Source organism: Microcaecilia unicolor, chromosome 7, assembly GCF_901765095.1.
Source record: "Microcaecilia unicolor chromosome 7, aMicUni1.1, whole genome shotgun sequence".
Lineage (NCBI taxonomy): Eukaryota > Metazoa > Chordata > Amphibia > Gymnophiona > Siphonopidae > Microcaecilia > Microcaecilia unicolor.
Genome location: NC_044037.1, coordinates 304,281,081 through 304,425,259, shown reverse-complemented (window position 1 = coordinate 304,425,259; position 144,179 = coordinate 304,281,081). Strand labels below are relative to the sequence as shown.

Genomic DNA, 144,179 nt, shown 5'->3' with positions numbered 1-144,179 from the left:
TGCAGAGCACTTTTCCCCTTTTAGACAGGAAGAGAAGATGCTTAGATTCAAAATTCTTAAGTTTTACAGGATGTCAGGAACGTTCAAGTCCATATCAGCCCTCTTTGTCAGTGTTACCTGTAAGGAAAACATTAGCATATGGAGAAACTTTGCCGCTAATTCACTATCACTCGTGAAAAGTGAAACCTGTATCGCTGAAAGGATGGTGAGGCTGAGGGGAAAGGGAAGAAAGTGTGGGGGAAGGGGGGGAACCAATGAGCAAAGAAATGAAGGGGAAGAAAGAGAGAGGGGGGCATGGGGGGAGGAGGCACTCACTGAGGGATATGGGCATAGGAGCCAACCTTTTAGAATTATTGGGGGTGCTAAGCCTAAAACAATCCTTCCCTGGACACATTCAAGCAATTTTCTCAATATTGGCACCCACAGAGTCGGCTCCTATGGATATGGGGGCAGTGACAGAGGGATATGGGAAGAGAGCACAGGGCTGAGGGATATAAGGAGAGTGCAGGTTGAGGGATTGTAGAGCCAGAGCGCAGGGCCTTTTTATCTCCATGAGAGCCATCTCCTGTCTTTCTCCCTGTCACGGGCAGAATGTCAAGGCCCCTTGTCGGGTCAGGTCTGGCAACGCCTCCCCTCTGCAGGGTTTCTGTGTGTTTGTCTTTCTGAAGTTAATTTCTAGTTGAGGTGCTTTTGTATACAAACAGCTGAGGAGCACCTTTTTGGGATAATTGGCGGCTGAGTTGAAGAGGGAGAGCCTGTGATCCACAGGGCCTGATGAAAGCCACTGATAAGGCAAGCTGAGATCATCTGCCTCTGTCCTGCCCTCCTTGTCCACCAGTGACCTAAACTGCTTGTTTTTTTTTTTTCCTCTCCACTCTCTGCATAGAAGCATCTCTCCCGCTGTATTAATGGTGCGGATCAGGAATTCGACCCTCCTGCCCTGTGCTGTCACCAACTGTCATTTTATTTTACTGGATTTCAGTGCATAGAAATAAAAACACCAGTGACAAATGTGGGGCTGGGGGGGGGGGGGGCAGGGGTTATCCCAGGATGCAGCTTTACAGAGATTAGCTCTGGGTAGTACATGGCTAGATGGGAACCTGGGGCTGTCAGCAAGAAATCAAGGGTCTGTGGAGAAGAGGTGAGCATGCCGGCACCTGGGTCAGTACTAGGTCGGAGAGGAGAGTGTCCCCCTAACATCGTGCTGGGGCACCGGGTCAGTACTGGGTCAGATGGGTTAGCTTCCTTTAACATCATGCTGGCATTAAAGGCTTGGTGAGATCATAAGTCAGGAGAAGAGACGGCTGAGGGGAGACATGATAGAGGCATATAAAATAATGAGTGGAGTGGAACAGGTGGATGTGAAGCGTCTGTTCACGCTTTCCAAAAATACTAGGACTAGGGGGCATGCGATGAAACTACAGTGTAGTAAATTTAAAACAAATCAGAGAAAATTTTTCTTCACCCAACGTGTAATTAAACTCTGGAATTCGTTGCCGGAGAAAGTGGTGAAGGCAGTTAGCTTAGCAGAGTTTAAAAAGGGGTTGGACGGTTTCCTAAAGGACAAGTCCATAAACCGCTACTAAACAGACTTGGAAAACTCCAAAATTCCAGGAATAACATGTATAGAATGTTTGTACGTTTGGGAAGCTTGCCAGGTGCCCTTGGCCTGGATTGGCCGCTGTCGTGGACAGGATGCTGGGCTCGATGGACCCTTGGTCTTTTCCCAGTGTGGCATTACTTATGTACTTATGTCCTCTACTTGGCTCACCTTTATTACATAGAGCAGTGATTTAACCTATTGTGATGTCATAGTGGCTCATTCCACCAATAAGAGCCAACCTCATTAGTGATGTCACAATGGCTTGATTGTATAGAATGTTTGTACGTTTGGGAAGCTTGCCAGGTGCCCTTGGCCTGGATTGGCCGCTGTCGTGGACAGGATGCTGGGCTCGATGGACCTTTGGTCTTTTCCCAGTGTGGCATTACTTTTGTACTTATGAATCCTAAGGAATAGAAAAATCAAGGTGGGACCTACAGAGAGTCAGTGGCAAAGCCTTGGATTAAAGTCTCTGGCATAACTACAGGTCCACCCTTGCTCCCTATTACCAGAGCGGCACCTTCTCCCCTGGGTGATTTTCACCCCACAACAACCCAGAATCTCTCCTTGTTAGTTTGGTTGATGAGGTCAGATGTGCTGTCGATACCAGTAGGTCAGTCTTTGTACAACATTTGACCAGGTGAACCATTGGCTGCTCTTCTCTCTGACCTTGTACAGGTGGCCGCAATTCGATCTTGACTCACGCTCCTTCTCGGTCTCTTTGGGTTTTGCAGAATCTCAAACTGCTTTCATTCCCTTTGGTGTGAGTATCGTCTCTCACTGTTTTTAATCTTTATCTGGCACCTCTGATCACCTTGGTTCAATATTCACAATATTCTAGGTGCGGTCGCACCATGGAGCGATACAACGGAATTATAACACAAGGACGTTATAATGCAGTTGTATCGCTCCATGGTGCGACCACACCTAGAATATTGTGTCCAATTCTGGTCGCCGCATCTCAAAAAAGATATAAAGGAATTGGAGAAGGTGCAGAGAAGGGCGATGAAAATGATAAAAGGGATGGAACGACTTCCCTATCAGGAAAGGCTAAGACGGTTAGGGCTCTTCAGCTTGGAGAAAAGGCGGCTGAGGGGTGATATGATAGAAGTCTACAAGATAATGAGCGGAGTAGAGCGGACAGATGTGAAGCATTTGTTTACATTTTCAAACAACAACAAAACCAGGGGACACACGATGAAGCTAGAATATGGTAGATTTAAAACAAATAGGAGAAAGTTTTTCTTTACTCAGCGTGTAGTTGGACTCTGGAACTCGTTGCCGGAGAACGTAGTGACAGCAGCTGGCCTTATGGAGTATAAGGGGGGTTTGGACAGATTCCTGAGGAAAAAGTCCCCTGAACATTATTAAGAATTAAGTTGGGTTTTTTTTTTTTTTTGGGGGGGGGGGGGGGGGTTGCTGGGTTCTTGAAGCCTGGCTTGGCCACTGTCAGAGACAGGATGCTGGGCTTGATGGACCCTTGGTCTTTTCCTGGTATGGCGGTGCTTATGTACTTAATGATGGCAGATGAAGACCAATATGGCTTATGTAGTCTGCCCAGTCACGTGGCTAGAGTTGTACGAGTCACTCTATGCAAGTTACGCCCCTCTTATGTTTAAGATTGTACCTGATTTAATTGTGCTTTGATTCCATCCTCTTGCTTCATAGGGATCCTCTGTGTTTATCTCATGCCTTTTTGAATTCTGTCACTGATTTTTCTCCCCACCATCTCCACTGAGAGTTTTCCTGGCTCACTTACGGCAGTTTCTCTGACAGCCTCCAAGTAGTAGCTTTCACAGTCTCTACTATCCCGGATCTTGAGCCTCTTAACAGTTGCTTAGCCGCTGTTACTTCCTGGTTGGCTCACAACCACTTGGAGCTGAACCCAGTAAAATGTGTTGCAATTTGGTTTGTGAGGAAGCTTTCCTACCTCCAAGTTCACCTCTTGATTCATGGCTTTTCTGTTTCCCTCTGTAACTCCATGACGATCTTGGGTGTTCAACTTGACTTCCTTCTGCCATTTGACCACTCTTGCCTCTTCTCTCTCAGATTTGTTCTCGGACTCTGAGATCTAGTCTTGACTATGGGGACCTTCAGATTTTGGTACCTGCTTTTCTCTTAAATTGTCTCAACCAGGGACTTAGCTGCCATTGGGTGAGTCCAGGGGAAATGCTCAGAGCTGCCTGCAGTTGAATCCTATCCTTCATTTCTTTCTCCCCTCTCCCTCCCCCTCTCCATGGTCCTGGAGGCATGTGGCAGGTGTCTGGCAGAAGTAGTGATGTAAACAGGCTGCTTCAGCTGGTCATTGCTCACAGGAAGTCGCATCAGGGAGGTAGGATGTGCATGTGAAAGGCCCTGGCGGGGCCAGTGACTTGCGAGGCACCTCTAGGGCCACAGGGAGAAGGAAGTAGAGATGGGGGCAGAAAGAAATGAAAGATCCATGCCTGGGGGTGGGGGAACAGAAAGGGGTAGAGGAAGAAAGGAATGATGGAGCGGGGAGGATGGGAGAGGAAGCAGAGAGAAATGATGGACCTGGGTGGGGAGAGAAATGCCAGACTATGAGGGGGGGATTAGGGGGGTCCGGGGTGTGCAGGATGTACATAAGTATTGCCATACTGGGAAAGACCAAAGGTCCATCGAGCCCAGAATCCTGTTTCCAACAGTGGCCAATCCAGGTCACAAATACCTGGCAAGATTCCCAAAAATGTACAAAACATTTTATACTGCTTATCCCAGAAATAGTGGATTTTCCCCATCCATTTAATAATGGTCTGTGGACTTTTCCTTTAGGAAGCCGTCCAAACCTTTTTTAAACTCCACTAAGCTTCATTTTGGACCATGCAGGTCTTTTTCTGCCATTATCTACTATGTTACTATGTTACTATTTGAAATACTACCACTTCCATGGACATATCAATATTTAGCCCATTATAACTGACATCTACTTGGAAAGATGTGCAGGATGCTCATACTCAACCCAAAGCTGATTTGTTTGGCAAGAAGTTAAAGTCAAAATTAACCGCCTCAGTAGTTGCTGATGTTTTGCAGTTTCTGTACTCACTGATCCATTGATTGCTTCTGTGACTGAGAAGTTAGCAGTTCTAAAGATCTTTCAAATGCAGCAATGTAAGTATATAAGTGCATAAGTGGTGTCATACTGGGACAGTCCAAAGGTCCATCAAGCCCAGTACCCTGTTTCCGAGAAGTGGCCAATCCAGGTCACAACTACCTGGCAGAAACCCAAATAGCAGCAACATTCTGGAATCCCAAAGAGTAACAAGATTCTAGAATGCTAAATAGTAGCAACATTCCATTCAGAATCTCAAAGACAGCAAGATTCTAGAATCCCAAAGAGTAACAAGATTCTAGAATGCCAAATAGTAGCAACATTCTATGCTACTGATCCCAGGGACAGCAGTGGCTTCCTCCATGTCCATCTCAATAACAGACTGTGGACTTAAGAACATAAGCATTTTCATACTGGTACAAACCGAAGGTCCATCAAGCCCAGTATCCTGTTTCCAACAGTGGCCAATCCAGGCCACAAATACCTGTCAAGATCCCAAAACAGTACAATACATTTTATGCTGGTATAGTCCTAGGTATTCTGAAGCATTATGGGCCAGTTGCGTACAGTTGAAAGAAAATGATGCAAAAGTAAATCACTTTGCTTGAAATCAGAATATTTGAAATTGTTGAGCCTTTACCAGGCAAGGGTATCTCAAAATTTTTAAAAGAATATATAATTAATAAGATCCAGCATGCTTTGAATTGACCAAGTGAACTGTTTGCTATATAGTTCGATCATTAACTGAACAACCTAAATCTTCACTTTGTCAAGTGACACCGAAACTTCTGCTTTAGTCTGATTCTCATGAGGAAAAGATTGAGGCAATCCATGCTGAATGAGACGTTCGCCACCCTTTCCCCTGTTATATGGGAAACTTTTATTTGTCAATACCTCAAATTAGAGGAGATATAAAATGTTTGTGTGACACCTTTCCTGAGTTTGACCAGTGGATTTGAACATCTGAATTCTGGTGGATTCAGACGCCACACATATCAGACCGAAAGAGCTGGCCCAAGGGAGTCTTGCCAGGTCAGGCCCCAAGCCCAGAGACGTTGCTGAGGGTGTGTTACACTAGACACCCACACATGTTTATAAAATTAGCACTTGCACATGTATGTTCGAACATACCTGCATAACCTCTAGAAGGACACTTAAGTGTGTATCTGCAGAATAGCACTTATTTTATTTATTTATTTATTTATTTATTAGGATTCCTTTTTGAAGGAATTCACTCAAGGCGGTGTAAAGTAAGAATAGATCAAACATGAGCAATAGACAATTACAGCAGTAAAAATATTCAAATAACAATACAAAGTATGGCATGGTATTCTGCTTACAAAGTCAACACAATACGTAATAGAACATTATAATTGATAGTGAAGGGTAAAGCAAAGATGGAACATATAGACAGGTAAGAGAGTAGGAGGAGTTAGAAAGTAAGGTGATTAATTTAAAGAAAGTTCACAGGAGGTCTGAGAGATGGTAACGTATTATCTCAACTAGGGCAGGAGTGGATAAACATGTCCTGCTGCAATATGTGCAGCCTGCGTCACTCGTGTGTGTGACTAACGAGTTAGTTACTTCCTCCATTAAAGGCTTGGTTGAAGAGCCAAACTTTCACCTGCTTCCTGAAGTAGAGATAGTCTTGTGTTAAGCAGAGCCTTTCAGGCAATTCATTCCAGCGTGTGAGGCTACTCCGGAGAAGGCTCGTTTGCGGGTATCACATCGTGTAATGACTTTTGGAGAGGGTGTGGTTAGTGAAAGTCCTTGGGAGGACCTTAGTGTCCTTGGCGGTGTGTGGAGGATCATCCTATTCTTCAGGTACTCGGGGCCATTTCCTTTCAGGGCCTTGAAGATCAGACAGAGTTTTAAATTTAGCCCTGTATTGTACTGGTGGCCAATGAAGTTTTTGCCAAAATGGTGTGATGTGGTCACGTCGCTTGCAACCTTCTATGAGTCTTGCTGCTGTATTCTGAATCAGCTGGAGGTGGTGCATGTACTGTATTTACAAGACAGATGTACACTGGGGGGGAGCATGAATGGAACATAGGTAGGACTCCCACTTGCGTGCATAACTTACCGAATATTAGAAATTATGGAAGTCCTGCAACATTTAGGCTCTCCACTTACAGCAGGTCTATGGCTGATGTAAATGCAGGCACGCTGATTCTGGGTTACGTTAATATTCGATAATGGAGTCTAGGTGACTAGGCTTCGTTGTAGAATAGGCTCCTACCACGTGGCCTCAGGGTGCCAAAATGGAGGCGCCCCGACCCGGTCATAATATCGCCCCCTACTACTTTTCTACATGCTCCTTACTGGACCATCTCCAGGGAGGAATGGACAAGGCTCCACCCTTATCTCAGAATTTTATACTTAGCTCCAAGAGCTCAAGCTTCAATTCTGTTGGGCCACTTTTTCAGAATGGACCATCCTCTATTCAGATCTAATTCGTACTCTCTGGAGAAGGAGCTACGAATGTCCTTCCTGCAACTGGATAGGAAAACACATGGCAGCCTGCTACACAATGAGTTCACTGATATCGTGAGTGACTCCTGATTGACCTAAAATGTACCAGTGTTTCCCCAAATATTAAAAAAAAAAAAGCAACAGGAAATGTAGATGTTTATAATTTGCTGACCAAAGACGAATCAACACTGGAGATATGAATCCAACGTCTTTATTGATATAAATAAAAGAAGGACCCAACACAAGCCGTTGGATTCATATCTCCAGCGTTGATTCGTCTTTGGTCAGGCTCTACTTTTGCCTACTGTGATTAGTCATCGTAGAGGATTTCCCTGTTCTGTACTTTGGATGTTTATAATTTCACACATTTCCTGTTTGCCATTCCTATGTACGGTATTAGAAAAAGTTGTAATAATTCAATTACTGGAATGTCTTGACTGAAATAAAATACTAGATACATGTCCTTGTTGGTTTTTGTAAAAATTACGGCATGGAAATTGTATTCGTTTCTGTGCTGGATGTATTACATTATACCTTAGGGTAGTACTCATGACATTCGCTGATTTTTTTTTTATATATATATATATATATACTGCATTTGACGCTATAGATCATTCCGTTTTCTTCTCTAGATTGCAACAGATTGGAATTGAACCACTAATTTTGTTTTGTTTTGTTTCTGATCGATGCTGTCAGGTGAGGGTTGCTAAATGTGTCCTGCCTGGAAATTTTTAGCCTTGGATTTACTCATTATCTGCTTTGGGGCCCTGGTTCCCTTTTACTAAGTGGCAGTAAGCCCACTGCAGGCTTACAGCGCCCCAATCCGGAACTTCCACTGGGCTACTGCAGGAGCGCAGCGGTAGTTCCCACCCCTAGCGTTCGCCATTTCCGGTGCTACAAAAATATATCCTATTTTCGTAGCACCAGAGCTTAACCAGCAGTAATTGGGCCATGCCGCATGCTGCCTGGTTACTGCTGGGTTAGTGTGAGAGCCTTTACTGCCATCTCAATGGGTGGTGGTATGGGCTTCAAGCGTGTTTCAAGCGGTGGCGTAGCTAGGTGGGGCCACGGGGGCCTGGGCTCCCATAGATTTGGCCCTGGACCCCCCTGCCAACGACCCTCTCGACCCGCCCCGCCGCTGTGGGCTACCTTTGCTGGCGGGGGACCCCAACCCCTGCCAGCCGAAGTCCTCTTCTTCTGGCGCAAGGCTTTGTTCTGTTTCACAGAAACAGAACGAAACCTTGCGCCAGAAGAAGAGCACCTCGGCTGGCGGGGATTGGGGTCCCCCACCAACAAGGGTAGGCGATAGCAGCGATGGGTTGGTGGTGGAGGGGGGTCGAGAGGGTCGTCGGCAGTGGGGGGGGGTCAAAGTTGGTGGCAGCGGCGGCAGCGGGGGGGGGGGCTAAAATGTGCCCCCTCACCTCGGACTCTGGACCCCCCTCCCACCAAAGTCTGGCTACGCCCCTGGTTTCACGTAACACGTGGCCATTTTTTTTCTAAAAAAAAAAGACATTTCTTTTACCCGCTGCGGTAAAAGGGGGTCTCAGCAAGTGTGAAAAACACACGCTGAAGCTAGCGCAAGCCCCCTGTTACCGCAGCTTAGTAAAAAGACCCCTTTATATTTAAGACGTTGCTTCTGTGCTCTCTGGTTGGTTAACGTTTTTACGCAGATAACATTAGGCTATTACAAAACAGGTTGCTTGTGAAGGGCAAATACAAATTATAGAGGATTGCTTGGTTGATGTATCTAAGTGGCTGACAGTAAATCAACTGATCTTGAACATAAATAAAACCTGAGGCTTTGATAATTACACGGTATGTGTACTTGATGCAACACTGTTTACTATGAAAAGTTGCTGACTGTGTTATGCCTTTGAAATCTGAAGTTTGCTATCATGGTGTGACGTTAGATTCACGCGTGATTAGACTATGAAATCGCAGATTATAAAGCTAGTTCACATTTTGTTTAAACTTTACTTTTATTTATTTGTTTTCATTAATTTCCACCTTTCAAAATAATACCCTAAACAAATCAAATCTCTCAATAGTAGCAAAATAAACCCAGAGCTGCAGCATCATTTCCTTCACTCATCTTCCAATATGATAACAAGTCTTGTCATGTGAAGTACCTGCCTACCCGGGAACTTCAACTGATATTGCTGCTCCCTTATCACTTCTTTTTTTTTTTTTTTAATTGCAAAGATTAAAGCCTTATTTATCAGCTGTGGCCTGTGTTTACTTCCTACAGAGTTGCAATTCTATCTTTGTCTGCCTGCAACACCTGTGAAAGCTGATCAGAACACTGCCAGCTGATTTTCTTGTGAATTGTTCATAAATACGTAAGTACATAAGTGTTGCCATACTGGGAAAGACCAAAAGTCCATCGAGCCCAGCATCCTGTTTCCAACAGTGGCCAATCCAGGTCACAAATACCCAGCAAGATCCCAAAAATGTACAAAACATTTTATATTGCTTATCCCAGAAATAGTGGATTTTCCCCAAATCCATTTAATAACGGTCTATGGACTTTTCCTTTAGGAAGCCGTCCATACCTTTTTAAAAGTCCGCTAAGCTAACCGCCTTTACCACATTCTCTGGCAACAAATTCCAGAGTTTAATTACACGTTGAGTGAAGAAAGATTTTCTCCGATTCGTTTTAAATTTACTACATTGTATCTTCATCGCATGCCCCCCTAGTCCTAGTATTTTTGGAAAACGTAAACAGACGCTTCACGTCTACCCGTTCAACTCCACTCATTATTTTATAGACCTCTATCGTATCTCCTCTCAGCCACCTTTTCTCCAAGCTGAAGAGCCCTAGCCGCTTTAGCCTTTCCTCATAGGGAAGTCGTCCCATCCCCTTTATCATTTTTGTCGCCCTTCTCTGCACCTTTGCACCCATTTCTCCCAGGTTGCAATCATTGCATTGGTTGTCCATCAATTCCCAAAGAACATTTTCAATTTGTTGCTTTATTGCCCAACCCCAAGAAATCCTGTCCCACCTAGACGCAAGACATAGAAGGTAAAGCACAAAACTACCTGCTGAATCCCTGGCAGAACACTCACAAAATGGAAGTCTAACCCATTCCGGTACAAAACGGTTAAGGTTCCAAAGATTGTCATGTTTATATATCAAGTTGTGATTCTAACCATGTTAACCTAAATAAATGGTTAATCCTTATAACGTTAGCCTTATATTCTCGGTTAATCCTAGTTAACTAGTTCTACTGTAAGATCTAATGTAATTATGTTTGTTGTATACTGAACGGTTCCATTGCAAGATATTTATTTTATTGACAACACACTGTTGACTGTACACCAGTGTTGAAGTGGGTTATAAATACCAAATTAAATTAAATTGTTAATTGGGAAACAAAACGGGAGCTGGCATAGGCGGTCGGTGGCCCAACTGTTTGGGGAGGCTAAAGGGGGCGGGGTTAGGGGTGGGGCCGGGGGCGGGGCTTACATTCATAATTGTCTGACAACATAGAAAAAAAATAAGTAAAAAATAAGTCACAATTAATACCTTTTATTAAATTTAGATATTAAATATGTATCATATGTCAAAGAATAAAGTGGTTGCTCAAAGCATGTACTAACCACAATTGCTCAACTGCAAAACACTATGCACAAATTGTGCAAAAACACACTCATAACCTTACCAAACCATAACAGTATTAATTCCAAGGACAGGGTAAGCTACAACCTTATGCATGGAAAGGCAGCACTGTAATTACACCGGGCTCTAAAACCTCAGTGCACAACCTAGTAAAACAAAAAAAAACCAAAAAGGGCTGAAAGTACTACACGCTAGCAGAATACTGCACCTTGATCACATGAAAAACACATGACACAACAGATATGAAGGCAAAATACTGAACTGGAAAGTTACCTCAAGAAGTCACCTTAGCATGCAGCAATACTAGAAAAATTGAAACTTACATGCAAAACATCACAGATGCACATTTCCAAAAGCTGACATATTCCAGTTAATAAATTCTGACTTTTTTCTACCTTTGTTGTCTGATCATTTAGTTTTTCTATTCACTTTGGTCCCAGTGTCTTCTGTTTTATGCAGTGTCTTCTTTCCATTTGATATTTTTTCTCTGCAGTGTCCACCATCCTCTTGCGTCGTTATGCGTCCTGTCTACCATATGTTGCCCTGTCCCTATCCTTCAGTATCCTGATCCAGCTCTTAAATTCAACAGTTTTCCCTCCATCCATATCCAGCATTTCTCCTCACTCCCCTCCATCCATGTGCATATACTTCCCTCCCCTCCATCCATGTCCAGCACCTTCCTTCTTTCTCTCCTATCCTTCCATCCTGTGTCATCCCTCTTTCTCTCTCCATCCTTCCACCCATTACCCTCTCCCAATCCTTCCGTCCATTGTCTCCCTCTATCTCCCCTTCCTTCTAGACAGTTCTCTCTCTTGACCCTTTTCCATTCAGCATGTCCTCTCTCACACCATCGTTCCAGTGTCTTTCCTCTTTCCCTCCCTACCAGCGTCTTCCCTCATTCTGCCCCCTCCTTCCAGCATTTTTCCTCTTTCTCCCTCCTTTCATCCAGCCAGCATTTCTCAGTCTGATAGCTAGGGTCTCCCCCAGTTTCTCCCCAGCAGCTTCTCTCTCTCTCCTGCCCATGTCCCCTCTTTCTCTCCCCATCTCTCTCTGGCTCTCCCCTGTTCTTTTCCATGGCCCCTCTTTCTCTCCCCATCTCTAGCAGTTAGATCTTTGGGACTGACCAATATGATCTGTAAGGCACACATGAAGGAAAACCACAGGAGTGGAAAGAACACCAAGGTCCCACGCAGGGGCGTAGCCAGACAACAGATTTTGAGTGGGCCTGGGGAAGAAGTGGGTGGGCACCAAGTGTTCTCCCTCCCCCCCCCCCCCCCCCCCCCCCCCCCCCCCCCCCCCCCCCCACACGAAAAAAATATCTCAGCTGGCGGGAAAACACTTCTTTCCACCTTGGCAGTCTGCAGCAGGCTTACGCTGAAAATTGAGCATGTGCAGGTGCTGGTATCATAGAGAGTAGCGTTTTCGTTACCATCAGGGGGAAGTCTTGGGATCCCCACCAGCTACTGCTAAACATGTGCTACTGATGGGTGGGCCTGAGCCCACCCAGGCCCACCTGTGGCTACGCCACTGGTCCTACGGAGAATCACACGATAAGACGAATAGTGGGAACAGGATCAGGTTCTTCAAATCAGACCAAAGACGCTCAACGTAAATTGTTAACTTTTATTGAGGATGATCCTCAATAAAAGTTTAAAATTTACGTTGAGCGTCTTTGGTCTGATTTTGAAGCCGTGTAAGGCACACAGACATATTTAATCTACAAGAGGTGTGATGATTGTAAAATGAAAGCTTGTCCGCTTCACGGTTCTGAGCATCAACATTGCAAATTTAAGTATATTTTCAACATAAAATTAAAATTATTTTATTTTAAGATTAGTTTAAGTCATAAGTACATAAGTATTGCCATCCTGTTTCCAACAGTGGCCAATCCAAGTCTCTTTGGATACTTTGAGTTTAGACGAGATGGGGCGCAGTCAGGTTTAGATTAAATTGTTGTAATATTGTTTATTTAGGGCTTCCAAAGTTTATTCTCAGGAAGTTACAGATGCTGCAAATGTTGGTCATGTGTTTATTGTGTAATTTACATTAATCAGCTGATATAACTCAATCTTTAAATCAACATCATTGGCTACCAGTGGGCTTTCGCATCATCTTTAAACTCCTTCTTTTAACTTTTAAAGCTTATTTATCATTGCTTACCATCCCTTATTCTCCTGGGCGGTTTCTCAAATGACCACTGTTTAGTTTTGCCTGGCCCTCGTGATGCGCAGTTAGAAAGTACACGCCACAGTGCGTTCTTTTCGATGGCACCTGTCACATGGAATTCTCTCCCCCTGTCAATCAGAGGCAAAATTGTCCTTTCAACTGTTAAGAGTAAATGGGAAACCTGGCTTTTTCAGAAGGCTTTTGAGGTTACATAAATTTGTTGAGGTTGGAATTCGGGCAGCATTAACCTGAATTCATTCTTATTATCTGTGTTCTTTTTGTATGACTGATTTTACTTTCCTATTTTGATATTGCAGTTCCTTTCTTTCATATGAATATTAGATTGTAAACTGATTTAATAATAATAATAAGAGTCTGTTCAGGATCCACTGTCCTCTGGGCAATTTGTTGGCTAGCCATTTTATTTTTCTAATTGTGTTGGTCCCAGTCTCTGATTTCTGCTTTCCTCTGTCTTCTTTTAACTATCTTGTCCTGGACATCTTGTCCATTTGGCATTTCTTCTATTTCCATGTCTAATATCCCTCTGTATTCCTATCTTCCCTGTCCAGTATGTCTCCTGTCTGCCTGCTCCTATCCTCCCAGCATGTTCAGCATCTCCCCTCTTTGTGTCCCTATTCTTGCCCTGTCCAGCATTGCCCTTCTGTATCCCTATCCCTCCTCACATGTCCAGCATTTCTCCTCTGCGTCCCTATGCCCCCTATGTGTCCAGCATCACCCCTCTCTCCGTCCCTATCCCTCCCCATGTCCAGTTTCTCCCCTCATTTTTCCATTTCTCCTGCACTATAACCCCCATTTTAGGGGCCAGCATCTCTCCCTCTCTCTTCTCTCCCTCCTGCTCCCCTCCCCAGAGTTCAGTATCTCTCCCCCTCTCTTCCCTTCCTCCCCAGGAATCCAAATAAGTGTCCAGCTCTCTTATCTCTCCTGTTCCCCTCCCCCAACCTCCATGGGTCCAATATCTCTCCCTCTTCCTCTTTCCCCTGCTAGCATCATTTCCTCTCCCCCCATCAGGTCCTTACATCACTTTCTCTCCCCTTTCTCCAGATGGTCCTTTTAATTTGCCTTCATTTGCCAGTAGTAACTGCTCAAGACAGGCTGCCTCTGGCTGGCCCACGGTACCTTCCTTCTGCTGCCCGCTGGAAACAGGATGCTACGTCAGAGGGGTGGGACATGGTGGAAGAAAGGCCCCCATCGGACAGCCAGAGGCAGTATGTTGTGAGTGCTGCTACTGCAAGTGTGGAGGGGGGTGGAAAGAGTGAGAGATGCTGGACTGCAGGAGAGGGAGAGAAAGAGAAATGCCAGTGAGGGCAGAGAATCAGTGTGTAAGAGGAGGGAACTTTGGCTTGTGAGCTGGAGAAGGGGGGCAATGCACGCTACTTGGCATGCGGGTTCAAGGGGAAGGGGTAGAGAACATTGGAAGAAGAGGAGTGTAGAGAAAATGGCCTAAATAAGTTAACTGCAGTACAAGGTATGTTCACTAGGTGGAGCAAGAGTAATTCCACTTGTGTCTGTATATAGGAGCCATAAGAGAGGTGGAACTAAAGGTTCAAGCATGAGGGAAGCCGGTAAGGCAAAGAGAACTAAAGCCAGCCACCCCTCTGAGCACAATGTTCTGTTAAACATCATAAAAGATCATGGTTTGTTATCCACCAAGTCTCATCCAGTTAAAAGGCAGGAAGAGAAAACACCATCATTCCCCTCCTCCTCCACCACACATTCCTCTCGCACCTTCATACGAAAGAATGAAATTAAAATAATAATATCTTATTCACTCCCTAACCCATAACCCCTCTACTGAGGTTTAGTGGGTTCCCGCTAGATTTTTAGCACTGTGATAGTGTTTTTTTATTTATTTATTTTATTTATTTATGGCATTTGTATCCCACATTATCCCACCTCTTTGCAGGCTCGATGTGGCTTACAATACATCATGGATACTGGAAATAGAAGTGAATATACAATTAGTTTACAGAGGGTTTTGTGTTACATGGTGGCGAAATACATGTTGATCTTTGTGATATATCTTGTCGAAGAGATACGTTTTCAATAGTTTGCAGAAGTTGGTAAATTCATAGACCGTTTTCAGGTTACGTGGCAGCGCGTTCCAGAGCTGCGTGCTCGTATAGGAAAAGGTAGATGCATGCATTGATTTGTATTTCAGACCCTTACACTTCGGAGGATGAAGATTAAGGGGTGTGCGAGAAGATTTTTTTGCATTCCTGGGTGGTAGTACTATTAGGTCTGACATGTAGGCTGGGGCGTTACCATGGATGATTTTATGGACTAGGGTGCAAAGTTTGAACGTGATGCGTGTATGTAAAGCTGTCTTGATGGCAACCAAACCATCGGAGTTTCAGGATAAGCACAATGAATATGCATGAGCAAAATCTGCATGTGACACCTCCGTTTATGCAAATCTGTCTCGTGCATATTCATTGCGGATATCCTGAAAACCAGACTGGCCAGGTATTTCCTCAGGACTGGATTGAGAACCCCTGCCCTAGGTTAAAGCTGTATCAGAAGCATCATTCATTATTAGAGATCCTACGAATAATTCCAGGAGTTTGTACTGTTTATATTTGCGAGGAGCTTCAAGCGCTGACTCTCCGTGTCCCTTGTTTTCTCCACTTCACTCACTGGTCACACAGAGCTTCAGTTCTCTTTGCTGGTTTTGGCTGGCTCCCATGTTTAAGGGCTTGCCCTGAGGTTATGAAAGGCTGGGAGGACAGGAGCCTGGAGTTAAGACGGGCTGGGACCTGTCTGGAATCTGCAGCCCCCTGGGCCCTGCAGCACCTGGGGGATGATTGGACATAAGCAATGCAGGCAGTGACTCAGTGCTTACTCACTGCTGGCAAATTATATCTATATTATACAGACAGATTCACATCAAAAACAAGAATTCAGCGTCTTATTCATCCTCTGCACATCAAAGACCTCTGTCTGTGTTCTCATTCTCTCTCTCTCTCTCTCTCTCTCTCTCTCTCTCTCTCTCTCTCTCTCTCTCAAGGGTCTTAGTCTGTCTCTATTTCCAGATTTTTTATAGAACTCTCTCTTTCTTACCAAGCTCTGTCTGTCTTTCTTGCATGGACCGCTCTCTCTTTTACAGGTAACTTGTCTTTGCTGTCCCTCATGGAGCTAGGTTTCCTGGCTTAGTTGTGCAGCTTTTCCATAGACAGACAGACAGACAGACGCAGACTCACTGCTATTCTGTATCTCATGGAATGTTACTTTCTGAAACCAGCTACCAATTCAATTTTTGCTTTTCTCCATAGCACAGAATTGGTAGGCAGCAAACAGCACATTTTAAATCAGTAGCCTAGTGGTTAGTGCAGTGGACTTTGATCCTGGGGAACTGGGTCCGATTCCCACTGCAGCTCCTTGTGACTCTGGGCAAGTCACTTAACCCTCCATTGTCCCAAATAAAACAAGGCGCAGTGCCCCCGGGTGCACGGAGCCGCCTCTAACATGGCGCCATGCCCCGACGGGCATGCGCATGAGTGCCAGCGGGGTACGGAGGGAATTTTCAAAGCACTTAGATTTACAAAGTTCCATAGGTTACTGTGTAACTTTGTAAGTCTAAGTGCTTTGAAAATGAGCTACTTATGACTGCACATGTGTATAAGTTATCAACATATTATGTGTGTGAATGTTATTTGAAAGATGCTGTCGAAGCTTATCTCCTGAACCAGACACCCGGAGAAATTGAAACCTTGCTGTGGAATTTCTTCTGAAATTAACAAAGGCCTGAGCAGGGAAAGAATGGCTTTGTGGGCATGCCCTGGTTTCAATGAAAAACGTTTCCCAAGTGCTTTCTTCCAATTAAGGGTGGTTTGCTTTGAAGTGTGGTTTTATTGTCGGGGAGAGGGCAGGTGGTGCCTTTGAGGGTAAGAGCCACCTGCCGCACTGTTTGAAGGTGGAGGTGTGCAGGACAATCTGCAAGCGGCACATCAGAGGATCCAGAGGAAGCTGAGCGCCTCTACCCCCAGTCTCAACCTTGTTATTAGCAGAGAGAAGCCCTAGCAAGCGCTGGTTATTTCTTGTCTGGGTTCCATTGGGAAACCAGGATTATGAGTCCCAGGATGCAGTGTGCTGCTGTGACCACAGGTACCAAGGTGCAGGGGAGAATGGGATCAGAGTGTACCTCAGTGCAACATTTTTCACCCAGGTGCAGTCTGGCTTTGTGTGCAATGAGACACCTCGGTGAAGGTAGGTAGCAGACAGCTCTTCTATCGTCAGCACTGCCAAAACCAGCAAAATGTGGGTCACAAAGAGGGGCATAATCGAACGTCGATCTATTTTGGCGGCGGCGCAACAGCTGGCCGGAACCGTATTATCGAAAAAGATGGCCGGCCATCTTTTTTTCCGATAATACGGTTTAGCCCGGCGAAATGCCAGAGTTCGCCGGGTTTGAGATTGCCGGTTTTGTTTTTCAGCGATAATGGAAAAAAATGCCGGCCATCTCAAACCCGGCTTAATCCAGGGCATGTGGTCATGGGAGGAGCCAGCATTTGTAGTGCACTGGTCTCCCTGACATGCCAGGACACCAACCGGGCACCCTAGGGGTCACTTCTAAAAATGTTTAAAAAATACAAAACATCTCCCAGGTGCATACCTCCCTTACCTTGGGTGCTGAGCCCCCCAAATCCCCCCCCAAACCCACTCCCCACAACTCTACACCATTACCATAGCCCTTATGGGTGAAGGGGGGCACCTACATGTGGGTAGAGTGAGTTTTTTTTTTGGGGGGGGGGGGGGTTGGAGGGCTCAACACTTAGCACCACAAGTGTAACAGGTGGGGGGGGGGGGGGGGATGGACCTGGGTCTGCCTGCCTGAAGTGCACTGCACCCATTAAAAACTGCTCCAGGGACTTGCATACTGCTGTCAGGGAGCTGGGTATGACATTTGAGACAGGCATACAGGCTGGTAAAAAAAGGTTTTTATTTTTTTAGTGTGGGAGGGGGTTGGTGACCACTGGGGGATTACGGGGAGGTCATCCCCATTCCCTTCTGTGGTCATCTGGTCAGTTGGGGCACCTTTTTGAGGCTTGGTCGTGAAAATAAAAGGACCAAGTAAACCTGGTGAAATACTGCTTAACGCAGCTTTTTTTTTTCCATTATCCGCGAAAGCCGGCCATCCGGTAGCCACGCCCAAGCCCGCCCATGTCCCACCTTCGCTACGCCGCCAACATGCCCCCTTGAACTTTCGCCAGCGAGGCGACGGGAAAGCGGCGATGCTGTCAAAAAAGCCGCTTTCGATTATACCGATTTTGCCGCTTTTGAGAGATCGCCGGCCATCTCCCGACTAATGTCGGGAAATGTCCGGCGATCACTTTCGAAAATAAGCTTGAAAGTCTGCAGCAATAACAGCTGGAATCAAAGTTATCTGTGGACAATCAGCAGCACTAGACAAATAGTGTCATTGGGGAACCTTCCGGACCGCCTCAGCGTTTTCCGGATGGTGTGGGGTGGACAATGGGCAAAGCAAGAAGTTATCCGGAGAGTGGCAATATTCAACCCATTATGGGGGTAATTCTCAAAAGGTTGCTAATGTTAGGAGCTGAGGTGATGCATGCTAAGTGCAAATTTGATATTGGCAGTTACATGCATAATTTATTTTATTTTTTTATTACATTTGTACCCCGCGCTTTCCCACTCATGGCAGGCTCAATGCGGCTTACATGGGACAATGGAGGGTTAAGTGACTTGCCCAGAGTCACAAGGAGCTGCCTGTGCCTGAAGTGGGAATTGAACTCAGTTCCTCAGGACCAAAGTCCACCACCCTAACCACTAGGCCACTCCTCCACTCAATTACAGCTACTGTCCTAAGTTATGTACCTAACTTTAGACAAACTTTTGAAAATTAACCAGGGAGCACCTAAAGCCAGGCTAGCACCAAACCAGCCAATGAAACATGGGCGCACTTGGCCCCAAGCTAGCACCAAAACCGTTTTTCAGGATTGAAGATCTTGAAGAATAAGAAAGGTAAAAGGTTGTAGATTTGATATACCACCTTTTTCTGGTACAATCAAACCTGCTCACATTTATTACGTACAGGTACTTTCTTTGTCCCTAGTGGGCTGACAATATGTGCTGATCAGGGCCGTTGAGGGGGGAGGGGCAGGGGGGACAAAATTCCCCAGGCTGGGGCCTCCAAGGGGGGCCCGGCGCCGGGGTCAGGCCGCCGGCTCTGCAGTTCTCGGTCTCACCTGCCTGCCTTCTTGGCTCTGGGCCCCCTGCATTTGAAGCGACAGTCACAGATCGCCTCCCTTCAGGCCTTCCCTCCCTGTGTCCCACCCTTGCGGAAACCGGAAGATACATCAGATGAGGGCGGGACACAGGAAGAGAAGGGCAGAGGAGAGGCGATCTGTGACTGCCGCCTTGAATGCAGGGGGCCCGGAGCCGTGGAGGCAGGTGAGACCGCGGACTGCAGCGGCGGGGGGGGGGGGGGGGGGGCGAGGTGGGACGGCCTTGGCCTGGGCCCAGCCTAGTCTGTCAGCGGCCCTGGTGCTGATTCCCATTTAACAACAATAATAGCTTGATAATTTAGGCCCCTAAGTTAGGCTCTTACATTTGTGACCTATTTTCAGCCAATTTTAGAAGCCTAAGAGCCCTGTTTACTAAATGTTAGCGTGCCTACTGCGCAGCTTACTAAACAGGGCCATAAAATTTCGGAGAGAATTCATCTTAATTTAAGAGCTTAAATGTTATGCTCATAAATTTGGGCCTGCCTAGATGGAAGCCTAATTTATAAGCTTAGAGCTGAAAATCAGTGCTAAGCATTTTTTCCTCCCTGTTTCCACCTACTTTTAAATGTAGGAATTTAATGACATTTTGAGTATACATTTTTAAAGAGGCCACGTTAGAACATAACTTGCAAAGTTAGAAGCAGACATCCTTTCAATATCAATAAATAACCGTTATTGGCAATAACGATGTAGAAATGGAGAATTTCATGAAAACAAAGGTGTCTCCCTGGAAATGAGTCCTTCCTATTGCAGAGTCCAGAAATCAGTGTGACCCAGAATAGCTATACTGGGTCACTCTGATGGTCCATCTAGCCCAGTATCTTGCTTCCAACAATGGCCAGTCCAGGTTACAAGTACCTGGCAGAATCCCAAAGATTAGCAAGATTCCAGAATCCCAAAGAGTAACAAGATTCCAGCATCCTAAAGAGTGGCAAGATTCCAAAATTCCAAAGAGTAACAAGACTCTGAAACCCCAAAGAGTAGCAAGATTCCGGAATCCCAAAGAGTAGCAACATTCCATGCTACCAATTCCAGGACAAGCAGTGGCTTCACCATGTCTATCTCAATAACAGACTATGGATTTTTCCTCCAGAACCTTGTTCAAACATTTTTTAAACCCAGATACGCTAACCGCTTTTACCACATCCTCTGGCAATGCGTTCCAGAGCTTAACTATTCATTGCATGAAAAATATTTCCTCCTATTTGTTTTAAAAATATTTCTATGTAACTTCACTGAGTGTCCCCTGGTCTTTGTATTTTTTGAAAGAGTAAAAAATCCAGGTGCAAAACATAGTGGTTAGGTAGGACAGCCAGGTGGTCCTGTCATTTCACTTACTAAACCATTGAAATTGTGTTTACTAACCTCATCAACCAGCTTTGAATGGGGGCTTAGCTAACATGAAGGGGAGAGCAGTTTTCTGGCCACTTCAGGGAACTGCTGCGTTTGAGGTAATGTCCATTCAATGACCAAGGTGATGGTGGACACATTACCAAGCGCCATGAAAACAACATATGACTACCTAAACTTCCGGAAGCTCCTAAAAACGAACCTGTTCAAAAAGGCATACCCTAACGATCCAACTTAAATGCCTTAACCTTGCAACACAACGAAATGAAAGCTCGTACTGGACATAACTTAACTCTTCCTTCTTATGATTCCCAATGTGTCTGTCACACATGAACTTTACCATAACCTCACCCTGTATTTGTTCATACCGGTATTGGCGATCGCCTATACGGTACTATGTAAGCCACATTGAGCCTGCAAATAGGTGGGAAAATGTGGGATACAAATGCAACAAATAAATAAATAAAATGTGAGGGAGGGATCAGGGTCATTAGTTCAGTGGACTGGGCGGATGGGAGGGGTGAGTGAGGTTTGCTAGTTCACTTTTGGGAGCAAAAAATCACGTCTCAATGTCTATCTGCACAATCAGAATTAAACACCGGTCATGACTGTTAAACTAACCACAGCTATTCCGCACCAATTCCCAGATACTGAGCAGCGCTGAATATCTCAGTAGACTGGTGAATGCTACCGCTATGTTATTCAGACTACTGTCTACGTAAAGTTAGCGCAGCAATTTTTCTGACTTCACTTTGTTGGATAGTTCCGCAGATACCCTTGAATTTTACAAAACTCTGTGCACAGTTGTATGCTGAGCTCATGAACTTCTGTGCCTCATTATAGAATAGTCTCAGTTACAAGTTTAACTTAGTCATTAGCTGATAATTGGCATTAACAGCCAATTATTGGCTCTAATTGGCATTAATTAGCACCTAATTAGTTAACGCAACTGTCATTAGTTAGAATTCCACAAACTGTGCATGCAAAATCCATAGCATGGAATTGTAAGGGGTGGTATGGACCTGGGAGGGACATGCCTACTACTTTCATGCTTGGGTTATGGAATACGAATTGAAAACAGATAGGTGCGGCAATTTACACCAGTCATTGAGCTAGCATCAGTGCTCACACCTAAAGTCAGGGGCATTGGGTGGTTTCATGCTAGGTTGGCTCCAGGTGCTCCCACACTTCATTGGGTGGTTTGGTGCTGGTCTGGCTCCAGGTGCTCCAACACTTCTGGTTTGGTGCTGGTCTTGCTCCAGATACTCCTAGGCTTCATTCGGTGGTTTGGTGCTAGTCTGGTTGCAGGTGCTCCCACGCTGCATTGGGTGGTTTGGTGCTGGTCTTGCTCCAGGTGCTCCAACACTTCATTGGGTGGTTTGGTGCTGGTCTTGCTCCAGATACTCCTAGGCTTCATTGGGTGGTTTGGTGCTAGTCTGGTTGCAGGTGCTCCCATGCTTCATTGGGTGGTTTGTGCTGGTCTATCTCCAGGTGCTCCCAAGCTTCATTGGGTAGTTTGGTGTGGTCTATCTTCAGATGCTCCCACACTTCATTGGGTGGTTTGGTGCTGGTTTAGCTCCAGGTGCTCCCACGCTTCATTGGGTGGTTTGGTGCTGGTTTAGCTCCAGGTGCTCCCACGCTTCATTGGGTGGTTTGGTGATGGTCTGGCTCCAGGTGCTCCAACACTTCATTAGGTGGTTTGGTGATGGTCTGGCTCCATGTGCTCCCATGCTTCATTGGGTGGTTTGGTGCTGGTCTTGCTCCAGGTGCTCCAACACTTCATTGGGTGGTTTGGTGATGGCCTGGCTCCATGTGCTCCAACGCTTCATTGGGTGGTTTGGTGCTGGTCTTGCTCCAGATACTCCTAGGCTTCATTGGGTGGTTTGGTGCTAGTATGGTTGCAGGTGCTCCCACGCTTCATTGGGTGGTTTTGTGCTGGTTTAGCTCCAGGTGCTCCCACGCTTCATTGGGTGGTTTTGTGCTGGCCTATCTCCATGTGCTCCCACGCTTCATTGGGTGGTTTTGTGCTGGTCTATCTCCATGTGCTCCCACGCTTCATTGGGTGGTTTGGTGATGGTCTGGCTCCAGGTGCTCCCACACTTCATTGGGTGGTTTGGTGCTGGTTTAGCTCCAGGTGCTCCCACACTTCATTGGGTGGTTTGGTGATGGCCTGGCTCCATGTGCTCCAACGCTTCATTGGGTGGTTTGGTGCTGGTTTAGCTCCAGGTGCTCCAACACTTCATTGGGTGGTTTGGTGATGGTCTGGCTCCATGTGCTCCCACGCTTCATTGGGTGGTTTGTGCTGGTCTATCTCCATGTGCTCCAATGCTTCATTGGGTGGTTTGGTGCTGGTTTAGCTCCAGGTGCTCCCATGCTTCATTGGGTGGTTTGGTGATGGTCTTGCTCCAGGTGCTCCCATGCTTCATTGGGTGGTTTGGTGCTGGTCTTGCTCCAGATGCTCCAACATTTCATTGGGTGGTTTGGTGATGGCCTGGCTCCATGTGCTTCAATGTTTCATTGGGTGGTTTGGTGCTGGTCTGGCTCCATGTGCTCCAATGCTTCATTGGGTGGTTTGGTGCTGGTTTAGCTCCAGGTTCTCCCTTGCTTCATTGGGTGGTTTGGTGATGGTCTGGCTCCAGGTGCTCCCATGCTTCATTGGGTGGTTTGGTGATGGCGTGGCTCGAGCTGCTCCCACACTTCATTGGAAGGTTGATAATAGTTTAGCTCCTGGTGTATCCACACTTTATGGAATAAATTAGTGGCTGCTTTTTCTTGGTGCTTCCACATTGTATGAGATGCTTGGTGGTTGCCTAGTTCCTGGGCCTCCATATGATTGTTTGGCGTATTATAAAATGAAGGTAGAGGTAAGATCCGGTCCCTCAACAACAACATCTAGATGAGCCTATGCCCATCAGATTGAGGAAGCTTAGCAGGGTCAGCCTCAGCTAGTGCTTGCATAGGAGACCACCAGGGAAGATGTGGTGGTGGGGGGGGGGGGGGCATCAAAGAGGGCAGTGACAAACCACTTTACTATCCTGCCAAGTATATCACAATTCCTTGGAGGGTCATGATTGTCTACGGCTGTGGAAAATGGGCAAGGTATTCACCACCACAAGACTCATCACAGGTGGACAGAGAAGTACACAGGAGACAGGACTGGACACCACAGAGAAGAAACACACAGAAGGGATCTCAGGCTGAAGATGTAAAGCATAGATCAGAACTGACAGCAGAGGCAGGAGACAGAGAAGCAGCTAAGGGCAAAGACATTTTCTATTTTAAAAATATGTATTCACTCTAAACAAAATCTTTCCTTTTACCATGTTCATGGCATGCCTTGTTATTTTCTCTAATAGCAGATCCTTAGCATGAGGTGGCATTTTTAGTAGTGAATAAAAAAATTATCTAATCATATATGTGTATGTAAATATGTAATTAAGAAGTCTTTAATTACCTCACATGAGAGCTAGTGCTAACCGAATGACCCAGCAGAGTGATGGAAGATGCTGACTCCGCCTGATGTGGCTGGCTGCCGTCTCTATGAAGATGGGGGTGGGGTGGGGGCCTGGAACAGAGAAATAGTGAACTGTAAGTAGAAAGAGAGGGTTTAGGGAAGAATAAATTCTAAAGGGAAGCAAGGCCTCGTTTCAGTGTGCGAGGAGAGAGATGGGAGGAGTGAGTGTGTGAGGTCAGTGAGGGGAGGAACACGTGTGTGTAGTCAGCGAGGGCAAGAGTGAGTGAGACTCCATTGTAGTATGCAAGGTCAGTGAGGGGAGGAGTGAGTGAGTCTTGTGAACCTCTGGCATGGTGATGGATGGAAGTAAGACTCTGTTGCAATGCAAGAGTATCCTAATTGTCAGAGTAGCAGTCTTGTGACCTTCGGCAAGACATTTAACAGGCTTGCGGCTGTAGGAGGGGTCAGGGCTGTGGTTTTGGTTTTTGCCAAAAATGCACAGGCATTTTCTGCCGAAACCCGAACCCTGAAATTCAGTTGACCTCTATCTGTGGTTTAATAAAAATTTATCTGTTCCATTTATATAATTTATGACTACAGTCTTACTACCCCTGATAAAGGGGATGGGATGACTTCCCTATGAGGAAAGGCTGAAGCATCTAGGGCTCTTCAGCTTGGAGAAAAGACAATTGAGGGGAGATATGATAGAGGTCTATAAAATAATGAGTGGAGTGGAACGGGTGGACGAGAATTGCTTGTTTACTATTTCCGAATATACTAGGATTAGGGGGCATTCAATGAAGCTACAAAGTAGTAAATTTAAAACATTAAAATATTTCTTCACTCAACGTGTACTTAAACTCTGGAATTCATTGCCAGAGAATGTAGTAAAAGCAGTTAGCTTAGCGGGGTTTAAAAAAAGTTTGGCTGGCTTCCTAAAGGAAAAGTCCATAGACCATTATTAAAATGGACTTGGGGAAAATCCATGGCTTATTTCTAGGTTAAGCAGCATAAAATGTATTGTACTGTTTTGGGATCTTGCCAGGTACTTATGGCCTGGATTGGCCACTGTTGGAAACAGGATACTGGGCTTGATGGACCTTCAGTCTGTCCTAGTATGGCAATATTTATGTTCTTACATTCATTTTCTCAGGTACAGACTTAGACTGTCAGCCCTCCGAGGACAGAAAAATACCTACCGTACCTGAATGTAACTTATCATGAGCTACAACTGAAAAAGGTGCGAGCCAAATCCAAGTCTCTTTTGCTTCCCCAGCGTATGAGGTCAGTGATAAGAGGAATAAATGGGATTCCACCACAGTGTGTGAGGGAAAGAAGGACCGAGATCTGGTTGTGGTATGCGTTCTATGATGCCTACTGATATACTTCTGTTATTGAGAGTGATCCCCGGCCATGTGGAGCATAAGACCGCTAGTCTCTGGTTACCATGAGTCTGCCTGTGTGCCTTTCAGCCATGTGCACTCCTGTGATCAGGATACCTAGTCTAAAGTTTCTATACTGTAGTTAAGTCATTTTTTCCCCCTGCTGGAAAGTCCCTCTCCTCAGGAGCTGGGATCTGTGGCAGGCCACATGCAGCTGCAGGCAACCACATGAGAGGCGGGTGGGGAGGGGGGAGAGATAATGAGAACCTGGGCTAAGACAGCCCCTCCAGATTAAAGGCTGCACTTTGAACTTCTGCAGATCACCCTCCTCTGCCCTAGGACTGATTACTCCGCCTTCTCTCTCCTTTCCTTTCGCTCCTCTCTGTCTTTCATTTTTTGTTTTCCTCCTGTCCTTCTCCTGCCCTGATTCCTGCGGCACACATTTCTGTGGCTTTACTTTGGTTTGTTATCCCTGCTTTCCAGGTCACCACTCAGAGCAAGAAATAGAGAAAGACGGATGAAATACGGTGCTTGGAAAGAAGTTATTCCTGGGTAAATTAGCTGCTTTCCACACTACTAACATTTATTTATTTATTTTATTAGGATTTATTTGCCGCCTTTTTGAAGGAATTCACTCAAGGCGGTGTACAGTAAGAATAGATGAAACATGAGCAATAGGCAATTACAGCAGTAAAAATATTCAACTAACAATACAAAGTATGGCATGGTATGCTACTTGCAATTTACAGTATCAGCTAGAGTTTCAGAGAAGGCCAGGGCACCTTTGATAGGAGCAGCATAAAAATTATCCAAAAATGTAAGCCCAAAGAACCAAGTTTACCTTGTGGTTAGGGTGGTGGACTTTGGTCCTGGGGAACTGAGGAACTGAGTTGGATTCCCACTTCAGGCACAGGCAGCTCCTTGTGACTCTGGGCAAGTCACTTAACCCTCCATTGCCCCATGTAAGCCACATTGAGCCTGCCATGAGTGGGAAAGCGCAGGGTACAAATGTAACAAAAATAAAATAGATACTATTGGAGATTCTACATGGAATGTTGCTACTATTGGAGATTCTACATGGAATGTTGTTACTATTGGAGATTCTACATGGAATGTTACTACTATTGGAGATTCTACATGGAATGTTGCTACTATTGGAGATTCTATATGGAATGTTGCTATTCCACTAGCAACATTCCATGTAGAAGGCTGCGCAGGCTTCTGTTTCTGTGAGTCTGACGTCCTGCACGTATGTGCAGGATGTCAGACTCGCAGAAGCCTGCGCGGCCACATTGGTGATCTGCAAGGGCTGACTTCTACATGGAATGGTGCTAGTGGAATAGCAACATTCCATGTAGAATCTCAAATAGTAGCAACAGTGGAGGAGTGGCCTGGTAGTTAGGGTGGTGGACTTTGGTCCTGGGGAACTGAGAAACTGAGTTTGATTCCCACTTCAGGCACAGGCAGCTCCTTGTGACTCTGGGCAAGTCACTTAACCCTCCATTGCTCCATGTAAGCCGCATTGAGCCTGCCATGAATGGGAAAGCACAGGGTACAAATGTAACAAAAATAAAATAGATACTATTGGAGATTCTACATGGAATGTTGCTACTATTGGAGATTCTACATGGAATGTTGCTATTCCACTAGCAACATTCCATGTAGAAGGCTGCGCAGGCTTCTGTTTCTGTGAGTCTGACGTCCTGCATGTACGTGCAGGACGTCAGACTCACAGAAGCAGAAGCCTGCGCGGCCACATTGGTGATCTGCAAGGGCCGACCTCTACATGGAATGTTGCTAGTGGAATAGCAACATTCCATGTAGAATCTCAAATAGTAGCAACAGTGGAGGAGTGGCCTAGTGGTTAGGGTGGTGGACTTTGGTCCTGAGGAACTGAGTTCGATTCCCGGCACAGGCAGCTCCTTGTGACTCTGGGCAAGTCACTTAACCCTCCATTGCCCCATGTAAGCCGCATTGAGCCTGCCATCAGTGGGAAAGCGTGGGGTACAAATGTAACAAAAATAAAAAAAAATAAAAAAAGTCTTATGAGGGACCTTTGGGAGATCTGACAACATGGCCAGGAATCCAGTTTTCTACAGCTCTGAGAAATCTTCAGTAAATAAAAGCAGATCTGGGGGATGGTCAACAGCTATAAGCTCTGTGGGATCCAGGCCAGCCCCATTTGCAAATCTAGTAGCATGCAGGCTGGCTCTGGGCTGTTTAGTACCCTAGTCCCCTGCAGGAGTGTCTGCAGCACTGTACCCCCTATTTCTTAATCTTCCTGCCCTGTATCCAGGGCCGCCGAGAGACTGGGCCGGGCTCAGGGCAAGGCCTCCCCCGGGGCCCCGCCCCCGAGGTCACCGCAGCTCCCCCCCCCCACGAGGTCACCACCGCCGCTCCCCCCCCCACCGGGCCCGGCACTCTGCATTGAACTCACAGCACCTCACCTCCGAAGGAGCAGCAAGCAGCGGCAGATCGCCTGCCTTCGGCCCTCCTTCCCTCCCTCATGTGTCCCGCCCTCATGGAAGTTACGTCAGACGAGGGCGGGACACAGGGAGGGAAGGAGGGCCGAAGGCAGGCGATCTGCCGCTGCTTGCTGCGCCTTTGGAGGTGAGGTGCTGTGAGTTCAATGCAGGGGGCCCAGTGGCAGACGGTCAGACGATGGAGCCGCGGGCGGGTGGGTGGGACTGCGGCGACGGGCCCCCCCTGGAGGTCCGGGCCCGGGGAATTTTGTCCCCCTTGCCCCCCCTCTCGGCGGCCCTGCCTGTATCCCTCTCTCCCTGTTCACCCTTCTGTACTCAGAAGAGTTATCCCCCACCCCAAGGCCTTCTCTCAATCAAAATGATCACACCTTGAAATTTTCATTGCAAGTCGGAGCATTTGATGGGCGCTAATAATTAGCAGATGAAATTTAATGCGAAGTGATGCACATTGGAAAGAATAATCTGACTCATACTTACCTGATGCTAGTGTCCACCTTGAGGTCAGTACCTAAGATAAAGATCTAGGTGTCGTCGTAGATAATACGCTGAAATCTTCTGCCCAGTGTGCAGCGGCAGCTAAAAAAGCAAACAGGATGCTAAGAGTTATTAGGAAAGGGATGCAAAATAAGACTATTATATTGCCTCTGTATTGCTCCAAGGTGCAACCTCACCATGAGTATTGCACCCAGTTCTGGTTGCCATATCTGAAAAATGATATAACGGGATTAGAAAAGGTTCAAAGAAGAGCAACCAAAATGAGGAGAGGCTAAAGGGCTTAGGGCTGGTCAGCTGAGGAGGGATATGATTGAGGTCTATAAAATCCTGAGTGGTGTAGAACAGGTAAAAGTGAATTGATTTTTCAATCTTACAAAAATTAAAAGGACTAGGGGACAATCAATGAAATTACATGGAAATACTTTTGAAATAAATAGGAGGAAATATTTTTTTTCACTCAATGAATAGTTAAGCTCTGGAACTCGCTGCCAAAGGATGTGGTAACAGTGGTTAGAAAATCTGGGTTTAAAAAAGGTTTGGACAAGTTCCTGGAGGTACAGTCCAAAGTCTGTTATTGAGATGGACATGGGGAACCCATTGCTTGCCCTGGGATTGGTAGCATGGAATGTTACTATAAATTGGGTTTCTGCCAGGTGCTTGGACCTGGATTGGTCACTGTTGGAACTAGGATACTGGGCTAGATGGACCATTGGTCTGACCCAGTATGGCTATTCTTATGTTCTTATATTGTGTTATGGGTGGAGTATTACTCAAATGATCAGAAAATGGACGCCGGAAGCCCTGAGTACTTGTTGACTAGTTAATGATTTGTGTATTCAGATGTATCATTAGAGTGTTATATATGTAAGGTTTCTTTTGAGCATCTTCTCATGATTTTACTACCAGTGCTTTCTGGAATTTTCCTGGAACTCTGTGATAGCAGAATATACATTTTAATAAATATGTTGATGCCGGGAGGAGCAGGGCCATACCAACACAGTAAGCGAGGTAAGCATGGCAGGAGGGCGCCATCCTCTGGGGGGCGCCCCGCCGCACCATGCTTACCTCGCCCTCTTCTCCCCAGATCCTTTTCCTTTTTTTTTTTTGTTTAAATTTACCTCTGTCCGGCGGCAGTGTAGCGTTAGTGAGGAGGCGGCGCTCCCCCGCCCTGATGTGTCAGTCTTCCCTTCGCTCAATTCCGCCTTCTTCTGACATCAGAAATGACATCAGAAGAAGGCGGGACACTGAGCGAAGGGAAGACTGACACGTCGGGGCGGGAGAGCGCCGCCTCCTTCTCACTAACGCTACGCTGCCGCCGGACAGAGGTAAATTTAAACAAAAAAAAGGAAAAGGATCTGAGGAGAAGAGGGCGGGTAGTGTAGCGATCGTTTTCGGGGGCGGGGCCAACTGCAGGGGGCGCCGGAGACCCTAGGCACGGCCCTGGGGAGGAGCCCTGCTGTTGCTCCGGGTGGAGGAGACCCCAGAGACTTGCGGCTAGATGTTACTCTTTCTCCCCTGGCTCTCAACCCACCGCCTCTCCCCAAAGGACATTTGTCTCAGTGGAGGCCTCCTGAACTTGAAGAAGTTGAGTGAAGACTTCCGGATTGAGGTACTGAGAAAACGGGACCCTAGGGAGTTCTGAGGCCTGTTTGTGCTTCGACTGAGTGCGTACCGCCATTAAAACAGCCAGCGTCAGTAACATTGGAGAGCATTTGGGAAGCTCTCCAACAGTTGGATAATACAGTGACCAGATCTACAACTGAAGTTTCGACTTTAGTGAGTACTGTTGATACTTTATCTAATTCATTATTCACTCAAGTGAATAAAATTGAAGACGATGTAAAGAACTTACAAGACTGCTCTGCAATGGTGATAAAAGATAAAATTATAATACACCAAAATATTGAACACATAGAAAATTACAATCGTAGATTAAATCTTCGTTTCCTGAACTTTCCAAAATCTCCAGCATTACCCCTTTGGAAGCGTTTAAGAAATATTTGCTTGAAGTTTTGAAATTTACTCCGGAAACTATTCCACCGATAAATCGTATGTACTATATACCTAACAAGAGAATCTCGGAGAACTCTTTGGAAATGATTGGACAAGAAAAGAAAGATTCACTAAACATATCTGAACTTTTAGAAACAGCACTATCAGCAGATTCAGAAAGGATGACCTTTTGGTTTCATTTGCGTTCGAGCAAGACTTGGAAGCGGTGAAAAGGCTATCCCTCCGAAATGTGCAAACTTTTTTCTATGGTAAAAAAGTCTGGATATTCCCAGACGTCACAAAGCAAACGCAAGATAGGAGGAACGCGTTTCTGGCTTTAAGAATGGACACTTTGGCATTGGGGGCTTCTTTTTATCTTAATTATCCATGTAAATGTGTTGTTAAGTATATTGGGATAAAATATGTCTTTTTCTTCCAGAACAGCTACGTGCCTTCATAAATGTAAAAAAGGTCCACACAGTATTACCCACGGTTGAGAATACATAATAAGGGGAGGGTAATAGCGTGTTATAGCGTTATTTGTGAAATAATATTTTGAAGCTTATCTCCTGAGTTATATGTTACACAGCCCCCCTTAAATTGTGGTCTAAAAGAAGATTAACCATTTGCCTTTTCTTTGTATTATTGGATGTAATGTTTTTACCTCTCTGAATTGCTTGTTCAAGAGTTATGACTTGTAAATAGACTATATACTAATAAATAGAATTAAAAAAAAATACATTGAATACAGTCTGCTATTATTTATTCAAGAACTGCCCTTAAAGAAGCGTTTCTGATCAGATCCAGCAAGAAAAAGCATGAAGGATTTAAGCCTGGACTCCAAAACTTTCACCACAATCTTCGTGGCCAAACTATGCTTCCCTTTCTTATGAATCAATCGGGTTCTCCAAGGTAGAAACAGAGAACAATGAATTCAGATAAAGACCATCCCCCCGATATTTAAAACATTTAACTGGCCAGGATCAGCACCTGGCCGGTTAAATGCACCATAACTAGCTATCTGTGAATTTTCAGCGGGACATGGCTGTTAGTGGCTAGCCAGTTATATTGCGTGATATAATTGGCTATCCGCCGATTGGCAGCCATATTTGACTGTGTGAATTCTAGGTCTATCTTTGGCCGGTTCAAACTTAACCAGCCAGTGTTCAATATTGATTTGGCTGGTGTAAAATAGTGTCACTACTTATCTCTGGGAAAGATAGGCCAAGCAGGCTTGGTTTGTGCTTTTGATAAGCAAGGCCTGAATTAAAGAAATCAAATTGGCTGTCTGACCCTAAAAAAAGAGAAGTTTCAGTGACACCTGTTCTTGACAGTTGGCAGCTGCCGGATGTCGAAATTTAGCTCTGACGAGAATAACTTAGGTAATGAACAGTTGGAAGTTAAAATGAGAACTTTATGGTTAAGTGACCTGAAGTCCAGGTGTGGAAAAGAAAAAGGGGAACTTTGGAATGGATTGGTGCAAATTTGCAGTTTAGGGACGCAACAAAGATCAGTAAAGGTCAAATTAGATGGAAATATCATTGGCCAAAAAAGAATATTTAAGAACTGACAGCTCCAATGCAAAGGGGAGACCATCATAGGCGTGTCCGGTCTCCCGGTCGCTCCGTCTGATGAATCCCCATAAGAATATATGGCTATATTCTTGCTTGCTTTGGGTAAGATAATAAACTTTTGTATTTATCCTATCTCCTGTGCTGTCCTCTCATTCTTTATATTGATAGTCGTCTGCATTCTATACCGGGGGGGGGGGGGGGGAGAAAAGTGCACTTCTCCCCTGGGTGGAGTCAGTAAGGTAATATTAGAAGCAGCCTTTGGGGACTTTCCTGCGTTCGGGACACTTTCAGCTGGCCTGAGGTGTCTTGAGGGCTGGAAATAACCCAGAATTTTGAACACTGGTTAAGTCTGAACCAGCCTAAAATAAACCAGATATTCAATGCTGGTCACTGGAAACAGCCCAGCATTGACTATCTGGACTCAGCAGCAAATGCGGGAGTTAGCCAGGCTAACTCCCACGGAAAGAATATTGGGTCCCAAGTGCAGTATCCATCTGTCAATTCATGCCTTCTACTCTCCCTATCAATTCCTTATAGATCCTATGTATATGTCCCAAGCTGTCTTGAATTCAGATACTGCTTTCTTCTCTACCACTTCCACCCGGAGGATGTTCCACGAATTCACCGCCCTTTCCGTGAAGAAATATTTCCTCAGGTTACTTCTAAATCTATCCCCTTTCACCTTCATCCTCTGCCCCCTCGTTCCAGAGCTTCCTTTCAATAGAAAGAGACCAACGTCCTGTGCATTTATGCCTCGTAGGTATTTCAATGCCTCTATCATATCTCTCCTGTCCCGCCTTTCTTCCAAAGTATACCTATTGAGATCTTTAAGTCTGTCCCCATAAGCTTTATGACGAAGATCACTGACCATTTTAGTAGCAGGATAGCCCTGAAGGTCCACAAAGAAAGAGTCTTTGGGAGTTCCATGCTGGAGATGATAAGACCACTGTAGCTAAAAGCTCAGAAAGCCCTAAAGAAGCTGATCAGAGATTGTAACTTGGCGCCCTTACACACCACTTATGCACTCTGAAACGCCTTTACCCAGGTGCCAAAATTGGCAGGTACACGCCTGAGTGCACTAAACACTGAGGCCCAGATGCATGAAAGACATTGGTAATTCCCGTTCCCTACCGATTCCATAGCGAATCGGTAGGGAACGGGAATGCATCAACGATAGGGAATGCAAATGAGCTACTCGTTGTAGCTCACTTGCATTCTCTAGTCCTTCGGTACCTGAGTCGGAGAATCGGGACGTCCCTTTAGATTAGGCTCCTCTTCCTGGTCTCTTCAGCCAATCAAAGCGGGCTTAGCTGGCTGTTGTCAGCGAAACGCGCTCTGATTGGCTGAAGAGACCAGGAAGAGGAACCTAATCTAAAGGGACGTCCCGATTCTCCGGCAACCAGGAAAATAGAAAAATTTCGCTGTGGAGGGGTAAGTGGCGCGGCGAAGACTCTCAAGAAGGGGGGGAAAAACACGAGCGCCGGCAGAACAAAAAACTGCAAAAAAAAAAAAAGACGTCTCTCAGAAGCGCAGGGAGAGTATGTCCTTAAAGGACGCCCCTCACATGCGCTCCCTGCTTTTTTTTTTTTTTCTTTTTAACCTTTTTTGGGGGCCCTTTTCCTTTCCGATTCCCTCACAGGAGCCCTAACAAGAGGTCAGACATCTCGTTAGGGTTCCTACGGTAAGGGAATTGGAAAAACGGTAGTGCATCTGATTATAATGGGCTGCAACGGTACTGCAGCTCATTATAATAGCTTTTCAAACATTTGCATTCCGTTTTCGTTGCCTGCTACCGTGGCAAGGAAAATACCCTTAGTGCATGCCCAGGGTGAACTACTTGCGTTTTAAACTGGCTGGAACCAGTTTAAAACGCAAGTTGTGGGCTCGTTAGGTTTTGTGCATCTGGGCCTATATTGTGTAACTACAAGGGAGCATATATGTGGATGGGGCCTGTCTCCCACCTTACATGCTTCATTCATTTATTTATTTATTTATTTGCTGCATTTGTATCCCACATTTTCCCACCTATTTGCAGGCTCAATGTGGCTTACAATATAATACAACAACAATCGCATTGATGGAATAAGAAAATCAGAATATAGATAGCAGATAAGGTGCAAAAAATATATCATGGCAGCCATATTAACGGAGTGAGAATTTCAGCATTGTTGCAGATAAGGTGCAAGGAAATTTATGTATAATAAGAAGTGGAAAATAGATAAAACATGACATAATGATATCAGGACAAGATATAATAATCAGTAATTAGGGTGTAAGTTATGGTAAACAAATTAGAAAAGGTCCATTATAAATGTATCTGGTGAGGTTTAGGTGTCAGTTTCTTATGGGGGATCTTTTTCGTACGTCTTTTTGAACAAGTAGGTCTTTAGTAACTTCTGGAAGGTCATCAGGTCATGTGTTGTTCTCAAGGTGGTCGGCAATTCATTCCATAGTTGTGCACAAATGTATGAGAAGCTAGATGCATGTATTGATTTGTATTTAAGTCCTCTGCAGTTGGGATAATGGAGGTTTAAGAAAGTGCGTGATATTATGTCATGCGCTGTTCATGGCGCACTTAGCTTTACCCGTGCGCCCCTGCTGTAGAGCTGAAAAACAAATATCCTATAGCCTCTGGTATATTAATAGTATAAAATCCTCTACTGGAACCAGGATGCTACCTGCTCAAAAATAATTAAAAAAATACGCTCCTTTGCTATTGCCATTCACTGTGTTAATATTTTGTATGTATACAAGTAGCCTCAGATTTACCCACTCTCTTTGGCACTCTTTGGTGGTCTAGTACTTCTTTCATTGGGTTAATCTTCTTTTTTTTATATAATTATAGAGCCACGTGTGTGCTATTAGTCTGGTATCTTTCACGATACTTTCTTAGTGATGTGTCTCCACTGTTGGATGCGCATCAGTCTAGAGACAATTTTGGACACATTCCCCTTCCTTCCTCTCTCCTGGTTCCCCTACTCTTCCCGTCCCTTCCTCTTCCTCCCCATTATCTCTTGTGTAGGTTTTTCTGCTGTATTAGCTTCATTTTACTGCATTGGCGTTTGCCTTTGTGGTGCGCTGTAAGCCACATTGAGCCTGACGCTGTTGGGAAACTGTGGGGTACAAATGAGATAATAAATAAATAAATACACTGTTTAAACCAGCACCAATTGAAATCATTCACTACTACTTAAAGATGGCATAGTAATTTAAGCAAACTGCACTCATCCTTCATTCGTGTTGCCTCGCTGAATCAAAGGGCAGGAATATATGAAAACATCCAACCGCCTTCCCCTGGACACGCCCGACTCCGCGGGTTTCGAATTTCTTTCTTCAGGGACTAGGGTTAAGACCGTCCCCTGCGAGACCACCAGGCAGCAGTATATCTGAGTGCCAAAGAGAGTGGGTAAATCTGAGGCTACTCGTATATATACAAAATAATAACACAGTGAATGGCAATAGCAATGGAGCGTATTTTTTATTATTTTTTGAGTAGGTAGCAGTGATCCTGGTTCCAGTAGAGGATAACCTGCTATACAGCTGGCATAAATGGTCACACCTAAATTTTGGCATGCCATTTTGGGTCTATGTAGGCATTCTGTAACGGCATCTTGGAATACAGATGCAGTTACAGAGTTTGCACTCTGGGGGCAGCATTGGCATGCCTCACTGGAGACATCAAGTTAGATACTTTTTTTGTTGTTGTTGTTCCATTTGTACCCCGCACTTTCCCACTCATGGAAGGCTCAATGCAGCTTACATGGGGCAAGGGAGGGTTAAGTGACTTGCCCAGAGTCACAAGGGGCTGCCTGTGCCTGAAGTGGGAATCAAACTCAGTTCCTCAGGACCAAAGTCCACCACCCTAACCAGTAGGCCACTCCTCCACTGTTGCTACTATTTGAGATTCTACATGGAATGTTGCTATTCCACTAGCAACATTCCATGTAGAAGTTGGCCCTTGCAGATCACCAATGTGGCCGCGCAGGCTTCTGCCTGTGCAGCCTTCTACATGGAATGTTGCTAGTGGAATAGCAACATTCCGTGTAGAATCTCCAACAGTAGCAACATTCCATGTAGAATCTCCAATAGTAGCATCAGAACCTCAAATAGTAGCAACATTCCCTGTAGAATCTCCAATAATCTCCAATAGTAGCAACAGAACTTCAAATAGTAGCAACATTCCAAGTAGAATCTCCAACAGTAGCAACATTCCATGTAGAATCTCCAATAGTATCTATTTTATTTTTGTTACATTTGTTACATTTGTACCCTGCGCTTTCCCACTCATGGCAGGCTCAATGCGGCTTACATGGGGCAATGGAGGGTTAAGTGACTTGCCCAGAGTCCCACTAGCAACATTCCATGTAGAAGTCGGCCCTTGCAGATCACCAATGTGGCCGCGCAGGCTTCTGCCTGTGCAGCCTTCTACATGGAATGTTGCTAGTGGAATAGCAACATTCCGTGTAGAATCTCCAACAGTAGCAACATTCCATGTAGAATCTCCAATAGTAGCATCAGAACCTCAAATAGTAGCAACATTCCCTGTAGAATCTCCAATAATCTCCAATAGTAGCAACAGAACTTCAAATAGTAGCAACATTCCAAGTAGAATCTCCAACAGTAGCAACATTCCATGTAGAATCTCCAATAGTATCTATTTTATTTTTGTTACATTTGTACCCTGCGCTTTCCCACTCATGGCAGGCTCAATGCGGCTTACATGGGGCAATGGAGGGTTAAGTGACTTGCCCAGAGTCCCACTAGCAACATTCCATGTAGAAGTCGGCCCTTGCTGATCACCAATGTGGCCGCGCAGGCTTCTGCTTCTGTGAGTCTGACGTCCTGCACATACGTGCAGGACGTCAGACTCACAGAAACAGAAGCCTGCACAGCCTTCTTGCTAGTGGAATAGCAACATTCCATGTAGAATCTCCAATAGTAGCAACATTCCATGTAGAATCTCCAATAGTATCTATTTTATTTTTGTTACATTTGTACCCTGCGCTTTCCCACTCATGGCAGGCTCAATGCGGCTTACATGGGGCAATGGAGGGTTAAGTGACTTGCCCAGAGTCACAAGGAGCTGCCTGTGCCTGAAGTGGGAATCAAACTCAGTTCCTCAGTTCCCCAGGACCAAAGTCCACCACCCTAACCACCAGGCCACTCCTCCTAGGTGTTGGAATTATTGTCCTTTGCATCTGCTTGTAAATAGTTATCCCTGTTACTAGATTGTTCCAAGTTTAGTTATATCCTTATGGTTCAGACCAGACTGTCTAGCTTGGACTGAGTTATTCCATTTATTTATTTATTTTTATTTATTGCATTTGTATCCCACCTTATCCCACCTCTGCAGGATCAAAGTGGCTTACAATACATCATGAGTAGTGGAAGAATGTTAGTAAATAAACATTTAGTATTACAAAGTCTTGGTCATCATGGAACGTTGTATGCCAGAGGCCTCCCAGTGAAAGCTGGTCCCAACCCTGACCTCCCTACAAACCTTCACATTTCACTAAAAAGTAACCTGCCTGAGCTCTCCAGGTGAAAAAGGTTTATAGATACTTACTTGGAACAGTTGGTCTTGTGTACTGATTCTAACCTCTGTAATAAAAAGATCCTTCTTCTTTTATACAACTGGTATAAGAAAAAATATGTCCCATCAGAACTGCCTGTAGAGCTTCCTATCTTACCTGACAGCTACAAAATGAAGAGGAGATTTACGAGCTGACGCTTCCGTCTGAAATATACTATTGAGACTTTGCCGAAAAGCTCATCTTTCAATATGGAAGATTTGATCTCCAGTTATTACCTGGACTAGCTGGAACATAAGGAAATTGTTGTCAGACGATGCGCCCACAAATGGCGTGAGGAAATTGTAAACTGAGTTGTCTGGAATTGTGTCCAGTTTTGGAGGCTGAGTCTTTGAAAGGATGAAGACGGATTAAATGCAGCTTTATGATATGTGACTTAAAGACCTAGAGGAGTACAGGAAGGACATGGTAGGTATAAGGAAAAGAAATTCTGGAACAAAGATTGATAAGAGGCTTAAAGGAGTGAATTCAAGGGCATCCTTGAAAAAAATATTTCTCCACAAAAAGGGACAGGTGGCCTAGTGGTTAGGGTGGTGGACTTTGGTCCTGAGGAACTGAGTTTGATTCCCAGCACAGGCAGCTCCTTGTGACTCTGGGCAAGTCACTTAACCCTCCATTGCCCCAGGTACAAATAAGTACCTGTATATAATATGTAAGCTGCATTGAGCCTGCCATGAGTGGAAAAGCGCAGGGTACAAATGTAACAAAAATAAAATAGATACTATTGGAGATTCTACATGGAATGTTGCTACTATTGGAGATTCTACACGATTCCACTAGCAACATTCCACGTAGAAGGCTGCACAGGCTTCTGTGAGTCTGACGTCCTGCACGTACATGCAGGACGTCAGACTCACAAAAGCAGAAGCCTGCGCGGCCACATTGGTGATCTGCAAGGGCCGACTTCTACATGGAATGTTGCTAGTGGGACTCTGGGCAAGTCACTTAACCCTCCATTGCCCCATGTAAGCTGCATTGAGCCTGCCATGAGTGGGAAAGCGTGGGGTACAAATGTAACAAAAATAAAAAAATAAAATAAAACATAGTAACATAGCAACATAGTAGGTGACGGAAGAACCTGCACCGTCCATCCAGTCTGCCCAACAAGATAAACTCATATGCGCTACTCTATATGTATACCCGACCCGTATCTACCATCTTCAGGGCACAGACCGTAGCACTAGCCTCGCCTCCCAACCACCGGTGCTGCCACCCAATCTCCGCCAAGCTTCTGAGGATCCATTCCTTCTGAACAGGATTCCCCTATTCCCATCCCACGCAATCTTGAACTCCGCCACCGCTTCCATCTCCACCCCCCCCCCCCCCACGGTAAGGCACCCCAAGTATCCAGGGCTCTGTCCTTTCCTGGTTCTCTTCCTACCTCTCCCTCCACACCTTTAGTGTTCACTCTGGTGGATCCTCTTCTACTTCTATCCCTCTGCCTGTCGGCGTACCTCAGGGTTCTGTTCTTGGTCCCCTCCTCTTTTCTATCTACACTTCTTCCCTTGGTTCATTAATCTCATCCCATGGCTTTTCCTACCATCTCTATGCTGATGACTCCCAAATCTACCTTTCTACCCCTGATATCTCACCTTGCATCCAAACCAAAGTTTCAGCGTGCTTGTCTGACATTGCTGTCTGGATATCTCAACGCCACCTGAAATTAAATATGACCAAAACAGAGCTTCTCATTTTCCCCCCCAAACCCACCTCCCCGCTCCCCCCGTTTTCTATTTCTGTTGATGGCTCTCTCATTCTCCCTGTCTCCTCAGCTTGAAACCTTGGGGTCATCTTTGACTCTTCTCTTTCCTTCTCTGCTTATATCCAGCAGATTGCCAAGACCTGTCGTTTCTTTCTTTACAACATCCGTAAAATCCGCCCCTTTCTTTCCGAGCACTCTACCAAAACCCTCATCCACACCCTTGTCACCTCTCGTTTAGACTACTGCAATCTGCTTCTTGCTGGCCTCCCACTTAGTCACCTCTCCCCTCTCCAGTCGGTTCAAAACTCTGCTGCCCGTCTCATCTTCCGCCAGGGTCGCTTTACTCATACTACCCCTCTCCTCAAGACCCTTCACTGGCTCCCTATCCGTTTTCGCATCCTGTTCAAACTTCTTCTACTAACCTATAAATGTACTCACTCTGCTGCTCCCCAGTATCTCTCCACACTCATCCTTCCCTACACCCCTTCCCGTGCACTCTGCTCCATGGATAAATCCTTCTTATCTGTTCCTTTCTCCACTACTGCCAATTCCAGACTTCGCGCCTTCTGTCTCGTTGCACCCTACGCCTGGAATAAACTTCCTGAGCCCCTACATCTTGCCCCATCCTTGGCCACCTTTAAATCTAGACTGAAAGCCCACCTCTTTGACATTGCTTTTGACTCGTAACCACTTGTAACCACTCGCCTCCACCTACCCTCCTCTCCTCCTTCCTGTACACATTAATTGATTTGATTTGCTTACTTTATTTTTTTTTTGTCTATTAGATTGTAAGCTCTTTGAGCAGGGACTGTCTTTCTTCTATGTTTGTGCAGCGCTGCGTACGCCTTGTAGCGCTATAGAAATGCTAAATAGTAGTAGTAGTAGTTGTAAGTATCCACCACTCTCTCCATGAAAAAATACTTCCCAACATTTTTCCTGAGTCCTCCCCCGTTCAACCACACTTCATGTCCTCCAGTTCCACCAACTTCCCATCTCCGGAACAGGCCGGTCCGCAGATTAACACCCCTCAAACATTTGAACGTCTGTATCATATTACCCCTGCCTCTCTCCTGCCCCAGGGCACACATGTCCAGGTCAGCAAGTCTCTCCTCACACGTCCTGCAACGCAAATCCATACCATTCCTGTAGCCTTTCTTTGCACTTCCCCAACTCCTTTCACATCCTTAGCAAGATACGGCCTCCAAAACTGAACACAACACCCCAGGTGGGGCCCCACCAATGACCCGTACAGGGGCATCAAAACCTCCACCGGTCACACCTTTCCCTATACAGCCTAGCAACCTTCTGGCTATGGCTGTTCTGTCCTCTGACAGCCTTGGACTAGTTTATAACGTGATCCTAAAATGTGTTTAATGCCTTTACTGTTATTCTCATTTCGAAGTAGATAAATGGAAGAGCGTGCTCAGGAAGGTACATAAGTACATAAGTACATAAGTAGTGCCATACTGGGAAAGACCAAAGGTCCATCTAGCCCAGCATCCTGTCACCGACAGTGGCCAATCCAGGTCAAGGGCACCTGGCACGCTCCCCAAACGTAAAAACATTCCAGACAAGTTATACCTAAAAATGCGGAATTTTTCCAAGGTGGTGGAGGCAAAAGCAGTAATGGGGTTTAATAAAGCCTGGGAGGAGCCTGTAATAGGAAAACCTAAAGTTACAGCTGCCAGATTCGAGTTCTAATCAAATGCTTATATTCTGCTATTACCTTGTAAGTCTGTCACAGAGCCGGTGGTTGGGAGGCGGGACTGGTGGTTGGGAGGCGGGGATAGTGCTGGGCAGACTTATACGGTCTTTGCCAGAGCCGGTGGTGGGAGGCGGGACTGGTGGTTGGGAGGCGGGGATAGTGCTGGGCAGACTTCTACGGTCTGTGCCCTGAAAAGGACAGGTACAAATCAAGGTCAGGTATACACAAAAAGTAGCACATATGAGTTTATCTTGTTGGGCAGACTGGATGGACCATGCAGATCTTTTTCTGCCATCATCTTCTATGTTATGTTATATGTTACTATGTTACCTTGTAAGTCTGGAGTGGATACAGTAACGTAACTAGACATAACTAGAATACCACAAAAAATCTAAAACATAATTAAAATTATCCTTATTAAAATCCATAATGCAATGGCGTAGCCACAGGTGGGCCTGGGTGGGATTAAGGCTCAGGCCCACCCAACAGTAGCACACATTTAGTGGTAGCTGGTGGGGATCCCAAGCTCCGCCAGCTGAAGACTTCCCCCCGATGGTAATGAAAACGCTACTCTCCACGAGACTGGCACCTGTGCATGCTCAGTTTTCAGCGCATGCCTGCTGCAGACTACTAAGGGGGAAAGAAGCGTTTTCCCACCAGCTGAGATTTGTTTTGGTGGTGGGTGATGCCCACCCACTTCTTGCCTAGGCCCACCCAAAATCTGTTGTCTGGCTACGCCCCTGCGGCATAATGTATACATTGAGGAACTTCTGGAATAGAACAGTCTTCAACTTAGAACAAAAAAGCAGATAGTTTGATTTTGTTATTCCATATCAAAGCAGACTATAAACTTTCAGCATTAGAAAGTGTAGAATGGGCTGCAGTTCTTCTGATCTGTCATGTTGTGACCCTCTTTGCGGGGGGGGGGGGGGGGGGGGGGGAGGAGAGGAGCTGCCATGAATTGTTCCCGAGATCTGAGGATCTGATTGGACTGCCTGTGTGCAGCCACAGCACTGACGAGCCTCACAGTTACTGCAGGACAGTGACCCTGCAGAAGTCTCAGGTGTGACCTGCTCAGGGGAGCTGTTCGGGCAGGTGCTGGGCTGATTGTTGGTTTATAGCAGGGTTAGCTCAGCCTTTTTGGCATGGTGTCCTCTGCGACAGTGGTGCCAGAGCGTGGGCAGAATGGGCATCGAGCACAGGAGAAAGGTTCAGGTAGACTGTTTCGATCATCTGGAGCCCACACACCGCCTCATCCCTAGCAGTTCCTAAGCTCTCAACATCTCTCTTTTTGTAATTCTGCTCTGTCTCTCTTGTTCTCCTCAAACCCAGTTTCCAGCTTTTCTAGGCTTGTTCGGATGCTGTAACTCTTATCAAAGTCTCATCAAACTCTCATTATTAATTAAGATTTTGCTCACACCTTTTTCAGTAATAGCTCGAGGTGAGTTACATTCAGGTACTCTGGATATTTCTCTGTCCCAGGAGGGCTCACAATCTAAGTTTGTACCTGAGGCAACGGAGGGTTAAGTGACTTGCCCAAGATCACAAGGAGCAGCAGTGAGATTTGAACCGGCCACGTCTGGATTGCAAGACCAGTGCTCTAGCCACTAGGCCACTCCTTGCCTTGCTTTTCCCTTAGATGTTCAGAGAAGTTTATGGCTCCCAGGATGTCCAGTATAGCCCCACAGTGAGGCTCACAAACTGTAGCTGATTTTAGTGGTGGGGCTCCAGTCTACACACAAAAGGTAAAAATAAGCTGTTGGCTGTCTTGCATCAGTAAATGTATATTAAGATATCACTGCGTCCTGCAGCTGTGATTCACTATTTTATATGCCAATACATGGACTGCATCAGGGGTAATGTAGATCAAATTATGCATATAAAAATCTTTGAGCAATTCAAATAAGCCAGCAGTGCTGGAGTATCATACAGATCGTAGCATCCACTTTGAAAAAGAAAGGCGTGTGCTGAGTTCAATTCCCACTGCTGCTCCTTGGGGCTCTGGGCAAGTCACTTAACCCTCCATTGCCCCTGGTACAAAATAAGCACCTGAATATATGTAAACCGCTTTGAATGTAGTTGCAAAAACCTCAGAAAGGCAGTATATCAAGTGCCATTAACAAGATTCCATTCACAATCTCAAAGAGTAGCAACATTCCATGTAGAACCCCAAAGAATAGCAGGATTCCGGAATCCCAAGGAGTGGAAGAGTAGCCTAGTGGTTGCTACTATTTGAGATTCTACAGGGAATGTTGCGAGTGGAGGAGTAACCTAGTGATTAGTGCAGTGGACTGTGATCCTGGGGAACTGAGTTCAATTCCCACTGCAGTTCCCTGTGACTCTGGGCAAGTCACTTAACCCTCTGTTGCCCCTGGTCCAAAATAAGTACCTGAATATATGTAAACCGCTTTGAATGTAGTTGCAAAAACCTCAGAAAGGCAGTATATCAAGTGCCATTAACAAGATTCCATTCACATTCTCAAAGAGTAGCAACATTCCATGTAGAACCCCAAAGAATAGCAAGATTCCGGAATCCCAAGGAGTGGAAGAGTAGCCTAGTGGTTGCTACTATTTGAGATTCTACATGGAATGTTGCTAGTGGAAGAGTAGCCTAGTGGTTAGTGCAGTGGACTTTGATCCTGGGGAACTGAGTTCGATTCCCACTTCAGCTCCTTGTGACTCTGGGCAAGTCACTTAACCCTCCATGGCCCCTGGTACAAAATAAGTACCTGAATATATGTAAACCACTTTGAATGTAGTTGCAAAAACCTCAGAAAGGCAGTATATCAAGTCCCAGTTCCCTTCCCCCTTTCCCTTATGACATCACAATATCAGAAGTGAGCCAAGTATCGGGCAGTCAAGCCACTGTGACATCACTGATGAGGTTGGCTCTTATTGGTGGAATGAGTGGAGGAGTAGCCTAGTGGTCAATGCAGCGGACTCTGATTCTGGGAAACTGGGTTCAATTCCCACTGCAGCTCCTTGTGACTCTGGGCAAGTCACTTAAGCAGGGCCGTGCCTAGGGTCTCTGGCGCCCCCCTGCAGACTATCAGTTGGCACCCCCCCTCCCGTGAAAATGATCACCCCCCCCCCCCCCCATGAAAATGATCGCTCACCACTTGCCACACTGAAAGGAATTGTCAGCAATATTCTTAGAAACAAATTGCTATACATTGCAAAATAAGATAGCAGATGTAAATTCTCAAAGTGGACATATTCCAAACGCTAAAATGAAAATAAATAATTTTTTTCTACCTTTGTTGTCTGGTGACTTTCTTTTTTCAATCATGCTGGTCCAGTATCTGATTCTGCTGCTATCTGTCCTCTTAACTCCATTTCCAGGGCTTCCTTTCCATTTATTTCTTTACTTTTCTCCTTTCTTCTTCATTTCTTGCTCTATATCCATTTCCAGCAATTTCTCCTCTCTCCCTGGGTCCTGCCCTCCCATCCATGTCCATTCTTGTCCCTCTCTGCCCTTCCCTCCTCCATCCATAGCCAGCAATCCTCTCTCCCCTCCCCTTCCAGCAATTTGTCCTCTCCCTGGGCCCTGCCCTCCCATCCATGCCTCTCTGCCCTCCCATCCATTCAGGGTCTGCCCTCCCTCTCACTCCCCATTCCATCCAGGATCTATCCCCCCTCTCTCACTGCCCCCTCTTTTCGGCTCCCAGTTCCCATCTGCGGCTGCCCCTAGTTCCAGATCCACTGATTCTCCCATCCACCCCTGCACCAGGCATGACCCCATTCTCCCTCCTGCTCACTTTCAGACCCCAGTTCCAGCTCCATGCCCCTTCTCCCATCTGTCTCCCACCCAGTCCCTTCTGCCCATCCGAGTCCCCCTCACCCCATCTGTCTCCCACCCAGTACCTTCTGCCCATCCGAGTCCCCCTCACCCCATCTGGCTCCCACCCAGTCCCTTCTGCCCATCCGAGTCCCCCTCACCCCATCTGGCTCCCACCCAGTACCTTCTGCCCATTCGAGTCCCCCTCACCCCATCTGTCTCCCACCCAGTCCCTTCTGCTATCCGAGTCCTCCCCCACCTTCACGGTCACCCCATCTGTCCCCCACCCTCACCCTGCCTCGTCTTCTCCCTGCCACCCGTCTTTAAAAAGAAATTGCCGACGAGATAGCGAGCGCAGCACCTCGTGTGCAAGTAAAAGAAGCGAATCCGATCATCTCATTGGGCCTTCCTTCACTGTCCCGCCCTAGAGGAAATAGGAAGTTGCGTCAGAGGAGGGCGGGACAGTGAGGGAAGGCCCAATGAGATGATCGGATCCGCTTCTTTTACTTGCACACGAGGTGCTGCGCTCGCTCGGCAAATAAATTTAAAGGGCTGGTGCGGGAGGGGGGGGGGTGCCAGGATGAAGAGCAGCGGGAGCGGCGGCACCCCCCTCTCTGGTGCCAAAAGATTTAAAGTCCTCGGCGGGGCGAGGTTAAGCACCTCGGCGGCGCCCTCCAGAGGTGGGCGCCCCCCTGCGGCGCTTACCTCGCTTACCGCATCGGCACGGCCCTGCACTTAAGCCTCCATTGCCCCTGGTACAAAATAAGTACCTGAATATATGTAAACCGCTTTGAATGTAGTTGCAAAAACCTCAGAAAGGCGATATATCAAGTCCCATTTCCCTTTCCCTATGTGAGATTCTAGATGGAATGTTGCTACTATTGAGATTCTGTTGCTACTATTTGAGATTCTACATGGAATGTTGCTGTTCCACTAGCAACATTCCATGTAGAAGCCTGCCCTTGCAGATCAGTAATGCGGCCGCACAGGCTTCTGTTTCTGTGAGTCTGACGTCCTGCACGTACGTCAGACTCACAGAAACAGAAGCCTGCGCAGCCGCATTAGTGATCTGCAAGGGCAGGCTTCTACATGGAATGTTGCTAGTGGAGGAGTAGCCTAGTGGTTAGTGCAGTGGACTTTGATCCTGGGGAACTGAGTTCAATTCCCACTGCAGTTCCTTGTGACTCTGGGCAAGTCACTTAACCCTCCATTGCTCCTGGTACAAAATACGTATCTGAATATATGTAAACCGCTTTGAATGTATTTGCAAAAACCTCAGAAAGACGGTATATCAAGTCCCATTTCCCTTTCTCTTCCCTTTACAGAATCAAGCATAGTGCCAATTTCAGCACCAGCTTTTGGCGCCAGACTCATGTCTGCTGAAACCTGGTGTAAATGCCAGCGCCCAAATTAGGTGAACTGAGGCCGTATTCTGTAACAACGCGCGTAAATTTTCGGAATGCCCCCAGACACGCCCACACCCCTCCCATGGCCACGCCCTCTTTTGAGTTACACGCTAATAGAGTTAGGCACCATGCCTTATAGAATAATGCGCAGTCAGATGCACGTGAAAATTTTAATGAGTGCCAATTATCTTCCATAATTGGTTGTTAGCACCCAATTACAGTATCTTGGAAACGTGCCCACTTTTGGTGCAAATCTAGGTGCCATATATATAGAACCCAAATGATAAAGGGGATGAAACTCTTCTCATATGAGGAAAGGCTAAAGAGATTAGGGCTCTTCAGCTTGGAAAAGAGACGGCTGAGGGGAGATATGACTGAGGTCTACAAAATCCTGAGTGGTGTAGAATGAGTAGAAGTGAATCGATTTTTTACTGGTTCCAAAAGTACAAAGACTAGGGGACACTCGAGGAAGTTACATGGAAATACTTTTAAAACAAATAGGAGGAAAGGTTTTTCACTCAACAAATAGTTAAGCTTTGGAACTCTTTGCCGGAGGAGGCGGTAACAGCGGTTAGCGTTATCTGGGTTTAAAAAAGGTCTGGACAAATTCCTGGAGGAAAAGTCCATAGTCTGCCACTGTTGCCCCGAGAGTGGTAGCATGTAATGTTGCCACTAATTGGGTTTCTGCCAGGTACTTGTGACCTGGATTGGTCACTGTTGGAAACAGGATACTGGGCTAGATGGACCTTTGGTCTGACCCAGTATGGCTATTCTTATGTTCTTAATTCAGGGGTTAGTGTGCAACCCACATTGAATGCAACTCCAAAGGGGCGTCATGTGGACGGAGCATGGGCAGGTCTCCTATTTGTATTACAGATTTCAGATGGGAGAGGACCTGCCTTCCAATGGAGGAGGCCTTATGCAGTATTAATGTAGCGTTGTTCTCCTTGAGACTTGTATCTCCAAACCGTCAATGGACGTTTGGCTGAGTCAAGGATATGCAACAAAACTGGTTCAACTTTCGGCAATGTCAGTATATCTTTTTTCACAGAAGACGTCAGCAGGCCTTCTGGCAGTGGCGGCTCTACCATTAGATTGTAAGCTCTTTGAGCAGGGACTGTCTTTCTTCTATGTTTGTGCAGCGCTGCGTACGCCTTGTAGCGCTATAGAAATGCTAAATAGTAGTAGTCGTAGTCTCTTGTAACCAGAGCTAATATTGTGATGTCATAATGCCTCAGGCCACCAATAAGAGCCAACCTCATCAGTGATGTCACAATGGCTTGATTGTCCTATACTTGGCTCACTTTTATTACATAGCTCTTTGAGCAGGGACTGTCTTTCTTCTATGTTTGTGCAGCGCTGCGTACGCCTTGTAGGGCTATAGAAATGCTAAATAGTAGTAGTAGTAGTAGGCCAACTGAGGCGGAGACCTCAGGCAGCACTCTTTATGGAGCAGCATCACTCCTTTCCCCCCGCACACTGGCCGCGGTTTGGCTTCTCCCCCCTTCTTTGCTTAACCCCCTTTCCCGAGTCTACCTTCTTTTTTTTGTTTTCCAAAACTCATCAGCGGCAGTGATACCCATACGCTGCCCTGCCTCTGGCACCGGCTTCATCTCTGTACTGCTGCCCACCTCTCTGACATAACTTCCTGTTTCCTCAGAGGCGGGACGCAGTACAGAGATGAAGCCGGGGTCGGCGGCAGGGCAGCGTATGGGAGTTGCCAATGATGACTTTTATACTTGGGGAAGGGGGTTGAGGAAGGAAGGGGGGAGATACCAGACTGTGGCGAGAGGGAGGCAGTTAGGGGAGAGAGAGAGAGTGTGAAGGGAGAGATGTTGGACTCTGAGGGAATGGGGGGGGGGGCATGGGTGTCATCGCAAGCGGCAGATTGCCCCTGCCCCAAGTTGCTGTGTTTCAGATGATGTTTGTGCGAGAGGATGACCGCTTCCAGAGACAGCGAAAAGCAATGAGGGCACATCTCACTTTAACTAGCTCATCACGGAGACCAAGGGGGCACAGTGATGAGAGAGGTAGTGAAGCACTAGAGCAGACGTGAGTCAGGGCCGGAAGGATTCCAGTCCTGGCACTGTATTATTTTAGGCCAGCCAGTTCAGCTCTCTGCGTTTCACTGTACCTGCCAGTAATTAGGTGGTAGCAACCTTGCTCATTCCCCACTTCAGAGGGTTTCAAGTTATTCAGGTATCAAAGCTTGGAGGCTGACTATGACCGCCGTGAGTGTGTTTCCGAAGAGATGAAAGGCCTGTGTAAAACAAGATTTGGGCTGAAACCAAGCCTTTCTTCCTTTGCTTTTGTCGGATCTTCTATTGATTTTTCCCTGATGTAGAAATGTAAGAGCAGAAAGGCACAGTTGTGGATTCTGGGTGTGCAGGGAAGCAATCCAGGGCATTGTTCTCGCTCTGACTGGTGGGTGTTAGTTCCCACAGGAAATTAATAAGCAAACATTTATTAATTTGGAATGACAATGGAATTCTTCAGGTGTTACGTCTGATATCCCTGAACATGGAAACCAAATGATGAGTTCACTAAGATTCATGTTCTGACAACTGTCCGTGCAAGAGAAATAAAGCAGCGATTGTGAGGTGCTGTAACCAGTGAGGATTCCCAGGGTTTTCCTGGAGGGCACAGAGATCCACTTCCCATTCCAAGAGGGTACAGAGACCCAGTGTCTGTTCGCAAAGAACAGACAGAGCCGGTGGCCATTCCCAGGGGGGCACCAGAACCTACTATGTGTCCTGACAGAGACCTGGGGTGCATTCCCAGAGGGCGCAAACAGAGAATTCATTCTCAGCAGGCACAGAGAGCCTTTCGTTCTCCTCTCTCTCTTTCTCACCCAACACTCACCCTTTCCCACCCTCCTTGTGCTCCTACCGCATATTCTTTACCTCTTTCCTTTAACTTTCTTCTTTTTCACCCCTCCTTCTTCCTTTATCTCTTCTTATTCTCCCTCCTCTTCCTTACCTTCTTCCCTCCTTCGTGCTCTCACATCTTTTTCCCCATCGTCAATCTCCCTCTTCTCTCTCTCTCGCCTTACATTCTCTCCTGGTATGGGATTTGCGTTCCAAGACGTATGAAGAGAGACTTGCTGACCTGAACATGTATACCCTGGAGGAAAGGAGGAACAGGGGTGATATGATACAGACGTTCAAATATTTGAAAGGTATTAATCCGCAAACAAATCTTTTCCGGAGATGGGAAGGTGGTAGAACGAGAGGACATGAAATGAGGTTGAAGGGGGGCAGACTCAGGAAAGATGCCAGGAAGTATTTTTTCACGGAGAGGGTGGTGGACGCTTGGAATGCCCTCCCGCGGGAGGTGGTGGAGATGAAAACGGTAACGGAATTCAAACATGCGTGGGATATGCATAAAGGAATCCTGTGCAGAAGGAATGGATCCTCAGAAGCTTAGCTAAAATTGGGTGGCGGAGCAGGTGGGGGGAAGAGGGGTTGGTGGTTCGGAGGCGAGAATAGGGGAGGGCCGACTTATACGGTCTGTGCCAGAGCCGGTGATGGAAGGCGGGACAGGTGGTTGGGAGGCAAGAAAAACTGCTGGGCAGACTTATACGGTCTGTGCCCTGAGAAAGACAGGTACAAATCAAGGTATGAGTTTATCTTGGGCAGACTGGATGGACCATGCAGGTCTTTTTCTGCCGTCATCTACTATGTTACTATGTTACTCCTCCTTCCTCATTTTCTTACCTCTCCTTCCTCCTGCCCCCTTCCCCATGCTCTCCTTTTCCAGTTTTCCTCATCCCTCTCATCTCCTCCACTTACCTCCAATCCCTCATCTCCCATTTCATACCATGCCCACTCATTCTAGGTCCCATCTCTCCTTGTGCCTGTACTCTTCCATAATCCCCTGAATCCTCTTTCTCCCACATGCTTCCATTGTCCCCTCCAAATCTTCTCTCACTCACCCTCTGTTCTTATGACCAGCCATCATACTCCATGCTCCGGGCTACACGCCCCATGTCTCCTTCCCCCCCCCCCCCCCCCCCAGAGGTGAAAGCAGCAGCCAACACCTCGTACAGCATCAGCTTCCTGAATCACGCAAGGCTATATCAAAACGCGATACCTTGAGGACAAGCCTAGCTGTTGTATTTTGGGCCATTTGTAGACATTTTAGGACACCCTCCTTGCATCCAGCATAGATGGAATTACAGTAATCGAAATGACTTAAAACCAAGGATTGAACTAGCAGTTCAAGGATAAGCAGCATAAAATCTGTTTTACTCTTTTGGGATCTTGCCAGTGTGGAAGTGTGAGTGATGGAAAAGCATGGAATCCTCATGAAATAGAGACAGAGAGTAATGCATTGACAAAAGGAAAGCTTTATTACTGTACAAAAGGGAAATGAACAGGTCTGTTTCCTAACAGATTTTGCACTCTCAATAAAGTCTCTCAAAACACAATTCTTGAACCTTGTCCCTGACAAGTTCCACACTCAATATATACTACTTTTCCTTCTTGATTCAGGGTCCCTGCAGTTTGTCCCAGACACAGCTTCCAAGGGTTAAATATCCAGTTACTTCCTCTCAACTCATTCTTTTAACTTTGGTTCCAAGGAAACTTCTCCTACTTACAATGCTATTAAAACTATGTAAGCCACATTGAGCCTGCAAATAGTTGGGAAAAAGTGGGATACAAATGCAATAAAATAAAATAATTAAATAAATAAGTACATAAATACCTCTTGAAGCCTCTACTTCTGGCAATTAGAGGGTAACAGTCTCTGCTGTGGGCCACTCCTCTTCCACAGGCTCTCCCCAGGTACTGCAGAGCAATGGGAACACCCTGGAAGTTCTCTGCACTCAGCCTCAGCAGACTAGCGCCACCTGCTGTAAGGTGGCTAATCTGCACCAGTGAGGAAGTTGTCTTCACTATACCACCCAGTCCCTCACAGCCAGGTAATTGTGACCTGGAATGGCTACTGTTGGAAACAGGATACTGGGCTTGATGGATTTTCGGTCTGTCCCAGTATGGCAACGTTTACATTCTTATATTCAGTCCCAGAGGGCACATAGATCTGATATCTCATTCCAGAGAACTCAATTCTTAAAGCTTCTTCAAAGGATCCTACCGATCCAGCTAGTAATCCGAAGATTTCAAATCTACCATTTTTGGCAAAATTGGCCAGAATGGGCTGTCATTTGAAACGAATGTTGTTAATCGCTAAGAGTGCAGACTATTAACGACCTGTGCTCTATTCTGTAACATGTGCTCATAAATTTTATAACATGCAACTCAAAAGGAGCGTAGCCATGGGCAGATCAAGGGCAGTTTGCAGACGTTAGATGCGATATTACATCAGGTTTTGGCAGCATAAATACTGGTGACCAAAGTTAGGTGCGAGATCCAAGATCTAATGCTGTTAGTATTCCGAGGGTGCATGCCTTGTGCACACGGATCTTCCCGGCGCCTTAGTAGGGACTCCATTTATTGAATTATCCCTTATTACGTATAGCTGGTCTTGCTAAACATGCAAGAAATTAATCGCCAGATATTTAGAACAGTGTGACCGCAGAAACAACACTTAACAGGCTATCCGATGCTGAATATCGATGGATAGCGGCTTAAAGATAGCTGGTTATATCGCACAATATATCCGGCTATCCAGCAATTTTCACTGTAGAGCCAGCTAAGTTTGCTGGCCATAGTTGACCACAACAATAGGTAGAATAACGTTGGCCGACTTCAACTTGACTGGCTGGCGCTGAAAATTGGCTTGGCCGTTTAAGTTGGAACAGTCCAAATTTATTTATTTATTTGGGTTTAGCTCACACCTTTTTCAGTGGTAGCTCAAGGTGAGATACATTCAGATACCGAATATTCAATGCCGGTCACCGGAAGCGGCCCAGCATTGAATATCCAGGTTCAGTGCTGACCACGAGAGACAGCCCAGTTATCTCCCGCAGTCTGAATACTGGTGCCTAAATGTACAAGTATACATACAGTTTATTTATCCAAATATCAGAGCATCTATGTATAAGACCCAAAATATCAGGTGCTATGAGCTGGACTCAGTAAATAGCGCTCAAAATTCAGTTCCCCCCAAAATAGGCGCTCAACGGTTTTCTTTACTGGACATTCTGGGATTGGTGCCGTTTATAGAATAGCACCAAGATCCATACCCAACTTTGAGCATGAGGAGTTACGCCAACTGAAACCAGGTGTAAATCCCAGGGTATAGATTGAGCACAGATCCGCACTATTTTATAACATTGCACGCATTTTAAGGGAACACCCATGACTCGCCCATTCCCCTGTCATGGCCATGCCCCCTTTGTAGATCTACACAGAAACACTTAGCTGTTATTCTGTAAATGGCTGCATGTGGTTTCCCGCAGATCTGCCATTTTTGCCCTGTTTCACCATCTTGTATCCATTAGAAAGCGTTGATGTGGAATTAACACCTAATGTTCTGCACCATATATAAAATTCCCTCCTTATTCAGTGGCATGATGTTCTGTATATTTAGGTTTCTTGGGGAAATGGCAGGACTATGAGAGTTGGCCAACAACAATAGTTTACTCTTTTAATGTTTTGGGGCATCCAATTCTTATTTGTAATGTTTTTATAGGGGGCAGGGGATGGGGGAGATAGAGTCGCAAGATTTATATCTCCTCATGTGCTTAGGCTTGGGGAGGTACTTTAGGTAGGGGATACAGGAGAAGGTAGGAACAGGTGTTAATTCACCTTGGGCAGGGAGAGTTGGTAACAGGTGAGGAGGTGTGAGGGTGACGGGGGAGTTCATGGATTTTGCTGGGATGGTTCAGTTGATGGGGTTTTGAGTGGGAGGGTATAGGAAGGTGGGACAGATACGGGGTCACCAACTGCTTGTATATTTTAGGATATTTAATAATCTTGGGGATTTGGAGGTTTTCTTGTTCGTGGAGTGGGGGGAGGAGATGTGTGTCTGGGGCATCCTCAACACTATGATCAGTTTCTAACCCTGTAGCAGTTGAGTAGCATTAGAGTCCTTTCGTGGAATGTAGATGGCATTACGACGCCAGTAAAACGTTGTAAAATAATACAAGCACTCAACTGGAAGAATGTTTCCATAGCAATGTTACAGGAGACTCACCTTGACACCTTAGAACATGCTAAATGAAAACGATGGTGGGTGGGGGAATATATTTTCACATCAGCGGTACACAGGAAAGCAGGATGTATAATTCTTTTTCATAAAACATTTACTGTGGAGAAACATGCAGTTTATGTAGGGGACGAAGGGAGATATATTTTAGCTCACCGTGTCAATTGATCGGCGTCTATACTTATTTTGTAACATATACAAGCCCAATGTTTATGATAAAAGGTTTGTTGCAAAACTTATTCTTACTCATCTATATGTTACAACTTTGCCTTACCCTTCACTACCAGTTATAATGTTCTACTACATATTGTGTTGTCATTGCAAGTAGTATACCATGCCATACTTTGTATTGTTGTTCGAATATTTTTACTGCTCTAATTGCCTATTGCTCATGTTTGATCTGTTCTTACTGTACACCGCCTTGAGTGAATGCCTTCAAAAAGGTGGTAAATAAATCCTAATAAATAAATACATAAATTATTAGAATGATCTCTGGGATGGGCACTGTACCACTTATACTGGGAGGTGATTTTAATTCTGTCCATGATCCTCTAATGGATAAATCTCACCCAACACTAAGAGCTAAATAAAACCCCTTAAGAGGAATACCATTAATGCTAAAGGCTCTCAATCTTTTGGATGTCGGGTGGGTCCTACAAGATTATACTCATTTATCTAGGGTACATGACACACAGGCATAGATAGATTATTTGCTAATCTGTAGAAGTCTATTTTCATCCACCTCTTCCTCAGAGATTGGGCCCTCCACCATTCCAGATCACGCTATGGTCTGGATTTGATATAGAATTTCACCATACTTCACCAGGCTCCTATGGTTGGCGATTCCCTTTGGACCTCTACCATGATACTGTTTTTCAGGATTTTCTCAGGCAGATGTGGAAATCATATGAGTTTAATTCCCATTACAAAGACAGGCCTGTCATATTTTGGGAAGCAGCTAAAACCTTCCTTAGAGGGGAAATAATTGCTTAGGCAGCACACAAAAAGAAGGCTAGGGACAGAGAAATATTGAGATTGGAGAGACCAGTTCAACAGCAGCGTAGACTCTATGGTCAGCTTCCTTCTCGAACCCATAAAGAACACCTGGTGGACACTCAGACAACTTTACTACTACTACTCAACATTTCTAAAGTGCTACCAGACTTACGCAGCGCTGTACAGTCAAACATGAAGAGAGACAGTCCCTGCTCAAAAGAGCTTACAATCTAAAGGACATAACAACAGAGACAATCAAATTAGGACAGCATAGTACATCTGATTTCACAATAGTTCATAGGGACAGACTAATAGATCTAAACAGCTAAAGACAATTAAGGTATGCAAATGCGTAATACAGACAGATTGGTAGTGGTATTGAATAGAGGAGTAATGGTTAGGTTAAGTGCCAAAAGCAGAGTCGAAAAGATGGGCTTTGAGCAAGGATTTGAAGATGGGCAGGAATGGGGCCTGACGTATCAGTTCAGGAAGTCTATTCCAGGCAAAGGGTCTTCATCAACGTGCAGCAAAATTGCAGATGCATTATAAACATCAGCTATACTTATATAGCAACAAGGGTGAAGCATTGCTCGCAAGGTTGACAAAGCAATAGGGAGGGAATTGACGTATTTTGTCGCTGAAAAGAGAGGCAGAAGGGGAAATAATAGATTATAAGGGGACTTTCTTTTTAAAGAATATTACGCTATCTTATGTAGGGGCCCTTTTACTAAGCCGCGTAAGCGTCAACGCATGCCCAATGCATACCAAAATGGAGTTACCACACGGCTACCGCATGTCTCTTGTGGTAATTTCATTTGTGGCGCGTGGCTGAAAAATAATTTTTATTTTCTGCCGTGCTTATTGGATGCGCGCCAAGTGGAATTTGGTGCACGTAATGTCATTACCGCCCGGTTACCACGTGAGACTTTACCGCTAGGTCGATGGCTGGCGGTAAGGTCTCAGACCCCAAATGGAAGCGTGGCAATTTTGATTTTGCCACACGTCCGTTTTCGGCAAAAATTTTTAAAAAGGCCTTTTTTACGGGTGCGCTGAAAAATGATTCTTCGCATGCCCAAAACCCCACACCTACATTACCGCAGGCCAATTTTTCAGCGCACCTTAGTAAAAGGACCCCATAATGACTTTACTGGGGAAGAGATGGATGGGGATGTTTATTGTCTAGCATATAGTTTCCTGTTTTGGACCCATCCTCAACAACCATGTTGGAACGTCCAGTTTTGGAGGATGAAATCATTTTGTCACAAGACGCCTGGGCCAGATGGTTTTCGTGCAGAATTCTACAAAATTTTACTTCTTTGCAGATAATATTTATCACAGTCATAACTGATAAAAAAAAACTACTTGAAACTTTGAACTTGGCACAAATAACAGTTATTTCTAAACCTGGTAAGGATCATCAAAAACCTGAATCATATTGCCCGAAATCATTATTAAATTATGAAACGAAATTGTTGGCAAAGGTTTTGGCAAACCGTTTGGCACAGGTGCTTCTTTTCGTAATAGCTGACCCACAAGTGGGCTTCATTGGATGTGGCTTCTTAATAAGCTTCAATGCGGAGAAAGTCTTTGATAGGGTTTCTCGGAATTTTATGTTTGTGGATCTGAATAAATATGGATTAGGGGATTATTTTTTATCAGAGCAGTATGGGCTCTTTATACTTCCCCTAGAGCCAATGGTGGCTCTACTATTAGACCACCTGAGGCGGGTGTTTATTTTAATAGAGAAGCATGTGTTGTGCCTTTGTTTTATGTATTTATATAATCTCAATTCACTGTTTTGCCACGCTATTACGGTGTTTTTGTTCTCTGCTATTTTACAATTTTATGATTCACATGTTAGTATTATTATTTTTCTACGTGTCTCTTAAATATAAGCAGGTATGCATTTGTTCATATTAATTTTTTTTTTCATCCATGTGCATCTACTTTCTCTGTCTTCTCTCCCCTCCATCCATGTCCAGCATTTCTCCTCTCTCCTTTCCCCTCCATTCGTGTGCATCTCCTTCCTCTGTCTTTCCTTCCCGCCAACATTTCTCCTCTCTTCCCTGCCCTCCACTCCATCCATGTCCAGCATTTCTCCTCTCCTCTCTCCCCAGGGCCGGTCCTAGGGTCTCTGGCGCCCCCCTGCAGACTATGAGTTGGTGCCCGCGCGTCCCCCCCCCTCCGGCACCCGTGCGCCCCTGCCCCCCAGCATCTCCTTTCTCTCTTCTCCCACCTTGCCCCTGTCCAGCGATTCTCCTTCGCCCCATCCCCCGCCGCCCTTGGTGCTTTAAATCTTTAATTTACCTCCGTTCCAGCAGCCACGTCATTTGAAAGCCTTGCCCCGTCTCTAGCCTTCCCTCCCTTCGTGAGATCGTTCTGCGGTCCTGCCCTCGAGGAAATGACGTCAGAAGGCGGGCGCCCTCCTGCGGCGCTTACCCCGCTTACTGGGTTTGACCGGCCCTGTCTCTCCCCTCCCCTCCATCCGTGTTCATCTCCTTCCTGTCTTCCCTCACCTCCATCCATGTCCAGCAACTCTACTCTCTCCCCTGCCCTCCCCTCCCATCCACATCCAGTGATTCTCCTCTGTCCCCTGCCCTCCCCTCCCATCCAAGTCCAGCGATTCTCCTCTGCCCTCCCCTCCATGTCCAGTGAGTCGCCCCAGCCCCACCAAGGAAACAGGAAATTGCATCAGAGAAAGGCGGGATACTGAGAGAGAAGGGAAAGTAGAGGCGAGCCTGGTGCTTTCGCTGTAGCCGCTGCAACGCAGGGCAGCTGGAAGGAAAGGAGGGCTGTCGGAAAGCTAAGAGCGGGCAGGTGAGGATCGAATGACAGGGAGCAGGAGGAAGCGCCGCGGGGGGGGCTTCTGTCGCCCCTGCCTAAGACCGGCCCTGACTAGCATATTTGGGGGAATTACCCCTGAGTGAGTTCCAATGATACCAGAACTGTGAGCCTTTCTGAAACCTTTTGTCATCATTTGACATTTCTTCTGTGAATTCTGCCTTGTGATTTTTATTGCACTAGTCTCATTGTCTGGGGAGAGGCCAATAAAGAGGTTTTTTAATGTTATCTATTTCGCTAGCCGCCTCCCGCTCTTGCCTCTTTCCCAGACCATGACCTCTGCTCCCAGGAGCCCTCTGCCATTAGTCTGTGGGCAGTGGGAGAGACAGGGAAAAGAAAGGTTATGTTTTAGTCATAGAAACCCAAACCGGAGTCACCTGCGACCTCACGAAATGAGAGAACCAGCTAGAGTCCAGTAGGGGGAAAAGTGATGTACACTTAGATATAATCATCCACCACTTTCCTTCACTGTATACATCAAAGAAGTGTATCTTATGGAAGACTAATTTGACTCATATAATGAAAGTGATTTCTACCGAGAGAGAATAAACATCACTTATGTCTGATTCAGCAGTTCCATCTGGCACAAACTAAACAGAAGGTGCCTGTGTCCGACACCAGTGTTTTGTGGGTTCACTTAAAATACACTGAATCAGTCTTAGAGCATAATATTTCCACCAGTTCTTCTATATTCAAAACTTGGATTTTTGTCCAGACCCCAGTAAATGGATTACAACACATCATCTAATATAACATGGCCGCCAATACGGTCGATCTTGCTGCCATCAGCAGCAGAGGGAATTGTGCAAAATACTACTACTACTTAACATTTCTAAAACGCTACTAGGGTTACGCAGCGCTGTACAATTTCACAAAGAGTGACAGTCCCTGCTGAAAGAGCTTACAGTCTAATAGATAAAAGTGAGCCAAGTATAGGACAATCAAGCCATTGTGACATCACTGATGAGGTTGGCTCTTAGGCATTGGTGGAATGAGGCATTATGACATCACAATCTCAGCTCTGGTTAAATCACTGCTATATGTAATACTACTACTACTACTTAACATTTCTAGAGCGCTACTAGGGTTACGCAGCGCTGTACAGTTTAACATAGAAGGACAGTCCCTGTTCGAAGTGCTTACAATCTAATAGATAAGAGTGAGACAAATATAGGACAATCAAGCCATTGTGACATCACTGATGAGGTTGGCTCTTAGGCATTGGTGGAATGAGGCATTATGACATCACAATCTCAGCTCTGGATACCAGAGACTGAAACTCTTCACACTAAGGGGGGAAGTGAGCCAAGTATAGGACAGTCGAGCCATTGTGACATCACTGATGAGGTTGGCTCTTAGGCATTGGTGGAATGAGGCATTATGACATCACAATCTCAGCTCTGGTTAAATCACTGCTATATGTAATACTACTACTACTACTTAACATTTCTAGAGCGCTACTAGGGTTACGCAGCGCTGTACAATTTAACAAAGAGAGACAGTCCCTGCTCAAAGAGCTTACAATCTAATAAATAAGTGAACGGTCGGTCCGATAGGGGCAGTCAAATTGGGGCAGTCTGGATTCACTGAACGGTAAGGGTTAGGTGCCGAACGCAGCATTGAAGAGGTGGGCTTTAAGCAAAGACTTGAAGACGGGCAGGGAGGGGGCTTGGCATAAGGGCTCAGGAAGATTGTTCCAAGCATAGGGTGAGGCGAGGCAGAATGAGCGGAGCCTGGAGTTGGCGGTGGTGGAGAAGGGTACTGAGAGGAGGGATTTGTCCTGTGAACGGAGGTTTCGGGCGGGAGCGTAAGGGGAGATGAGGGTAGAGAGGTAGTGAGGGGCGGCAGACTGAGTGCATTTGTAGGTAAGAAGGAGAAGCTTGAATTGAATGCGGTATCTGATAGGAAGCCAGTGAAGTGACCTGCATGCTACACATGTGTAAGTGTTCAGAGTACTAGCATGTACATGCGTGTGTGTCCTCATACGTACTTTCATGCCAAAGTCCCGCCTTTCTGCTAGTCTGTAAATCTGCAGGAACCATGCAAAGCAGCTTGCAGAGGGTAGACATCAGGAAATACATTTTCACGGAGAGGGTGGTGGATGCCTGGAAACCCTCTTTCTGGAGGTGATGGGGACACAAACAGTGACAGAATTTAAAAACAAATGCATGCAATAAACACAGGGAATCCCTTTACAGAAAGAAGATGGTATCAAAGCAGAACCTAAATGACCTTCACACTTTAAAAAGGGCACTGAGGGTACAACCCCAAACAAGCCACAGAGGGATGTAACCTGGAAGGAGCATCTGATACAACCCCAAACAAGCCACAGAGAGGTGTAACCTGCACAGATCAGCAGGTACAAACAACCCCAATCAAGGCACTCTAATGTTTTATTGTGGATTCAATAAAGTTAGCTTGTTCAGTAACAATGTTGGGTCTCATGACATGACGTGAACTCCAGTGAAAATATGAAGGCGTCTCAGTGCCATGTTGTTTGGGGGTCTAGTGACATTTTCAGAAGTGGAACGTTGTTTTAAGATGGCAAGTACCTTATTTTTAATCAGATTATGACATCTGTTTTTTAGTTAGAAAATTTATATCACGGTTTCATATCAGTTTGGATACTGAATTGTATTTTTAAGCATGAGTTTATTTTAATTTATTTCAGAGACACATTTAGCACCTTTTCACAGCTCTGTTGGCGAACCTTTGCCCACAGTCGGTGTAGGTTTGAAGCAGCTTAAGTTAAATTCACATTTATGTCACAATATTTAATGAGACCCCAAAAAGCTGGTTCGATTGGACCTTTATCAGAACTGTTCCTCAGGGGGGGGTTTATGCCTGTGAAATAATTTTACCCTATATATTCCTACCGTGGTTTCTTCTGTAACACAGAAGAGGAGGAAAGGGTTCTGAGACTTTTCCACCTAAAAAGTACTATTTGCTTTCATTTGTGAAAGAGTTTTGGAAAGTTTGTAAAACAGCGACAGGTCGGATGACTGACCATCAGTAAGAAACATTTTCAGAAGTTGGCATCCCTATGGCACAGCCCACAGAGGCAGTTCGTCTCTTTCTGGTTTCACTGTGTCCTGAGGGAGCTGCCCACATCCCTCAGCGTGGGGCGAGGTAGAATTTCCTGGTGCTTTCTCTGCTTTGGTCTCCTCTTCAGTGATTTGAGTAGCTGAGCCCTTGATGGCCTAAGCAAGGAAACCGTGTCTTACATCCCCACCTTACCCTGTACTTTCAGATCTTTTCAATACAGTTTCAAAAGCATAATACAATAGATAAGTACGAAAGAGACATACAGAGAGTGTGGGGGGGGGGGGGGGGGGGGGAGGGGGCATGAAAATACCAAAAGAGATTCCAGCAAAATGCAGAGAGCTCAGGAGCTGAAACAACAGAGGAGACGCCAGCAAAATGCAAAGTGTAGGGGGTGAAAATAGCCAGAGGAGAATCTGGCAGAATGCAGAAAACTCATGAGCTGAAAATACCATGTTTATAAGCGCATAAGTATTGCCATACTGGGACAGACCAAAGGTCCATCAAGCCCAGCATCCTGTTTCCAACAGTGGCCAATCCAGGTCACAAATACCTGGCAAGATCCCCAAAAAGTACAAAACATTTTATGCTGCTTATCCCAGAAATAAGCAGTGGATTTTCCCCAAGTCTATTTATTAATGGTCTATGTAGTTTTCCTTTACTTTTTTTTAAACCCCGCTAAGCTAACCACCTTTACCACATTCACTGGTAACAAATTCCAGAGTTTAATTACAAGTTGAGTGAAGAAAAATGTTCTGTGATTCGTTTTAAATGTACTACTTTGTAGCTTCATTACCATTGCAGACTCCGGCAGAATGCAGAGAGTGAAGGGCTGAAGATGCCAGAGGAGATTCCAGCGAGGTGCAGAGAGCTCAGGAGCTGAAATACCAGAGGACACTTGTCTCCAGCAGAATTTCATAGCATGCAGGAACTGAAAATATCGGAGGGGATTGGAAAAAAAGCAGAAACTGCAAACCCGAAGGAGAATTCAGCAAAATGCTGAAAATATCAGACACCTGAGGCACACAGGACCCATTCCTGACCCTGAGCACTAGAAGGGGAAATGACCCAATTGTAATGGTGCACTGGAGCTCTGGGGAAAGGTTTCCCTTCAGAGGGTGGGAGGCTCTTCCTGCTGGTGTTGGAATAGTTTGAACTCTTAGCTGAGAGGAGCTGGGAGCTACCACAGTCACGTTTCTCAGGCACAGAGGATGGGCGGCTTCCCAAACTGAGAAGGCAATGGAAGGGCTGCTGACAGGAGGAAGAATATGAGCTCCCTAAAGCCTTGAATAATTACCCAGATAACAAAGCCATTGAAGTCAGAGAGCACAGGAAGAGATGACTGCAGGGCCCGGCTGAGAGAAAAGGGTAGAGAGAAAAATCTCATCTACCAGGGATGTAAAGATGCCCAGAATGCAAGACAGTCCATGAATATCTAATACCATTCCCCAGTCGTCATATTCTCCTGCCTGTTAATGCTAAGCAAGTGAACTAGAGAGAATTTGGACCGGATGCAATGGGAAGGAGCAGGGCCGCTGAGAGACTGAGCCGGGTCTGGAGCAGGGCTTCTGCCCTCCTCCCCCCAGCACTGTTGCGTAGCCAGCCAGACCACAAAAATCGGGGGGACGAAGCCCAAAGTGGGGGGGGGGGGACACACATTTTGCCCCACCTCTCTGCCCCCCGCCACAGTTCCACATATCTTGGCTGGCCAGCAGAAGCCTTCCTCCAACGCTGTTCTCCGCCGCATTGCCTGCCCTGTGGCGGAGAACAGTGCTGGAGGAAGCCTTCTGCTGGCAGAGCTTGGGGACCCCCGCCAGCCAAACCAGAGGCCCCAAAGCCCTGTATCTACTCCTCCCCAGCTTCTAAGGGGGGGCCCGGCGCTGGAGTTTTCTCTCTCCTGCTCTTGTCGGGACCCGATCACCTAGGTCCCGTCAGGAGCAGGAGAGAGACAGACCTTGGCACCGGGCCCCCCTTGGAGGCTCGGCCTGGAGGAATCTTGTCCCCCTCCCCCCCCCCCCCCCCCCCCCCCGGCAGCCCTGGGAAGGAGCATAGAGATATAAAGGATAACAGAATTGACTGAGTCTGGTACCCGAGCTCCACAACACTCCTGCATCATCTTGAGATAGGAAGCAGATCCTGGAACTGGGAGTCAGTGTGAGACTGAATGCTAAAGCAATCGGAGTTACCTGTAATATAAGTTCTCTATAGACAGCAGGATAGGTCAGCCACATGTATTATTATTATTATTATTATTATTATTATTACATTTGTATCCCACATTATCCCACCTTTTTGCAGGGTCAATGTGGCTTACAATTCATCGTGGATACTGGAAATAGAAAAGAATGTACATTTGGTTTTACAGCAAGTTTTGGTTACATGATGGTGAAATACATAATATTGGAAATAGAGTTTGCGGAAAGTGGTCATTTCGTAGATGTGGATGTTGCCATCCAACAGCCCTCTTAACATTTTTGTCTACTAGCCTTCAGGGAAGCCCAGGCATCCCCACTTCCTGCCTCTGTCAGACCCAAGCTTAGCCCGATTCATTGGAAAGAGGATGCAGAGGGGTTGTGTGGCTGACTTATACTACTGTCTACAGAGAGATCACGTTACAGGTAAGTAACCCCTTTCTCCTAGGACAAGCAGGAAGTCTCGGCCACATTTAGGTGACTCCCCAGCAAAAGGCTGTAGAGGAAAAGAGGAGTAACGGTGCCTTTGCACCCAAGACATGCTGTGGTGGGATGAACCAAGCCCAAGGGTTGTTAGAGAAAAGAAATAGCCATAATCTGAAGCAGGTGTAACCTTGAACCCACTTTAATGAACTTGAGCAAATCAGGGTTTGTATTGTCAAACTCTTCTGGCAAAAAAGTCCTTTGAGATTGCAACACGATCAGGATGAAATGAAAATATAATACAGCAAGGAAAACAATGTATAGCAAGAGAGACGGAGTTGTCTGTAGGTAAGGAGAGCCAACATATGCAAACAGAGAATACTTAACAGTAGACCCAAATCTGTAAACAGAAACTTCTTAACGTGCCCAGGCTGGCACGCAATGGAACAGACTCAGAGGCTAGAGAGAATCCTGCTGTCCGGGGACCTTTCAGTATTGGAGGAGGGGGTGCATTGCCCTTTAGGAAGCCCTGTCTAGGGGACTGTATGGCACACCACCCGAACTCTCATCCACTCTCTCATTACCTCTCGCCTTGACTACTGCAACCTACTCCTCACTGGTCTCCCACTTAGCTATCTATTCCCCCTTCAGTCCATTCAGAACTCTGCTGCATGTCTTATATTCTGCCTGGACAGATATACTCACATCACCCCTCTCCTCAAGTCACTTCACTGGCTTCCGATCAGGTACCGCATACAGTTCAAGCTTCTCCTACTAACCTACAAATGAACTCAATCTGCAGCCCCTCCTTACCTCTCTACCCCCATCTCCCCTTACGTTCCTACCCGTAACCTCCGCTCTCAAGACAAATCCTTCCTTTCAGTACCCTTCTCCACCACCGCCAACTCCAGGCTCCGCCCTTTCTGCCTCGCCTCACCCCATGCGTGGAACAAACTCCCTGAGCTCATAAGCCAAGCCCCCTCCCTGCCCATCTTCAAATCATTGCTCAAAGCCCACCTCTTCAATGTCGCCTTCGGCACCTAACCACCACACCTCTACTCAAGAAATCTAGACTGCATCAACTTGACATTTCGTCCTTTAGATTGTAAGCTCCTCTGAGCAGGGACTGTCCTTCTTTGTTGATTTGTACAGCGCTGCGTAACCCTAGTAGCGCTCTAGAAATGTTAAGTAGTAGTAGTAGTAGCAAGTGACTCCGGGGTCTGGAATAAGTGGTCAGGGCAGCAGTGTGGATGGCAGTGTTGCAGGTGTCTTCCAAGGGGAGGAGTGTAGACAGGCCCAGGTGGTAGCCATTGCCCAAAGTTATTTTGCCAGGGTTGTGTCCGGTGACTCCAAGGCCGCCTGTCAGTAGGAGAAGGTGATACGTTGGCTATCACGAGGAAAGGGTGAACTTCATGAGCAAGGCCCCCAGCCTATTGGGGGTCGTTGAATGCAAAGAGCTAGGAGGCAGACCGACGTGGATTCATCATGTCAATCTAGTTGGCGAGCGTTCGCGTGCAATCCAGTGTATATAGGTGGTGTGATGTGCAGCTCCATTGGAGCCATCGGATGATGTCACCCACGTGTGGCTGACGCGTTCTGCTCTTCCTATGAGACAAGCAGAATTTCGGGATACACAACAAGGTTTTGTTTCAGACACCATGGTAAATGCATAACATAAGCTCCCTCAAGGCTGGGAGCACTGCTTGTCTGTGGTCCTTGGCAATTAGTCCAACTACTTCAAACAGGTCAGAATAAAGATATCAGTTCAAAATACACAGGTTCAGACAGGCTATTTTGTAGCTTTCCAGGAGCACCTGTTTGAACTGGCAAGAAATAAGAAACACAATGTACTCATTAGGAGTCACCACCCAAGACAAAGATCCAGGCATCACCCTGGACAATACAGTGCCATCCTCCACTCTTTGTGTGCCAGTGCTCAAAAAGGCAATTCAAATTTTAGGACTTATTCGGAAAAGGGTGGAGAATAAAGTGGATACTATTATAATGCCTCTCCATCAATCCACAGTGCAATCAAACCTTGAGTGTTCGGCGCAGCTCTGATTGCATCATCTGAAAATAAAGAGGTGGGGAATTAGAAAAGATCCAGATAAAGGGGATGGAGCACCTGCCTTCTGAAGAAAGACTAAAGAAGCTGGAGCTTTCCAGCTTGGAGAAAAGATGACTGAGGGGGGGACATGATAGAAGTTGATACAATCGTGAGTGGGATGGAATGGTTAAATCAGTGGTGTAGCTATGGGTGGGCCTCCAAAACAGGCTGCTGCCATGCTCCTCTCACTCCTTCTCCTCCATCCCCTGATCCAGCATTTGCCCCCTGCCTGAGGCCCAGCAACACCCCCCTTCCTGCTCTACCTCAGCACCTTCACTGGCAGAAGCAGCGATCCAGTCCACTGCCTGCATCGGCCCCCGAAGGTTTCTATCTGCCATGTTTCACCCTCGTTGACATCTCTTACTGTTTCCTGTCTTGTGGAACGTGGTAGAGGGAAGCCTGCAGGGCTGGTGCAGGCGGTGGACTGCATTGTTGCTGCTGCTGATAGAGAAGGTGCTGAGGTAGAGTGGGGAAAGGGTTCAGAGAGGAGGGGAGCTGGCAGGCCATGAACGGGGGGGGGGGGGGAGGAATGACAGATCCAGGGGCAGAGAAGAGGGAGAGAGATGCAGGACAAAGGGGAGGATGTTTTAGAAGATTCAACCATCTTAATCCTGGGCTCACCCATGTCGCAGCCATGGGTGGGCCTAGGTCCACCTACTTTGTGCTCAGGTCCACCCAAAATTCTTGCACAGTTGTTATTGGCTGGTGGGTATCCCCAAGCCCCACTGGCTGCAGGGGTCCTCCTGCAGCAAGAACAGCTCCCTTTCCTTCTTGCTCCAGTTGACGTCAATGTCTAGATGCTGCTGTTGCACTGGCCTTCCCCTGCCACACACACTCAGTTTTCAGGTATTTGTGGAGACTACAGTACATGTGCCCACCCGATTTGCCCAGTGGCCCATCCAAAATTGAAGTCTGCCTACACCTCTGGGGCCCACCCAAAATGACAGGTCCGGCTATGTCCCTGGGTTAAATAGGGAACAGTTGTTTAACCTTTCAAACAGCACTAAACCGAGAAGACACTCCATGAAATTAATGACCAGCAGACCAAAAACACATTATTGAAAGTATTTTTTCATGCAACCCACAGGTGTGGAATCTGTTTCCAAAGGAGAGGTCAAACCAATAAATAGGGCAAGGCTATTAAATATGTAGGGACATAGAAACTACAGTAAGAATTGTCCTCGTCAACTGTTAACTTAAACACAACGCAGTAGAAATATCAATATCATTTCAAGATGTTTTCATAAGTTTTCCACGATATGTTCATACATTTCCATACTACTAAAGATCATCAGAGTTCACAGCACCGACGTTGCTATTCAGCCGTTCAAGAGCAACGTTGTGCAAATCTTCATTAATCCAGCATTTTACCCTTTTCGTTAGCTTTTTGTCTAAGAATATAAAAATTCTTTAAAAAATGTGACTAGCACCACTTAACTTGCAGCAGTTTCCAACACCGTGAGAACCTCCACCGACATGGCCAAGTTTTACAACTTCTTCAGGGAAGAGGTCCACTGAAATCAGACAAAATTAGCTCAAAAACTACTCAAGTAAACTATGAACTCTTGAAGTGTGAACATATTTTAAACTGCTCTGCATTACGGCAACTTACATTCTAGACAACTTGCAGAGAAAATGGCCAGAAGCCGACATTTAAATGTCAATCAGCTGACTCAGCTACTACTAACCCAATTGGTTATGCAGCCATTCACAACAACCAATCAGATCAGAGACCACCATTCCAGTTCTAAATTCAACCATAATGGTTGGCGCGTTCTAAGGAAAAACATCCAACGTTGTTCTTAAATTGGTGTGATCCAGTACATCAGCTCTCTTGTTGTTGATGTGGCCTTTGTGCCGGGCAGAGTATGATGGGCAGTTCGGGTTCTCCTTCATCTTCTCAGAGAATCACCAGTGGCTTCTCTTCAGGACTTCAATCTCTCCTGAAGGGCAAGGCACAGCAAAGACTCCATCCCTCTGTGATGTCTCTATTTACAATTATGTGAGTTTCCCTGGACGTACGGACGAGTTACCGGCACTAAAAGGAAAGGGTTAGTTACAAAAAAACAGGATTTCACAGAAGAAAGAATGGATAAAGCAAGCAGGTCCTGCCCTGGTGTTCTTCTACTATTGCTTCAGGAGGGGGGAAAGGTCCTGAGTTTCTTCTCCTGCAACATAGTGGGGATGGGGCTTCAGATTGGGCTGCCACAGCCTGCTTCTTCAGCTCTTCTCCACATGGCTGCTAGGATCATGGCCCTGTCAGGCACCCTATGGTTCTGTGATGCTTCTCCACTCCTGGGACTCCCTCCATAAAGCAGTCAGTCCTCACCTTTGGGTTCAGGAACCCAGAGCACCATCAGAGGATACTGCTCTTGGCCCCTCTCTGCATGGGGCTTTTCAGGGAGATTTGACCTGCCTCCCCCAGAAAAAGAACTTTTCAACATTATATTCTTCTATATCAGCAGCAAGCATTGTGATCGGAAAGCTGTCACCCAACATATGTCAGACCACAATAATGCTAAGATTAGTCTGGATCTCAGCAACTTCTGGGAGCTCAAAAAATATGAAAAAGTTCACAACATAGAAAAGCATAAGGAACACATTTGTCAACAGCTGTAATTATACCGAATTGTTTGTGCAAACAGAAACTCATAATAGTAACGTCTGAATGTTCTTGGAAGTTTTGTGCCCCGGGGCTTGCCTTATGGGAAGAGACACCTATTTTTGGTTAAGGGCATGAAGAGAAGGGAGGAGGGCAGCCTGACCCCAGAGATGTTAGCTAATCTCTAGAACTGGAGACCAGTATTGCACGACAAGTTCTGGCTTTCTGGACGTTCTTGTCCCCTCCCTTATTCCCAACTCCCCATCACCTCTTCTGCAATCCTAGGTACCCCAGTCATTCCTCATATGGTAAGCACTCCCATCCCTGAATTAATGTAGTTTTCTATCCTGACACAGAAACAAGAATGAGCAGGTCACAGTCACATGGTCCACTATCCTGGTTTTCGTCTTCCTCACTAAAGAAAATTAGATCGTAAACTCTATAGAGCCTTTGAGCTGGTACATCCTCTGCCATTAAGGGATCGTCTTTATTTACCCCATGCCTTTTTCAATTCTATCACAGTTTTGATCTCCACCACCTCTTCTGAGAGGGCATTTCAGACATCCACCACCCTTTCCATGAAGCAATATATCCTGACATTGTTCTTGGGTCTACCTGCTTGCAACTTCATATCGTATCATATCCCTCTAATTCTACAGCTTTCTTTCCTTTTGAAGGAGTTCATTAATTGGTGTGTAGCAGGATCACAAAATGCACCCTCTGTATATAAAGAGGAACATTCTGGAGTCCCTGTTCCTAAATGGACCTGTCCTAGCAGTATGAGGTAATGGAGAATGGACTGATCTGTCACTCACTGGGCAGGAGGAATTCCCTCATAAATTGGGAATGGAGTATAAAGAACCTTGTAAGCAGGAGACCAGTGTTATCTTTCCAACAGGAGTGTCTGGTAGGGGATGGGAGGAAGGGGAGCAAGAAAATTTGTGATAAGCCAAACAGATCTACTGTCTAGTCTGGGATGCTGTATCATAGATAACCTGTTGGTTGCCTATGTCAAGAGTTGCAGTCAACCTACAGGCCAGCCAGGCTTGAACCCACTAGTAACTGAAACTATGGGTGAAGGAGTGCAGGATCCAAATGGATCAGGACTGTAAACATAAATGTAGCCTGTAGCAGGATGGAAAACAACTGAGGTTCCATCTGCCTGGAAGGAAGGAGGAGAAATAATCTGAGAACCCGTGAGTGGGACCTTTGTTCCAGGTGCCTCTTAATTTACCTATAAGGAAACCCAGTGCTGAGTGGAAGGGACCTATCTCCCACGTGACTCCTTACTTCACCTTTAAGGAGACCCAATGCTGAGTGGAAGGGGCCTATTTGCCTGGTGCATCCCTCATCTCCCAATCCCAGGGAACATTTTGATACTGTATTTAAACCCTTTTACTGTTTGCCTTTAGGTGAAATTAGCTGATAATCCCCATTCTTGTATCTCCATCATGTCATCCAGCTAGAATCTGGAAATCCCCATTCTTGTGTCTCCATCAGGTAATACACCTTTCCAGAATCTGGAATTATTTTGTGGCCTATCTGATGGGTAGACTCTGTAGTGTCTTCCATTAAGGACTGTCTCCTAAGGCTGTGTGAGAGGAATGAGGTATCCACCCAGGGACCTACAGGAGAAGAGGAAGAGGTCCAGACGAGTGTGGTAGGTCCAAGGATGCTGAACCATTACCATTTTACTGAACTGTGTAAACTCACCAGCTGATAGCCAGTGGCAGCCAGTGTTTTTAAAGTGCTGATCACCACCAGATAAATTAGAGCTGGATGTGCAGTACTGGACCATATCCGATCTCCGGCATTCGGTGTCAGGTTATAACTGGCCAGGAGCTTGCTGCGGATACATATCTGAGTCCTGGCTGATAGTCCACCCATGTCCCATCAACTCTGGGTTCAAAAGTGGACCCCTAGCAGTAGTCTCACGTTACTACCGCTAGAGGGGGTGTCAGCCTTCCATATAAGGGCAATTTGACTATATCCATCTTCTGAAAAGACTGGGGTAAATTTATCATTTTATACTTACATATATTTATACATGTTTTTTTTTCTGGATCTAGAGTTATATTTATCAGTATTTTAGATCCAGAACAAAGATATATACAGGGTAAGGCAAAACAAAAATGAACCCCCTAGAGTTTTATGCTGTTTTCTCAGCAACCGCTTAGAATTTCAATATGAAATTTTACAGCTTTATTTGTTGTTACTATCTACGTTCAAGTGCCCAGTGGAATGAGATTATCTTTAAACACAGTGAAGTTACAGACTTTTTAGCGTGACCACCCAGCAATTTTCGTGCATTCAAAAATATTTGCACTATAAAAAAGAACCCCACCAAGGTGCATGATATGATCTTGAGGACAAAAAGTGTCAGGTCATTAATGAAATGGCCTGCTATATTCCAGTGTTCTACAAGTGGTGATGATACAATATTCCCAACGTATAGAAGATGGCAAGGGCATCGTATGACATATATAACCTGTGATGTGTTACAGTCAGTATTTCCTTAGTTTGTGGATACTCAAAAGTAGAGATCTCAAGACCCTCGAGGCAAGCGGCTTCCCGTCGAAACATGGTCCTATGTCGAGTCCATTTTATATGTGTTTGGTGTGAGCGTGTGAGGGAGTGTGAATGCTTTCGGAGGACTACAGGGTTCTGTTCATTTATTCGAATAATGGTATTATCACAATTAGATTACTGTAATGCCATCTACCTTGGAAATAAGGAATTACTAAAGAGGAAATTACAAACAACACTAAACACTGCTGCTTGACCGGTTTGCAGAGTAACCAAATTTGAAAGGGCATCACCACTCCTCATCAGATTGCATTGGTTACCTATTAAAGCCCAAATCATTTTCAAAACATGTACTCTTATTCACAAAATCATTTTTTTGGGATGGCTCCAGACTATATGTGTGACATGATACATCTTCCAACCCAAAACGCAACTTTAACTGCTAGGGACTATCTCATTCTACACTCTAACTCGAGATTTCCATCACTTAGGCAGTACGTGGTGGAATTCCATCCCAAGGGAAATAAGACAACTCAATACTTACCTGATCTTCTGCAAATTCCTGAAGGCTTTTCTCTTCAACAAGTTCATTCACTAGATGCTGAGATCAGTTATAGCCAAGATCTTTCTCCTCACCATTACTTTTTCAAGGATGTTCCTTTAATTCTTACAGTTTTCATAGCATGTATTATACATTAACTTTATACTGTTTATTACTTACGTAAGTCACATAGAGCTGAATAATTGTATTCAGGTAATATAGGATACAAATATCAAATAAATAAATAAAAACTGGCGGCATGCTGGCTGACTAGACGCCTTGCCTGGATAAGACTCAACCGGGGGAGGAGGGAGCCATGATTCTCTTTGTTGGTGTTATTCTGCTTCTTTGTATTAATGATTTTTTGATTCTTTTGACCTTTTTTGCTGTGCTCTTTATTGTTGGTCTTCATGTTGTCCATATAAATAAAGATTTTTTTTTTTAAAAAGCAGTCACGCAAAAATGCAACTTCCAATTCCCTTCCCCCTTCTGCATAGCTTATCCCTCACCAGCAGAGGGCGTTATTTGTATCCTTAGTATTGAGTATGATGAAGGTAGATATCAAGCAACCCAACTTCTCGCATCTCCTTTCATAAGGCAATTTCTGTACATCTATATTTTCAAAAAATAAGTGTCTCTTTGTACTCATCAAGCAGTCGGCAGTTAGGACCCAGTTGATGAAAATAAAACTTTTATTTTCAAGTGCCCAGAGAAGAAATTGTAAGAATGTTGTGTTACATTGCAGGAAGCCTGTCCACAATGTCACTTGTTCCTCAATATTTAGCCATCTCTCCGACCTCATGTGCACCTTTCTTTAAATTAGTCCCTTATTTTCTAACTCCTCTTACTCTCTTATCTATATATTCACCTTTGCTTATACCCTACGCTGTCAATTAAAATGTTCTATTATACTCCTAAGGTTTTCCTCAGAAATATTTCCTCAAATTATTACTTTAAAAGGAGTGAAGCCTGTGAAAACTGGGATTACTTTAATCAGTGGGATTTGAATTAGAGACTTAAGTATATGTATTGTTAAATAACTTCTGGTTTTTAAAAGAGAAAGAATGTAATCAGATGTATTATTTCTAACTAATATTGGACAATAAGTATGTTTTCAATGAAATGATTTGACTATACACCGTAATGGCCTTGAAGAAGTCAACCAGATGATCAATGTGGAATAATGAATTAGACGAGTAATATCTGGGGATAATCAGGTTAATACCACGTTTTTTTTCTCTGTTTACTGTTTAATTGATCTCCTTATCTTGTTTCACGCTCCCTATTTAGTGGTCTAAGGAAGAGAATAGAATTACCTGACTGAAAGAATTCCTATATATTACTTTCTCTGAATTTCCGGTAAGTTGTTTTATCGCTTGTAAAAATTTAAATGGTTATAAATAAAAAATTTTTAAATGTTTTATTGCATATTGTGTTGACATTGTAAGTAGCATACCATGCCATACTTTGTATTGCTATTTGAATATTTTTACTGCTGGAATTGTCTATTGCTTATGTTTGACTTAATCTTACGGTGCACTGCCTTGAGTGAATTCCTTCAAAAAGTCGGTAAATTTTAATTAATAAATAAAAATGTCCTCACCTACTCGGTTCTTGACTCCTTTATATTGACATACATTGGTGCTCCTTATTTCTTATCTATCCCCTTGTCAAGCCCCAGCTCACTAGATTTCAGTAAAATGAAATGTTACTGCTTTCAAGAAATACCCTGAGCCTTCTGTCCTCACTGCATTTCCACCTCCATCACAGTCTGCAGGACTGTCCGACTTGTCTTCATGGTCCTCTCACAATTTGCTCCTGCCGTCTCCTCCTGTACCTGCTTTGGACCTGGGAAAAGCTTTCTCCTGCTATTCCTACTAAAATCTGAAATAGCATCCCCCCACCCGCACCCCCCCCACATCCACCCCCATTTTTCTAGACCTCAGGAAATCTCCTGCTTTGCTCTCTCTGGATCTGTTGCTCACTAATACGGTTCGAACCATTCATCCCATTTCATTCAAATTTCTACCCTTTGATCCTCAGCTCACATTTTCCATGTGTTCCAGTTACCCCTTATGATTAGGATATCTTTTTCTTTTTGTTGTAATTAGGGAAATGAGCCATTTAAATAGTACCATAGTAACAGTTTAGTTCAAAGCTCAGGGACGTGAAAGTACATTGTGATGTCAATACAAAGAACCTCTCAATCGTGTCTCCTACGTGGTCCATGTGGCATCAGACTCCCTGTCTGATTTTGAGTGATGAGTGAAAGAGAGCAAGAGGTGCTTAGGAATCTCAGGAAGTGACATGTGAATATATTTTATGTGCCATTGTGCTCTGAACTCCTTCCTGCCTATGTGTTGCCTTCAGAAAGTGTCAGGGGCCGAAGTTTGGGGTTCCCAGACCTTCAGGTCCTCAGAGAACTTCTGAAGTCCCAGCGAAGACTGCTGAGAGGTAAAAAGACCAAAGCATGAGGGGATTGGTGACAGAAGTTAACCTCATACACCCGGGTGACACTGAAGAGTTTTTCCTTCATGCTGTTTTCAGAAGAGTTTTAGTTGGGAGTCATGGGGAGAGCTGCCTACAAAGACTTAAATTGAGTTGTGTTTGAATGGTTCTCTGAAGATCCAGTGCTGGTTCTATTGGAAGAAATCATCTCTTACCACTTGTCTGCACCCAAGATTTGCAAAGAGAGGGTTCCGTTCCTCAAAATAGTACCTGAAGCTGGATGAAGACGACACTAGTTCATGTTGTGAGCAGAATCTGCCTGTTGCATTGAGTTTTGACTGTCAGTTCTGAACTGCATTTGTTTTTTGGATGTCTGGACTGTGTAATCCTGTTTCAACCAGGGCCACTTGCAATGAGCCTTTTCCCTTTCCACCAGTAAACCTTTTTATTCTGAACAACCCCAAACCATGTGCCTTTCTTTACACTGGGACTCGTGGTAACAACAGAAGCTTAGGTCCCTAAAGCCTGTCCTCCTCCCCACTTTATGAGAAATCACTTTGTCCCGCTTATCCAGAATGTGCCTCTAAATTCTACCATCCAGGCGAAAGGGAGCCACGTCATCAAATATTGTTAAAGCTGCATTACTCTTGTTCGGAACCGAGCATTGTTGAAGTTTCCCTGAGATTAGTTTATTAAAGTATTTTTGTTTGTTAATAATTAATTATCACTGGTCCTAAATCTCCAGTGATATATACAATGCCAGTAAAATATTATTCACACAGAGACAGAAAATATTAAAATGCTCACGGTCACCACTGGGCTATAAATTCTTGCTTTGTTCCTAGAAGGAGAAACCATATCTAATATTTAACAATGTCTGTACCACACAGAAATTCGTATGATGGACATTGTGCAAGGTTAATTACCGTAGCAGCAAATGCCGTACCCTGAACCGTTCCCCTATCGTCCTTTGGTTCGTTCTCCTGTGCTGGCACTCGGGTCATGATAAAATGTAATGTAAGAAAAGCGTGAATGCAAAGCATGACCAATTGACCCATCATCTCCAGGTCTGGCCCAGCCCCTGGCCTGCCGCACCTGGATGAAGAAGCTCCCCTCTGAAGGTAGGGCTCTGCTCAGGCCCTGACTGGTTACTAAGCTAAGGTCTCATTTTAGTTAGGTTGGGCTGGAATTACAGCTGTCTTAACTTATTCCTCATGAGTACCATAAATATATGTTATTTTTTTATTCACAATTAATGAAATAACTTACCGTGCAACAATAGACAGACACACAACTTTTCTAGACATGTCCTTCAGGGGTAGCTCTTGCTCCCCCCTTTGCCCATGCATTAAACAATTTAGAAAAGAAAATCTCCTTTATATTTAATTTATATACTTTTAGTGTTTTGTTTTTTTTCAAATTCAGTCAATAAATGTCTTGTATTTTGGTCTCCTGGGAAGCTCCATTAAGCCTGGGATGAGTGACGAGAGGAGTTCATGTCCTCCTCCATTCTTGGAGGGGCTTCCGAGATGGTAGCCCTGGACTTCTGATTGGGCAGTGGAGGTTGCTTCGCAGCCCTGTAGCTTGCCCTCTGTGTGCTTCCCTCTCTCTCACTCCCACGCACTCAAACACGCAAACCTGGTGAATTTAACACTGTTACAGGAAAAGCGGAAACCACAGGGGTATGACGGGTGCCTCTCAATACAGCCCATTTCCTGTCCACTGGAACACCCTCACCCTGCCTATGTAACACCCTCACCCTGAACAGACCTTCAGACCTTCTCTATCAGAAAGAGGGTGGAAAAAGAGAAAGGGAAAATGAATACTTTCCAGCAGAGTGCTGATGGAGTGGATACCCCAGGCTTCTTTCCTTTCTTTCATGGCCACACTTTATGTCTTGCTCAGGAGCTGTTCCAACCACATTCACTCCAGCTATGGGTCTTCCAGCTGTATTATCCCCCTTCCACCTTTCTTTGGTTCTTTCTCTCCCCCCCCCCCACCCCCACCCCTATTTCACTGTCTTTCCTCCAGGAATCACTTAACCCCTTCTCCCCCAATCTTTCCTGGTTTTCTGAAGCCTGTTGACCAACCCCTTCTTTTCAATCCTTATCCTCAGCTTGGGACCTGCCTTCGTGTACTCATACGCACACCCGTACATACTCACACGCGCTCTTTCAGTGTGTCAGGTGTCTGATCTTCGCCGTATAACCCTAGCTCCTGCCGAGATGGGCCTAGGCATTACTTGCACACGTTGACCCACTCTGTAATCCTGCACTGTTCACACACCACATAGCAGCACCAGTGAAATTTGCAATTGCACCTCTCGCTGCGGGTCTGCCTCAAAATGTTGTGTCCCCTGCCACAACAGAGGCTCTCGCAGTTGTCCATGCCAGGGCTGGTCTTGTTGCAGATTCTGCCTTGGGTGCCAGAGGAGTCCAACGTCAGCTCCCGCTCGCAAAAGTCGGGCGACTTTTCAAAGTAGACCAGGTCACTGCTGCTGGCTCGGCGCCGGTGGGGGAAGTGAGGCTGCTCCACCTGCCCCGTGTTCCTGTTGTGGGGTTTGATGAGCGTGGCCCCCTGGAACCTGTCCTTGAGTACGGATCCCACCACTCGGAAGTCAGGGGTCACCTGCCAGCAGGTCTTTAGCTGGCAACTGCCAGAGGTACCGTGACATTTGCACTTTCTTCTCATGTTCTCCATCACCACCTAGAAGAAGAGCAGAACAGTAGGTTAATACCCTCCGCCTGCGATAACCACACCTTTCATCTCTTTACCCAGCACTTCACTTATCCATATACACCAAGGGATGGGGGGTTCTATAAACTGTGCCTAAAAAAAAATGGAACAGAACCCCCATGCTTAAGCGCTGGTCTAAGACACGCCTAAAGTTAGACACAGTTTTTAGAATAGCGCTGAAGCGCAGAGGTCGTGTGTAAATGTATGCACGTCCATTTGCCCCAATGAAAACGTGGTGCAAATTCCCCTGCCTTCATTTATGTGTGGAATACCCTTATTCTGTAATTACATGCTCAATTGGAATCCACGTCCATGACCCTCCTATTTCTACGCCCCCTTTTCTGAGACACGTGTAAAGCTTAGGTGCTGATCACGTGCCCACATTTACATGTATACATGTTAATTGAGTTCAGCAGGGCCGCTGAGAGGGGGGCAGGGGGGACAAAATTCCACGGGCCTGAGCCTCCAAGGGGGGCCCAGTGCTGCAGTCCCCTCCACCCGCCCCCCCCCCCCTCCGTCCACCACCGGGCCTTGAGGGCGGGACACAGGGAGGGAAGGCCCGAAGGGAGGTGATCTGCAGACCGCCGCTGCTGCGTTTCTTTCACACGGAGCGAGGTCGAGGTGAAGTGCTATGATTTGAATTCAGGGGTGCCCGGCCCGGTGGTGGACGGAGGGGGGCAGGTGGGGGGGGCGGTGATGACGATGACCTCGGGGGGGGGGGGGGGCGGCGGAGGTGGGGCCCCGGGGGCGGCCTTGCCCTGGGCCCAGCCCAGTCTCTCGGCGTCAACAATTGCTTATTAAAAAGCCAATTAATGGCATTAATTGGCAGATTAGTCAAGTTCTAATTTTGGGGGGTTAGTGATTTAAACAGGCCAGAAACAGTTCCTGGCCATTTAATTAGCTAGTCTGGGGCTAACCGGACATTTTAGTGGTGTTTAACCAGTTACTGCCCTGCTGAAGATGCCCAGGTTGATCGGAAGCTGAAAACAGCTCTTTTGTGAGCAGTCTAGGGTGGAGACGACCCAAAAACAGTGAGCAGCTCAGAAAGGGTGAAGCCAATCGGTCACCCAAGCATGCGCAGAACAGCCAATCGCTAAGCACGGCTGCTCTGCACGTGATACAGACGTCTTTCATACATGCACACGTACTCTGTGTATGAAAGCAGTGTGTAGCTTTTTTTTTTTGTTTTCAAACTGATTTTAATTGCCGCCACAGCTGTCTCCTCTGGTACAAGCAGCACTCGCATTCCTGGGCGTGCAGCCAAACCTGCCTGATCTGCCCCTCGACAGCAGTATAGCCGGGAAACCAGTGTCAACTCTGCAAGCAGGCAGGGAGGGAAGCAAGGGAGAGCAAGGTGTAGGAGAGAGCAAAGTGCTTGCATGGATGCTTGGAAAGCAGGGGGAGGGGGGGAGGCAGGCTCTAGAGATGCCGCAGCTCTCCTCAGCAGAGGGTAGAATTTCAGCAGTAATAGGAAGGAAACAGCAGTACCGACAGCTCCTGACTATCTGTAAAAATTTCATCCTAAACGCAGTTCCTTTCTGTGCATTGCTAGGAAAACAGCCCTGCATCACTCAGAATGCGCAATTGAAGAATAATTAGCTCATTAAAATAACTTTGCATGCAATTCCTAACAATGCATTACCACCCTGGGCACTGCCTATTTGAACAGTACTCCAACCATCCTCCATTTACTACTACTACTACTACTACTACTACTTAACATTTCTAGAGCGCTACTAGGGTTACGCAGCGCTGTACAAATTAACGAATAAGGACGGTCCCTGCTCAGAAGAGCTTACAATCTAAAGGACGAAATGTCAAGTTGGGGTAGTTGAGATTTCCTGAGAAGAGGTGTAGTGATTAGGTGCCAAAGGCGACATTGAAGAGGTGGGCTTTGAGCAATGATTTGAAGATGGGTAGGGAGGGGGCCCGGCGTATGGGCTCAGGGAGTTTGTTCCAAGCATGGGGTGAGGCGAGGCAGAAACGTCGGAGTTGGCGGTGGTGGAGAAGGGTACTGAAAGGAGGGATTTGTCTTGAGAGCGGAGGTTACGGGTAGGGACGTAAGGGGAGATGAGGGTAGAGAGGTAAGGAGGGGCTGCAGATTGAGTGCATTTGTAGGTGAGTAGGAGAAGCTTGAACTGTATGCAGTATCTGATCGGAAGCCAGTGAAGTGACTTGAGGAGAGGGGTGATATGAGTATATCGGTTTTTTACTGGCTTGGACATTCTCCAGCAGCTGCGAGGGAAAGCAAAGAGCCTGACAGGTACATGGTAACAATGCCTTTAGCTCACCTCTACTATAATAAGATTCGTCAGTCTGTCACCATCTCTCTCGGCCCCGCCCTTGCATCAAAACGTGATGACATCGAGGGCGGCGGACCTATCAGAGGCGCGAGGGCGGGGCCGAGAGAGATGTTGACAGACTGACGAATCTAATGAACCTTACGAACCCTTCACTTCAGTGAAACCACGGAGTCAGCTTCACAACGTTGCAGGTGCGTTTTATTACACTACACAGCTCCCTAATTTTGAAGTTAAATATCGCAGGGTGGCTCGGGGGGGGGGGAGAGAGGGGGAGCAATGACACTGGAACTGGGAGGGAGGGAGAGAGGGGGGCAACGACCCTAGAACTTGGAGGGGGGCGGGCGGGCCCAGGAACTGGGAGGGGGTGACCCTGAAACAGGAAGGGAGGGGGAGAGGACCGACCCTGCAACTGGGAGGGAGGGACGGTGGGTGGGGGGGGGGGGGGGAAACCCTGGAACTGGGAGGGCCCCTTGCACAGACTCTCATTCTCACACACACACTCTTGCACCCAGTCTCACACACTCACACATTCACTCTCTCTCTATCACACACTCACTCTCACACACACTCTGTAAAACACACACACTCCGAGGAAAACCTTGCTAGCGCCCGTTTCATATGTGTCAGAAATGGGCCTTTTTTCCTAGTCTATCCATAAAAGAATTGAGGAGAACACCCAGTTCCTGTGAAGATCCATGATGCAACCACACTTTGAAGATTGTGTGGAGATTTGTGCAACCCACCCCCCCAAAAAAGATATAGCAGAGCTAAAAAAAAGGTGTGGAGGAGTAGCCTAGTGGTTAGTGCAGTGGACTTTGATCCTGGGGAATTGGGTTTGATTCCCACTGCAGCTCCTTATGACTCCGGTCATGTCACTTAATCCTCCATTGCCCCAGATAAAAATAAGTACCTACATATACTATGTAAACCGCTTTGAATGTAGTTGTAAGAACCATAGGAAGGTGGTACATCAAATCCCATTCCCTTTCAGGGAAAATGACAAAGGGGATGTAATTGTTCCCTTCTGAAGGGCTCACCAGCTTGGAAAAGAGGTGGCTGAGAAAGGATATGATAGACATTTATGAAATCACAAGTGGGGTGGAGCAGGTAAATTGGAAACAGCTGTTTAACCTATCCAATAGTACCAAGTCTAAGGAACACTCCATGAAGCACTTTAAAATGAATTTTGGAAAGTCTTTAGTCAATACACCAGTAAGCTGAGCGCTGTGTTTCTGGATAATGTGGTCACAGCACTTAGCATAGCTGGGTTTACAAAATATGAACCTTGCAGAATTGATTTGGGGAACAGAATGGCTATGTGGAGAGTGATGAAGATAAAGCGAACGTGCTAAACAATTATTTCTCTTCGGTGTTCACGGAGGAAAATCCTGGAGAAGGACCGCGGTTGGCTGCTGAGGGAACGTCTGGGAATAAAATGGATACTGCGCTGTTTACGGAAGAAAGAGTTTATAAACAGCTAGAGCATCTGAAGGAGAACAAAGCTAGGGGCCGGAGGAATGGTTCCGTAGAATCTTAGCGGAGATTGGGTGGCGACGCCAGTAATTGGAAACAAAACGGGAGCTGGGCAGACTTCTACGGTCTATGCCCTGAGAAAGGCAAGGACAAATCAAACTCGGGTATACATATAAAGTATCACATACCATGTAAAATGAGTTTATCTTGTTGAGCAGCCTGGATGGACCGTTCAGGTCTTTATCTGCCGTCATTTACTATGTTACTCTTTGGGATTCTACATGGAATGTTGCTACTAATTGGGATTCCGGAATCTTCAGAACTTTTAGTACAAGAACAGTACTGGGCAGACTTCTACGGTCTGTGCCCTGAGAAAGGCAAGGACAAATCAAACTCGGGTATACATATAAAGCATCACATACCATGTAAAATGAGTTTATCTTGTTGGGCAGACTGGATGGACCATGCAGGTCTCTCTCTGCCATGATCTACTATGTTACTTTCCTGCTTATTTTCGAAGGAGAAGGCCGGCCATCTTCCGACACAAATCGGGAGATGGCCGGCCTTCTCCTAAACCTGGACAAATCGGTATAATTGAAAGCCGATTTTGGCCGGCTTCAACTGCTTTCCGTTGCAGGGCCGGCCAAAGTTAAAGGGGCGTGTCAGCAGGCTACCGAAGGCGAGACGGGGCGTGGTTACGAGATGGCCGACTTCAGCCGATAATGGAAAAAAGAAGGCCGACTCTGACTTGGTCCATTTATTTTTAGGACCAAGCCTCAATAAAAGTGCCCCAACTGACCAGGTGACCACTGGAGGGAATCGGGGATCACCTCCCCTTACTCCCCCAGTGGTCACTAACCCCCTCCCACCCAAAGAAAAACAAAAAACATTTTTGTGCCAGCCTCTATGCCAGCCTCAAATGTCATACCCAGCTCCATCACAGTACTATGCAGGTCCCTGGAGCAGTTTTTAGTGGGTGCAGTGCACTTCAGGCAAGCGGACCCAGGCCCATCCCCCCTACCTGTTACACTTGTGCTGGTAAATGGGAGCACTCCAAACCCACCAGAAACCCACTGTATCACATGTAGGTGCCCCCCGTTACCCTTTAAGGGCTATGGTAGTGTTGTACAGTCATGGGTAGTGGGTTTGGGGGGTTTTGGGGGGCTCAGCACCTGGGATCAATTTGTGAAGTCCACTGCAGTGCCCCCTAGGGTGCCCGATTGGTGTCCTGGCATGTCAGGGGGACCACTGCACTATGAATGCTGGCTCCTTCCACGACCAAATGGCTTGGATTTGGCTGGGTTTGAGATGGCTGCCATTAGTTTCCATTATCGGCAAAAACCAATTGCGGCCATCTCTAATGCCGGTGATCTCTAAGGCCGGCCCAAATGTGGAGATTTGGCCGGCCCCGACCGTATTATCGAAACAAAAGATGGCCGGCCATCTCGTTTCGATGATACGGTCGGGTATGCCGCTTTACAGGGTCGGACTTAGAGATGGCCGCCCATATAGATGGCCGGCCCCCGTTCGATTATGCCCCTCCACGTTACTATGTAAACCAATCTCATGTTCACAAAACCTTTTACGGCACTGCTGTTAACAAGAGGAAATGGATCTCCCTATTATGATGTGTTCAGTACTGTTCGAAATAGATGTGCATGGGGAAATAATCTGGTCCCATCCCCATCATATTGGTACCATTCCCATTCCTGTACTCAATCCACATTTAATGCATCCTATAATTGCTTAAAATTTAACATAAAAGAATAGGAATTAATTTGTTAAATATGCAAAAAAAAGAGCCATATCCTTATTCTTAATGTGGATTCCTCTTTTATTTATTTTGGATTTGATCGTGCCTTTTCAGTAGTAACTCAAGGTGAGTTACATTCAGGTACACTGAGTATTGTGGAAGGCTCACAATCTAAGGGGTCCTTTTACAAAGGCGCGCTGAAAAATGGCACACGGTAGTTTAGGCATGGGTTTTGGGCACACGCCGATCCATTTTTTAACGCGCCTGTAAAAAAGGTCTCTTTTTTTTTGCCTAAAATCAAAATTGCCGCGCATCCATTTTGGGTCTGAGACCTTACCACCAACCATTGACCTAGCAGTAAGGAATCCGGGCAGTAATGACCTACGCGTGTCAAATGCCACTTGGCGTGCATCTGTTATGCGCACCAGAAAATAAACAAATATTTTTCAGACGTGCGCCAAAATTAAAATGACCACAAGGGCCACGCGGTAACCAGGCAGTAAAACTCCAATTTGGCACGTGTTTGGCTCCTACGCGGCTTAGTAAAAGGACCCTAAGGTTATACCTGAGGTAATGAAGGGTTAAGTGACTTGTCCAAGGTCAACAGGAGCAGCAGCAGTGGGACTTGAACTGGCCACCTCTGGATATCAAGAGTGGTGTTCTAACCACTAGGCCACTCCTTCCCTCCCCTTTTGATCTTTTTCTTTATTTTTGTATTTTATAGCTGAGGTGTTGATGTTTCCAATTTCCAAATCGAGTTGTGCATGGTGACATAATCTGGTGTCCATTCACTTCAGATCTATCCCCTCCCATCCCCATGGTATTAATGACTTTTGTTACCCACACCGTGACCTGGATTAGCCGCTCTTAGAGGCAGGATGTAGGTTCGATGACCACTGGTTTAACCCAGTCCCTTTGTCATTTCTGCTGTCTCTGTGTTTCTCTCCTGCCTGCCTGCCTGCCTAGGACTCACTTTCTCTGCTTCTACATTGCTATCCAGGGAGGGAGGTGGGATTTTACTTCAGGCATCCGGAACAGGTTCTTAAGCAATTACAAAGAAAACACTATTAAAATAATGCCTTTATCACGTTAGGCCCAACTGTTTGTGTACGAGAGCAGTGTATATATATGACGAGACTTCTATTTCCATAGTTCACATTTCATTCTATAGAACTGTGTCAGCAGCATCCCGTAATTACTGTCAGGAAACTAGAACCACCCAATAATGACAGATTTGGGAGACCATGGAAAAACTGTAACAACTCCCCATACACACTCTCCACAGCAGACACAGTGCTTTCCCAGCCCTTCCCATTCTCCCCAGTACACCTTTCACAGCTAAGAAACACCTCATTCCCAGCCCTTCCCATTCTCCCCCACAACACCTTTCACATCAAAGAAACACCTCATTCTCAGCCCTTCCCATTCTCCCCCACAACACCTTTCACAGCTAAGAAACACCTCATTCCCAGCTCTTCCCATTCTCCCCCACAACACCTTTCACAGCAAAGAAACACCTCATTCCCAGCCCTTCCCATTCTCCCCCACAACACCTTTCACAGCAAAGAAACACCTCATTCCCAGCCCTTCCCATTCTCCCCCACCTTTCACAGCTAAGAAACACCTCATTCCCAGCCCTTCCCATTCTCCCCCACAACACCTTTCACATCAAAGAAACACCTCATTCTCAGCCCTTCCCATTCTCCCCCACAACACCTTTCACAGCAAAGAAACACCTCATTCTCAGCCCTTCCCATTCTCCCCCACAACACCTTTCACAGCAAAGAAACACCTCATTCTCAGCCCCTCCCATTCTCCCCCAGAATACCTTTCACAGCAAAGAAACACCTCATTCTCAGCCCCTCCCATTCTCCCCCAGACTCACAGAAATAGAAGCCTGCGCGGCCGCGTTGCTGATGCGCAAGAGCAGGCTTCTACATGGAATGTTGCTAGTGGAATAACAACATTCCATGTAGAATCTCAAATAGTAGCAACAGAATCTCAATAGTAGCAACATTCCATGTAGAATCTTCAAATAGTAGCAACAGAATCTCAATAGTAGCAACATTCCATGTAGAATCTCAAATAGGGAAAGGGAAATGGGACTTGACATACCACCTTTCTGAGGTTTTTGCAACTACATTCAAAGCATAGGCGCCCCGTATAAGAGGCTTGGGGAGGCTAAGCCTCCCCAGCCCAATCGTGGACTTCCTTTGGCTGCTGCCCTCACAAACGCAGTGCTTTTGCCAGATAGCTCTCCCTCCGTCCTTCCCACTCTCGCCGGCTTCCCGATCGGCAACCCTCCTCCTCCCTCCCCCGCACATGCGTGCGTTTTAACCTTTTACTTTCCGTGGCAGCGACATCAATCAAGAAAAAGGCACTACAGGCTCGCCTCCGGCTCCAGCTTCTCCCTTCCCACAGTGTTCCCGCCTTCTGCGATGATGCATTTCCTGTTTCTGCGAGGGCGGGACACTGCATGAAGGGAGAAGCTGGAGGCGAGCTTGTAATGCCTTTTTCTTCATTGACGTCGCTGCCATGGTCACTTTTTGGTTTGTGGCTGTTGCCTTCACTACCTTCTCTTCGTGCTGACAGTCTTCTGATGGCTTCCACCTCAACCACACAGCTACAGAGCAACCCCCAAAGCCAGTTGTGCAACCCCCAAAGCCAGTTGTACTCCCAGGGTTCTCTCTCTTGCTAGCCATCCTTCAAAATAAATTGCAGCCATCAGAAGGACAGTAACTTTTTTTCCCTCTTTTTTTTTTTAAACCTCTGATTACACAGGGATGAAAAGAAAGAGGCAGAGGGCTATTAAGAGGGTAAGAGACAAACAAAAGTGAGAAGTCATTGATGGAGGTGTGAGAGGTTAGAAATGGGGAAGTAAAAGTGGGGTAAGAGTTTAGATAAGGGGTGTGATGTAAGTCAGGAACTGAAGGTGGAGAGAGGATGAGTGATGAGGAAGAAACTGGTTGGCGAAGGGATGAGAGGCAGATGAATGTAGATGAGTCTAGGAAGAGGATGAGCACAAAGAGTGGAAATGGGGAACTAAAAAGTAGCTGAAAGACAAGGGAATAGGAGGCTGACAAAGAATGAGAGACATGAAAATGGGAGGCCTAGAGAGGTAAGTGGAGGGAGACTGAGGACTGGAGGAGGGATAAAAACATAGAAGAGAAACAAAGATCAGTGTCAGAGACAGATATAGGAGAGGAGAGAAAGGAAAAGAAAAGAAAGGAGTTGGACGTGATGAAGAAACAAAATGGAAATAAGATCTTGAAAAAGGATTTAGGAGTAAGCCAACAAGAGCATAGGCGCCATGTATAATGGACTTCCCTTGGCTGCTGCCCTCACAAACGCAGCGCTTTTGCCAGATAGCTCTCCCTCTTTCCTTCCCGCTCTCGCCGGCTTCCCGACCGGCAGCCCTCCTCCTCCTCCCCCCACACGCGTGTGTGTTTTAACCTTTTACTTTCTGTGGCAGCGACGTCAATCAAGAAAAAGGCACTACAGGCTCGCCTTCGGCTCCAGCTTCTCCCTTCCCTCTTCACACAGTGTCCCGCCTTCTGCGATGATGCATTTCCTGTTTCTGCGAGGGCGGGACACTGTGTGAAGAGAGAAGGGAGAAGCTGGAGGCGAGCCTGTAATGCCTTTTTCTTCATTGACGTCGCTGCCACGGAGAGTAAAAGGGTTAAACGGGGGCGGGGGAAAGACAGGAATGGAGAGGAGGGCTGTCGGGGAGCTGAGGGAGGGCAGGGAGAATCGCTGGAAATGGAGGGGAGGGGAGGGGGAGAGAACAGATCGCTGGACATGGAGAGAAGGGGAGGGCAGGGGGAGAGAACAGATCACTGGAGAGGAGGGGAGGGCAGGGGAGAGGAGAATTGCTGGCCATGTATGGATAGTGGGGAGGGCAGGGGAGAGAGGAGAATTGCTGGACATGGATGGATGGAGGGGAGGGCAGGGGGAGAGAAGAAATCGCTGGACAGGAGAGGAGGGGAGGGCTGGGGAGAGAGGAGAACTGGACATGGATGGATGGAGGGGAGGGCAGGGGAGAGAGGAGAATTGCTGGACATGGATGGAGGGGGCAGGGGAGAGAGGAAATTTGCTGGAGATGGATGGAGGAGAAGGCAGGGGAGAATGGAGAGTTGCTGGACATGAATGGATGGAGGGGAGGGCAAGGGAGAGAGGAGAAATCGCTGGACAGGAGAGGAGAGGAGGGCTGGGGAGAGAGGAGAATTTCTGGACATGGATGGAAGAAGGGGAGTGCAGGGGAGAGAGAAGAATTGCTGGGCATGGATGGAGGGGGCAGGGGAGAGAGGAAATTTGCTGGAGATGGATGGAGGAGAAGGCAGGGGAGAATGGAGAGTTGCTGGACATGGATGGATGGAGGGGAGGGCAAGGGAGAGAGGAGAATTGCTGAACATGGGTGGAGGGGAGAGAAGACAGAGGAAGTAGATGCACATGGATGGAGGGGAGGGGAGTGAAGAGAAATGCTTTATATGGATGGAGGGGAAATTGCTGAATTTAAGGGCTGGATTGGAACACTTTGAGGACAGATGTTGAAACTGGAGAAAGGATAGGGACAGGACTACAGATGGTAGACAGGACGCATAAGGACACAGGAGGATGGTGGACATGGAGAGAGAAAAAATATCAAATGGAAAGAAGACACTGCATAAAACAGAAGACACTGGGACCAAAGCGAATAGAAAAAACTAAATGCTCAGACAGCAAAGGTAGAAAACATTTTTTTATTCAGAATTTATTATTTGTAACATGTCAGCTTTTGGAAATGTGCATCTGTGATATTTTGCATGTAAGTTTCAATTTTTCTAGTATTGCTGCATGCTGAGTCTTGAGTTAACTTTCCGGTTCAGTATTTTGTCTTCATATCTGTTGTGTCATGTGTTTTTCATGTGTGATTAAGGGGCAGTATTCTGCTAGTGTGTTGTATTTGCAGCCTTTGTTTCTCTAGGTTGTGTACTGGTGTTTTAGAACCCGGTGTAATTATAGCGCTGCCTTTCCACACATAAGGTTGAAGCTCGTCCTGTCCTTGGAATTAGTGCTATTATGGTTTGGTAAGGTTATGAGTGTGTTTTTGCACAAGTTTGTGTATAGTGTTTTGCAGTGGATAGATTGTGTATTGGCCTGTGTGGTGCCACTGAGGTGGAACCAAAACATCAGAAAGGGTTTTGGGTTTTAAAGCCTAAATCATGACACACTACCTCTTGAAGGATCTACATAAAAGGAGCTCATTGTGAACACTTTCCACCCTAAAAGGGTGTTTTGTGGCTCTACATGAGAATTGTGATGATATGATCCCTTGTTTCATATTGTTGATGATCTGCATTTTCCATATGGGTGGTATATTGGTGTATTAGGTTCTGCCCAGTGTAATATTTATGGTACAGTAAGGTTCTGAGTGTGTTTTTGCACAAAGTTGTGCATAGTGTTTTGCAGTTGAGCGATTGTGGTTAGAATATGCTTTGAGCAACCACTTTATTCTTTGACATATGATACATATCTAATATCTAAATTTAATAAAAGGTATTAATTGTGACTATTTTTTTTCTGTGTGTTGTCAGACAGTTATGGAGGTAAGCTCTGCCCCCTGGCCCCCACCCCCTCATTCACACAGGCAGCTCCGCTCCCCTCTGCCGCGTCCATCCTGCCCTTTCTGACGCACTTCCTATGTACGTAGGGCCAGATGGACACAGCAGAGGGGAGCAGAGCTGCCTGTGTGAATGTCAGCGCTGTCGGCAACGCGACGATCGAAGAAAAGAATGCAGGGACCGAGGCAGGGTAGCATGCAGGGACTGAGGTAGCGCCAGTGAGGAGGACAAGCATTTCTGTTGCAGGCATGGTGGGACGCAGGGGTGGAGAGAGAGGCAGGGAAGGGCATGAAAGCTGCCTTGCAGCAATTCCTCAAGGCCGCCACACTACAGCAGTGGCCAGGAGGAGAAACTAGTGGTTGGGCATCAGTGCCCTTGCCCTGGGCCTGCCCCGTGAGAGGGGGTGGGGCGGAGAGAGTGAGTGAGTGAGACGGTGGGGTGGAGAAATAATTGTTTGACATGGGGAGGGAGAGATGCAGGAGGAAAAAAGAGGGAGAATTGTTTGATATGGGTGTGGTGGGGAGAGGAAGGGAAAGGCTGCAGAGGAGTGGCAAAGGACGATAGAGGTAAAAAGTGCTGGACATGACAGTGGAGGGAAGGGAGTGAGAGATGAGAGAGGGAAATACTGAACATGGCTGGAGGGGAGAGAAAAAGGTGTTAGACCAGGGGCTCAAGGCAGGGAGAGAGAGAGAGAAAGAAAGAGATAGTGGACAATATGGGAGAGATGTTGGACATAGTGGTGGAGCAAAGGGAAGGAGAGATGCTGCACAAGAGAGGGGGAAGAGGGAGATATTGGATCCAGAGGCAGAAGGGAGATATGCTGGACAATGGGTAAGAGAGAGAAATGCAGGACAATGGAGGGAGGGGTAGGAGGGAGGGGACAGGCATATGCTGGTGGGGGGAGGGGGTAAAAGGGAGATGTTAGGCTATGAGAGTGAAGAGAGGATAAAGAGAGAGGGGAGATGGTAATGAAATGAATGAGAGGATAGTGATTACAGGTGGTAGAAATATGGTAATGGTGCGTAGATTGAAGATGGAAGGGAATGGGAGGCTGGGAAGGAGTGAGTTTGGATATGGGTGAGCTAGTGGGTGAAAGGAGATGGAAATTTGATAGATATCTGAAAAGTAAAAAGGAGGAAAAAGTTTAGAAAGAGGGTTACATTTGAGCGGACAGAGGTAGAAAAGAACAAAAAACAGAAAGGAAAGAGCTAAAATGGAAAGATCAATATTTCAGAAGCAGTTGTAGTGAGGAAATGGAACGAGAGGAGAGAAAAGACAAATGGACAACAGTTGCTTGAAGAATTAGCAGAAGATGACGGGAAAGTGGGAAGGAGAAACTGAAACCAACATGATAGAAAAATAAAATGTCTAGACAACAAAAGGTAGAAAAATAATTTTATTTTGAATGTTTTAAATGGAATATGTTCAGTTTTATTGTGTTCAGTAGAAAAGGAAATGCATTTTTGTTTTTATTTCTCCAGTGTTGCACTTAATGTTGAGGTTCTCAGTTCAATTTTTGTCTACATATTTTTATTTCTAATTTGTAATCCCTTGTTCTGTATTTGGTGATGGTCTGTCAGTGTGAGACTGTAATGGCAGATGGGGAGATTAAAGAGGAGAGGGCTTCTTTATTTTCTGCCCTGGGCCCCAGCATGGCTAACAGCAGCCCTGACCCTTGCTGTAGCTGACCCTTGCTGTGAGGGTGTTGAGTATTATTAAAACAATCTATGGACAATTTTCTTAGTGGCAGAAGTTGACTCATAGAGGGCCACAGGGATCTGTAGTAAGACAGGTGCTAGCTGAGGACCTCCACTGAAGGTGGCCAGAAATCCCTTCTGCTGAGCTTGGCAGATGGGGGCAGCATCCTTGAGCCACTAACAACTAAGCATGCATGGGGTGCCGCTATCGGTGGCTCAAGGAGTTGCTGCTTCCGACCAAGCTTGGTAAAAGTAAATTCTGGCCATCTTTGGTGGATGTTTTCAGGTGACAGAGCTTGGGGATCTTCATCAGCTAAAGTATTTATCTTTTGAGTTGGGAAATGCTGGGGGAGGGGTTTGAGAGAGAATTTTGTGCCCACCCACTTTGGGTTCAGGCCCACCCAAAATTGGCTGTCTGGCTACGCCACTGCAGAAGCCTGCGCGGCCACGTTGCTGATCTGCAAGGGCAGGCTTCTACATGGAACATTGCTAGTGGAATAGCAACATTCCATGTAGAATCTCCAATAGTAGCAACAGAATCTCAATAGTAGCAACATTCCATGTAGAATCTCCAATAGTAGCAACAGAATCTCAATAGTAGCAACATTCCATCTAGAATCTCAAATAGGGAAAAGGGAAATGGGACTTGATACACCACCTTTCTGTGGTTTTTGCAACTACATTCAAAGTGGTTTACATATATTCAGGTACTTATTTTGTACCAGGGGCAATGGAGGGTTAAGTGACTTGCCCAGAGTCACAAGGAGCTACAGTGGGAATTGAACTCAGCTCCCCAGAATCAAAGTCCACTGCACTAACCACTGGGCTACTCCTCCACTCCACTTAAAGTGTGGGTGCACCATGGAGCAATTCGGAGGCATCATAATATTTTTTGTCTTATTTTCTATTTCCTAATAATTCCTAGCATTATGGGCAGAAAATTTCAGCATATTGTCTACAATGACACCTGGATCTTTTTCTTGGGTGCCGACTCCTAAGGTGGATCTTAGCATCAAGTAACTATGATTTGGATTATTCTTACCAATTTGCATCACTTTTCATTTGCCCATATTAAATTTCATCTGCCATTTGAATGCCCAGGTTGTATACCATCTAGTCCAGGTAATTTGCTACTCTTTAATTTGTCAATTTGAACATGAATACTTTGCATACCTTTACCAAATAAGTTGTCAAGGTCAATAGCAATATTTCTGTATTATACATTTAATGAAATCCAGCTTAAGTTGGATGTAAACAGTTATTTTCTCTAGGAAAGTAGATAAAAGTAAGGCAACAATACTCTCCAAAATCTTAATTAAACTAGGCAAGGGGGCAAGGGGGCAAGATGGCAACCAGCAAGGACGCTGCAAACTGAGCTCTCTCCTGAACCTTATTTTAGTACACTTAAGAGTGCTTTACTTTCTTTTACCATACCTAAACACAAGCTCCGGGCACCCTCCAGTTTGTCTGCTCCTCCACTTTGGCAGATAGAGATTTTGACGTTCATGCATCAGAATGTTGTATCGGACATGTCCACTGCGCAGGGCATGAGGAAGAGTCCTGTGCTGGAGAGCAATGCTACAATCAGCCCGACTCGCCCAGTTAATCCTCCTGCTCCTCGACCTATGGCAACCCCCGAGATGTCTACAGCAGTTGGGTTGCTGCCGCCGCCTACAGTTGGAGGGCTGGGGTCACCCTCTACTTCAGGGCTTTTATCATCAGAAAGCCAGACTGAGGTCTTGGCTGTTTCAGGAGGATATTAGGAAGACCCAGGGAAACACATTGTCATCCCCTCCCTGGTTAAGCCTACAGAGTTGACCTTAAACTCTATTTGGAATGCTCTGGATACCTTACACAAGGTATGTGCTTCGGTTTTGACTACCGTAGGTGTAAATGCAGCCAGGATTCAAACCGTAGAAGATGCTTTAGAAACCCATGAGGGGGAGTTTAAAGAGTTCAACAGTTAAAACAGGCTCAAAGTACTCTAATGCAACATCGTCTTCTGTTTCACAGAAGATTGGAGAACTTTGAAAATCACACAAAACAATTGAACTTGCGTTTGTTGAATTTTCCTCAATTAATTACAACGTTACCTAAGGAAGCCTTCTATAAATACTTGCAAGCAGTGTTTAAATATTCCCCAGAGGGTTTTCTTCCATTATATAAAATCTATTATATACCAATTTTAAAGAAACAATCAACTCCCGTTAGAGACTCATCCATGATTGGAATGTCTTCAGATAGTTTGGACTTGACTGGCATTTTGGAAAAATCTCAGAAGAAAGTTATTGCAAGGACAACCTTTTTGGTTACTTTTGTTTTCAACCAAGATAAGGATGCTTTACTTTAGGTCTAAAGATTTGAACTTTCTTGGTGGAAAAGTTTCTATATTTCCTGATATGACAAAGTCCACTCAATCCAGACGTAGGAAATTCCTTTTCCTTCGACAGCATGTGGTTGATCTTGGTGCTATGTTTCAGTTGAGGTATCCATGTAAATGTGTGGTTTATTTTCATAATCATCAATATGTATTTTATGGTGTTTCAAAAGTTCTACCACAAATAAAGATTGAATCAACTCAATAAGTCTGAACCATGATATACCGACATTCAACTTGCTGTTATCCTAGTAATAATGTTTTCTTTTTAATTTTCCTATTTCTTTGGGGATTTGACTCTTGCTTCTCTCCATCTGTGCACTATATAGGGTTAATTTAATTTTGTTGCCTAGTTATTGCCTTCTTTGGATTATTTCTTTTATTTTTCATATTAATCCTTTATCCATATTCAAATTATTTTGAATCTAAATGCAAATTAAAAATAAATTAAAACTAGGCGAACTGGCCATTGGTCTATTATTAGAAACTGCACTTGTCAGTTTCTCGCTTTTCTGTATCTGTGGTAATAATATATCTTTCAACAAATTTGTCAGTGAATCAGTAGATTAAACCTTTCTGTAAACTGTTTTGATACTGTAATTTGATATGATTATTTGATTATATAATTATTTGATTATTTCATATATTGCCATATATTTGATGGCAATATATGAAATAGTCTAACATAAAAACAATCACCTAATGCTGGAAGGACGGTGCCTAAATTTAACACTCGTTCAATCCAAACTATTAACGATGTTAAAACTTCTGTTGGAGGAGCCTTCATTAGACAAGAAGGACAAGGATATACATTCCTTACAAACACAATCTGACAGAAATCATCAACGAAATTAAGCTCAGCTTGAACATCAAGGACTCATGGGCAAATGCATTTCAACTAAAACTCAGTACAGAAAAAACACACTGTCTCATCCTCTCATCCCAATACAACGTGAACAACCCCACAAATATAAACACCCCAGATTAGACCCTCCCCATCTCAGACAGCCTGAAAATCCCCGGCGTTACAATCAACCACAACCTTACACTAGAGAGCCAAGTGAAATCTACAACAAAGAAAATGTTCCACTCAATGTGGAAACTCAAACGCTTGAAACCATTCTTCCCGAGGGAAACATTTTGCAACTTGATACAATCAATGGCTACTAAGTCATGTAGATTATTGCAATGGAATGTATGCGGGATGCAAAGAACAACTCATAAAGAAACTTCAGACCGCTCAAAACACGGCAGCCAGGCTTATATTTGGAAAAACATGATTCGAAAGCGCTAAACCCCTCTGAGAAAAATTGCACTGGCTCCCAATCAAAGAACGTATTGCTTTCAAAATCTGCACCCCGGTTCATAAAATTATCTACGGCGAGGCCCCGGGATACATGACAGGCCTCATTGACCTACCAATCAGAAATACAACTGGATCAACATGAGCATATCTAAACCTCCACTACCCAAGCTGCAAAGGGCCCAAATACAAATCAACTTATGCATCCAGCTTTTCCTACATAAGCACACAACTATGGAACGCATTACCAAAAGGCGTGAAAACAACGTATAACCACCTAAACTTCCGGAAATCACTAAAAACTTGCCTGTTCAAAAAGGCATACCCTACCGACCCTACTTAAATACCTGAACCCTGCAACACTACGAAACCAAAGAACGTAATGGATATAACTTAACTCTTCCTCTATACGATTCCCTAATGTGTTTGTTCCACATGAACCTTATTCTGCCATAACATCACTGTGTAACTGTTTATACTGGAATTGGTGAACGCCTTTACGGTACTATGTAAGCCACATTGAGCCTGAAAATAGGTGGGAAAATGTGGGATACAAATGTAATAAATAAATAAATAAATATCCAAATCACAGTGAGACAACGCAGACCTCTTCACTAAGGATTGAACATCTGAAGAACAAATTGGGTCAAATTCTTTTGTTCAACACAACTTAACCCTACTAGTCTCGAGTAGTAGATCTTCTGTGTTTCCAATCCTTTTTCGAAGTATCATCTCCAATTTTCCTCCAAGCTCTTTCTAAGCATCTACATATTTGCTTTTCAGAGGGTAGCTGTGAGGAGTATCAAGGTAATGAAGATTTATGACTTCCAGTTATTAAAGATTAAAGATGATATATCATTAGCCGAGATTGGGTGGCAGAGCCGATGGCGGGAGGCAGAGATGGTGCTGGGCAGACTTATACGGTCTGTGCCAGAGCCGGTGGTGGGAGGCGGGACTGGTGGTTGGGAGGCGGGGATAGTGCTGGGCAGACTTATACGGACTGTGCCCTGAAAAGGACAGGTACAAATCAAGGTAAGGTATACACAAAAAGTAGCACATATGAGTTTACCTTGTTGGGCAGACTGGATGGACCGTACAGATCTTTTTCTGCCGTCATCTACTATGTTACTACACGTTACTATTTAAAAGTTCCAATTTAACAACATTTTAGAAGGATCTGTTTCCTCCCAGTTAACACCTCAACAATCTTCAGACCAGAACCTCTCTTTTTCTGAAAAGGTAAGTCATTCTGCCTCTTTATTCTACAAGTTGTTAAGGGGCCCTTTCACTAAGCTGCATAGGCGCCTATGCGCGCCAATTTGGAACTATTAAACACAATATTCAAGGTGTGGTCAGTCTCCTAAGATCTCCTAAAATACAATTTTTAAAAGACAAAATAATATGAAATAAATTCAAACAATTTGAGTTGAATCGTTTGCCAGTTTCCCGGAGGTCTAGAAATATTACTACAGTTAGGATCTTCAACATCATTAAAAATCAATATTAAAGGCTGGAATCTCTAATCCAGGTAATATTCTAGACTAATACAATCCTTTAAAAAACAATTCTTTGTAGATTAAAACTAAACCCCCTCTTCGACGATCTAACTCTGGAAAATGTAAATATATCCTAGTTGACATAGTTCTAATAGAACAGGATCAATATTTTATGGGATCCAGGTCTCGACTATGAAAGTTAAACCTATCTGAGAATCTTCTATAAGATCTTGTGTCAAGAAAGACTTATTACAAATTAGACCTGACATTAAAACAGGAGCAAGATATAGGTTGATATCTAGTAGTGGAAAGTTCTGTAAAGAGCTAAAATATCGAACTTCATCACCCTAAAACCAAGAACAGAACTTTGGTTTGTTTCAGGGTCTTTGCCCTTTTAACTTTTTTTAATCTCCTGGAGCATATTTATTTGTTTATTACATTTGTACCCCGCGCTTTCCCACATATAGCAGGTTCAATGCGGCTTACACAGTAACTAGAATTACAAAGTTTTGAAGGAAATATACAAGTTGTAGTAAACATAGTAATAATGGGATTTTAAGGATATGTAGATTGAACATGGAGAGGTAAACAAGGAGGATAAGTAAAAGGAAAGGAGATTGGGAGGCGTAAGGGGTAGGAAGGATGGAGAGGAAAAGATTGAGGGATAAGCTTAAGGAGATTGGGAGACAGAGAAGGGCATAATCGAATGGCGCCGGCCATCTATATGACCGGCCATCTTCAGGGCCGGCTCCGTAAAGGGGCGGAGCCAACCGTATTATCGAAATACGGTTGGGGCCGGCTAAATCTCAACATTTAGGTCAAATGTTGAGATCGCCGGGTTTAGAGATGGGCGGCTTCGGTTTTCAGCCATAATGGAAACCGGGCCCGGCCATCTCAATCCGACGAAATGCAAGCCTTTTGGTCGTGGGAGGAGCCAACATTTGTAGTGCACTGGCCCCCCTGACATGACAGGACACCAACTGGGCACCCTAGGGGGCACTGCAGTGGACTTCAAAAATTGCTCCCAGGTGCATACCTCCCTTACCTTGGGTGCTGAGCCCCCCAAAACCCACTCCCCACAACTCTACACCAATACCATAGCCCTAAGGGGTGAAGGAGGGCACCTACATGTGGGTACTGTGGGTTTTGGGGTGGTTTGGAGGGCTAACCATTTGCCACCACAACTGTAACAGGTAAGGGGGGATGGGCCTGGGTCCACCTGCCTAAAGTGCACTGCACCCACTAAATACTGCTCCAGGGACCTGCATACTGCTGTCAGGGAGCTGGGTATGACATTTGAGGCTGGCATAAGGGCTGCCAAGAAATGTTTTTTAATGTTTGTTTTGGGTGGGAGGGGGTTGGTGACCACTGGGGGAGTAAGGGGAGGTGATCCCCGATTTTCTCCGGTGGTCATCTGGTCAATTGCAGCTGGCGAAATGCTTGTTCGAGCCGGTCATCTTTTTTCCATTATAGGGTGAAGCCAGCCATCTCCTAACCACACCCCTGCCCCGCCCCGCCTTCTGCACCCTGCCTTGAAGGTTGGCCAGCTCCGCGATGGAAAGCAGTTGGCGCCGGCCAAAATCGGCTTTCGATTATACCGATTTTGGCCAGGTTCAGGAGATCACCGGCCATCTCCTGATTTGTGTCGGAAGATGGCCGGCGATCTCTTTCGAAAATGAGCTGGATGGTCTAAGGTGTAATAATCGTCAGGACAGGGCGAATCAGAACTGCAGTTCCCTGCATGCAATGGGGTAAACCCAGGACTGGATCAATCCTATTAGGCAAATCTGGATCCATTTGGCAACCGGAGCACATATATGCTAATATTGTAAGTATTTGCACGTACACTGGTTTATATGTGTCACAGCTTGTGACATTTCACCACTGTTGCCCTTTGGGAGCAAATTTATATATGGCTCCTAAAATGAACACATGTTAGGCAATCACCCCTAAGTGTACTCCAAATACCGCGCGTATATAGAATACGCTTCGGTGCAGTTCATGCGACTAAATCTATGCTGTGCGTTCATTTAGGCCAACGAAAAGCTGTGTAAATCGCTGCGCATAGATTTACACACAGTGACCCATATTTTATAATAACGCGCGTAGATTTTGGGATGCCCACAAAACGCCCATTTCCATGTTCCTAAGCATGCGCCTTTTTTGCCTATGCGTGTTAAAATTTAGGCGCAGTACATTACAGAATACGCTTAGCAATGTAGGCGCGTAAATCAATGGCGTAGCTACATGGGGCCAGGGGGCCTGGGCCCCCGTAGATTTGGCCCTGGATCCCCCTGCTAATGACCCCCCGATCCCCCTCCTGCCACCAACCTGCCTGCCTTTTCTGGCAGGGGACCCCAACCCCCGCCAGCCAAGGTCCTCTTCTTCTCGCAAAAGGCTTCCTGGCGTCCTGCACGTACAACTAATTTTTGCCAATAAGTGCTCGTTATTGCTTGCTAAGAGATGTTAACACTTAATAGTTTATTAAAACAATTAGTTTACGCTCATAATGATAGAATACGCCTAGATTGCGCATGTAACTCTGGACACGCTATATAGAATCCAGGGGTTTGTGTGTTCATCAGCAAAGAACTCTATGGATTTCTCCGAGGCAGTTGCTTTGTTGATGTGTGTGTGTGAGTGAGGACATCCGTGTTGTGCCACTACATCTGTGCGTCTCTGCTCCTATGCCTATGTTGTGTTATTGTGCACAGCCTGTTGATCCCTGTGCAATTCCCCTCTTGATCTTACTCTGGGGGGAAGGAACAGGGAAATGCTTTCTACTTTCCGCCTTGTTTGAAGTGGAGAGGCCTCAGCTGCCTTGAAACATCTGTTTCCAAAGAGGCCATAGTCACTAATTACTCCTGTCACAGGCCTCGGCAGGGTGAGAACCAAAGACTGGGCAAGAGGCGGCATGCAGGGCCTACGTAAGCCTGCACATTCCTGCACTCATGCAGTAAGAGCGGGGTTTGCTTGTTTTCTTTTACAGAGTGATTCAGTTTCAAATAGGAGCCCTCTGTGTGTGTGTGTGTGGGGGGGGGGGGGGGGGAGGTTTAGTGGCACTGGCAGGCCTTCCTTCTCTGCCTCTGGTGTACAAGCACTAGGAGGGCAGCTCTCTGCTTTCCCCCGATTGGGTCCTCTTTGGGGATATAGGGCAGTGGGGGTGATTGATGTGTTTCACTGCAGTTGCATAGATGGTTTAAGAGGAGACATAAGAACATAAGAGTATCCATACTGGGTCAGACCAATGGTCCATCCAGCCCAGTATCCTGTTTTCCAAACAGTGGCCAAGCCAGGTCACAAGTACCTGGCAGAAACCCAAATCATGGCAATATTCCATGTAGAACCTCAAAGAACAAGATTCTGGAACCCTAAAGAGTGACAAGATTCCATGCAGAATCTCAGAGTAGCAACATTCCATACTACAAATCCCAGGGCAAGCAGTTGCTTCCCATGTCTGTCTCAATAGCAGACTATGGACTTTTCCTCCAGGAATTTTTCCAAACCTTTTTTAAACCAGATACACTAACCGCTGTTACCACATCCTCCGGCAAAGAGTTCCAGACTTAACTATTCGTTGAGTGAAAAAAAATATTTCCTCCTATTTGTTTTAAAAGTATTTCCATGTAACTTCCTCGAGTGTCCCCTAGTCTTTGTACTTTTGAAATGAGTAAAAAATCGATTTACTTCTACTCGTTCTACACCACTCTGGATTTTGCAGACCTCAGTCATATCTCCCCTCATCCATTTATGGCCTGGCTCCCAGTGGCCTTGTCCCAGTCTGGTTGAAAACCTCATTTTAGAAAGCCTGGATTTATACATGTAATATGTGCATGTGGCAAGGGGAGGGGAGGAGAGGTTCAGGGTGACTAGGACAAAACCAAAAAATACATATGTGTTTCCCTTTTCAGAAAAGGATTCAAAATAAGACCAAGAATATTATAGTACTTCTGTATCACTAGATGGTGTGACCTTATCTTGAGAACTGCATTCAATTCTGCTCACCGTATCTCAAAAAAGATATAGCGGAATTAGAAAAGGTTGAAAGAAGAGCGACCAAAATGATAAAGGGGATGGAACTCCTCCCATATGAGGAAAGGCTAAAGAGGTTAGGGCTGTTTCCAAAAAATACAAAGACTAGGGGACATTCAATGAAAAGGGAAAGGGTAATGGGAGTTGATATACCGCCTTTCTGAGGTTTTTGCAACTACATTCAAAGCGGTTTACATATATTCAGGTACTTATTTTGTACCAGGGGCAATGGAGGGTTAAGTGACTTGGCCAGAGTCACAAGGAGCTGCAGTGGGAATCGCACTTGGTTCCCCAGGATCAAAGTCCACTGCACTAACCACTAGGCTACTCCTCCACTCATTCCACCAATAAGAGCCAACCTCATCAGTGATGTCACAATGGCTTGATTGCCCGATACTTGGCTCACTTCTGATATTGTGATGTCATAAGGAAAAGGGAAATGGGACTTGATATACTGCCTTTCTGAGGTTTTTGCAACTACATTCAAAGCAGTTTACATATATTCAGGTACTTATTTTGTACCAGGGGCAATGGAGGGTTAAGTGACTTGGCCAGAGTCACAAGGAGCTGCAGTGGGAATCGCACTTGGTTCCCCAGGATCAAAGTCCACTGCACTAACCACTAGGCTACTCCTCCACTCATTCCACCAATAAGAGCCAACCTCATCAGTGATGTCACAATGGCTTGATTGCCCGATACTTGGCTCACTTCTGATATTGTGATGTCATAAGGGAAAGGGAAATGGGACTTGATATACTGCCTTTCTGAGGTTTTTGCAACTACATTCAAAGCGGTTTACATATATTCAGGTACTTATTTTGTACCTGGGGCAATGGAGGGTTAAGTGAAATTACATGGAGATACTTTTAAAACAAATAGGAGGAAATATTTTTTTCACACAAAACATAGTTAAGCTCTACAACTTACTGCTGGAACACGTGGTCTCTGGGTTTAGAAAAGGTTTGGACAAGTTCCTGGAGGAAAAGTCCATAGTGTGCTATTGAGACAGACATTGGGAAGGCACTGGTTGCCCTGGGATTGGCAGCCTGGAATGTTGCTATAAATTGGGTTTTTGCCAGGTACTTGTGACTTGGATTGGCCACTGTTGCAAACAGGATACTAGGCCAGATGGACCACTGGTATGTTCTTATGCAAGATCATCATGACCAACTTTGCAATTTACAACTACTCCCAGGTACAAACAGACTTTGTTAAAGTGCTCATTTGGGGCAGTGTTTTGTTCTACAAAGGAATTAGGGGAGATCAGATCCCGCAGTGTTACATAAGTACATAAATACATAAGTATTGCCATACTGGGAAAGAGCAAAGGTCCATCAAGCCCAGCATCCTGTTTCCAGCAGTGGCCAATCCAGGTCACAAGTACCTGGCAAGATCCCAAAAAAGTACAAAAACATTCTATACTGCTTATCCCAGAAATAGTGGATTTTCCCCAAGTCCATTTAATAATGGTCGCTGGACTTTTCCTTTAGGAAGCCGTCCAAACCTTTTTTAAACTCCGCTAAGCTAACCGCCTTTACCACATTCTCTGGCAACGAATTCCAGAGTTTAACTACATGTTGAGTGAAGAAAAATGTTCTCCGATTCATTTTAAATTTACTACTTTGTAGTCTCATTGCGTGCCCCCCTCGTCCTAGTATTTTTGGAAAGCGTAAACAGACGCTTCACTTCTACCCATTCCACTCCACTCATTATTTTATAGACCTCTATCATATCTCCCCATCAGCCACATTTTTTCCAAGCTGAAGAGCCCTAGCCTCCTAGGGCTCCTTTCCCCCCAAAATACTTGATAGTGCCTCCGTAGTTAATTGGGAGCATTAGACATGTAGGTTTCCAAAGTAGCAGACGTGCATCTCTGTGTATCGGCACAGCTCGGAATTACCAGTTTACATACAGAAGTTGCCGAGCTGCCTCTGCTGATGTTTTACACATCAACGATTGTATAATGGTTTTTCCCGCCACACACAACCGCTGGTTATTTGTGCATTTCCTACATATACTTTAGGAAAGACTCTACGTCACTGGAATCTGACACACCCTGGCCTGGTCGTCTCAATTCCAGTTTCCACATTCTGTCTAAAATGGGGCCTGCATGGGAGATTCATCGTACATACTTCAAAAAAAGAGAGAATGAACAAAACAGAAGAAATCAAAAAGAATTCCATCTTGACAACGTGGTCAACTTCATTAAAAAAGTGAAGATTTTATGATGGAAAATGAGTAGAAAATCTTCTCTGCATGTCCTCGTGGAGGGGCATTTTCGAAAGGGACGTCCTAGTTGCGATTTGGACGTCCTTGCAAAACGTCCAAATCCAGGGGTGGGGAAACCCGTATTTTCCAAACAAGATGGATGTCCATCTTTCGTTTCAAAAATACCGTCAGGGACATGCAAATCCTTAAATTTTGTCATCCCTAGATTTGGATATCCCTAGACATGGACGTTTCTGATTTTCGGCGATTTTCGAAACCAAAGAGGTCCATGTAAAAAATGACCAAATCCAAGCCATTTGGTCATGGGAGGAGCCAGCATTCGTAGTGCACTGGTCCCCCTGACATGCCAGGACACCAACCGGGCACCCTAGGGAGCAATGCAGTGGACTTCATAAAATGCTCCCAGGAACATAGCTCCCTTACCTTGTGTGCTGAGCCGCCCAAAACCCACTACCCCCAACTGTACACCACTACCATAGCCCTTACGGATGAAGGGGGGCACCTAGATGTGGGTACAGTGGGTTTGTGGTGGGTTTTGGAGGGCTCGCTGTTTCCTCCACAAACGTAACAGGTAGGGTGGGGATGGGGCTGGGTCCGCCTGTCTGAAGTGTGCTGCACCCACTAAAACTGCTCCAGGGACCTACATACTGCTGTCACGGACCTGAGTATGACATCTGAGGCCGGCACAAAATATTTTTAAAGATGTTTTTTAGGGTGGGAGGGGGTTAGTGACCACTGGGGGAGTAAGGGGATGTCATCCCCGATTCCCTCTGGTGGTCATCTGATCATTTCGGGCACCTTTTTGTGCCTTAGTCATAAGAACAACAGGTCCGGGTGAAAATGTCCAAGTGCTCGTCAGGGACGTCTTTGTTTTTTTTTATTATGGGTCAAGGACATCCAAGTGTTAGGCACCCCCAAGTACCGCCTTTGCTATGCCTCCTACACGCCCCCTTGAACTTTGACCGTCCCTGTGACGGAGTGCAGTTGGAGATGTCCTAAATCGGGTTTCGATTATACCGATTTGGACGTCCCTGGGAGAAGGACGTCCATCTTTCGAAAATGAGCCCAATAGTGTTCAACAATCCTGCTGTTAAATTGTGTACATAGTACATTATATACCCATTCTGAATTCCTTTCTCATTTAGATGATTTCTTGAAGCTATATCCATGCAATTTTATTCAACATAATCTTTTGGTTTTTAGAGTTTTTAGATCTTGCCAGGTATATTGTGACCTGGATTGGCCACTGTTGGAAACAGGATGCTGGGCTTGATGGACCTTTGGTCTTTCCCAGTATGGCAATACTTATGTACTTATGTAGAGTTAAAATCATTCGTCAGACGAATCCCTGACAACACTGACCAGTTCCGGGATTTCATTTTTTCATCATCTGGACAAACATCTTTCCATCATGTAAACCACTTTGATTGTAACCCCCAACCCCCCCCCCCCCCCAACCCACTCCCCACAACTATACATCACTACCATAGCCCATAGGGATGAAGGGGGCACCTACATGTGGGTACAGTGGGTTTGTGGCGGATTTCGGAGGGCTCGCTGTTTCCTCCACAAACGTAATAGGTAGGGAGGGGATGGGCCTGAGTCCGCCTGCCTGAAGTGCACTGCACCCACTAAAAACTGCTCCAGTGACCTGCATACTGCTGTCAAGGAGCTGGGTATGACGTTTGAGGCTGGCATAGAGGCTGGAAAAAAATGTTTTTTAATTTTTTTTTAGAGTGGGAGGGGGTTTGTGACCACTTGGGGAGTAAGGGGAGGTCATCCCCGATTCTCTCCGGTGGTCATCTGGTCAGTTCGGGCACCTTTTTGAGGCTTGGTTGTGAAAAAAAAGGGACCAAGTAAAGTCGACCAAATGCTCGTGAGGGACGCCCTTCTTTTTTCCATTATCAGTCGAGGATGTCCATCTCTTAACCACGCCCCCATCCCGCCTTCGGTACACTGCCCACACACCCCCGTGAACTTTGGTCATCCCTGCGACGGAAAGCACTTGAGGACAAAAAAAAATCGGCTTTCGATTATGCCGATTCGGGCGACCTCGGGAGAAAGACGCCCATCTCTCGATTTGTGTCAGAAGATGGGCGTCCTTCCCTTTCAAAAATAAGCTAGTATGATGCCACTGCCACTGCCCAGGTTAGGACTGGAGTGGGATGAGATGATTTACCAGGGGGGTGTGGGGGGGGGGGGGGGCTTGGGGTGTGCACCCCCTGTTAAAAATTTCTGCCTACACCACTGCTACGCACGCGTCTGCAACAAAGCGAGTAAGTGACTTAGGGGCCTTTTTACTAAGCTGCAGTAAAAAGTGGGTCCATAGCGTGTCCTTACACGAGGCTTTTCTGGGCGGTAAGGCCATTTTTACCACAGCAATAAAATGGCTGCTTTTCAAATTTTTAAATTAATGGCTATTTCACAGAGAGGGTGGTGGACGCTTGGAATGCCCTCCCGTGGGAGGTGGTGGAGATGAAAACGGTAACGGAGTTCAAACATGCGTGGGATATGCATAGAGGAATCCTGTGCAGAAGGAATGGATCCTCAGAAGCTTAGCTGAAATTGAGTGGCGGAGCAGGTGGGGGGAAAAGGGGTTGGTGGTTGGGAGGCTAGGATAGGGGAGGGCAGACATACGGTCTGTACCAGAGCCAATGATGGGAGGCGGGACTGGTGGTTGGGAGGCGGGAAATACTGCTGGGCAGACTTATACGGTCTGTGCCCTGAAAAGGACAGGTACAAATTCAAGGTAAGGTATACACATATGAGTTTGTCTTGGGCAGACTGGATGGACCATGCAGGTCTTTTTCTGCTGTCATCTGCTATGTTACTATATATGCGCTAATGTTGCCATTAACACATGGCCATTAAAAATATTAGCACGCTTAAATTGCTTTAAATAGCAGTCCCAATGTGTTTAATCCAGAGTATTACACAAGAGAACAGCGAAGGTGACTCAAAAAAAATGGACAGACGATGCTTTCCAAGCATCTTAAATTTTATTGTCCCACAAATAAGACTCAACACGGCCATGTTTCGGCCTATCTGGCCTGTTTCAGGAGTCTCCAGATGTCGTCTGTCTGATCATGAAAGACTGCTATGGAAAAGTGTGCTGTAGTTAGAATATGTTCGTCTTTACCGCTAACCTTGGCGGGAATCACTGTGCGCCAAGAATTCGCAACTATATCGTCTAAGTTCCACTTTGCAGTACTGACATCAGAGCGTCCGTAGTATAAAACCAAATCCACGACCATACAGACAACATCTGGAGTCTCGTGAAGCAGGCCAGATAGGCCCAAACACGGCTGTGTTGAGTCTTCTCTGTGGGACAATACACTTTAAGACGCTTGGAAAGCATCTTCTGTGCATTTTTTTTTTTGGAGTCACCTTCATTGTTTTTTCGTGCATCCTTGGATCTGTGAGGGCTTCGGTTCTTCTGTGTATACATTGGCTAATCCAGGGTATTTCCATAGGAATAAGGCACTATAGGGTTCTAAAGTCAAAGTCATACCCGTGGACTCCTGCGCTATGTTGGTTTCCTTCACCACATGGAGAGCGTTCCAGTAAGATTAATCCATCTACACCAGAAGATAAGGCGTAAATTTAAAAGCTTTACACTAGGATAGAAATCTGAAGCTTACTAAATCTCTTACCTTTCTATATGTTAACCATCTCTCTGACCTCATGTGCACCTTTCTTGAAAAATAGTCACCTTACTTTCTAACTCCTCTTACTCGCTTACCTATCTATATGTTCCATCTTTGCTTCTACCCTACACTGTCAATTAAAATGTTCTATTACGTATTGTGTTGACATTGTAAGTAGTATACTATCAGCCTTATTTTCGAAAGTGATGGACGCCCATATTTCGACCCAAATCGGGAAATGGGTGCCTTTCTCCGGTGGGCGCCCAAATCGGTATAATCAAAAGCTGATTTTGGGCGCCTTCAACTGCAATCTGTCGTAGGAATGAACAAAGTTGACAGGGCGTGTTGGAGGCGTGGTGAAGGCGGGACTGGGGCGTGTTTATCGGCTGAGCAGAGATAGGCGCCCTCAGCCGATAATGGAAAAAAGAAAAGCGTTTTTAGCAAGATGTTGGGTCACTTTTTCTGGAACCTTTTTCCTCACGAACAAGCCCCCAAAAAAGTGCCCCAACTGCCCAGATGACCACCGGAAGGAATCGGGGATCCCCTCCCCTGACTCCCCCAGTGGTCACTAACCCCCTCCCACTAAAAAAAAAGAACTTTCAAAACTTTTTTTCCAGCCTGTATGCCAGCCTCAAATGTCATACTCGGGTCCATGACAGCAGTATGCAGGTCCCTGGAGCAGTTGTTAGTGGGTGCAGTGGACGTCAGCCAGGTGGACCCAGGCCCACCCCCCACCCCCACCCCCCACCTGTTGCACTTGCGGTGGTAAATGGGAGCGCTCCAAACCGCCCCCAAAACCCACTGTACCCACATCTAGGTGCCCCCCTTCAGCCATAAGGGCTATGGTAATGGTGTAGAGTTGTGGGGAGTCGGTTTTGGGGGAGGGATTTGAGGGGCTCAGCACCCATCGCTGCGTACGCTTTGTAGTGCTATAGAAATGCTAAACAGTAGTAATAGTAGTAGTAGCTAAGGACTTGGGAGGTATTTTACTTTTTTTTTAAATTGTTACAAGTGCCCTCTAGGGTGCCTGGTTGGTGTCCTGGCATGTGAGGGGGACCAGTGCACTATGAATCCTGGCCCCTCCTACAATCCAATGCCTTGGATTTGTTCATTTTTGAGCTGGGCGCCTTTGGTTTCTATTATCACTGAAAAACGAAACCGCCCAGCTCAAATCCGCACAAATCCAATGCATTTGCCTGGCACAAACCGTATTATCGAAAAAAAAAATGGACGCCCATTTCTTTCAAAAATACAGTCTGTCCCGTCCCTTCATGTACCTGTTCTCAGAGATAGACGCCCATGGAGATGGGCGTTCGCGTTCAATTATGCCCCTCCACGCCATACTTTGTTATTTGCTGTAATTGTCTATTGCTCATGTTTGATTTATTCTTACTGTACACCGCCTTGAGTGAATTCCTTCAAAAAGGCAGTAAATAAATCCTAATAAATAAATAAATAAATAAATCCACAACTTCAGGTCTGTTGCTACCAAACAAGAAAGAGATAGGAAACCTGCAGCCAACAGGATATTCCAGTTGGCCAAGGAATCCACAAAGCACGTATGAGAATAGGCACCGTTTTTTTCTCACCTGCCTGCCCACTCTGTTGTTGTGGAGTCTCATCCTGGCGTGAATATCCCGGAACGTTTCCCTGGAATCCAGAAAGTCCTTAGAAAAGCGTTCTCCGTACTCCACATCAGGGCTGCACCCTCCCCATTCCCAGGAGTCTTGGGGTCCGGGGGCATCAGCTGGCATGTGCTCCAGCACCCCATGCACCATGCCTTTGCCCCTGTTCATCGCTTCCAGCTGCAGCCGGTGCAGTTTGGCTCGGAAGGCCTCTTCATCCCCTCTCCGTTTCTCATCACAGCCACAAGCAGCCAGTTTACCCATGGCGCAGGCATTGGAAACAGCATGAACCACTCCAGCAGCAGCAATCGCGTACGCAAAGGCACTCTCACGGAAACCTGCGAGAGATCAAAGGAAGATGAAGTATCACAATGCTACGCATACCAAGTCTCACATCCCACTCACTACATTCTCTGGCAATGAATTCCAGAGTTTAATTACACGCTGAGTGAAGAAATATTTTCTCTGATTCATTTAAATGTACTACTTTGCAGCTTCATCGTGTGCCCCCTAGTCCTAGTATTTTTGGAAAGAGTAAACAAATGATTCACGTCTACCCTTTCCACTCTGCTCTATCATATCGCCCCTCAGCCGCCTTTTCTCCAAGCTGAAGAGCCCTAGCCACTTTAGCCTTTCCTCATAGGGAAGTCGTCCCATCCCCTTTATCATTTTCGTCGCCCTTCTCTGTACCTTTTCTAATTTGCAGCCTACACCCAGTTAAACTGTGCCCCATTGATAGAAGGTTGTGAATGAAACGATCACATCGCACCATTTCTGCAACCGGGTGGTTTAAACAAAGAGGTGGAGTCTGCACAGTGCCCTTTAATTTAATGGACATAAATTCTATCGCAGGGCACATGCACTGGCGTCTTCTGGCAGTTAATAAGCTGCGTGGTTTCATGACTTTGAGTGGCCCCCCAGTTTATGCACCTTCCTTGCAGAAGTTTTGACATTTGGATTACAGGTTGGATGAGATCATGTTAATGATACTGCAGTATTTTTAAGAATAAATGTCCTATGAGTGATGTTTTTCAGTATTATTACTGATTAGTTTATTGTAAGAGAATATTTTTATGCTTTGATTTTTAAAATCTCCCGAAGATGCCACTTTGAGCAAAACATGGCAACCATGTAGAGATTCTGGAAACGTGGATTTAAGTCTTAGAATATAGTGGAATTAGAAAAGGTGCAGAGAAGGGCAACGAAAATGATAAAGGGGATGGGACGACTTCCCTATGAGGAAAGGCTAACGAGTCTAGGGCTCTTCAGCTTGGAAAAAAGGTGACTGAGGGGAGATATGATAGAGGTCTATAAAATAATGAGTGGAGCTGAACGGGTGGACGTGAAGCGTCTGTTTGCGCTTTCCAAAAATACTAGGACTAGGAGGCATGCGATGAAGCTACAAAGTAGTACATTTAAAATGAATCAGAGAAAAAAAAATTTTCACTTAACGTGCAATTAAACTTTGGAATTCGTTGCTAGAAAATGTAGTAAAAGCAGTTAGCTTAGCAGCATTTAAAAAAGGTTTGGATGGCTTCCTAAAGGAAAAGTCCATAGACCATTATTAAAATGGACTTGGGGAAAATCCATGGCTTATTTCTAGAATAAGCAGCATAAAATGTATTGTACTGTTCTGGGATCTTGCCAGGTACTTGTGACCTGGATTGGTCACTGTTGGAAACAGGATGCTGGGCTTGATGGACCTTCGGTCTGTCCCAGTATGGCAACACTTATGTACTTGGGATTCTGAATGGAATCTTGGTACTCTTTGGGGTTCTACACGGAATGTTGCTACTATTTGAGTTTCTGCCAGGTACTTGTGACCTGGATTGGTCACTGTTGGAAACAGGATGCTGGGCTTGATGGACCTTCAGTCTGTCCCAGTATACAATACTTATGTACTTATGTAAGTTGGGAAGAATTCATCATGTTTATATAGCATTTTTTATCAGCACTGCATTTTATCATTATTAGATTGAAATTGGCATCTACAAGTGGATTTTGATTCGTCACTGCTGCGTTCCAAGAGTTTCATTGGAATATGAGAAGCTCTTTTGTATCATCATATTAAAGCTAAGTGTATTGAATTTTCAAGTACATTTATAACAGGAGCAAGCTTTTTTGTCTGATTCATTACTAGATCATAAACTAAAAGAGTAAGGGGGCAGCAGGTGTAATAGTAACATAGTAACATAGTAGATGACGGCAGAAAAAGACCTGCACGGTCCATCCAGTCTGCCCACGATAAACTCATATGTGTATACCTTACCTTGATTTGTACCTGTCTTTTTCAGGGCACAGACCGTATAAGTCTGTCCAGCAGTATTTCCCGCCTCCCAACCACCAGTCCCGCCTCCCATCACCGGCTCCGGCACAGACCCCGTATAAGTCTGCCCTCCCCCATCCTAGCCTCTCAACCACCAACCCCTCTTCCCCCCGCCACCCAATTTCAGCTAAGCTTCTGTGGATCCATTCCTTCTGCACAGGATTCCTTTATGCCTGTCCCACGCATGCTTGAATTCCGTTACCGTTTTCATCTCCACCACCTCCCGCGGGAGGGCATTCCAAGCGTTCACCACCCTCTCCGTGAAGAAATACTTCCTGACATCTTTCCTGAGTCTGCCCCCCTTCAATCTCATTTCATGTCCTCTCGTTCTACCGCCTTCCCATCTCCGGAAAAGATTCGTTTGCGGATTAATACCTTTCAAATATTTGAACGTCTGTATCATATCACCCCTGTTCCTCCTTTCCTCCAGAGTATACATGTTCAGGTCAGCAAGTCTCTCTTCATACGTCTTGGAACGCAACTCCCATACCATCCTCGTAGCTTTTCTTTGTACCGCTTCCATTTTTTTAACATCCTTCGCAAGGTACGGCCTCCAAAACTGAACACAATACTCCAGGTGGGGCCTCACCAACGTCTTATACAGGGGCATTAAAACCTCCTTTTTTCTGCTGGTCACACCTCTCTCTATACAGCCTAGCAACCTTCTCGCTACAGCCACCGCCTTGTCGCACTGTTTCATCGCCTTTAGGTCCTCAGATACTATCACCCCAAGATCCCTCTCCCCGTCCGTGTCTATCAGGCTCTCCCCACCTAACACATACGCCTCCCTTGGATTTCTACTCCCTAAGTGCATCACTTTGCATTTCTTCGCATTGAATTTTAATTGCCAAACGTTAGACCATTTTTCCAGCTTCTTCAGATCTTTTTTCATGTTTTCCACTCCCTCCGGGGTGTCCACTCTGTTGCAAATCTTGGTGTCATCCGCAAAAAGGCAAACTTTACCTTGTAACCCTTCGGCAATGTCACTCACAAATATATTGAACAGAATGGGCCCCAGCACCGATCCCTGAGGCACTCCACTACTCACCTTTCCCTCCTCCGAGCAAAATGATTGGATGGAAATTGCTCATCCACTTGTTGGCTGAGCGTCACAAATTTTGAGCACCAAAAAAATCTTTCAAAAAGTTTATAATTTTATTTTTCATCTCTAAGTTAAGTTGGTAAAGTAGAGGAAAGCTCATTTTAAAGCCCCACAATTGCAGGACCTACAGGGAAAGGAAGAGGCTCTGGGGGGTTAATCTGGAAAGAGGGAATGGCAAATGTATTTACACTGGGGTGATATACAGATCTCCTTCACAGACAGAAGATGTGGACATGGATTTAATTGAAGACATTCAAAATATAGCTGGGAAAGAAGAAGTATTACGATAGGTGATTTTAATATGCCAGATGTTGTGGGGTTTTTTAGAAGCAGAGAGATTCTGGACCTATTCCAGCAGCTAGTAATGGAACCCGCGTGAGATGGGGGCCATACTGGAGTTAGTGCTTCCTAATGGGGAGAGTGTTTTTGATGTTATAGTAGGTGATAATCTGGCATCCAGTGATCAACAGATGGTGTGGTTTAAGACATAAGCATCGCCACACTGGGACAGACCAAAGGTCCATCTAGCCTAGCAGCCTGTCTCCGACAGTGGCCAATCCAGCTCACAATCACCCGACAAGATCCACGGAGCAAAGCATTTTATACTGCTTGTCCCAGGAATAGTGGATTTTTCCCTACGTCCATTTAATAACATTCTATGGCCTTTTCCTTCAGGAAGCCGTCCAAACCTTTCTTAAACTCTGCTAAGCTAACCGCCTTAACCACATTCTCCGGCAACGAATTCCAGAGTCGAATTACGCGCTGAGTAAAGAAGGATTTTCTCTTATTTGTTTTAAACTTACTGCACTCCAGCTTCATCGCATGCCCCCTTGTCCTAGTATTTTTGGAAAGCGTAAACATATCTATCTTTTCCACTCCACTCATTATTTTAAGTACCTCTATCATATCACCCCTCAGCCGCCTTTTCTCCAAGCTGAAGAGCCCCAGCTGCTTTAGCCTTTCCTCACAGGAACGTCGTCCCATCCCCTTAATCGTCTTTGTCAGCCTTCTCTAATTCCACTATATCTTTTTTTGAGGTGCGGTGACCAGAAGTGAACACAATACTCTAGGTGCGGTCGCACCATGGACCGATACAGTGGCATTATAATATCCCCATTTTTGTTTTCCATCCCTTTCCTAATAATATTAAGATAGATGTGGCGAGGGTTCATTCAAAACTGAAGGTTCCAGACTTCAAAAAACTAACTTCGTTCAGATGGGGAAATACCTCAAGGAGGTTTGAGCTGCATGGGAACAGTTGAGGGAAGTAGGAAAGCAGTGGAAAAAAAATTGAAAGGAACTTTTAAGGGCAACAAACCTTTTCGTAAGGAAAGTAAATAAAAGTAAGAGGAAAAGAAGGGCATTTTGGTTCTCAAAAGCAGTAACTAAAAGAAAGGAAAAAGAGGCTAGCCTTTATAAAGTTCAACAGATCACAGAAGGGGAAGTCAGGCGAAAATATCTGGAAAAGCTAAGAGAAGCCGGTAGAGTTGTCAGGAAAACGAAGATGCAAATGGACTTAAAAATAGCCAATAAAATGGGGTAAAATGGGGGAACAAGACATTTTTTTTAGTTGCGTTAGTAATAGGAGGAAGTGCAAAAGTGACATTGTAAGACTCAAAAGTGAAGGGGAGAAATATATAGAAGCTGATAAGGAAAAGTGGAAATGTTTAACAACTATAGTAAATGAAAATGACGGCAGAAAAAGACCTGCATGGTCCATCCAGTCTGCCCAACAAGACAAACTCATATGTGCTACTTTTTGTGTATACCCTACTTTGATTTGTACCTGTCCTCTTCGGGGCACAGACCGTATAAGTCTGCCCAGCACTATCCCCGCCTCCCACCACCGGCTCTGGCACAGACCTTATAAGTCTGCCCAGCACTATCCCTGCCTCCCAACCACAAGCCCCGCCTCCCACCACTGGCTCTGGCACAGACCGTATAAGTCTGTCCAGCACTATCCCCGCCTCCCACCACTGGCTCTGGCACAGACCGTATAAGTCTGCCCAGCACTATCCCTGCCTCCCAACCACCAGCCCCGCCTCCCATATTTCTGTTCTGTGTTCACAGATGAAGGCCAGGAGCAGGACTGCAGAAGATAAACACAAATAGGAATGATTTTCAGAGGACCATGTTCGTTAGAAGCTAGCTAAACTAAAGTTACACCTAAACCAGAGTTACACCTAATCACACTGACCACCCTTCAACATCTTCAGTCCTTCTGTGACTGTTCTTTTGTGCTTGACTGCTTAAATATTTTAAATTTAAATGCTTTACTTTTTGTCTATTTAGATTGTAAGCTCTTTGAGCAGGGACTGTCTTTCTTCTGTGTTTGTACAGCGCTGCGTACACTTTGTAGCGCTCTAGAAATGTTAAATAGTAGTAGTAAAGGTGGACAAATCGATTGAGCCAGATGGCATACGTCCGAAAATACTGAAGGAATTTAGGGAAGTTCCAGTGGCTCCGCTGGCTGACCTTTTCTATGCTTCTCTAGAGTCGGGAGTGGTCCCAGAGGACTGGAGAAGGGCAGATGTGGTCCCTCTCCACAAAAGCAGAAGTAAGAAGGAAGTTGGAAACTATGGGCCCTAAAGTGACTGGCTGGGTTAGGAACTGGTTGAGTGGAAGGCGACAGAGAGTAGCGGTAAATGTTTTGAATCCTTTTCACAAAGGAAGCCTTATGCCTGTAACCTGTGAATTTATGCACTGAATGAAACCACTTTGAATCCCAAAGAAAGTAAATGCTGCTGGGAACCTGCCGCCGTCAACGACACAACCCAACTCATTAGAGAAGGAGATTAAACCCAGCAATGAACTATGACAGAGCAAAATCTACTCAGGATCTCATCAAATCCAGTCAACACTGTGCCCAGATTCTATCATGATACATCCACAAACTCAACCACAAGACAGCCAAACTGAACCATGAAAAAGCCTAGAACACAATCATATCAACTAACTTTATGACTGCAAACTGTCCTGGTGAAAGCCAGCACTTTCTCCCACTGTAAATGCTGAATCATCCCTGGTACCGTGTTGTGGTTCAAATTGTTATGTAATGAAAGATACTGGTATGGGTGTGGAAACCAGGACTAGACAAAAGGGCATGCTGATATGGAGTTAAGCTAGAAACATAGAAACATGACGGAAGATAAAGGTCAAATGACCCATCCAGTCTGCCATCCTCTGTAACCCCTAACTCTTCCTGTTCCTAAGCGATCCCACATGCTTATCCCATGCCTTTTCAAATTCTGACACAGTCCTTGACTCCACAACCTCCACCGGGAGACCATTCCACGCCTCCACCACCCATTCCGTGAAATAATACTTTCTTAGATTACTCCTAAGCCTATTCCCTCTTAACTTCATTGTATGCCCCCTCGTTCCACAGCTCTCCTTCAGTTGAAAGAGGCTCTCTTCACCTTACATCTTCCCAATTGCAAAGGACTTAAGTACAAAACATATTACTCATTCAACTTCTCCGTTATAGGCAGCCAAATCTGGATCGCCTTACCAAGATCTATTCGAATGGTCAATGACCATCTACTCTTCCAGAAGCTACTAAAAACTTACCTCTTCAAGCAAGCCTACACAAATGACCCGACTTAAGCTATGAGCCCGTCTGCGCTATCCGGATCAGATTATGAAGACAGAACCTGGAATTTGCTCCCCTATTTATCCTTTCTAAGTACATCCCTCCTCATACCTTTCCAATATACTCTCCCATACTAAACTATACGCTAATCCCATAACACACCCCTCTCCCTCTCCCCTACCTCTACCATTCTCCTTCCTTACCCTTCTTACCTACCCATATCTAAACGACCACCTCTTTATTCACTTTATTACAGCTGTATCCATTCTGTGTTACTTTGTAAACCTATTGTACCATGTAAGCCGCATTGAACCTGCTAATGAGTGGGAAAGTGCGGGGTACAAGCGTTACAAATAAATAAATACATAAATGCCCTTGAGATATTTAAACGTCTCTATCATGTCTCCTCTCTCCCTCCTCTCTTCCAGCGTATACATGTTGAGGTTCATAAGTCCGTCCCTATATTTTTTGTATTCAAGACCGCTTACTAATTTTGTAGCTGTCCTCTGGACCGACTCCATCCTGTTTATATCTTTCCGTAGGTGTGGTCTCCAGAACTGCACACAATACTCTAAATGGGGCCCTCACCAAAAACGTATACAAAGGCACAATCACCTCCTTTTTCCTGCTGGTCATCCCTCTCTTTAAGCACCTAAGCATCCTTCTGGCTTTGACCGTTGCTTTTTCTACCTATTGGGAAGCTTTAAGGTCATCAGACTCAATCAACCGCAAGACTCCATATGTGTCTGTGTAAGTGTACTGAACCTGTTTAAGAGCTTACTCTTCCATTTCCCTCCAAAGTCAGCCCGTCCCAACATGTCTCTTCCTTCCTTCCTCCCTCACTCTCGCTCCCTTCTGTACTTCTTCTAATTAAACTATAGGTGAACCCACCCGAGACTGGAAACCATCCAGAATTCTAACGGCTGCCCACAGATCAGAACTTGCCTTCATGCGTCTTTCACTATACTTTACAACTTCTACCTGTTCTTCCACTTAAAAAATCTAAAAAAAGGATATTTGGCACCTGGATAGAGGAAGTCAAATTTAAAAGGATAGAGGCTACAATGATTTATCTACCAACTCAAGGCATTTTCTCCTGGATTGCGGGACGAGAATGTCCATAAATAAATTAAGGCAACTCCTTCATGCACTATCCCTTTTTTATGCCTCATCTGACTTTGGGCTAAAGAAGTAGGTGTGGTGGTGGAGATATGCAGTAGCAAAATACTTCTTAAGAATTATTGAACCGAGTTCAGGTGAGTTCAGAACATAAGAACATAAATTTTGCTGATGACACAAAGTTATTCAAAGTTGTTAAATCGCAAGAGAATCGTGAAAAATTGCAAGAGGACCTTACGAGACTGGGAGACTGGGCGTCTACATGGCAGATGATATTTAATGTGAGCAAGTGCAAAGTGATGCATCTGGGAAAGAGGAATCCAAACTACAGTTACGTGATGCAAGGTCCCACTTTAGGAGTCACCAACCAGGAAAGGGATCTAGGTGTCGTCGTTGATGATACGTTGAAACCCTCTGCTCAGTGTGCAGTGGTGACTATGAAAAGAAATAGAATGTTAGGTATTATTAGGAAAGGAAAGGAAAACAAAAATGAGAATATTATAATGCCTTTGTATCGCTCCATGGTGCAACTGTACCTCGAATATTGTGTTCAATTCTAGTCGCCGCATCTCAAAAAAGATATAGCGGAATTAGAAAAGGTGCAGAGAAGGGCAACGAAAATGATAAAGGGGATGGGACGACTTCCCTATGAGGAAAGGCTAAACCGGCTGGGGCTCTTCAGCTTGGAGAAAATATGGCTGAGGGAAGATATGATAGAGGTCTATAAAATAATGAGTGGAGTGGAACGGGTAGATGTTAATCGCTTGTTTACTCTTTCCAAAAAATACTAGGTCTAGGGGGCATGCGATGAAGCTACAAAGTAGTAAATTTAAAACAAATGGCAGAAAATATTTCTTCACTCAACAAGTAAATAAACTCTGAAATTCATTGCCAGAGAATGTGGTAAAAAAGGTTTCGATAATTTCCTGAAAGAAAAGTCCATAAGCCATTATTAAGATGGACTTGGGGAAAATCCACTACTTATTTCTAGGATAAGCAGCATAAAATGTATTGTATTGTAATGTATTGTGAAGCAGTTTATTACCCGTTCCACTCCACTCATTATTTTATAGACCTCTATCATATCTCCCCTCAGCCGCCTTTTCTCCAAGCTGAAGAGCCCTAGCCGGTTTAGCCTTTCCTCATGCGGAAGTCATCCCATCCTCTTTATCATTTTCGTTGCCCTTCTCTGCACCTTTTCTAATTCCACTATATCTTTTTTGAGATGTGGTGACCAGAATTGAACACAATATTCGAGGTGCGGTCGCACCATGGACCGATATAAATGCATTATAAGTGCATACATAAGTACATAAGTATTGCCATACTGGGAAAGACCAAAGGTCCATCAAGCCCTGCATCTTGTTTCCAACAGTGGCCAATTCAGGTCACAAATACCTGGCAAGTTCCCAAAAAAGTACAAAACATCCTCATTTTTGTTTTCCACTCCTTTCCTAATAATACCTAACATTCTATTTGCTTTCTTAGTCGCCACTGCACATTGAACAGAGGGTTTCAACGTATCATCAATGATGACACCTAGATCCCTTCCTTAGTCAGTGACTCCTAATGTGGAACCTTGTATCACGTAGCTATGGTTTGGGTTCCTCTTTCCCACATGCATCACTTTGTACTTGCTCACATTAAACGTCATCTGCCGTTTGAATGCCCAGTCTTGTAAGGTCGTCTTGCAATTTCTCACAATCCTCTTGCGATTTAACAAATACAGAAACACAGATAAAAAATATGCTGTAGGACAGACTTAATGCATTTGTTTGCTAAGGAAATTGCTGTCTAAGGTTTCTCTGATTTGTTTTAAATTTACTAGACTGTAGTTTCATCGCATGCCCCCTAGTCCTAGTATTTTTGGAAAGCGTGAACAGACGCTTCACATCCACCTGTTCCACTCCACTCATTATTTTATATACCTCTATCATGTCTCCCCTCAGCCGTCTCTTCTCCAAGCTGTATAGCCCTAGCCTCCTTAGTCTTTCTTCATAGGGAAGTCGTCCCATCCCCGCTATCATTTTAGTCGCCCTTCGCTGCACCTTTTCCAATTCTACTATATCTTTCTTGAGATGCGGCGACCAGAATTGAACACAATACTCAAGGTGCGGTCGCACCATGGAGCGATACAATGGCATTATAACATCCTCACACCTGTTTTCCATACCTTTCCTAATAATACCCAACATTCTATTCGCTTTCCTAGCCGCAGCAGCACACTGAGCAGAAGGTTTCAGCGTGTTATCGACGACAACGACACCCAGATCCCTTTCTTGGTCCGTAACTCCTAACGTGGAACCTTGCATGACGTAGCTATAATTCGGGTTCTTTTTTCCCCACATGCATCACCTTGCACTTGCTCACATTAAACGTCATCTGCCATTTAGCCGCCCAGTCTCCCAGTCTCGTAAGGTCCTTCTGTAATTTTTCACAATCCTGTCGCGAGTTAACGACTTTGAATAACTTTGTGTCATCAGCAAATTTAATTACCTCGCTAGTTACTCCCATGTCTAAATCATTTATAAATATATTAAAAAGCAGCAGTCCTAGCACAGACCCCTGAGGAACCCCACTAACTACCCTTCTCCATTGTGAATACTGCCCATTTAACCCCACTCTCTGTTTCCTATCCTTCAACCAGTTTTTAATCCACAATAGGACTTTTCCTCCTATCCCATGACCCTCCAATTTCCTCTGTAGCCCTTTTCACCTGAGGGGGCCTCTTCCAACTCCTCATCCAGCTCTCATCAGGATCCTGTTTACTCGCTGCCTCTTTTCTTACAGCTTCCTAAGGCTCAGGCACTTTCTTGATGCCGTGTCAGATATGTTTTTGCCTTTTCTTCAGTTATCCCAAGGATCATGGTAAGGAGATTTTTATCTTATTTTCCTCTGTATCACCTAATACATTTAAAGAGAGAAGCACAGTCTTCCGACTGACACTGGATTACTTCTGGACCCTGCTTGTCCCTGTAGAATTCCATGCTTGGAACACGTGTACCACAAGCCTGAACGCGTGAAAAGCTGCCAGGCGCAGGATACAAGAACAGCTCAGTCTTCTGGTGACAACCCACGCAAAAAAAAAAAAAATCACATTACAAGATCAGTTCCAGTTCATTGAACAGTGACACGGTTGCACCTTGGAGGTGTGAAAATTTAGCCTCACTCTAGAACCCCCCATGAAGACACCCCCTGCTCACTTAAGAGAAACGTCCAACTCTCCGGCACAGGGGATGAGTTCAGCACCCTGCACTGTCCCACCTCTAACTCCAATGGGCAGGGGGGCACAGCTATGGGGATGGCACCATGACCTCTCCTTACCCCTACAGAGGTACAGAAAGGATTTTTGGCAGTGAGCATTCGGAGCCTCTGGTGGTGTATTCCAGGGAAGGGTGTGTCTTCATTCTTTATTAGGGACAAGAATTCTTTATGTGTGTGCAAAGGTATTTGAAGTATAAAAAAAAACATCTGCACAGGACCAAACTTATCCAGTTATTTTCCACACGCCTCCCTCCTCTATCAGCAGTGAGACAACTCCCACCTGTATTTTACCTTTGAAGGGGGGGGGGGGGGGGAGAGCAGCCTCTCCTGGACCCTGTGGGCTGAGGACCTTGTGTTTCTCTCTGCCCATTCTTGTACAGAAGCTCTTCCCTCCAGCCTCTCCGTACAGTGACGAGTCACGGGGCCTCATTCGCTGTCGGAACATGACACGATGCAAAGTATTTTGGAAAAGGCGCTGTTAAGCTAGAGCTGCCTCAGCGTAGCCATTGTGTGTGTGGGGGGGGGAGGGGGGGGGAAACAGATGGGGCACTGGTCCTCCACCTTTAGCTCAAGATTCTCCAGTGCAACGCAACCCACTGCTCCAAGGGGGCAGCGATCGCAGGGAAAGTCCAGCAAGCAGGACGAATGTTGGTTTGTGCCCTGTAGTTAGAGCTGAGCTGCGGGTCCTTCTCTGAGTCAGGGCAGCTTGCAACACACCTTATGCTCTGGCTTCCTGTGCACTCCAGAATGATAGAGCTGCTGCGAACTGGTAAAACAGTGCCACTCACATCTAATTACAGAAAAATGCCAGGGTGAGCGCCTCAGAGAGGGGGGGGGGGGGATACTGCAGTGTGGGGGGGAGATGCTGTACTGTTGGGAAGGATGGGGAGAAGGGGGGGAATGCAGCACAGTAATAATTTGCAGGAAAAGAGAAAGCATCAGCCCTGGCAAAAGTAGTGGCAAGTGCCTGAAATAACTGAATTTTAAATCTATTAAAAGGTTGCCCAATCCATTGTCAAACTTCCTTCAAGGCATTATATATATAACTAGCCCAGTTCAGACCAGTATGCCTTATGCCCCCCCCTGGTTAATTTTAAGCCCCCCCCCCAAAAAAAAAAAATCAGATCTGGCTTTGCCACTCCTCCTGAAGCATTCTGCTGCTTGTGGCACAGGACTACGAACCCCACAATGCATTGAGCTACAAAACCCTGAACTGTCCGTAAGTCTGTTTACAAAGAAAGGATTGGATGGAGCTCAGACAGTGCTGGGCAGCACCTCACATGTACCCATATCAAGTAAGGGAACACACGCAGTCTCGCTGTACCTTGAGGTGTATCTCAGGCAGTGGCAGTTTTTGGAAGAGGGGCACAAGGCATTTCAGACATGCGTGTCTCCGATTGGTTTATTGTGTGCCATTAAAATGTTCTATTACGTACTGTGTTGACATTGTAAGTAGTATACTATGCCATACTTTGAATATTTTTACTGCTGTAATTGTCTATGTTTGATCTATTCTTACTGTACATCGCCTTGAGTGAATTCCTTCAAAAAGGCGGTGAATAAATCCTAAAAAAATAAATAAAATAATATCTGAACCAACTCATTCCAGTGCAGCAGGAGTTAGTTTGAAGATTGCTGTGCCCTACACATTAAGGAAGGTGCCAGGGAGTACAGTGGAGAAGAGCTAACGTGATGCCACCTGACCCAATATAAGGAATTTCGGTCAATTCTGGTTATAGAATTTACATTCCAGGGCATTGTGGGAGTTATAGTCTGTGCTTCTAGGAACTGAAATCAGAAGTGTGGGTTCCAGAATGAGGAGTCCAGGTATCAGGTGTCTACTCTGAGCCCTGTGTTTAGGATACAGGTTGCATGAGGAGCCATGTAGGGTGCAGATTGAGGAAAGGGCTATCTAGAGTTCAGGCAGGGGGAGGAGCTGTTTAAGGGCTGGTTGCATGAGGGGTACATGTCTGGGGATGGATGTCTGCAGGGCAGTTAGAAGAGAATTAGGGATCCTAAGCAACACTTCAACCTTGTGTCCCCTCAATTATCTCCTGAGATTTCAATAATTAAACTCAACAGTGGTGATCATCCCAGCCCCCCTCCCCCCTCCTCAGATTGATTCTGCTAAAATGCAGGACTGAACATAGAATGAGGACAATTTCCCACAACCATTTACCCAGGAAGATGATGATTAAGCAGGTAAATGAACTATTTGAAAATAGACAAAATAAGGCAATTTGCTCCAAATATAATGATGGAAGGAGTGCCGTAGCCAGACCCAGTATTTTGGATGAGCCCTGGGTTAACTTAGATGGGCCCTTCCACGTCATGCCATACCCTCCCCCCCCCCCCCCCCCCCCCCTCCGTGGTGTACCTTACAGGCATCCCCGGCACCTGCAGTGATTTGTTATTCCTGACTGCACCGGTCCTGCAGGCTTCCATTAGTCGTGTCCCGCCAGACAGGAAACAGGAAATGACAGCAGTGAGGGTGGGACCCGGCCAATGGAAGCCTATGGGGCCGGTGCAGAGAGCAATAGCAAACCACTTCAGGTGCTGGGGATACCTGGAAGGTGTGCTGTGGAGGGATGCCAGGACACCGCGGACTAGGAGAGATGTTGATGTGGGGTGTTGCCGCTGGGTGGGCCTGAACCAAGAATGGGTGAGCCTGTGCCCACCCAGGCCCACCTGTAGCTACGTCACTGGATGGAAGGGAAGCACCTGACACCAAAAACTAAAACAATACAAAAAGTACAAAAAATAGTGGAGAAAGACCTCCATGTAAGAAAGCCAGTGGTTCAAAAACACAATACAATCTGGCGGTATTTCCATCAGTGGAAAAAAAAAAATAAAACCTCCACTACTACTAAGTCACTTTATAAAACTTATCAAACCTTCAAAAATGCAAAAGCTTATGGTGAACAGTTCAAAACCAAAGTATAAAAGAAAATGACTAAAGAATTCTTAAATATTCTTGAATATCCAACTCAATGTGGCAATTCAGTTATTACAATATTGTAATGCCCAAAAACTTGAAAGTCACTTAGAAATCATTTATCTATATAGCAGAAATCACCAATTTGTTCAATAGATCTTCAAAATGTCCCTATTCAAAAACAGCGCCCCCTCCCTGTGGGCTAAGTATTTGCTGAAGGATCTTTGAGTTTCTATTGTCTTGCTTTGAATGCAGCTGCCCTTTGCCACTCTCCCCAAAAGTTGCAACCCAAAGCAACTGTCTAATGTGCCTCCAGTCCTGGATATGTGAGCCCAGTGTTTGAGAGGAGCATGTTGGGAGAGAGGTGCGTGCATATCATGGATGGGGGGCGTATGAGACAATGATTAAAGGGCACAGGTCATGGGAGGGATGTTTAAAGGCTGGGTGTTTGAGAGATACCATAGGATGGTAGATTTTGTCTGATGGATGGGAGATGATTCTGTAGGGTGGATGGAGGATAGATAGTGTAGGATGGATAGATTCCATTCGATAGACTACACTTGATCTTAGCCAAAAGGCCGAGAAGCGATTCCATTCGATAGACTAATGAAAGATACCATAGGATGGTAGATTTTGTCTGATGGATGGGAGATGATTCAGTAGGATGGATGGAGGATAAATAGTGTAGGATGGATAGATTCCATTCGATAGACTAATGAAAGATACCATAGGATGGTAGATTTTGTATAATGAATGGGAGATGATTCTATAGGATGGATGGAGGATAGATAGTGTATGATGGATAGCTTCCATTCGATAGACTAATGAAAGATACCATAGGATGGTAGATTTTGTCCGACGGATGGGAGATGATTCTATAGGATGGATGGAGGATAAATAGTGTAGGATGGATAGATTCCATTCGATAGACTAATGAAAGATACCATAGGATGGTAGATTTTGTCTGATGGATGGGAGATGATTCTGTAGGGTGGATGGAGGATAGATAGTGTAGGATGGATGGATTCCATTCGATAGACTAATGAAAGATACCATAGGATGGTAGATTTTGTCCGACAGATGGGAGATGATTCTATAGGATGGATGGAGGATAGATAGTGTATGATGGATAGCTTCCATTCGATAGACTAATGAAAGATACCATAGGATGGTAGATTTTGTCCGACAGATGGGAGATGATTCTATAGGATGGATGGAGGATAGATAGTGTATGATGGATAGCTTCCATTCGATAGACTAATGAAAGATACCATAGGAAGGTAGATTTTGTCTGATGGATGGGAGATGATTCTGTAGGGTGGATGGAGGATAGATACTGAAGGTTGGATAAATTCTTTTGAATGGGTTAAAGATACTGTAGGGTGGATAAATTCCACATACAGATGGCTGTCTGAGCTTTCTCTTTGTGCAGGCCAGTTGGGAGCAGGTTCTTTGAGCCCTTCTCTTTAGGAATACAGACTAAAGGAGGAGTGTTACCTCTGCGGAAGAGTATGCTCTCATACGGGATCTTGTTTTTGGTTTCTAGGCTGGAGCAGTTCCATCGATGTTCCCGGAACTGCTGCTGACATTCATGAATAGCAATCTGGATCCCTTGGATGGCCGAAGCTGTCACATCTGGGTTCCGCATGCAAACTTCTAGTTGCCGCCGGGTCAGGCCAGGCAGGGTCAGGCACACTGTGTTTGCGTTGAGAACAGGGTCCGATGGAATCTTCAAACCCAGGATTTCATTGCAAACTGACCTGAAAAAGAACCAAATAATTATGAGTTGTCTTGAGCCCAAACAAATCATATCTTGCAAGCGGTAACTAGAGAAACCATAAAGTCCCTCTTGTCAGTGCAGCCTGGGGGTGGAAACATAACGTAGGGAAAGCCAAAGATTTGGGTTCCAATCCCACCTCTTCCCTAGTGCAGTCTGGGAGTACAAGTAAAGAGCCAGGAAACCTGTGCTTCTGTGGTGAGAGCATAAAGTTTGACTCTTAGAACATAACCAGTGGCGTAGCCAAGGTTGGGCCCGGGTGGGCTCAGGCCCACCCAGTAGCAGCACACCTATGATGTGGCTGGTAGGGATTCCCAAGCCCCACCAGCTGAAAACTACCAACAACTGTCCCTCCTGCATACCTTGTAAATAGCAGATCTTCGCTTCCAGTGAGGAGCGACTGATACATACTGTTCGCACCGGCCCCGCAGCCTTCCCTCTGATGTATTCCCGCCTATGCAGAAACAGGAAGGGGCATCAGAGGGAAGGTTGTGGGGCCAACATGAGCAGTGATTTAGTTGCTGCTCACTGACGGTGAAAATCTGCTATTTAAAAGGTATGCGGGGTGGGGGGGATGTTTGAGAGACCATATGGTATGCAAGTGAGAGGGGGAGAGACCAAATCACTTGAGGGACAGGGCGGAGTTCTGCCCACTCATCTTGAGCCCAGGCCCACGCAAAATTGGGCGTCTGGCTACGCCCCATAACATTTTGAAAGAAACAGTGCCCCCCACCACACCAAAATGTAATGAATGCCTGCACAAAGAGGTGCCTAGCACAGAACACAGCTGTTTGCTGATGCAGGTATATTCTCACACAGATTTAGATAACTCTGGTCTCACCCACTTCCCACTAGCAGTGTTTGGGCTCTTTGAGAATACAAAGGAATTGATCTTTCAAACAGGACAGACTCCGACCCGGTTACTGTTCCTGCTCGACCCTCCCCTTTCCATACCCTCTTTCCAATCATGACCTAGCATAATATTTCTTCAGAAAAGGAATGGTTTATTGAAAAGCCGGCAGCATGGTTACATTTATAGCATTGTTCCTTGTTTACAATTGAATACCCCAAATAGGAAGTAACATATACAACATCCTGTAATCTTCCCCTACTCACTTGCTAAACTTATAGTAACCTCGAGCCACGTTGCTTGCAGAGAACACCAAAGAACTTCAACCACTGTAATATCGATAACTGAAACTCACAGTTTTGACCAACAGACACTGCCGTACAAGCTGGTTGCTCCTTGGGCTCACCCCAGTCCTCCGATGGTAGTCATCCCTACCCCCAGCTGTCCAAGCCAGGAGGATTCTCTTGTATCTTGAACATGCCCCTCCGTTAAAGAGGGGTTACTGTTTCCAAACCCTTACATGAGTCTTCACTCTAAAGGGTCCATTTCTTGAAGCATAAACCTCAACCCCCCCCATCCCCCCCCCCCCCCCCCCCCCCCCGTATTAGGTTTGCGGGCTCTTTGGTTTACCTCCATTGCACTGAAACAAGCAAAGCCTTCTGATGGGGCTATGTCTCCAGCGGGGGAGGGGGGGGTCTGATTGCCTCTAGCTTACTAGAGAATGTTGGTGCTGGGGGCAGGGCATGCATATAATTTTTTTAATTACTGCTCAGGCTTGGCTCCTCCCCTACCTCCCCCCCCCCATGATTGGTTCCCTGGCCTACCTCCCCAAACTTAATGCCCACCCCCATCCCATGACTCCCTACTCTGCCTGATTCCAGTCCTCTTCCCTTCCCGTTCCCACGCCCTCTCTCCTTTTTTTAAGCGCCCAGCGTCATCGCCCTGTTTGTGTAGGCCTGCACTTAGTGGTCCGGTCTGGATCTCATTCTTTACATGGGTTATGGCCTTATGCAGATCTCAGTGAAACAGTCAGAATATCTAGGGACAGAATAAAGCCACAAGGGCTCAGGCAAAAAGCAAGGCAGAGCTGACATCACAGAACACGTTTGAAATCCAATACGTCCCCCAAGAAAGGACATTTACAGTCCAGCTCTAACTATAACCCGGGTCACACAGTGAGGTGAAACCATTTACAGGAGAGCTCTACTTCCCTCCCCATCAATCAGCTTCCAGGGTATCCCTGGCAGTGGGCCAGAGCTCACAGCAGGCTTTCCTTAGTGGTACATTATTCATTTCTGTGCTACATTGCCTTAGGGCCAGGAATGTGCTCCTTGTCTCGATAATGTTATGACACACCACTGCCTTCTTTTTATATGGATAAAAGGAGACCTGTCTGCCTTGACAACCAGAAATAAGTAATGATCCCAAAGAATGTAAAGAGTGTGACTCAGAATGGTAAGAATGTGGCAGGATGGATAGATTCTACAGGATGGATGGGGGATAGAAAGGGTAGGGTAGATAGCTTCCATTCGATAGACTAATGAAAGATACCATAGGATGGTAGACTTTGTACAATGGAGACCCATGCCCCGTCTGTTGGGCGTTCATCGATGCCAGTACCTTGTCAGGCATCGGAGCTGGTACCAACTGGTGCAGTGCTCTTTCCAGCCCATCAGGAGGAAGCAGCTCCAGAGTCCAGGAAAGGACCTATACCTCATCACTTCTGCCCAGAGCCTGGTTACCTGTCCAGTGGTCCAAGACAGATGCAGATTCAGATATCCCATGAGGAATACTTTGCCAAGTCAGATACGAACCGATCCTGGGGCTCTGATGTACAGCCAGAAGACCTCTCAGAGGAGGGATCCCATGACCTACCACAGACCCTTCTCCACCTCAAGAAAGGAGAAAGTCTCCCCCAGGGGAGCTCTCTTTTGTCAACTTTTTGAGGGAGATGGCCAAGCAATTTAAGTTGGAAATCAAGGATGGGCCCAGGGTGGAGATGTTGGCTGTCCTTGATTATGCCTCCCCTCTAAGGATGGGGAGGGGGTAGAGATAGTATGTATTTGGATTTAACTCACACCTTCAGTAGTAGTTCATGGTGCATTATATTCAAATACAGTAGGTATTTCCCTGTCTCAGAGCTCATGATCTAAGTTTGTACCTGAGGTAATGGAGGGTTAAGTGACTTGTTCTAGATCACAACGATGATGGTTGTCAGCCCAGTGCTCAGATCCCCCTTCAATCCCCTGTCCTCCTCAAGCTCAATCCCGGCAAACCCCCTCCAAGCTCCTCCCAATGAGTCTATCACTAGGGCACATGAACACTATTTTGAAGCCACCCCGGGATGGGGTGAGGGGGGTGTTCCTGCCTACCAGGGACACTAGACTATAGTACGAAGATCCTGGAGGGGTTGATAGGCAGTGAAAAGGGTGAGAGGGGGACTATGAAAGATTGCAGGGTTAGGGGGTTAGGGGAGAAATGGAGGAGCTGGAAAGGAGGTAAACGAAAGCAGATAGAAAACTGGCTAGAGAGTAAGAGACAGAAGGGGCTGGAGACAGAGGAAGGGTGAAAGGCAAAGGGAGCATGGGAAGGTTGGGAAACAGATGAGAGGGGGAGCATGGCTAATGACACTATTTCTTCTAATTATTTACTTTGCTTCAAGATGTTGCTTCTATACCTCTGCTCTATATTTGTGCGTAATTGTTAATCTAAACAGTGAATGAAGCATGTTAGATTATATTGCAGTCTGCTGTATATTCTTAGTGTTATCTGATCTGGCTTTACTTGCCTTATAGCGGTGCAGGCAGAAATCTTTCCTCTACTCACTGCACTTCTACTTTCTGCTCTATGGCTTTCAGCAGCAATTTTGATCTCAAACCTATCCATATCTAATTGATCTATTTTAACAAATATGATCCCCATAGGTACGTTAAGAACATTTTGGATTTAGTATTGTAGATTCAGGCTGACTCAGACTTAATAAATGAAGGGCAGAGTGGAGGTGGTCCTGGTGGGGATCGGGTTTGGTCTGTTATTACAAGTCTATGATGAGATGTCCAATAGGGGGTGTTTGATAATATGTAATCTCACCCTGGACAATTGAGGCTTACTTTAATTAATTATATCCTTTACCTATAGCAACGTAACCTGGTTTCAATTGGATTGTGGTAAACACTTTACTCATTTTATTAGTATACGTGGAGGGGCATTTTCGAAAGAGACGTCCTCGCAAAATGTCCCGATCCAGGGGTGGGGAAACCCGTATTTTCAAAACAAGATGGACATCCATCTTTCGTTTTGAAAATACCGTCATGGACGTCCAAATCCTTAAATTTGGTCGTCCCTAAATATGGTTGTCCCTAGACATGGACATTTCCAATTTTCGGCGATAATCAAAACCAAGGACGTCCATCTCAGAAATGACAAAATGCAAGCCATTTGGTCATGGGAGGAGCCAGCATTTGTAGTGCACTGGTCCCCCTGACATGCCAGGACACCAACTGGGCATGCCAGGACACCAACTGGGCACCCTAGGGGGCACCGCAGTGGACTTCATAAATTGCTCTCAGGAACATTGCTCCCTTACCTTGTGTGCTGAGCCCCCCCCAACCCCCCCCCCCCAAATCCACTATCCAAAACTTTACACCACTAGCATAGCCCTTACAGGTGAAGGGGAGCACCTAGATGTGGGTACAGTGGGTTTCTGGTGGGTTTTGGAGGGTTTGCTGTTTCCTCCACAAACATAACAGGTGGGGTGAGGAATGGTGCTGGGTCCGACTGTCTGAAGTGTACTCACCCACTAAAAACTGCTCCAGGGACCTGCATACTGCTGTCATGGACCTGAGTATGACATTTGAGGCTGGCATAGAGGCTGGCACAAAATATTTTTAAAGATGTTTTTTGAGGGTGGGAGGGGGTTAGTGACCACTGGGGGAGTAACGGGAGGTCATCCCCGATTCTCTCTGGTGGCCATCTGGTCATTTCGGGCACCTTAGTCATAAGAAAAACAGGTCTGAGTGAAAACGTCCAAGTGCTCGTCAGGGACGACCTTGTTTTTTTCAATTATGGATCAAGGACGTCCAAGTGTTAGACACGCCCAAGTCCTGCCTTTGCTACGCCTCCAACACACCCCCTTGAACTTTGGCTGTCCTTGCGACGGAGTGCAGTTGGGGACGTTCTAAATCGGGTTTCGATTATACCGATTTGGACGTCCCTGGGAGAAGGACGTCCATCTTTCGAAAATGAGCCCATTATGGGTCAATGACATCCAAGTGTTAGGCACGCCCAAGTCCCGCATTCACTACGCCTCCGATACGCCCCCTTGAACTTTGGCCGTCCCTGTGACGGAGTGCAGTTGGGGACGTCCAAAATCGGTTTTCGATTATAATGATTTGGATGTTTCTGTGAGAAGGACGTCCATCTTCCAATTTGTGTCGAAAGATGGGCATCCTTCTCTTTCGAAAATGAGCCCATGTGTTTCCAAATATTTTTGGATTCTTGGTAACCAGAATTAAACGGAATACTCAAGGTGAGGCCACACCATGGAGTGATACAGAGGCATTTTAATATTCTTGGCCTTATTTTGCACCCCTTTCCTAATAATTCCTAGCATCCTGTTTGCACACTGGGCAAAAGATTTCAGCATATTGTCAACAATGACGCCTAGATCTTTTTTTTTTTTTTGGATGCTTACTTCTAATGTGGACCCTAACATCAAGTAACTACTGTATGATTCAGATTATTCTTCCCAATGTGCATCATTTTGCATTTCTCCACATTAAATTTCATCTGCCATTTGGATGCCCAGTCTTCCAGTTTCCTAAGGTCTTCCTGTGATTTTTCACAGTCCACATGTGTTTTGACAACTTTGAATAGTTTTGTCATCTGCAAATTTAATCGCCTCACTTGACATTCCAATTTCCAGATCATTTATAAATATGTTAAATAGCACCCACCCCAGTACAATTCACAGAAGGACATTTCCTCCTATCCTGTGATTTTTAATTTTCTCAGGAGTCTCTCATGAGGAACTTTGTCAAAAGCTTTCTGAAAATCTAGATACACTACATCAACCAGCTCACCAATATCCATATGTTTATTCACGCCTTCAAAGAAATGAAGCAAATTGGAAAGGCAAGACTTCCCTTGGCTGAACCCATGTTGACCTTGTCCCATTAAACCATATTTGTCTATGTGTTCCGTAATTTTATTTTTTATAATAGTTTCCACTATTTCGCCTGACACCTAAATCAGACTTACCGGTCTGTAATTTCCTGGATCGCCCCGGAACCCTTTTTTAAAATTGACATTACATTGGCCACCCTCCAATCTTCAGGTTCTATGGACAATTTTAACGACAGGTTACAGATCACTAACAACAGATCAGAAATTTCGAGTTCTTTCAGTACCAAAGTGTGTATGCTATCCGGTCCAGGTGATTTATCACTGTTTAACTTGTCAATTTGGCTCAGTACGTCTTCCAGTTTCACTGAGATTTCTTTCAGTTCCTCCGCATCGTCACCCTTAAACACTATTTCCAGTACACGTAGATCTCTTATTCTTCTTCCGTAAATACGAAAACAAAGAATTCATTCAGTCTCTCCATTATAGCTTTTTCCTCCCTGAGTGCCCCTTTTACTCCTTCATGATCTAATGGTCCCAAGGATTCCCTCATGGTCTTTCTGCTTCTGATGGACCTGAAAAAAGGTGTTACTATTATTATTATGAGTTTTTGTCTCTGTGGCAAGCCTTCTTTATCAATGCTTTGTATCTATACGCCTAGGTGTATTTCGTTTGGGTGCCGATTTTTTAGGCATGATATATAGAATCTACTCCATTATGCCTACTTTGATTGCATTACATTGGATACCGATTGAATATCGGATTCATTATAAGGTTTTATTACTTGTGTTTAAAGTCTTAATAATTAGGATTTCTCCTGTAATATCATCTACTCTGCATCTGCATTAACCATCACTTACTTTACAATCAGCTGTGTCTAATCTGATGGATATACCATCTTTCCGAACAATACGTCTTGAAAAAAGCAGGACAGCCATTTTCTATATTGTTGAACCCAAACTGTGGAATGATCTGCCAGCAAAGATTCAATCCTTGAGAGACCTAAGGGAATTTAAAACTGAACTAAATACTTTCCTGTTTTATCAGGCCTTTGATATGAATTTCTGATTTGGATAAAGAGACTCTATGCTGATATCAAACTATAAAGACCACCTAGACTTTATATAAGGCTTCTTTTTAAACAATGTGGATGTTATTTGTCCTATTTTATTTTAGTTTGGTTTTTATGTTTTACGTCTTTTATTTTATAATATGTTTTAAATTATGTGTTGAATTGTAGAAATAGTGCAGTTTGAAAATAAATTAATAAATTAGAAAGCTTGGATTAACCATGGGATCTGGTCAACAAATCAACTGATCAACAACCCCAAAATGAGACGTTTTGCTGATTTACAAGCCTCCTAGAGCCTACGTAGTGCACTCTGTTATCGGTGGCTTGAACTGCGCCATTGCATTCAAGCATCCTCCTTCTATAAGGCTATTGTATAGGAAGTATCATCTCTCATGGACCTTCGCTTAAAGAGCAAGCTTTTTAGACATACTATTATTATTATTATTATTATTATTATTATTTGTTACATTTGTATCCCACATTTTCCCACATATTTGCAGGCTCAATGTGGCTTACATAATACCGTGAAGGCATTCGCCAAATCCAGTACGGGATAGGTACAAAATGTTGTATTGGGATAGGGAAGATAAGATTCAATCAAGTTGGGTTGAGGTAAAAGAGTTCATTAATGTCCAATACGATCTTTAATAGTGAGATTAAAGGGTTGAGTCATTTAAGTTGGGTCATTCGGATATGCCCTTCTGAATAGGTGAGTCTTTAAGGACTTTCTGAATTTTAGATAATCATAAGTTGTTTTCACCACTTGTGACAATGCGTTCCACGGCATCTCTATGCTACAAAGATTTGCATAACTTCACTTATGCCAAAACCTTGGTTGTTCAGAAATTATAGATGGAAGAGACTCCACAGTGGAAATTGATTGGGACCATTTTTGGAACTCTAGGAATAGACCAATCCTATCCGCCAACTTTTTTCTTTCTTACACATAGAACACTGTGGACGCCATGCAGAATGCACAAAGCAGGTCTAATATCTGAAACGCATTACTGGCACTGAGAACAGGCAAATGGAACTCTCTCACACATTCTTTGGAAGTGTCCTGAAAGACAATTGGGAAGTTTTTTGCAGACATCTCAAATCCTTCATTATCTCTCCTTATTTTTCGCTCTTCCATAAAAACTTTACATTATGCATCCCCAGTAAGCAAACTGTTAGTCATTTTATTTTTGCTAGCTTTTCAACATATCATGGTCATTTCTGATCTGAAAAAAAAAAAGAGTTACCTTCAAAAGCTTGAATTTGACGTGAAAAAAATGCGTGACTTAACCAACTTTCAGAAATCACTGAAGACCTGCCTCTTCAACAAGGCATACCGCAACGACCCATCATATGAACTTTAACGCAATACTACTTTCTCTTATCCTGAACTGTGATCTCTTTATACTTGTTTGATTAATCTACCACGTCACTCATGATCTTCATGTAACACCATTTGTATCTCTCACTCTGGAATGGCGATCGCCATGACGGAACAATGTAAGCCACATTGAGCCTGCAAATAGGTGGGAAAATCTGGGATACATATGCAGCAAATAAATAAATAAAAGCTAATCCAAAGTGTATTGTTAGTCCAATCCAAAAGATATCATCTTATTTTCTTTTCTCTGTTTTGTTTTACTTCTATTTATTATCAACATAGCACGGGTAACTGGAAGAATTCTATTTCCAATAATGCTACATTCTGATGGAACTCTGTTTTCCTGTGCTTTAGGGAGTTTTTTACCCAACATGGGCTTACTGAAAACTAAATCGGGTCTACTTCTTGCCCAATGCGGCTGCCGGCGGTAGTTCTGACCCGAGCATGCACCATTTCCAGGGGAAAAAGAACCCCCCCCCCCCCCCGCAAATGGCTTGTGCTGCGGTAACCTGTCCATCGCCCGCGTGCTGCCCAATTACTGCTGGGTTACCATGGGAGCCCTTATTGTCACCTTGATGGGTAGCGGAAAGGGCTCCCCGCCGAATGGCCACACGGTAAACGTTTTCTTACTGCATGGCCATGTTTGTTTGGGGGCTCTTTACCCGCTGCGGTAAAATGGACCCTAGCGTGGAGGAAAAATGGCCCCTGCCACTACCGCAGGGCCCTTTTCCCAACAGCTTGGTAAAAGGACCCCTCAACCAATTGGCTAGGATCAAGAAAATTTGGAAGACTTTAACAAATATATAGACACTGGTTGATTTTCCTTCCTTGTTTCTTTTATTTAACTCATTGCTGTGTTTTCAGGTGCATCCAATCTGGTTATGTTCTTTTCATCACTAACACACATGACCCTCAGTAACAGATACTGTTTGGGTCATTTACAGAAAAAACAAAAACAAAAAACAAAAAGGAGGTAAAAACCCTCACGAAACCGTGAGATAGAAAGAAAAAAGTGAGGAGAATGGATGAGAATACCAAAAAATATATTTATTCGCATAAAAAATCAAAATTAAAAAATTAACAATGGTTGTATGAAGTATAAAACGGACCCAACAATGGTTGTATGAAGTATAAAACGGACCGTTTTATACTTCATACAACCATTGTTAATTTTTTAATTTTGATTTTTTATGCGAATAAATATATTTTTTGGTATTCTCATCCATTCTCCTCACTTCTGGGTCATTTACAGAACCATAGGGGGGGGGGGGGTCATATTACTTTATCCCTCACATTGTCTTTTTGCTATTCTTTGCTGCTTAATTCTCTGGATTCCCTGTTTGCTGTATTGGGTTTTTTTACTGATTGTTCTTCGTTAACTGTTTTTATGTATAAAATTAATAAAAAGATTGAACTGAGAAATATCATATCTTAGATAAGGCTGTGAGGCGGACATGGGAGGGCACACATAAACGCTTTGTAGTGGACTCATGTTGGTCCAGATATTTGCCATTGGAAGGCAACATAGATTTTCCCCCTGGCATGAGTGACCCCCCCATTGGCCTTTTTCTCCTGAAGCTGTCATTGAAGCCCCACTCTAGCTCATCCAAATCTGTCCAGCCATGATCAGGGCATAGATCATTAATGGATCATAAACAGAATTGCTAGGTTTGAGTGTTATACGAAAGTGACACATTAAACATATTTAAATTTTAAAATACCCTGACCACTGCAGGCTAAATATTGACCTTGTCAGATTGTACACCCTCTATGGACAAGGAAATCCTATACTTTTGAATAACTTCATCACAGATTTATTTTGGCAGCTTCATGCTTGGCATGTTTAGACCTTTGCTTCATATTCAGTTCATACAATGCAAACATCTTGATTCTGCATTCAGGAATATTCAAATCAGCTGAAATATTGTGATAAGACACAGGTGGGCTCAGTTTAATTTATTGTAGGCTTTAAGTCATGTCCATTTTTGGAAAGGAGCTAATTTGGATTATCTATGACATTTGGGATTCTTATTTGTAATTACCTATTGAATATTTCTATAATTATTTTTCATGCTGAAAGGGTAGGGTATGTTGTATAAATCAGTTAAAGAAATTCCTACTTTGATGCATTTTGAATTGTGTCTTTCAAGGGTACAAAGGTGTGATACAAGGCCTTGTATTTCCTTGATGTTCCACTCAATGAGGTAGGCAGCATTCAAGAATCCTAACTGGAAATATATTATTATTATTATTAGTTACATTTGTATCCCACATTTTCCCACCTTTTTGCAGGCTCAATATGGCTTACATAATAACGTTAACGGCGTTAGCCGATTCCGGTCTGAACAAATACAAGGTATGAATGAATACAAGGTGATATTGTGGTAGATAAGGTACATGTATGGTGGGTACAATTGGGGGGAACTTAGAGAGGGAGAGGGGGAGGAAGAGTCAGGTAATGTCCAATACGGTCTTTGGTTACATTGTGTCATAGGTGTCCGGTATTTTTATGTTGGGTCGGTGGGGTATATTCTTTTGAACAGGTCTGTCTTTAGTGCTCCATTTAATATCAAAGAACAAGCTTCAAAAGGCAACTGATTCCAATCTTAGATCCTTGATTGGACAAATTAAAGAACGGTACCTGAGTGAGGATGTCTTGAAACAGCTGTGATTATGAAAAATGAGAAACAGAGAGGGAGAAAGGGGATTCAACAAGGAGTACAGGAAGAGAGGTATCACGGCATTTGGAGGCAGAAACGGGGAAAGTATCTGTCATAGATGAGGTGGAGATGGAGAGAGGTGCTCCAGAAATGCAAGATAGCATGATAAATCAGGGACAGGAAGAAGAATTGCAGGAGAAGAACCAAGAGGTGGAGAAATGGAGCTGCTGGCTTATATAGATATAGATTAATATGTGGGCTCCAGGAGAAGGAAAGGTTACCCAAGTTGAATTTAACACCTAGAGTAAGGAGTTTGATAAATAAGATAACACCATAATTTATATAAAAAGACAACCTTTGGATATTATGAAAATTAACCAAATTCACCGTTCTGCAGCCAAAATTATTACAGAAAAGGTTTTACCATTGAGGGTCCAGGATTGAAAGAAACAGAGACAGACATCTCCTCCATGGAAAACCCGCATTGAGGGAAAAATAAAATCTTTGTGATTAGAGGCGTCCTTGATAGATAGGTACCTAAAAGAATCACGACCACCAAAGACACCGAGGAAGATCCAGAATATCAAATTAAAACATGCTGCATTGATGAAGATCTTAAATTCATGTGCTCCAATAATAAATTGAAAGTAACAGCTGAAGCACAAAAATGGCAGAGATATGAAGAAAACAGAAAAGAAAAATATCGAAATAAATTACTTAGAGAAAACCCGAAACAATTCTACAGGGAACTGGGAAAAGAACATCAGTCCCGTGAAAGACAGAAACATTGTGGAGAAACTTATATGAGGACCCTGTGGAGCATAACAAAGATGCAGAATGGCTACCCTGTGCACAGGAGATTTGGAACGAGTAAACATTAACCCTGTGGAATGGTCTGAAGTAACAACAAAAAAGTTGGGAAAACAGGTTAAAAAGAGCCCCAAACTGGAAGAGATGGAGTGACCAATTTTTGGCTCAACGTCTCTCCACCAAGACATAACAAATTGCAAAATCAATTGATCACACAGACAGATTTGACACCACATTGGCTGATATCGGGCAGAACAAGTAACAAGAGATCCAAGTAACATTCCTAAAAATTACAGACTGATAAGAGCATAAGAGTAGCCATACTGGGTCAGACCAATGGTCTATCTAGCCCGGTTTCCTGTTTCCAACAGTGGCCAAGCCAGGTCACAAGAAACTTGTCTAACCACAGCCTATAAACGGTTCACTGTAATAGATGCCGATAGAATATACGATCTTATAGACTGTAATAACATCATGACAATCGAGCAGAAGGGCAATAAGAGAGGACCTTACGGAATGAAAGACCACTTAATGTTGAATAAAGCCATCATGGCCAGTGCTGAGAAAAGCAGAAATCTTAGTTTAGCATGGATTGACTTTGAAGCATCCCGCATTCCTGGATAATAAATTGTCATTAAAATTTCCAACAATAAACCCTGAATTGATTGAATGCATCAAGTCCACCATGAAAATGTGGCGAACCATGCTCCACCTGCAGTACGCAGACGGACAATTTGTCATTCCTAACATCAAGATTTAGAAAGCCATATTTCAGGGAGATTCCGTGTCCCTGATTCTGTTTTGTTTGTCACTTAATCCACTGAGTACTCTTATTAACTCCTTGGACTATGGGTTTAGTCTTATTCCACAAGATGCCAACAATCCAGAGGTTACATCACACTTACTCTTTGTAGATGACCTGAAAGTTCCAGAGAGCAGCCATTAGCGGAACTTCAAGTGGTGAAAAGCTTTTCAGATGACATCAAGATGACTTTTGGGCTGGACAAATGTGCTAAGTTTATTTTCCTTAGGGGCGAGTTGAGCAAAACTGAAAACATCTCTGTGAGATAAGGGGACTAGAACAGGAAAGTGTATATAAATATCTAGGAACAGCAGAAATTGCCCAGAGAAAAAAAATCAGTAAAGAATATTATAGGAGACTAAAACTGATACTGAAAAGTGCATTAACATCACTGAATAAGATACAGGTTATTAATCAACTGGCATTTTCTGCACTCTCATATAATTTTGTGGAGGAGTGGCCTAGTGGTTAGAGCACTGGTCTTGCAATCCAGAGGTGGCCGGTTCAAATCCCACTGCTGTTCCTTGTGATCCTGGGCAAGTCACTTAACCTGCCATTGCCTCAGATACAAACTTAGATTGTGAGCCCTCCTGGGACAGAGAAATATCCAGAGTACCTGAATGTAACTCACCCTGTGCTACTACTGAAAAAGGTGTGAGCAAAATCTAAATAAGTATTTGAGATTCTACATGGAATGTTGCCACTATTTGAGATTCTAGTGGAATGTTGCTAGTTGAGGAGTGGCCTAGTGGTTGGAGCACTGGTCTTGCAATCCAGAGGTGGTCGGTTCAAATCCCACTGCTGCTCCTTGTGATCTTGGAGAAGTCACTTAACCCTCCATTACCTTTGGTACAAACTTAGATTGTGAGCCCTCCTGGGACAGAGAAATATCCAGAGTACCTGAATGTAACTCACCTTGAGCTACTACTAAAAAGGTGTGAGCAAAATCTAAATAAATAAAGATTCTAGAATTCTAAAGAATAACAAGATTCCATGCAGAATTTCAAAGTGTGGCCTAGTGGTTAGAGCACTGGTCTTATAATCCAGAGGTGGTGGGTTCAAATCCTACTGCTGCTCCTGGGCAAGTCATTTAACCCTCCGTTGCCTCAGCTACAAACTTAGATTGTGAGCCCTCCTGGGACAGAGAAATATCCAGAGTACCTGAATGTAACTCACCTTGAGCTACTACTGAAAAAGGGGTGCGCAAAATCTAAATAAATAAATAAACTTTGGTATGGTAGAATGGCCTAAGACCATGAAAAACTAAATGTGTGGATGAGAAAACTCCTCCTTGCCCATGAGGTCATCTACAATGCTTCTGTATCACTCCATGGTGCAACCGTACCTTGAGCATTGCATTCAGTTCTGGTCGCTGTATCTCAAAAAAGATATAGCGGAATTAGAAAAGGTTCGAAGAAAATTATAAAGGGGATGGAACTCCTCTTATGTGAGGAAAGGCTAAAGATGTTAGGACTCTTTAGTTTGGAAAAGAGAAAGCTGAGGGACGATGTGACTGAGGTCTACAAAATCCTGAGTGGTGTAGAAGTAAATAGATTTTTTTATTCATTCCAAAAGTACAAAGACTAGGGGACACTCGAGGAAGTTACATGGAAATACTTTTAAAACAAAATAGGAGGAATTGCCCCGTTACAAAGTCAGTTGTGGTCATGGAAGGATGCAGTTGTAAGCTGAGGGGATTCTACATCTTTTCCCTGTTATTATTCATTTTTTAATATTTTGGGAGGCCTGGATTCCTCAGAGCCTTCTTGCCAAAATGCCTTCTGGCCTATATCCCTTCTCATAACAAGTATTCTATTTCATCAGCCATTCCACGTTCTGATTAAATCCTCCATCCCAGAAGTTTCCTGCCCACTGCGTTTGATGTGGAGTTTCAAGCTGATTTGACATTTTAACTTTTGGGTTACCCTTTCCCTTTTCCTCCTGTCTTCATATATCTCATTTTCTCATCCTCCCGGATCATTTTAATATGAATTGCCTCTCATTAGCTTTGATATCCAGATACTCATTTCATTTTTCTCTTCTAGGTCTTCAGCTTCCACCTTTTTGTCGTTTTCTTTTCTTCTCGTTACTCTAATATTGCTGAGATGTGAACCACACAGAATTGCCCTAATCTCTTTTCCTGGGATATCAATACATCTAAGGTTATTGAGGTCTGTAGTTCTGCTCTCATAAGCCTTTCCCCCCCCCCCCTCATAGATTTGTCTTACCTAACCGTAGGCGGGTGGGGGTGGGGCGCTGGAACTCGACGGGGGCTTAAAAGGGGCATCGCGGGTGGCAGGAACGGAAAGCAGGGCTGGGGAGCTACGGGCGGGTAGGTGAGCCTAGGAAAAAAAAGGTGCGTACCGGCACAAAAAAAGCACTGCTTGCTTGTATATTAGTGGACCAGTTGTCAACATATTTGCCCACCCTAATTTGTGAAGCGCAGACCGGATTTGTGAAGGGACACCAGTCTGTTCTTAACATAAGAAAAGTCGTGCTGCCAACGTATTCAGTTGCCAAGCATGGTGGTTAGTTTAAACTCTGAGAAAGCGTTTGACCAAGTTGACTGGGCATATTTGTTTGATGTATTGAAGGGATCCTCAGAAGCTTAGCCGAGATTGGGTGGCAGAGCCGGTGGGGGGATGCGGGGCTGGTGGTTGGGAGGTGGGCCTTGTTCTGGGCAGACTTCTATGGTCTGTGCCCTGAAAATGGCAGAAACAAATCAAGGTCAGGTATACACATAATGTAGCACATATGAGTTTAAATTGTTGGGCAAACTAGATGGACCGTGCAAGTCTTTTTCTGCCATCATCTACTATGTTTACTATGTTATGTATACGATCTAATTCTAATGCCACCTCAGAGCTGTGAAGCAGAGCAGTCTCTCCTTACACATACAGTAATCTATACCCAAAATGTATATTTTTTTTGAAACCCTGTTCCCTATTCTTAGCTCACCTATGGTGCCACATTAGGTTAAGTTCTCCCCTATCCCCATAATAGTTATCCCTCTTCACTTAGAATAGTTTTCAAAAACTGCTTAAAGACAGGCTTGGCATAATCACTAGACTATAAAAGTTTGGTGTTATTTCTTGATCTTCTTGTCATGGACAGTGTCCATTAGCTCATAGAAGAGGTGGCTGAGTAAAACAGGAAGTTAACTATCAGCACCATTACTGCCTTGTAAGCTTCCCCCAGCAGCGAACCTGGTCTTTTCTTCCAGCTTATATTTCCTACCATGCCACCTAGTGGTGGCCCTATGCGTAGCATGACATCCACTTAAAGATAACTTAATATGACACATCTAGGACATATTCCCCGGATTTTATTTATTTATTTATTTATTTGTTGCATTTGTACCCCACATTTCCCCACCTATTTGCAGGCTCAATGTGGCTTACATAGTACCATGAGGCATTACCACCTCCGGTGATGAAACAAATACAGAGTAATGTTAAAGAGAGTGAGATATATGCATTACAGACACATTAGAGAAACGAGAGAGGATGAGTTATATAATGTTCATTGCAAGTTTTGGTTTTGTTGTGTTGCTGAATTCAGGCACTTAAGTTGGATCAGTAGGGTATGCCTTCTCGAACAGATCGCTCTTTAGTGATTTCCGGAAGTTGAGGTGGTCCTGCATTGTCTTTATGGCTTTCGGTAATGCGTTCCATAGTTGCGTGCTTATATAGGAGAAGCTGGATCCATAAATTGATTTGTACTTGAGTCCCTTGCAGCTAGGGTGGTGAAGATTTAGGTATGTTCGTGATGTTCTAATTGTGTTTCTGGTTGGCAGGTCTATGAGGTCAGTCATATAACCCGGGGCTTCACCATAGATAATCTTGTGGACTAGGGTGCAGATTTTGAAAGTAATACGTTCTTTGATTGGGAGCCAGTGCAGTTTTTCTCGTAGGGGTTTGGCGCTGTCAAATCGCGATTTGCCAAATATAAGCCTGGCTGCTGTGTTTTAAGCATAGAGGTCGTCCTTGGGCGCGATCCTGAGATGCATGTGCAACTTAATTGGTTAACGAGCCATTAGCAACCAGTAATGGGACACGAACAACCAATTATTGATGTTAATTGGCACCATTTAGGAGTTGCACTTGTATATCTACCTGTGCATTATTCTATAACACTGGGTGCCCAAACCTCATAGAACACAGCCCAAAAGGGTGCGCAGCCATGGGAGGGATATGGGTGGGCCAGAGATGTTCCAAAAATTTGGACACAGTGTTATAGAATAATGCGGATAGACTTGTGCACCAAGATTTACAGTTGGTTTCAGCAGACGTAAGTCATAAGAACATAAATGTTGCCATACTGGGACAAATCGAAGGTCCATCAAGCACAGTATCCTGTTTCCAACAGTGGCTAATCCAGGTCACACACACACCTGGCAAGATCCCAGAACAGTGAAACAGATTTTATGCTGCTTATCCTGGAAATAAGCAGTAGATTTTCCCCAAGTCCATCTTAATAATGACTTATGGACTTTTCTTTTAGAAAATTATCCAAACATTTTTTAAACCCTGCTAAGCTAACTGCTTTTACCACATTCTCTGACAACGAATTCCAGAGTTTAATTACATGCTGGGTGAAGAAATATTTTCTCTGATTTGCTTTAAATTTACTATTTAGTAGCTTCATTGCGTGCCCCCTAGTCAGCACTACATACTGTTCTGTAAAGGGCACTCATCCAGGAGTATCCTTCATAAAATAGTGCTGAGTGGCAATTTTTGAATGACAGTTACTGAATCTGGCCCATAGTGACCATCCAGGTTGCACATCTTTCTGCTGAAAGAGAAGCACATGCCATACTGGGAAAATACCAAAGGTCCATCGAGCCCAGCATCCTGTCCCCGACAGCGGCCAATCCAGGTCAAGGGCACCTGGCAAGCTACCCAAACTTACAAACATTTTGTACAAGTTATTCCGGAAATTGTGATTTTTCCCAAGTCCATTTAGTAGTGGTTTATGGACTTGTCCTTTAGGAAACCGTCTAACCCCTTTTTAAACTCTGCCAAGCTAACCGCCTTCACCACGTTCTCCGGCAACAAATTCCAGAGTTTAATTATGCGTTGGGTGAAGAAAACTTTTCTCTGATTTGTTTTAAATTTACTACACTGTAGTTTCATCGCATGATCCCTAGTCCTAGTATTTTTTGGAAAGTGTGAACAGACGCTTCACATCCACCTGTTCCACTCCACTCATTATTTTATATACCTCTATCATGTCTCCCCTCAGCCGTCTCTACTCCAAGCTGAAAAGCCCTAGCCTCCTTAGTCTTTCTTCATAGGGAAGTTGTCCCATCCCCACTATCATTTTAGTCGCCCTTCGCTGCACCTTTTCCAATTCTACTATATCTTTCTTGAGACGCACCTTGAGAATTGAACACAATACTCAAGGTGCGGTCGCACCATGGAGCGATACAACGGCATTATAACATCCTCACACCTGTTTTCCATACCTTTCCTAATAATACCCAACATTCTATTCGCTTTCCTAGCCGCAGCAGCACACTAAGCAGAAGGCTTCAGCGTATTATCGACGACGACACCCAGATCCCTTTCTTGGTCAGTAACTCCTAACGTGGAACCTTGCATGATGTAGCTATAATTTGGGTTCTTTTTTCCCACTTGCATCACCTTGCACTTGCTCACATTAAACGTCAACTGCCATTTAGACGCCAAGTCTCCCAGTCTCGTAAGGTCCTTCTGTAATTTTTCACAATCCTCTCGCGAGTTAACGACTTTGAATAACTTTGTGTCATCAGCAAATTTAATTACCTCGCTAGTTACTCCCATCTCTAAATCATTTATAAATATATTAAAAAGCAGCGGTCCTAGCACGGACCCCTGAGGAACCCCACTAACTACCCTTCTCCATTGTGAATTCTGCCCATTTAACCCCACTCTCTGTTTCCTATCCTTCAACCAGTTTTTAATCCACAATAGGACATTTCCTCCTATCCCATGACCCTCCAATTTCCTCAGTAGCCTCTCTTTTTTCCTCTTGTTTGTAAATCAGTCTTCCATCAGACTAAATTCTAGATATGCTGAAAGGTGCTATTGGATTACCACGTGCTAAAATACATTTATATGTGCTGTTTAGCATTTTATACAATGGCCGTCATCTACTATGTTATGTATTAATGGCAGTATGAAATGCAAGTAACATACATACATAGTAGATGACACGTTGGTAAATCGAGCCCTACACTTTAAGCTTGTACTGTTTGTTTCCAAGATGTTGGTCGTCTCCCATGTTCAGCTTTTCTTAGCTTTCGAAGCAACCGTGCGTCTCTTCATTGAACAGTACAAACCTTGTAGGAGGTTGGATAAGCCATATGGACTTTATCGGCCATCATTTTTCCATATTTCAACAGTTCATCTTCCATGACCAAAGTTTAAGATTACCTATCCTTCCAAATCCAAAATCGGTATCAGCATGGCGATGGAGCAGAAACCCCTCACTCCAGGAGAAGCGGAAAACACATCTCCGAGGACAGAACCACCTTAAATTCCAAAGCCATCCTGAGCAAAACATAATCCAGTTGACCTACAAAACTACTCTTCCTCTCATTTCCTCCATCTGTTCCCCCCCCCCCCCAAGGGAAAGGGCGCAAGGTAGATAACCTGCGAAGTCTCTGACCACCAGGCATCACACCCTCCCCCACCCTTTCTGTCTCCAGCAGCCACTTTGGATTTGAACGTTCGGTCTGATTGCTTTCCTTTCCAAATCTGAGCTCAGGACAACTTACTTACAGATATTTCACTGTCTCAGAGGTTTATTGTAGTTATCAGTGTGGACTATCCTTAATACCACAGGTCCCATTTGATGCAATGACAGGTTAACAATAAAATAACCCATCTTAATTGTAACCAATGTTGGTAACTTTCCCCCCTTACAGTCTAAATTCCCTATTTACCAAGCAGCATTATTGATCAATTAATGGGCAAAATATGTTATTTACCAACATGGATTAAAAATAATGAGCTGTTTGCATGCAGATGAATGTAAATTATTTCATTACTATATATTTATTTATTAGTGACATTTATATCCCACATTATCCCAAACAAGTTTGAGTTCAATGTGGCTTATAATAAACAGTATGGGATACATAACAAAGAATATTGCATATGAAAGTAATTTGTTGTAAGAATCCAATTTTACAATACAGTATCATAAACGTACTGGGATAGCTATGGATGTTTAACATTTAGTTCTTCCCTTCTGAAGGATCCTCAAAAATAATCCAAAGGGGCTGGCCTGTTAAATTAAAATGCCCCCTCTTCCTTTTCCCCTAGCTGAAATTGATGGATGACCGGTCACTCCTGCCCCAGTGGCTACATTTTCAGTAAAAGCACTGCAAGCTTAGTGATACATAAGAACATAAGTGTTGTCATAATGGGACAGACCGAAGGTCCATCAAGCCCAGCATCCTGTTTCCAACAGTGGTCAAGCCAGGTCGCAAGTACCTGGCAAGATCCCAAAACAGTACAATACATTTTGTGTTGGTTATCCTAGAAATAAGCAGTGGACTTTCCCCAAGTCCATCTTAATAATGGCTTATGGCCTTTTCTTTTAGGAAGTCAGCCAACCCTTTTTTAAACCCCGCTAAGCTAACTGCTTTTACCACATTCTCTGGCAATGGATTCCAGAGTTTAATTACACGTTGAGTGAAGGAATAGTTTCTCCAATTTGTTTTAAATTTACTACTTTGTAGCTTCATTGCGTGCCTCCTAGTCCTAGTATTTTTGGTAGTAGCATGACATGTCCACTAGGAGCTCAGGTGGCACCATTTTTGAACATGCGCTACGGGTTATCACTGCTGCCCCCCCCCCCTAGATCCTAGGAATAGCCAGTACAGAAGCAGTGGAATAGGACGGCCTTAGGGTCCATGGACCAACCACTACTTTGCCCAACTCAGCATCAACAGCTAGAGAGCTTGGGGGGGCAGAGCTGAAGACTAATGTGTTTGACTCCTCCAATCAAAAAGATGTTCCACTGCCCCTGCAGTAGGTTCCAGAGGGTGGATGCCAGAGGAGGGTCCTCTAACCCTTTTACCTCTAAAGGATGGGATTTGGCTTTGCAATTTGAATTTACAGTTTTCCTTACCACATGGGAGTGCAGACAGAGAGAGACATGCCCCTCATCACTTTCCCCGCCACCGATTTTGAACAGAGGAGAATGGGAAGGAAGCATTTATGATGCAACCTCAGCCACAAAGAAATACAGCAGGCCAGGTGGACCCACTCGAGTGTGCTGCTGTGAGTGGGAATATACAATGGATCTAGTCAGAGCAGTGTAAAGAAAATGACAGTGGAATATATTAGCCTTCAGTGCTGACACCCCACAGGTTCACAAATCCAGGAGGTTATCAATAGAAATCAAACAAAATAAAAGATGGAAAAGAAAATAAGATGATACCTTTTTTATTGGACATAATACATTTCTTGATTAGAAAGGTATCATCTTATTTTCTTTTCCATGTTTTATTTTGTTTGATTTCTATTGATAACCTTTTAAGAGTGGACTAACACGGCTACCACACCTCTCTACAAATCCAGGAGTAAATCCCTGATATGTCCTGTCTGTCTGTCATAATTAGATTGTAAGCTCTATTGAGCAGGGACTGTCTCTCCATGTTCAAGTGTGAAGCGCTGCGTACGTCCGGTAGCGCTATAGAAATGATAAGTAGTAGTAGTAGTAAACCAGGCAATTTTAGTACATAGAGCTCTATGAAGGGAGAGGTGACACCAGTGGAAAAAGCACAATGGGAACCCTGGGGTCCCTGGTTTTGAGCTGTTACACTAACCACTAGGGCTGTGCTGACCAAGAATGAAATGTCCAACTGGGTCAACCCAATGGTCCACTGAGCCCAGCATCCTATCTATCGCCCCCACTGGATCCACAACCCAGTCTGGCTAATAACTGCCCTTCGGACACTTGTCCAAGCCCTGTACCCGCATTATCTGGCCACAGAATCCTCAGCTTAACTGCAGTTGATTGCAGAAACACTTTCACAAATTTGTTTTCAAACTTCTGCTCTTTGAGTTTATGGATTGTCCTCGTATTTCTGTGTTGTTTGAAAGGTTAAACAGCCCTTCTCTCTGGTGCTATAACCTTCATCCTATCCCCTACCAGGCTGCGGAGCCCCATCTGTTCAGCCTTCCCTTTATCATTTTGGACCACCCGTCTTTGAATCTTTCCTAGCTCTGCCATATCGTTTCAGGACGACCAAATCTGCACAAAATAATCAAGGTGTGGTCACCCCAGAGCTTTGCATACGGCACAGGTACTAAAATTCCTTAAGCAAGTGGAAATAAACCAAAACCAAAATACAGGGTGACACTTTCTTCATGGATTCACTTGATACATTCAGGTGCTACTTTTACAGAACAGGACATTTCAGTTGAAAAATGCCTGGTTTTGTCTCCATTCTCTTTGAAAACAGGAATGATGTTCCAGGAAGTATCTCCCGAGCTATGGTTTGCTATTTTCCTGGTAGGCAGGTAGGGATGAGCCTCCCATCCTGCCTGAGGTCTGCACGGATTTGGGAATTGTAAGGGGATGAGAGAGAGAGACACATCCCAGGCCAGTGGCCAAGGTGAGCGGTAGGAGGCTGTCAGAAAACAGTGAACGTCTTACCTGTGCGTGCAAAGCATTAGCCCAGCCACTGAAATCAGTAGCCAATGTGAGCGCAGCATGCTCCTGCCCTGAGACGGAGCGAGACTGCTCCTCTTCTGGCAGCAGAGAGTGCCTGCGGGCTGGCAGCTCCTCAGGTCTTGGAGTGACCCACCAGTGACAGCTCGGGAAGCTCAAACATTCTTTGCATGTTCCAGAGACCACAGAAAAGAGTAAAAAAGCCACAAACGTCTCCTTCAGAGCTCCAGGCACTGTCCCTGCTGGGCAGAAAAAAGCCTCATGTCTTCTTCCTCCTCATCCAGGTAATGTCTCTTGCAACTCCCCCCTCTCCAACCTGCCCAGAAGGCTCTTGTCTCCCCCCCCCCCCCCTCCTCCTTTTGAAGTGAAGAAATGCTGTTTATTCTCCTGTCATTTCCATGCAAGGTCCCCTGGTGTCCTCTGCCCCTGTGGGGTCTGTGCTGTTAGGGGAAGACGGTCTCTCCTGGTGCTCTGCAGCCCCGTTGACAGAAGTTAAGTTTG

The 144,179-nt window shown here is 45.1% G+C and overlaps 1 protein-coding gene across 1 annotated transcript; it reads right to left on the bottom strand.

Moving 5' to 3' along the window:
- Nucleotides 1-74,963: 74,963 nt before the first annotated feature.
- WNT10A (Wnt family member 10A) lies at nt 74,964-143,957 on the bottom strand. Its single transcript, XM_030209284.1, has 4 exons — nt 143,664-143,957; nt 121,037-121,299; nt 105,166-105,539; nt 74,964-75,636 (listed from the first exon to the last, which is right to left on the bottom strand). The coding sequence occupies exons 1-4, from the start codon at nt 143,720-143,722 to the stop codon at nt 75,169-75,171; spliced, it is 1,164 nt and encodes a 387-aa protein (XP_030065144.1). The 5' UTR covers nt 143,723-143,957; the 3' UTR covers nt 74,964-75,168.
- Between the last annotated feature and the right edge of the window lie 222 nt (nt 143,958-144,179).

Coding starts and splice junctions, on each gene's coding strand:
- WNT10A (XM_030209284.1), bottom strand. CDS start 143,722: ATGCTGCGCTCACATTGGCTACTGATTTCAGTGGCTGGGCTAATGCTT. Junction 105,540..121,036: donor GAGCATACTCTTCCGCAGAG/GTAACACTCCTC, acceptor GATCTCTCGCAG/GTTTCCGTGAGAGTGCCTTT. Junction 75,637..105,165: donor ACAACAGAGTGGGCAGGCAG/GTGAGAAAAAAA, acceptor CTCTTCTTCTAG/GTGGTGATGGAGAACATGAG.